Genomic DNA, 143,507 nt, shown 5'->3' on the forward strand with positions numbered 1-143,507 from the left:
TGCAGCTGAAGTTTAAGCTTGTCAAGATTCATGAACCTGCTGATTTCTCACTCAGCCTTTCTAAAGGATCATTTCACACGTGTGCCCAGAGACCTGCTGCATGGGTGTTCATGTAAAATGCAAGTTCTTCCATCCAGAGCAAAGGATAAGGCAAGACCTTTGTGCTCTTCATGGCTTGAGTCAGGAGGTTCGACCTCACCTCCCCCACAAGCCTGGCAGATTTGCTCTAACTATCAGGACACAGGTTCACTGATTTGAAGGACAAGGTGGGGAAAATGACGTAGGTGTCACGACAGAGCAATGCAGGACTACAGCCAAATGTTTGGGAATCTTTGGGAATGGGCATGCAGGCTCCTAACCCTACCTGTGCAATTTTGATAACTGAGTCTCTAATTTTCAGTTGATTTTCCTAACCTTTAGTTTTAGTTTCTCTCACAAGTCTTGCTTGGCTTACAAAACCAGTTTTTCTCCTGAAAAACAGACTACTATGTGTCTAGAACACCTTCTGGAGACATGTGAAGTTAAGCATTATCAGGCAAAAGTGAGAGTAGGAGCTGTCTCTTCTTATCTGAGTAGTAGCCAATTGGCATTGAGAGGGGGGGCATTCTGGTCCCAGGAGCTATGTAGGAGGCACAGAAAAGACTTATGGCACAGTGTGGTGGTGAAGGCTTAATGAGGACAAGGTTTTGAGAGGTGTTCTTTTTGCACTGGTATCACCTTTTCAGGCTGTTATCAGCAACTCCCTTCTCTTCACTCTGTTATGGTTTCTAGTTCAAAGGCATTAACTCCCACGGGCATTTGTTTGGGAACTGAATGGGGACCTGAGGAGGCAGTTCTCTACAGAGGTGATGTGTGAGATTGAGTGGCTGACTCATATTACAGATCTGATCTTAAATTTCTTGTTTAGAATACAACCCAAGGGTTTGATTCTGGAAAAGCTAAAAAAAACCCAGAGGCTTATTCCTTTAAGACTCCCTTTCTGGTGGAGACTGATTCCCTCTGTTTGGGTGGCAGAAGCCTCCTCCATCCCCTAGCTGATGGCACAGGACATTTCTTGAGGGGATTTCAGCAGTGTGGACCCTTCAACATGCAATTCAGGAACCGAATCAATTCGTGGTTATTTTAAATATGAAATATATACACCCGGATCTTAGCAGGAGAAGGATGTTGATCCTCTGAGTCTTTTTCCTGAGAGGTAAAGGCTTGAGCAAAAGGCTTGAGAATAGCACCATCTCCTGGAAACACCTCTTATGGCTTGTCTTTTCTAAGTTTGAATGCACTTTTTTCATGAACCTACTATAATTTAACTGGTACTGTGATTAAAGTATTCTCTACTGCTACCGAATTGTTGCTTCAGCAATAACTGAATAGCACCCATGCGTGTTTTTTCATGTATCTCATGTTAGCTGTGAGACAAATATGATACAAGCATGGGGACTTTTTGTCAGCGTAGAAGTTGTGGGTACACCATGTTCACCACAGGGACATGTTAGGATCCCTCTGAAGGCCAACTGAAAACCCTTGGGGTAATAATCTGCAGCCCAAGCTACACTAATTTCACATTTTCTCTGAAGCCTTCATCTGAGACCTGTTTTTTCTTAGAGGTAACAAAGAAAAAAAAATCAAAGTATATTTTCTTTACAAAGCAAGACTTTATAGCAGGAGGCTGTGAAGGTGACTTACGTGAGATGCTGCCAGAAGCTTCCCCTGTGTCTGACAGAGACAGTTCCAGACAGCTCTAAGGTGAATCTGCCACTGTCCTAGGTCAAGCCCATCAGCAATGGTGGTAGGATCTCTGGTATTTGTGTTGGGGAAAAACATTACTGGACAACAGCAGCTGCAGCCAAAGAGAGGAGTGAGAATATGCTCCATGAACACACCCACCCTGTATCACAGTAGGTTTTTTCTTAAGAACAGCAGTGTTACCTCACTTGAACACATGCAAGTAGATAGCAACTGGATAGTTACATACAAGATTTAGATTAAGCCTTTGATAAAATTTGCCACACCAATGAGTTATCACATATAAATTATCAGTTAAACACATACAAACCACCTGAAAATTAGCTGACAACCAGTTAATTATTCAACATGAAGGGATAATTTGAATAACAAAATTAGAACAAAATAACAAAATTTGGCATTATATGAAATTTTAATATTGAAATTTGGATTTGCCTATATTGTTCTTGTCAAGCGTTGAATTTTGCCTTCTGTATTTATACCACATTAATTGAGGGCTAGCTAAATGCACATTTTCCTCACTCTAGAGTGATTTTATTAGTAGTAAAATTATTTACTATGGCCTTTTATTTTGTAGTTACATCAATTTTTTAATTTAACATTTTTTCCCATGCTCTGATTTGAAGACCACTCCTTATACTAACCACTAGATTTTTTAATGCTTGAGACATGACTAAATTTTTTTCTCTCCAGATGAAACCTAGCCTGAAGATGAAGCAGCTGACTGCAATGATAGGACAAGACGCTCAGGTTTCTTAGCTTTAACTCATCAACCAAGCTGTGTTTCAAGAATGTAGTCCCACAGATCTCCATGTGGGCTTTGCTGTGCCTTAAAATAGCACCTTGAAAAAAACAGCTAATCCTTCTGTATATTAAGGTTTATCACTAAATACTCTCAACTCTTTACTTCTTTTACAAGCGAGAGGAGATTGTGTAATTTCCAATGTAACTCCTTTCCCTCATAAGTCATTATGGGAAACCATGGTTTTTGTAAATGGATGTCAACTCATTTGGAATCTCAGTTGATATTCATACCTAGCTTTCAAGTCTGTTCTTTGATACTGCATCTTCCTGTTTTTCTTCTGAGTCTGTGACTCTCAGCCTGACCTTTCACAGAAGACTTTTATGTGCATTCCATTCCCTTGCATCTCTTCCAAAAAATGTTACATTACTGAAGACAAACAAGGGACATGCAACAAAACTTGCTTTTGTTTCCATTCAGGGATAGGAGAAGCAGTTTGGTTCAACACTCCAATCAATGTCACCCCTTTTTTTCTTCCCCATTTCCAGTCTAAACTATCTGTCTTTGTTAAATCTGGTTAAAACTCAACCCAGGGTCAATCTGATTTCAACTAATGCTTTCGCCGCTGTCAGTCTTTTGTTTTATGCTTGCTTCAGCTAATAAACCATGGCTTACAGAATTAAGAATGGACTGCCTAAAAAAGCAACACCCTTCATGTTCCACTGGTGATGGAATATAATCTTATACTTCATGATATACAAATACATAGTGGATTGAACATGGTCTTCAGACAGAATGAGAGAATGGAGCTTAGTTTTGCTGCAGGTGAAGCAAAAACCTTTCAAAGGAAACACATCTAATTGCTATACCCAACCTGTGTGAGTTCTGCCCTGCACCCAGATGACAAAATGGTCCCTCTAACAGCGTCAGTTCTGCATGTCTTCCTGGGATGCATTTGTCATTCTCCTGCTCAAGCGTCCTCATGGCAGTGTGTCCATGTCAGGCTTAGAGAAACCTGAAATGGGGGCACTAATCCCATCAATATACATCAAGGTATTCAGGGAGATAACAAGCACTATAATGTGTTGCCTTTTATTGGTAACTTTTCCCATTATTTTCCATTAGCAAACACTCAGGCTGTCTCTTTTCAGTTAGGAGTCTTTCAGTTTGCATGATGGTACATGGAGTACGGTGCAGTACAGTAGAAATTCCTAGAAGACTAGCAAGCAGAAGAGTGTGATTAGCAATTCTGTTAAGGTTTCTGGCTTCGGTTACCAGGTATATGTGACTGGCTTGCTCTGGAATAGGAGAAGCTGTAAGAAAAGCAGAATGAAGGTTGCAGCTACTTCCTTCTTGCATGCATTTAGCAAGTTTAAGGGAACAGAGCAAGACATAGATAAGACCTCTCCCTGAGCTCCCTCTGACTTGAGACAACGGAGTAAGGCGGAAGGTGATTGCTTTCCAGACCAGTGCAAAAAATGATCCCCTTGCTGCCAAATGGCAAACAGCCCAGTTGGTATCTTGGGTAGTGAAAGGCAGTCCCAGAAGAAAGTACTATGAAACACATATCCAGGTACAGCAGTGGAGCTGGTGGTGTACATGGGGAACAGCGCTTTCTGTGTGGCAGCTGATCTGCAGACTCCGAAGCCTTGAGGCTGACAGGTGAGAAACATGAGTTGAACAGACCTGTAACCAGAGCTCTGCTGCTTAGGAAGGAGCAATGGGCAGAACGAATGCGGAAAAATAATTTCCTCCTTTCTGTGTCACTTTTAATTTCTCTCCCCCTCCCTACATGATTCCCTATATACAGTGTAAAGTGACTTATACAAAGCTGGAGGGCTTTCACAATTCATTGTGGTTTTATTTCAGTTTTGGTGCGGATGACCATAATGGATTGCTGTTGCCTTTTCAAGACACTAACAATTTCAGCTGTCAAACTGGTTGGATTTATATTTCATGCTCCTTCCCCTCTGCCAACCAAACTGCTTTAGGTCATTGCAGGAGTCAGCTGGGAGATGCAGAACTCAGTCTCTGGGCAGTGGGTGCACTGTGAGCTCCAGCATAAAGGTGATCAAACTTGGATAGGTTTGCTCTTGTTAAGAAGAGAGGGACCAGTGAGCTGTGCCTCAAGAATTTCCCCTGCTTTCACACTACAGGCATTACTGTATCCTGGAACTGGGAATTTCTTGGGAGCACAGTTGAGGAGATGGAATGATCAGCAAAATACAGAAATCAACAAAATCTGTATGAAGGTATTATGTCAGATTTATTCATATGTATTTGAAAGCCTAGGTTTAGACCTCAATTTGTAGTGTTGAAAACACAGTACAGTAATTTCACAATTATAAGCTGCACTGAGTATAAGCCACACTTCTGTGTGTTGGCAACTTTTCATTCTTTGTCCATACATAAGCTGCACCTGATTATAAGCTGCACTTTGGGTTCAGACCAAAATTTTAGTCAAAATGGTGCGGCTTATAATCGTGAAATTACTGTACATTCAATCATAAATATGAATCATAAATGAAGTGTCAATACACATGATATGGATCTACCTAAAAAGATCATATTTGGTCATGGAGTTAAGCAAGGGCAGTATTTTGTATTAATATCCTTTCCTTTTTGAATTTGACAATTACTTTTGGTCTACATTGAACTTTCCAAGTTAAATGTAAGCTTATCACATAGTTTATCACTTATCAGGTTTGTAGAGATCTGATTTGTAATATACTTTAATTATGAAAAATTTTTATTATTTTCATTAACTACTGTGTTTTGTGCTTGCTTGAATTCGTTGTAAATTCTGTGCAGTATCTCAGAAAACTAAAATGGCCTCAGAAAAATCTAAAAGTGTACAAGCAGAAGTAAAGTTCAACTTTTTTTTGACAGCCTTTAAAACAGCTTCTTAGATGTCTCTTATCCTCCCTGCGAAGAAAGAAAAAAAAAAAAAAAAGAAAAAATAAACAACAAAAAAAGCCTAAAGGAAAACCAGCCAAACATCAACAACAAAAAAACTCAGGCTGGGATCTTTTTGTTCTAGACCACTCTAATATCAGTGTGGATGGCTGACTTTGCCTATTTAAATTCTGGCCCACAATTTCAGCAGGAAAGGACAGGAGATACTTCTTGTCCTAAACTGCTGTTTGTGTTCTCGGTGGCTTCATCTTCCAACTCCAGCAGCACCAGGAGGATATTGGGCGTCCCACTGTGTATCAGTCCCATTAAGCAGGAATACAGTACCAGAGCAGTCTGCTCCTCCTTTATTATAGTACACAAGCAGTGTTGTAAGAGAAGATATTTTCACTGGGACTAATGAGCAGAGTTTTAATTGCAGTGGAACTAGGACAACAACTTTTCAATTGCAGCATAACTGATTGAGGTAAAATGAGGGTATTCTCCTCAGGTCATCTTGGTCCTTTTGAAATTATTGTCTGAGTAGATACCAGTACTTGGTGCCATGGAATTGCTTGCTCAGTTCAATTTGTGGCAATTCTTTCTTTACTTCAAATACAGCCTAACAAGTAATTCTAATGCAAAATTTCTAATGTTTTGTTTACCCTTTCTGGAATTGCCAGAGACTCTCAGAAATGTGATATGGAATTATTTTAAATTAAATATTTTGTATTGGGGGTCCTTGTTCTTTTAATTTGGAACAAGAAGCCAAAATATCTCTCTCCAATTTGAGCCTATGGTGAGATTTTATTATTATAAACAAAATAAAAACTCTTTTCAATGTGATTGCATTCATATGACATCAGAACATTGCTAATAGAGAGGGCATGTCAGGTAGTCCCACAGAGGGAGAGCCATTGCAGCTCCACTCTGCCAGGCCCATGTTATACACTCAGATACTCATATACAATACACACATCTATATATACACAGGCACATGGCTGGCCACATTGATGGAGTCAGACAGAAAAATGCACCACTCACACAAGCTGCACTAGTAGCCTTGTAGACTTTCCTTGCCTTCTCTGGCTCATCAGGATGAAGGTTAATTGGTGAGAAACATACCTATACGTTTAAACAAAATATGGATTGCTCCAATAACTGAAACCCTCCCTAAATGGTTCTGGATCCTTGGTTTACGTGGTTACTGGCACCTCTGCTCCCAGTGCCTGCAGCTTTACTCATGGACATAGGCACACTATGGCTCCCCAAGTGTCACCTGGATCCTGTTGTCTCCAGCATCTCAGAGACACACACACACACACACACACACACCCACACACACACACACACACACACACACACACACACACACACACATACAGATAGAAACACGTCTTTCAGTTGACTCCAAACCCTACTTTCTAGCCTGTATTCCCAGTGCCTCCAGTAACCAGCTTGCACACTGGCACCCATGCCAGTTCCTGGTACCGTGGATGGATGGACTCCCGGGACACATGGTCCCTGCTCCATCCTGATGAACCAAAGAAGGGAACAGCGCGATGCCATAGGTGCAACTGGCACTCAGACACTCATGCCCACGTGTGCATGCAGAATTGACAGTCCTTCCCCCGGGAAATTGCTCAGGAATGGATTTTAGTGGGGAGACAACACCACGTGAGTGGGGTGCCCAGGCGCATGGCATGACCAGAGAAGCAAGCAGAGCAGCAAAGAACATGTTTAAATGTCACTATCGCTTTTAATCTCTTATCCTTCTATTTCCCATACTTGTTCCTCCCCTAAACATCTTGACCTCTTGCTTTCTCCCCTAACCAACCCTAATTAAGGATTATTTAAGACTTAATGCTTAATGCTCTTCTCAGTATCTCTATCATGGTTTATGGTTTATCTACAGCAGGCAGATGAGCCTGACACAGCCACTCACTCACATGCCACCCACCTCCTCCACTCCTTCTGATGCAGGAGAATCAGGAGGGTGCAAGTGAGAAATCTTACAGATGTAAGTAAAGACAATTTAGTGTGCAAAGCAAGAGCTGTATGAATGAAAAAAGCAAAGCAATAAATCAGGACTTTTCTACCTGGATAACGTAGCTGTCATTCTGTCATTTATATAAAAAGTATAACATCAAAAATGATAACAAATATAGCTCCTGGTCCTGCAGCAACATACACAAGTACTCAATTTCTTAACATCATTCACTCTGAACAAGTAGAATGCTAAACATGGGTGGGAAATCTATACTTGTTTCTAGTAATCAAGAAAGAAGGTGGGTTTTTTTATTTTTTGTTTTGTTTTGGGTTTGGTGTTTTGTTTTGTTTTGTTTTGTTTTGATGAAGGTTGACTGCAGAACAGGTATCACTAAACATTGTCTGTTTTTTAAGGAAAAAAATCTTTAATTCCTTTGCCTTAGACAAATTGAGGTTAAGGCTCCTGATCACAATTGCTTCAAAGAAGAACAGTTCATGAAGATTGCTCCTCTCGGAAACGTGAAATGTTTTCTTTGGCAGGTGTTGAGATCTGCCTTTTCCCAGGTGAGGAGGTTCTATTCAAACTTTCTTAAGTGTTTATCCTTCAAAAATGAAGACCTGAATTAAGGTTACAGGCATTGTAGCATTTTAAAGTAAGACATGATCACACTTAGCCAACAGTTTCATTTTATTCTACATTTACATTTGCTCAACCTCTTGATTTTGCAGGATGAAAATCTCAGACTTGTATTTGGAAATGTTGAAGGACATGCTTAAATTGAAGAGAATGGAACATGAAAGTACATTTGTGACTGGAGTTCAAGTGTCATCTTCAAGACTAGATCACTGAGCCCATAGCTCCTACCTGTCTGTGAAGACTGCTTCTCAGGAAAGTCCACAGGACACCTGAGGCTGAAGTATCCCTCTTGCTCACATAGAATTCTAGTTGATAGTGACTGATACAACTAAGACTTGAAATTTGTATTCATTCACTTCAGAAACACACAGCAGAAGCTGTGTATTCTGACATGGATGTTTTCCCTCTGGAGTGAGAGAGTGTAGGCGCAGCCACACAGCAGTGAGAGCCATGTCACCATTGTCCTGTGCATGAAGATGAGCAGACACACCCTCTGCAGCAACGGGGCAATCAATGTATAGAAACCTTGTACACAGGGAGAGATGTGTGCAAATTTTAAAAGCAATTTTTGATGTGAATTTTGGGAGTAAAATACTAGAATTTGTTTCCTGGCAAAGTAGGTAAGGTCACTGAAGTGCTAAGAAGTAAGCAAATTTATGTTTTGTAGTAACAAATATACCTAGATAACCTGAGGGTGAAACAAAGAGTTTGCTGTTTTCCAGCTCTTCGATATTAAAAGTACGCTCACTTAGAGCAATAGTTCTCATTTTTTCCCACATTGCAGACTTCTACATTGCAATGCCTAGTTCTGTATGATAAAATTAAGTATAACGACAGCAACTTGCCTTTTATTTAGTTATTCTTCAATATTCTTTTAAAACTTTCCACAAACCCACACACAATCTTATCCATATTAAAAATCACCATATTAGATAAGTGAAAAGATGAGGTAGTGAGACATTTTTGTCTTCAAAAACACAATGTAAGCCACATTCTTGTTATATGCAGAACAACCTACAGTTCTTCTGGTTCTATTGAAGCTATGGGATAAATCCTAGCTTCAGGGTTACCATTTGTATGTGGTAATCTGTATGTGGCATTTTGGGGCAAAGGCCATAATAATTTATCTTTCTTCCCTACCATAAAATGTTAATCCTGTCATAAGTGAATCTTACCTGTGACCAGAAGAAAAGATAATTATTTTGTTTAATGATAGGGAAATAAATATGGGGGTTTATGGGCTGACAGAAGAAGCATGCGGCAACAGGGACACAACAGTGACCAGTCTGACAAGGAGTGGCCAAGCCTATGAGTTTCTGTCTCTACCATCTTCTACCAGGTGTTTGCAGCTACCACAAACAAAAGATGCATTAAAAAAGGATTTCGAGGGAGCCATGGAGAACTGTCTTGGTATTTATGAAAAAATCATTTAAGTGCAAGGAAAGTGTGTATTTCTGACAGAAGTTAGGGTAACAGCACAGTAGTTTGGTTTACTTTTTTTAACGAAAAGGGAAACCCCCTTACAGTCACCATATTCAAACGCGGGTAAAGATATTTTCATAGGTAGTTACTATAGATTATTTAAACTCACATGAAGAATTGTTTCAGACCAACTTGCTCCTGTCACAGTGTCACAGAATATTATGAGCTGCAAGGTGCTCACAAGCATCACTGAGTCAAGGTTTTAAATGAATGGCCCATACAGGGATTGAACCATGGTGTTATTAACAGCTTACTCTAACCCTCTGAGCTCATCTGTATTTGTCACCACATATTGAGATAGGTGGACCTTGCTTACCTTAATGCTTTCTGCTCTTCACCATTTTGGAAAATGTACAGTATTTTCACAATTATAAGCTGCACCATTTTGACTAAAATTTTGGTCCATATCCGGAAGTGAGGCTTGTATTCCAGAGCGGCTAATATGTGAAAAAAAATCTGAAATTTGCCAACTGGAAATACGAGCATGCAGCAGCCCCCAGCCGAGCTGAGCCTGTGCGGCCCCAAGCAGGGCCAGAACCGCTCCTGGTGGCTGCGGGGAAGTGGGGCTGGGGCCAGTGGGGGAGGGGGAGCCGAGCCGGGCCCGGGTAGCTCCATGGCGGCAGCAGGGGGGCCATGCCAGGCCGGGACAGCTCCGCGGCGGCAGGGGGGCTGAGCCAAGCCTGCACAGCCCCAAGCCAGTAAGCCCTGTGTTCCTGCGATTCTGTTACTAATTGGCAACTTTGTGAAAGTTGCACGCGGATCCTCGCTGCTAACGAAAGTGCGGCTTACAATCTGGTGTGGCTTGCATATGGAGGAAAAACGAAACGTTGCCAGCACCCCAGAAGTGCGGCTTATAATCGGTGTGGCTTGTAATCATGAAATTACTGTGTTGCAAATTAGATCCAAGTTTTTCATCCTATTTTAACTACAATTTTTTCATTTTGCGTCTTTTCCCTCATATTGACCATGTGTGCCCTGCTGAGGGCCTCTCTAACTCCCAAAGACTCTGACTACTGAATGACTTGTTGATTCCCTCCTGCACAGAGCAGATGGGGCTGCTGCTGTATTTAATTTCACACTAGGAAAGCTGTGAGAGGCCGTAAGTCTTGCAGCCAGAAAGAGCAGTAAGTCATGGGGCCAGACAGAGGGCAGGGGCCACAAGGCTAAGTTTCAAATTAGGTGCATAATAAGACCTTTGTACTGGAAGAGTGGGGGAGTAGGGCATATACATCCTGCAGAGGCCAGGCTGCTGATTGCAGGCAGTCCTAATTGGAATATGTGGAGAGTGAAGAAAAAGTAATGAATCTACATGTTTGAGTAAAAAAATATTCACTGGTCTTAGAATGGTAAAGGTCTTTTAAAGGCTTTGTGAAGCATCTTCTCTTGGATTTCTCTATGATGGGGCTCCCCTGGACAACTTTCTACACCAACAATTCCCTGTGGCATCTTTCAAAACAGTCACAGGTCTTTGCATTATTAATGCCCTCTTGCTATGAATAAAAGAGCAGACCTGGTTAGAGGCCTGCACACTGCATGCACATTGATATGTTTGCCAGTGTGTCAGCCACTGCATCACATCTGACTGCACCATCAACATGGTGCAAGAGGGAGTTTCTGTTGGTGATTTACAATGCAGTTCCACTTGTGTGAGGTCAGAAGACCTCCATAGGTATGAAGTGACTCCTCAACACAAGGAAGGGAAGAGCTGTCCAGATTTTATTCTCACCTTCACAGGTTTTTTTACAAGAGAAAACTTTCTATTTGGCTCATTTAGAGAACTTTTGCTTTACCTATAAATGCCCATTCTGTACTTGTACAAGACGCTTTTGTCAAGAAATGGAAGACGCAGACAAAAGTTTATGAAATAATTCAAAAATGCACAAAAATTTCACCTCCTGGTACAACTTGTGATAATCAACTCAAAAATGTTCTTGTACCAGAAGGCAGAATATAGAGTTTTTGAGAGAATATGAGCTAGGCAAAATTAGGTCAGACTGGGAAAGCAAAACTCTTACAGTACTTGGAGGGAAAATAGAGATTTCAGACTATGAAACTGGGAGTTGAAAAGAAGTGCTAACTGAGGTAATGTTATCTCTATTGTATGCATTGGATAATGCAACTTTCAAAAAGACATAAAAATCCTTTCATGTATGAAATAAGCTGACCAGAAAGGGAGATGTTTCTAGTCTTACTACAGGAATGTAAGAGATAGATAAACTTTGTGATGTGATAGTGATTGTATTGGGTTTGTGTGGCAAGGATTTGGTAGCAGGAGGTTGCATCTTTGAGAAGCTAGCAAAAGCTTCCCTCATGTCCAGCTGAGGTAGTCCTAGTTGGCTCCAAGATGCCCCCACCAATGGCCAAAGCTGAGCTAAACATCACTGGTGTTTAGCTGTTATCACAGTGCTTCCGTGATAATGTATTTAAGAAAGCCTAACAGCATCTATGAGAGAGGAGTGAGAAAATGTCAGATGCTCTGCAGACACTGAGGACAGTGAAGAAGCAGGGGGAGGAGAGGCTTCACATGCTGGAGCTGAGATGCCCCTGCAGCCTGTGATGAAGACAATGGTGAGGTAGGCTGCCCATGGAGGTCCCAGGTAGAGCACATATAGACTAGCAGCCTCTGGAGAACCCTAGAATAGAACATGCTGAAGCAGTTCATGAAGAACTGTGGCTCATTGGAAGGATTGACAGTGAAGAAATTTGCGGAGGACTGTCCTCCCAAGTGTGGGACTGCATGTTGGAGCAGAAGAAGAGTGGGAGGAGGAAGGAGCAGCAGAGACAATGCCGACTTCAACTCCCATTCCATGTTCCCCTTTGAGACTCTTGGAGAGAGGCTAGAGAAATTTGGAGTGAAGTCGAGCTTCAGAAGAAGCAGGGGGAAGGGGAAAGGTGTTTTTAGGATTTGTTCTTATTTCTCATTATTCAACTCTGATTTGCATGGCAATAAACTAAATTAAATAACTTGAGTTGAGCCTGTTTGTCCTTTGACAGCGATCGGCGAGTGATCCCTCCCGTCCTTATCTCAATCTATGAGTCTTTCATAATATTCTCTTTTCCCTGTACAGATGAGGACTGGTAGAGTGGCTTGTTGAAAATGTCAGAGCAGCCAAGATCAAGCCACCATAGTAGAACATACAGACTTTTGCTAATAAATCACATGGATGGAACTATATCACCAATAAAGATGAGAAGGTAACATTACTCCTTCTGGAATCAACATGTCTGTGCAAAGGATGCCAAGGCTGCATTTGTTCTTGCTGTGGAGGGTAGTGGGTAAGATTAAAGAAGAGAAGGGGGGGTAGTTGCACCTGACATAACTGCTTGAAGTGCTTTCAAAGAACTTGTCAGTAAAAGGAAGTTCCAAATGCATGTTTTTTTTCTTTAAACCTCTCTTGCTTTACACAACATTTAATAATATCCCTAAGATTGCCATTTTCTGAGGATGAAAGGAAAGAAATACAGCGAAGTGGTCAGTAGCTGTGATTTTGCATACTTTGCTTGTTTTGTTATGCATTGGTCTGTTACACAAATCTTGCCAAGAGGAGTGTTGTCCCTTTTTCTACATGGGTTAAGCGTGGGTCATTAGCAATAAAGAACTAAGTCCTTGGCTGCTAAATCCTGCTAGCCCTATCTGTGTCCTTCAGCAGGAGTATAAACATCAGAGCCACTCAGCAATATCTGCCAACCACTCTTGCCTGACGCAGTATTTTGCATGTTAAATTCTTTATTTTCTCTACTAAGAAGTCTCATGATCATTAGCTGTAATAGCTATTACAGTAGTTTCACGAATACAAGCCACACGAAGTATAAGCCGCACTTCCAGTGCGTCGACAATGTTGCTGTCTTTGTCAAAAAATAAGCCGCACCCCGAATATTAGCCGCACTTTCGTTCGTAGCGAGAATCCGTGCGCAGCTTTCACAAATTGGCCAATTAGTAACAGGATCGCGGCATAGTGGGGTTTACTGGCTCAGGGTAGGGCCAGGCAGGCTCGGCCTGCTCATGGTTTCCGACAGGGCCGGGTGGCCCAGCTCAGCGCCACGGCTCGGCGGGGCTGGCCGGGTGGTGCTGCCGCCACCGCCGGCCTCGCTGTCCCCCCTCTCCCGTCAGCACAGCCCCGCTGCCACGTTTGCTCGCCCTGCTGGCGGGGTTGCCACCGCCGCCGCTGCCAGGCACGCCGGTCGCCCCGCGCTGCGTTTGCTCGCCCGGCTGGCAGGGCTGCCGCCGCCGCCAGGCTCACCGGCCGCCCCGCGCCGCGTTTGCTCACCCGGCTGGCAGGGCTGCTGCCGCCGCTGGGCTCGCTGGCCCCCCTCTCCTGTCAGCACCGCCCCGCTGCCGCGTTTGCTGGCCCTGCCAGCGGGGCAGCTGCCGCCGCCGCTGCCAGGCACGCCGGCCGCCCCGCACCGCGTTTGCTCGCCCTGCCAGTGGGGCGGCTGCCGCCAGGCTCGCCGGCTGCCCCCTCCTGTCTGCACCGCCGCCACGTTTGCTTGCCCTGGCCGGCACTGCAGGCCCCCGCACCGCCGGGCTCCCCCACGCTGCTGGCCCCGATTCTGCTGGGCTTCCCCCGCTGCCAGGCAGCCCCACCCGCCAGGCTTCCTGCTTCTGCCATGCTCCCCTGCACTACTAGCCCCAGTTCTCCCGGGCTCCCCCGCCATGCTGGCCTGGGCTCTGCCGCCCCCACTGCCCCGCCCTGCTGGCCCAGGCTCTGCCGCCCGCCCCCACACTGCTGGCCCCGCCTCTGCCAGGCTTTCCCACCTCTGCCGGGGCCGGCCGGGCTCCAGTTTGGCTTGGGGCTGCCGCGGGCTTTCACTTCCGTGTTGGCAGCTTTTAGAATATTGTTCATATATTAGCCGCCCCCGAATATTGGCCTCACTTCCGGGTTTCCACCAAAATTTTGGTCAAATTGGTGCGGCTTGTATTCATGAAATTACTGTAATTGTTTTGGGATTTTTTTTTGTTTTTTTGGTTTTTTTAATGAGGTGTTGTGGGTTGGTGAGGTTTAGAAATTTTTCCCATTATTATGTTAAGCTAGCCGGGATGGCTCTCCGATTAGCCGTTAAGAGCTGAAGACAAAGGAATAGCTGAAGCAACCTGATGGCTCCATTAGGGAAAGGTGGAGTCCTGCTTTTGTTTTCGGCAAGTAGGAGGACACTCGGGGTAGGAGAACTCTTACAGCTCGCCGGCCGAACTCGAGGAGAGAGGTTCCTTTTCTCCGCGGTTGGGATCAGGCTTCTTGGATTTGGACTGCTAAAGCTTCCTGCTTCCTCTGAACAACTGGGAACTGGGACACCTATGGTGAGCAGAGTTCCTTCCTCACCCTTTCTTCCACCTGGGGCAGAGAGGCCACCTCGCCCCCCTGCTCCTGCAGCAGCCGCGACTGAGAGGCCGCCTGCCCTGCTCCATCGGAGAGCCATCGGTGACTGAAAAAAAGGGACTGGGACTGAATTCCGTTCTGTTCTGTCACTTTTTTTTCTTTCATATAGCTGATGCTGTTTTTGTTTGTCTTATAAATATATCAGTAAAGAACTGTTATTCCCAACCTATACCTTTTTTGCCTGAGAGTTCCTGAATTTCCTTTTCCTGGTAATACTGTCCCTTTAAACCGGGACAGATCTTGGCGCCCGGAACGTGTGGCACGAGGTTAAGGAATAACAGTTCTTCAGTTGCCTGAGATTGTCTTTTTTGTGTGCTAGCAACATGTGGTCCACTTTAATCTGGTTTGGGCTGCACGTGTTCATACATGTATATCTCCCATTTGCAAACCCTTACATAAGCATGGGCCCTGTAACTAAGGCTACTGTGACTGTTATCGAACTTGCTTTATGGATTGATAAGGTGAGGAATTCATGGATTTTTAACTTCCTTTAGAAGGTGGGTACATGGATTCAGGGATACCACACACTAAATGCATGTTTTTGGGATTACTTTAATAATGGCACCTACTGTGAGGGAATAACACCAGGGGAAATTTTCTCCCAACCCCTCACCCAAATTTTTGGGTCTACCCCACCAGTTTTTGAAGGGTTCAGATTTCCTCTGAATGCTAATGATATCGTACAGTGGCTGGTGTTACTGATAGGCTTGTCCTATTTAACATTAAGAGATAACGGGGGATTGAGCTGGATAACAACTCTGATACCCACTCCAGGAAATAGGGGTGCTGCCACAGAGCCTGACCCTGCCCCAGAGAGTAGGGATGCTACCCCAGAGCCTGACCCTGCCCCAGAGACTAGGGATGCTGCCACAGAGGCTGACCCTGCCCCAGAGACTAGGGATGCGGCCACAGAGGCTGACCCTGCCCCAGAGACTAGGGATGCGGCCACAGAGACTGACCCTGCCCCAGAGACTAGGGATGCTGCCCCAGAGCCTGACCCTGCCTCACAGCCCACCTCAGAAAGAAACTACCCGGAGTGGGTGGGGCTTCTAGTGAAGGAGATACATGAGATGGGCCAGATGATGAAGGAGTACCTCTCCCCAGCTGGTGAGAAGCCCTGCCATAAAGGGGGAGAATCCAGTGATGCTGTAGTGGAACCCATAGGTGTTACATCTGCCCAGGGTCCAGCTGAATTGCAAGGGCACTCACAGCCAGCAGCAGTCGCCCCTGTAGAAACTAGGAAGTCTAAAATGAAAACAAGGCACCTAGACAAAGAGGACCAGAGAGGAGGGCCCTCACAACCCGCAGGGGAGCCAGAGGTTGAAATCATCACTGAGTCCCTGTCTTATGAAAATCTCCGCAATCTGCGGAAAGATATTGCACGACAGGGCCGGGAGGCTTTGACAACTTGGTTACTTCGGGTCTGGGACCTTATGGGTACAGGTGTGCACTTGGATGGTACAGAGGCAAGGAATTTGGGATCCTTGTCCCAGGACTCAGGTGTGGACCAAATATTCGTAAGGGAGCCAGGCCCACTTCCCCTCTGGGAGTGGCTTTTAATGAGTGTAAGAGAGAGGTTTGTCAACAGAGAAAGAATGCAGGAGTACCATAATAGAATGCATTGGAAAACCGTTGAGGAAGGGATTCAACAGCTGAGAGAGGTGGCGGTACTGGAGGTACTCTTTGGGAGGGATGGACAGCATGACAATGACCCTGACAAGGTCAGGTGCACAGGTCACATGCCGTGGAACCTGGCAAACCGAGGGCCATCTCAATACACCACCTTCATTGCAATGATTAATGCTGATGAGCACCGAGAAACAGTGAGCTCTGTTGCTAAAAGCTTAGGGATTTTCACAGTATGATGAATGGCGTAGTGCAGGCCCAGGTTTCTTCCGTGGTCCAGGAGGTGAGGGGGATGAGGGAGGAGATGAAGGAGGTGAGGGGGATGAGAGGTGACATAAGTGAGATGAGGGAGGAGATCAGGAAGATCAAGGCAGCACCAGTGCGAGCCTCATACCCCAAGGTTACAGCCCCACACCCCTCAGCTAGTGGAAGAGGGTACACCCCACAAGCTGACCTATGGTTTTTCCTGCGTGACCATGGGGAAGACATGGGAAAATGGGATGGGAAACCCACTTCTGTCTTGGCAACACGGGTGCGTCAACTCAGGGAGGGAAATGCTAACCGAGGGAGCTACACTAAAGTGAAGGTAGCCTCAACCTCCCATGACCAAGGTGTTGGGCATTACAGAAGGGAGGATGATCTGTCAGACCCACTTGAAGGAACCTCCACTATGTATGTTCAGGAAAGGAATAATAGCCAGGGCTAGAGGGGCCCTGCCTCTAGCCAGGGAGAGGCACGGGATAACAGAGTCTATTGGATGGTGTGGGTCCGATGGCCTGGCACATCAGAATCACAAGAATACAGGGTATTAGTTGATACTGGTTCACAATGCACTCTAATACCATCAGAACATGTGGGGGAAGAGCGTGTTTCCATTGTTGGGGTGACGGGGGGATCACAGGAATTGTCTTTGCTGGAAGCTGAGGTGAGCCTGACAGGAGAGGGGTGGTAGAAACATCCGATTGTAACTGGCCCAGAGGCACCGCCCATTCTAGGCATAGATTTTCTCAGGGGTGGCTACTACAAAGACCCAAAGGGATACAGATGGGCTTTTGGAATAGCTGCTGTAGTGGCAGAGGGCATTAAGCAGTTGAACACCTTGCCTGGACTGTCAGAAAACCCATCTGCAGTGGGACTCCTGAAGGTGGAAGAGCAACAAGTGCCAATTGCCACCTCAACAGTGCACCGCCGGCAGTACCGGACGAATCGAGATGCCGTGATCCCCATCCACAAGATGATCCGTGAGCTGGAGAGCCAAGGGGTGGTCAGCAAAACCCACTCACCCTTCAACAGCCCCACCTGGCCCGTGCGCAAGTCTGATGGAGAATGGAGATTGACTGTGGACTATCGTGCGTTGAATGAAGTGACTCCACCGCTGAGCGCTGCCGTGCCGGACATGCTGGAGCTCCAGTACGAGCTGGAGTCCAAGGCAGCAAGGTGGTATGCCACCACTGACATTGCCAACGCATTTTTCTCCATTCCCCTGGCAGCAGAGTGCAGGCCTCAGTTTGCCTTTACATGGAGGGGCGTGCAGTACACATGGAATCGTCTGCCCCAGGGGTGGAAACACAGCCCCACCATCTGTCATGGATTGATCCAGGCTGCACTGGAAAAGGGTGAGGCTCCAGAACACCTGCAATACATAGATGACATCATTGTGTGGGGGAACACAGCAGAGGAGGTATTTGAGAAAGGAGAAAAGATCATACAGATTCTGCTGAGAGCTGGCTTTGCCATTAAAAAGAGCAAAGTCAAAGGACCTGCCCGAGAGATCCAGTTCCTGGGAGTAAAGTGGCAAGATGGACGGCGCCAGATCCCCACTGAGGTCATCAATAAGATCACCGCAATGTCTCCACCAACCAGCAAGAAGGAAACACAAGCTTTCCCTAGGTGCCATAGGCTTTTGGAGAATGCACATTCCTGAGTACAGCCAGATTGTGAGCCCTCTCTACCTGGTCCCCGTAAGAAGAACGATTTCCACTGGGGTGCTGAGTAGCAGCAAGCCTTTGCCCAGATCAAGCAGGAGATCGCTCATGCAGTGGCCCTTGGCCCAGTCAGGACGGGACCAGAGGTAAAGAATGTGCTTTATTCTGCAGCCGGGAACCATGGCTTGTCCTGGAGCCTTTGGCAGAAGGTGCCTGGGGAGACTCGAGGCCGACCTCTGGGATTCTGGAGCTGGAGCTACAGAGGGTCTGAAGCCAACTACACTCCCACAGAGAAGGAGATCTTGGCTGCCTATGAAGGAGTCCAAGCTGCCTCAGAGGTGATTGGGACGGAAGCACAACTCCTCCTGGCACCCCGACTACCAGTGCTGGGGTGGATGTTCAAAGGAAAGGTTCCCTCTACCCACCACGCTACCGACGCCACATGGAGCAAGTGGATTGCCCTCATCACGCAACGCGCCCGCATCGGAAACCCAAATCGCCCTGGGATTTTGGAGATAATTACGAACTGGCCAGAAGCTGAAAATTTTGGTCTCGCCGATGACGAGGAGCAAGAACAATTGAGCCGCGCTGAGGAAGCCCCACCGTATAACCAACTGCCAGCAGATGAAACATGCTACGCTCTTTTCACCGACGGCTCCTGCCGTGGGGATGAACCGGAAGTGGAAAGCAGCCGTATGGAGCCCCACTCGACAGGTTGCACAAGCTACCGAAGGAGAAGGTGGATCAAGTCAATTTGCTGAACTCAAAGCTGTTCAGCTGGCCCTGGACATTGCTGAAAGAGAGAAGTGGCCAAAGCCCTACCTTTACACTGACTCGTGGATGGTAGCCAATGCTCTGTGGGGTTGGCTGGAAAGGTGGAAAAAGGCAAACTGGCAACGTAGGGGAAAACCAATCTGGGCTGCCGACGAGTGGAAAGACATTGCCACCCGGGTAGAGAAGCTACCTGTGAAAGTTCGTCACGTGGATGCCCATGTCCCCAAGAGTTGGGCTAATGAGGAACACCAACACAACGAGCAGGTTGATCAGGCCTCAAAGATAGAGGTGTCACAAATAGACCTGGATTGGCAACACAAGGGAGAATTGTTCCTGGCTCGATGGGCCCATGACGCCTCAGGTCATCAGGGCAGAGATGCCACGTATAAGTGGGCACGAGACCGAGGGGTGGATCTAACCATGGACAGTATCTCTCAAGTCATCCATGACTGTGAGACGTGCGCTGCCATCAAACAGGCCAAGCGAGTGAAGCCCCTCTGGTATGGTGGGCGTTGGTCCAAATATAAGTACGGGGAGGCCTGGCAGATTGACTACATCACACTGCCTCAGACCCACCAAGGCAAGCGCTACGTGCTGACCATGGTGGAAGCCACCACTGGATGGTTGGAGACCTACCCTGTGCCTCACGCCACTGCTCGGAACACCATCCTGGGCCCTGAGAAACAGGTCCTTTGGAGGCATGGTACCCCTGAGAGAATTGAGTCAGACAACGGGACTCATTTCAAGAACAGCCTCATAAACAGCTGTGCTAGGGAACACGGCATTGAGTGGGTGTACCACATTCCCTACCATGCACCAGTGACTGGGAAGGTTGAACGGTGCAATGGCCTGCTTAAAACCACATTGAAGGCACTTGGTGGGGGAACTTTCAAGAACTGGGAAAGTAATCTACCAAAGGCCACATGGTTAGTGAATACCCGAGGTTCCACTAACTGAGCAGGTCCTGCCCAATCTGAGCTTTTGGGAACACCAGATGGGGATAAGGTTCCAGTGGTACGCATGAGAGGTATGCTAGGGAAAACTGTTTGGGTGAACTCTGTCTCCAGCAAAGACAATCCTGTCCGTGGGGTGGTTTTTGCTCAAGGACCAGGTTGTACTTGGTGGGTGATGCAAAAGGATGGAGAAACCCGATGCATACCCCAAGGAGACCTTGTTCTAGGGTGAACTACCTATGATACTGTGTCTGTAACTGCATATATGTATGTAATTTAAAGGTTCTAATTTAATGTAGTATGTTAGTATGGAAAAAATTTGGGGTGGATAATGTTGTGGGTTGGTGAGGTTTAGAAATTTTTCCCATTATTATGTTAAGCTAGCCGGGATGGCTCTCCGATTAGCTGTTAAGAGCTGAAGACAAAGGAACAGCTGAAGCAACCTGATGGCTCCATTAGGGAAAGGTGAAGTCCTGCTTTTGTTTTCGGCAAGTAAGAGGACACTCGGGGTAGGAGAACTCTTATAGCTCACCGGCCGAACTCGAGGAGAGAGGTTCCTTTTCTCTGTGGTTGGGGTCAGGCTTCTTGGCTTTGGACTGCTAAAGCTTCCTGCTTCCTCTGAACAACTGGGAACTGGGACACCCACGGTGAGCAGAGTTCCTTCCTCACCCTTTCTTCCACCTGGGGTGGTGGGGCCACCTAGCCCCCCTGCTCCTGCAGCAGCCGCGACTGAGAGGCCGCCTGCCCTGCTCCATCGGAGAGCCATCGGTGACTGAGGAAAGGGACTGGGACTGAATTCTGTTCTGTTCTGTCACTTTTTTTTCTTTCATATAGCTGATGCTGTTTTTGTTTGTCTTATAAATATATCAGTAAAGAACTGTTATTCCCAACCTATACCTTTTTTGCCTGAGAGTTCCTGAATTTCCTTTTCCTGGTAATACTGTCCCTTTAAACCGGGACATGAGGGTAGTGAGACACTGGACCAGGTTGCCCAGGGAAGTTAGGGAGTTATGGATGCCCCATCTTCATAATGCTCAAGATTGAGGTAGACAAAGCTCTGGTCAATCTGGTCTAGTGGAAGATGCCTCAAAGCAGAGGCAGTTGAACTAGCTTATCTTTAAAGCTCCTTTCCAACCCAAACAATTCTATGATTCTGTGTTTCCAAGCACCCTTCACTTGAATGAAAGTCACAGGAATTATACTGAATACATGTTCAGATGCCTGTAATGCAAATCTACTTTGTTATGCTTGTATTGAGCATGCTACACAGTGCGCTTGCCATTTAGCATGTGCTATTCATGACTATGGCACAATTAGAACTTGCTACCTTTCCTTTCACTTGCTTTTACTGGAAAAACTTTAAACCTGGATGTCTCCCTAGGCAAGCTACATGCATCTTCCTCAGTAGAGATTTAGGAAAAATCAGCCTAGAAAAACATCTGACAGTGAGATGTGCCAGATAATTTACTGAATTTTCTTCCAGTCTGACATTTCTTGGAAAGTATCAATTGTGCTAAGATACCAGAGATAGAAGATGTGAAAATACAGGATAAGATATCAGACCTTCCACATGTACATTCTCTCCTTAATGCAAAGGTTTGACAAAAGTATTTAGTTGTGGGAGCATCACCTTCTTCTATATACTATCACAAATATCGTGGTGTATTGTCTTTCAGATAAAAATTACCATGGCAATCCAAAATGTTGAAAGAGATCTAAAATTTCCTTGTGGTAGATGGGAACATGTGTTTGTGTGTGATCTATTGCACATACATTTAGAGGGTCATCCTAGCACTATGTACTGTAATCTATAAGGTCTCCCTTAACGTTATTGGTATGTAGTAAAGTTGAACATACTTCTAAAAATTTGTAACATTAGTATGATAAAGAAGAGAAGAAGTGGATACACCAACTCACAGTGAGATTAATATGATTACCAGTAAAAGCACTAGTCTTAACTATGAATCTTTTGTCAAGATTTCTGTAACCCTCACAACAGTAGAAAATATATATTTATTTGTCGGGTTTGCATGGAGATTCTTCCAGCTATAAGAGGTGACATGAAAAAAATAGCAACAGATTAAAAACAATTTTTTAATGCAAATCTGTTTCTAAGCAATGTTGGAATGTGAACTGCAAAGGCAATAATTTATTGGAAGACTTCTGCATGAATTTATTTTTCTGCCTTTTATTTCCTCTCCTAAAAGATTTTGTGAGAGGATTTTAATAGCATATCCCTATCCCAAACAAGTGAGAAGGTGAATACTTTCATTAAATTACGTTGTGCATGTCCAAGTCTCCTTATCTCCTTTAAAATGTCTAGTAATTAACCACAGTCAAAAAAGGCCAAAGTTTCTTACTTGTTCCACGAAACTGTTAGCAACAATGCAGGTAGAAAACTACCACCAATTTCTAGGTTCTTTCCTTTATTTGCTATGAAAGCAGAAAACATAGGAAGCAAAGGTACTTATTTTAGGAATTTCCTGCCAGGTTTAGTTTGTAATCTTACTCCTTAAGATATCATTTTTTGCATACTATATATTGCTGAACAATTTTCACTACATAACATCCTTTGAAATGAAAGTGTACAATATAATCAGTATTACTCTAATTAGGAGAAAGAATTAGGAGAGCATAAAAATTGACCCTTTTTCTCTAGCCAAGAGAACTTTGTCCAGACTTGTAATAAACGGAGTTTTAAATTACCTGTCATTCAAAAAAATTTCCATCAATGCTTCCTCCCAGCCCCCAACTTGTAATCTGTTTCAGCAAAGTTACATTATTTTAGTATTTTGGGTTGACTATGCCTGGATGCTAGGTGGCCACCAAAGCTGCTCTGCCTCTCCCCTTCTCAGCTGGACAAGTGATAAAAAGTACAAACAAAAGGCTTCTGAGTTGACATAAGGGCAGGGAGAGATCACTCACCTATTACTGCTATGGGCAAAACAGATTCAAATTGGGGGAAATTAATTTAATTTCTTACCAATCCAGTCAGAGTAAGATAATGAGAAATAACCCCAAATTTTAGAAGCACTTTGGCCACAACCCATTCCTTCTTCCCAGGCTCAACTTCAGTCCTGATTTTCCTACCTCCTCCACCCAAGCAGCACAGGGTGACAGGGAATGGGGGTTGTGGTCAATTCATCATATGCTGTCTCTACTGCTGTGTCCTCAAGGGAAGGACTCCCCACAATTTTCTCCTGCTCCAACATGGAAAGGAAAACACACCTCCCTGTTCTCCAATATAAGCCCTTCCCATGGGTTGTCGTCTTTCACAAACTGCTGCAGTGGGGATTCCTCCCACGCAGCACAGTCCTTCAGGAGAAGATTGCCCCAGGTTGAGTTGTCCCCAGGATGACAAGTCCTGGCAGAAAATTTGCTCCAGCATGGGTTAGTCTCTCCACAAGTTCACAGATCTTGACAGAAGTCCAAAAGATTGTGACAGAAGCTCCAACATGAATTTCCCATGGGGTCACGGGCCTCCTTTGGGCATCCTCTTGCTCCAATGTGAGTGAGATCCACCACAAACTTCAAGTGGATCTTGTATTCCACCATCGGCTGCAGGGGCAGAGCCCCTGTAGGTCTTTGCCCCAGGTGGCAGGGGAACATCTGCTCCAGTGCCTGCAGCACTTCCTCCACCTCCTTCTTCACTGTCCTCAGTGTCTGCAGAGCTGTTTCTCACAGAATCACAGAATATGCTGTGTTGGAAGGGGCCCACAAGGACTATTGGGTCCAACTCTAGGCTCTGCACAGCACCATGCCCAAGAATCACACCATGTGCCTGAGAGCAATGTTCAAAAACTTTTTGAACTCTGTCAGTTTTGTGCTATGCCCTGGACAGCCTCTGCCAGTGCCCAGCATGGGTGAAGAACCTGCTTCTAATATCCAACCTAAACCTCCCCTGACTCAACTCCAGGCCATTCCCTCAGCTCCTGCCACTCTTCACCACAGAGAAGAGATCAGTGCCTGCCCCTCCTCTTCCCCTCATGAGGAAGCTGTAACTGCAATGACATCTCCTCTCAGTCTCCTCTTTACCAGGCTGAACAGACCATGTTCAGACATCAGGTGCTTCTCATAAGGCTTCCCCTAAAGGCCCTTCATTGGTTGTCCTCCTTGGGATGCTAATAGCTTCATGTCTTCTCTCGCATGTTTTCACTCCTCTCTTGGGCTGGAGGTGTGCAGGTTGTTTTCTTCCTTCTCAAATATATGACCCCAGAGGTGCTACTGTAATCACTGATGGGCTCAGTGTTGGCAAGGGGCGGGTCCATCCTGGAGTCATCTGTCATGGGCTCTGTCAGACATAGGGGAAGTTCCTGGCAGCTTCTCAGAGAACTCACTGTTGTAGCATCCCCATGACCAAAACTTTGCCACACAAACTCAATACATTTGGACATGCATATAATCATTATAAACAAACTGAATACCTGCTCCTCTGGTCCCTGGAGTGGCAGAGCTATCTTTGGCAAATAACACTGAGAAGCCCTTGAAACTACTGCTGTCCCTCATATTGGGCTGTGACTACCAGCCTCCTTTGTCCCACGGATGTTATCACAGATGTGCACCTACTGTTTCCCCTTCTCAGAACAAAGCATCATAGCTATAAAACAACGGTATATTTTACAGCCAAAGCCAAGGGCAAGTGCTGTCCTCTCATAAACATTTTCATTTGATTTTGGTGCTCTTCAGCTTCCTGGAATACAGGTCTACTTGGAGGGGGATACTCAGGTTGTGCGGCAAGTGGTGGGGTACCAAGATTAATGTTTCTGTTTGGAAAACAGGCTTCTGCCAGTAACTGAGTTCAAACAGCACCCCAATAAGGTAACAGAACAGTGGCGAGGCCTTGGGCCGGTCCATGGTGACAGCTGTTGGAAATGGGGAAGCAATCCTTACTGCCCATGTCTGCGGGGCCACCTTTCTTGCAAAGGGATATTTTACCCCTAACTTTGTGGTGAGCTACCCGGCACTAGGAGATTATGCATGGCCTTGCTTCTTCCTCCTTGCAAGTACCACAGACCTCTGAGGCAGCTCCCTCTCTATGCCAGGGCCACAGGATAGGTGCCACCAGCCAGCGGTGGCGAGTGATGGCGGGGGTATCACGCCTGCCCACGAGGCTGACCACGGTACAGGTAGCAGGGTTGCTGCTGCGGTGATGGGTGGCACAGCCCCGCGGCGATGGTGCCGCGGCCCCGCTGCGGGTACCACACCCCGGCGCCGGGGTGGGGGGGCGATGCGGGGTCCCCGCACCGTCATGGCGGGCAGCGCGGGGCGAGCGGCGGCGGCGGCGCCCGGCGTATCAGCGGGAGTGCGTCAGCAGCGAGGGGCGGGGAGGCCGCCGGGGGAGATGATATCAGGCGCGCCGGGCAGCAGGACCGGGAGAAGCCGGAGGTGAGCGGAGGTGTGCTGTGAGTGCTGTCAGGGAGCCAGGCCGCCTCCGCCTCCTTCTCCATTTATCTCTGCTCCGCTGCGGCAGGCTGAGGTGAGGCGCGCTGGGGTGTCGCGGGTAACCTGCCGAGGCGTCCTGCACCTTCGCAGCCTAGCCGGGCCCGGCCGGGCAGGACGCGGGGAGCGCTCGGCGGGAGGAGCGAGGGAGAGCGGGCTGGGCTGGCCGCTGCCCCCGGCCCCTCGCCCGCCGCGGCAGGCAGGTGTCCGCCCGCATCCCCGCCCGGGGCAGTGCCCAGGCCCGCCGCTGCCATGGCGATGCGCAGGGCCGGCCGGCTGGCGGGCGGTGGGCGATAGGCGGCGGCTCGGTGGGGCGGTGGGACCGGCTAGGCTCCCCCGGGCCCGGCCCAGCCCGGCCCCCCGCGCTTCCCCCGCCCTTCGCGGAGCTTGCGGCACGCCGAGTTCGGTGCGAGTTCTGGCCCAGGCCACCCCGTGTTGGCCAGGACCACCCGTCTTTTGTGGGGTCTTCTGTTGTAGCGTTGAAATTTACGTGTTATAGCCACACACAAGTGTGAGAACCATTACACATCCATACACCTCTATATATGTATGGGAACAGTAATTGCAATGCTACAGCTGCTGTCTCCCACAAAGATGGCTCTGTGTGTACGTGTGCAAATCCATGTGGGCACACGCAGTTGCACACACTACTCTTCTGTTTTCCTACGTGTGATGTGCAAGTCTTTTGGAATTTTATTTTGAGGTGGGGTTGAATCATTCCTCTTAAAATACAGGGAAGCATCTTGCCCAAGATATCCATTGACGTAGCACTGCTATCCTGATTATGAGTGTTAAATGTAGCCTGAGAAAGTGGATTGTGCTGAGAGCTAGAGCAAAAGGCTTTACTACCATTAATGGAAAACAAAATATATTGACTCACCAATTTAATACATGTATTAATGCTCTATTTACAGGAACTTGTTAAAGAATTATCTTTAAACTCTCCTAAGCTGTGGAGTTTTCAGTTGCTAATAATCAGAAATTTAGAAAACTAGCCTTTGGTGTGCAGACGCCGTACAGTTTTTTTTGTGTACATGCATGCAGGAGAAGGGAACTGTACTGTTGTTCTGCATAACTGCACTTACTCATGTTATGCGTTGGGCTGCACCATTGGTCACAGGCTAGTATAGAAGCCACCTTTTTGCATGGGGAATAAGTATTGTATGGGAGTGATCATTGTAATAAAATCAGTGCTGCCTCACTGGAGAACCTGTAAAAGATTGCTGCAGACTAAACTGATCATCATCTTCCTTCTCCATCAAACTCTATAGGAACTGAGTGCATCTTCTCTCTGTTTCCTCAGCCGTACTGGTACCTTTCTTGTTTGATTAACCTCTGCTTGATTTAGGTACCAAAGAGCTTCTTGCTTTGTCTTAATGGTGGCTGCTGAAAAAAACCCAAAACCAACATTTTATCACTTTTTCATGATGCAGAGAGTGGTTTATGCAATTAATGTTCAAATTAATGTCAGCGAGCATCTCAATTTCACCACTGTTTTTTTTAGCTGCTGATATAGGCAGGTTTTAAAGTCCTTTCCTTGTTTCTCTTTCTCCACTCTGATTTTCTTTGTACGGAATCAAATGTTTTACAGTGTCTTTCCTGTTGTGCAAGATGATCTACTGTACTTTTACAATATCTGTCTAGCAATGCATGATCCAGAGCTCTTTTTGGAGTGTTACATAAGTAGACACTTTACAAAGAGTCATTACTCTGCAAAATGAATTGGAAAATACTCTTTAATTTCTTCAGTATGCACATCAAGGTAGATAATACTTAATTTTGATTTAATAATCAAAAGGGTGGAGGTTATTCAGGTGGGTGTTTTTTTTTTAATGCCAGTTAGTATTGTAAAGATAATACCGCTCAAAATTATCTTAAAGCTCTTCTTATCACACATTGTATAAACACAGTTTGTTTTGAATACTTTTCTTATCCATGCATTGTATAAACACAATTTGTTTTGAATAGTTGTACTTGCATATCTAGTTCAGTGCAGGGGAAGTTCACTGCTGTATTAAGGCTGACACTTACTAATACCTTTTTTTTTCCTTTTCGTGTTTGATACAAAAATCACTAAAAAAAACCATGGGATTTGATAGTGCTGGAGAAATTAATCAGAGGAGCCCATCAATTGCTCTGTGTTCTTGGGTATGATAAGACTTAGTATCAATCTCTATTTTCTACCAGCAATGAATATCAAGTAGTAGTGATCATTTAAAGGTGTTGACAATTATGTTTCTAAACTGCAATTACAAATATAGCATTAGAGTTTAAGTCATGTTTACTTAGGCTTTTTTTCACATTGGCATTCCTTAAATGTTTTCCCGTTAAAGATGGTAGCTTCTTGTTTCCTCACAGATACTTTACTTCTGACTCTCAAGGTTGTAACTTACTCACTACATTGTACCATCTGTACACTCCTGAAAGTTGCAGTCATCCTTTTATTTGTGAGTGTTTTGGGCAGCAGTGGTAGAGGTGTGCACTTCCTTTTGGAACTACTTTGTCAATGAATGTCTCGTAGGCAATCAATTTGTACCCTGTTGAAAAACAAAAAAAACATTCTTACAATAGAAATGGATTTTTAAAAATAAATAATTTAATCAGAATTCAACCCTCCTCTCAAACTTACCCTTTCAGGTGTTGCAGTATGGATTAAACAAGTCTGAGTGGAAAAGCCTGCTTTAATGTGTTTCTTCTACTGCATTGTTTTAAACATAACCAGAATGGCATATGCTATATCTTTGTAGCTATTCTCTCATACTCTTCCAGTTTTGTCTGCTATTGCTGAATTTTTTTTTCTGAACAATGGGATGTGACAGCATGTATTTATTCAATCATGGTAAATTTAGTTTATGTTCTCCTGTGAGTATGAGATTTCAGAAAGGCTTTTAAATATCTTGCTAAAATAGGAAAATAATTGCACCCCAAAAGAGTTGTGATGAGCTTTTGAATCTTTCCTAAAATCCCAATAAAATGAGTGAGAATTGTCAGGACTAACATATCTGTTTCTTTGCTTTCAAAGTGAACTGGAAAACCTACTGCTGATTTATATTATAAACTTATAACTTCTAAATTATTCCTTGAATTGAAAAATGTGGGAAAATCCATTTCTCTGAATTGTGTACTGAGCTGTGTTGTGCAGCTATTCAAAGTAATAGTTTTGATTTTTGATCTGTTTTCAAATCTCAGTTGTCTCTCTGTTTGTCTTGTACTTTGTTTTGTGTATATTAACGTTTTATGTCAGAATACTGTAGGAGAGGGGACCTCCATATTCACAGGGCTAGTATCTCTCGTTGCTGCTTATGATTAGAAATTGTTTATGGGCAAGATGAATTGAATTCACTGTTCTCCTTTCTCCTAGATTTCATCAAAACGTGTAAAATAAAGGGTTTTCAATAAGTTTATTTAATTCTGTGGATTACTGAAGAGAAAGAATAATCAGTAAAGGTGTGGTCTCTGTCAGATAGTAGCCCCTGAGGCAGTGCTAGAATACACCCAATTCAGAAGTTCTGGTGTGGCAGTGGCAGTGAACCAGCATCTTCAAACGGTATGAAATGCTGTCTTCACCCTAACTGGCTTCATGCTTCTAAAACACCAAGTGTAAAAATGCGAAGTGTACTTAAGTTAGCAAGTATGCTGCTGGAAGACCAGTCTTTCATCTAGTTCTTTTGCAGGCAGCAAATTCTGCAAATAGAAATGTTTTCCATGTTGAATAATCCTTGTCACAGCTGTTGTAGAGTTACCTAGCAATAACCATAACTGGGGAATTTGAATAATTTTGAGTTGATGATGATAAAATAGCAGGAGTTTTTAAGAATAGCAATGTAAATTGCTACAGTGCAGCACAGACAACTTCATAGGATTTTAAAATGTTGGAATAATTAATTTTTTTGATATCTCAACACTGGGAGTTATGTTGTCAACATTTAGTCTGAAGCTGAAGAAAGGAGTTTTTTGAAAGAGCAGGAGGTAATAAGCTGATTCCTGGCAACTCAGTCTTAAGCTGAGCATTAATATTAGTGTAATGAGTCAGCAGTGCTGGTACTTTGTTCTACTAATACTAGTTCTTTTTGTAGTTGGGGATTTGTTGTTTGTTGGTTTGGGGTGTTTGTTTGTTTGTGTGCTTCTTTAACAGAGTACAGTAAGGTGGTATGTTCAGCAATATGAGTAGCTTGCTTGCCTTGCCCAAATCCACCATTAACAATCAAGCAATGTTTGCATTTCCAGACAAGACAAGTTATTGAAGCTTTGTTTGTTTGTTTGTTTGTTTGTTTTTTCAAAAATTCAAGTACACCTTTAACAGAATAGCCTAGGTACTATAAGATATAGCTAAAAAGTTTGAATCTTACAAACATGAATTACAGTGAGAAGCAGGGGAAATGCAGTATGCTGACAGAAGCTTGTGAGTTCTTGGAGTGTCAGGAAGATTGCTGATGGGGATGAGGACAGAACCCCAGGGAGGAGGCTGTGTTTGAATTCCTTTCTGCTATTAGAGACATTCTTGCTAACATTTGCAGACATAGATCTTGAGTCCTGTAGTAACATGTTATTGTTGCCTTGTGGATGCACATTAATGGATAGGTTTTTATAATGTGGCTTTCATGGATTGAACAAAACCAGCAGTGGCTATACCCAGTCAATTGTGGGAAACAAAAATTAACCATCCACAGGTAGACTGTGGCAGTTAGGAGACTACTGAAGTAAAAAGAAAATACAGAGCTGCTCAGGAATCAGTCTGCTAAGGATTTTGTTAAATACTGGTTTGGATGACAAGGAAGTATGAACACTGAGGAGAAGAGATTCATTTTGGAGAAGAGAGACATAAGTCTGTTGATTCTATCAGTCTGAACAGATTCTTGATTCTGATTCTGGGCAATGAAATATTCTTTTTGATGTTTTATTCTTCCTTTGTTGTGGGAACAGGATTTCTATGCAAATGAATACCAAACTTTCCTGGCTTTTATTTTTCCTACTAGCTGGAACAGTTTACAAGATACCTGACTCTTTCCTAGCTTTATTGTATTAATACTAGGTTTGCGTATTGTTTTGTTACTTGCTTATTTTTTGGACGATAGTGTTTACTTCTAATTTTCTATCTTTAGTCTTTTTGTGCCCTTTTTCCGTACTTCTGAAGATGGGAGGAGAAAGGTAAGCATAGTCCCTGCTGACTACAGCTGTGAGCTAGACAGAGGTAGTCAGTTTTTGTGGCCTTTGTAAAGCTGAGGCAGTAATGGTGCTCTTTTGCATGGACATATGGAGCTGCTTACAGCTGTTACTGTATTTGTGAGAATGGTCTCTGTCACATGGGTCTTGTAGTCTCTCTTCATAATATGACTGGTCTCAGACTGGGACTCACAAATGACTCCTTTTCCCGTCTGTGGCCCAAGCATGTTTTCTAAAAGCCTTTGAACAATGTTTTTGATGTGTTTGTTACTCTTGAGATATCACTTTCACTTTTCCCTTGGGAACGCAAGGTAAAATTCTTTCTAATTATCTGTGTCCCTAGTTCTTTTAGAGTGATCCCACACAGTTTTGGGAAGTTCACAAACTGCTCTGTGAATATGCCTGTGAAGTTCATCATCTTGTTGTAGTTCATCATTTCTTGTGCAAAGCAGCTGAAAGAACTTGCTACAGTTGGACACTGAAAACAAACAGCAAGTAAAATTCAGATTTTGCTCATATTAAACACTATTTTTAGCCACCTGTTGTCTTCTGAAGATAATTGTAGTATCTTTGAGGTGCTAGAGTTGGATCGAGAATTTGGAGATAGCCACCCATTCTCTTTTCTCTCAGAAATAGAAGTTTTTGATCTGCAGTGTGGTTTAAATTCTCACTGCTCCAGATGTGTTATATTTACTGTCTTACTGCTTTTAGAATTCTGATCCTCAGGCTGTTATAAATGGACCACAGGGCCATACAGTGACAGTCTGAAACATCTAAGTTCTTGTGTGCTTGTTGGTTTGCAAGGAAGGTTTGGCTGGCTGTCAGGGATCTCTTGTTGCACCCTGGTTTATCTGCAATCTTGTGTCCAGGAACATCTCATGTTAATTCCTATTCCCCTTTCTACATTTCCGTTTGAATCACACATAAAACCAAGGCAGTTGTTACTTTCTTATTTATATTCTGTTTTCCTAGTTGAAGCTTTCCTGCTGCAAGTGACATTAAAAAGCAGGCAAAACCAGCAAAACCACCTACAGAAAATTTAAACAAGAAAAAGAGAGATTGCATACTGCTTAACTGTTGAATTTTCCTACAGTTCGTCTGCTGAAAGCCAGACTTCATGTGGCATTGCTGTAATTCAGACAACTGTTTTAGTAACTCTTTGGGTTTGGAGACTGTGATTGCAAAGATTAATCTCCTGCTCCTCATTGTTAGTAGTCATAGACACCATCATTTGAATTTCCATGTGGAATATTCTCAAAGCAGCCATAGAGAGAGTTGCTGTTCTTTGGCTGATAAGTAACTCATTAAGCTGTGCTAACACGTCTATGATTGGCTAATTTAATCTGTGCAGCTTTGACATCCACCCCAGTTGTGCATATTAGTTTCCAAAACTCCCTACTGAAGGAAGTGCTCTTCAAAAAACCAGACAATAATCTCATTAAAAGTGTGACTGTAGAAAAATGTAAATGGCGGGTTAGTTGTTTGTATAGCTAAGAACTTAGTTGTTGGTTAAATAACCTATCTAGTATCTAATTTAAATCACTTGAGTGAAATGCCAGTGAGGTTACACAGGTGGCTAATTGGGCATATGAGTAAGAATCTTACCTACCTAAGGTGGGTTTGAGAGAGAAGTTGCATGTCTTCTCCTAATACTACCCTGTCACCTTTAATTAAAGAAATCAGATGCAAGTCTTTTTTTATTTAATGTGGGGGACTATTCCTCTTTCTGTCCTTGTTAGTTTTTCATTTGATAAGAAAGTGCTCAAACCCAGCATTTAGAACTTCTGACCATAATTCTTGCTAGAGAATAGAATTCTCTATGTAGATTTCATAATTCTGTACTATACATGTAAGGTACATAGTGTGGCTAATTGATGAATGGAAAGTATTTGTTGTTTTTGTTTGTTTATTTGCATTCAAATCAACAGCTTTGATTTGTGTGCCTGATAGAAAACCAGAGTTGCATAAGCTGCTTCAAGCAGATTACCGGTAATGTGGCTGGCATATTAATCCAGAGATCTTAGTTGTTGACAGCATTTTCTAGACACTGCTGTGTGTTTCCTTAACTTTCAGTTTGTGATTTTGCAGGGTATGAATATGTGTTGTTTGGGGTTTCTGTTACTTTAAACAAAAAAACCCCAAACAACAAACCTTATTTTTCCTTTTAAGAAAAAAAAAAAACAACAGAGCAATTCTATCTGAACTGTCAAGATATTGTATTTATTAACCTACATTCTCAAAAAAGTGTGAACAAAAGATATACTGCAGGGAGGTATGCCTTAGTGCTAATGTGTGGATCATGGTTTGAAGACCGGTTGTTCAATCCCCAAATTTTTTACTTAAGCCCCAAGAAAACTTACCTCTAAATAAGTAGTTGCTTGAGTGAGGACTTGAGTTGTCTATTCAATGTGGCAGGTCAGTTTATCAGTGTTACTGTATCGAGTTGGTACAGTTTTCAAGATATTCTAATAAACCCTCTATTGTTTAAAATTTTAACACCTCTTTTGTAAAATGTCTTCCTCTTCCTACAGTACATATATATACATATATAATGTACATAATATTACAGATTAAAATCAATAGAGTTTTAAGAGATAGAGATGTTTATAGAACTCAAAGGCTTTGTTACAAAAGTGATCTAAATAGGTAATTGTGGGACAGGTTTTCTCTAGGAATTTCAATTATGTTGACTCGTGATAAACCAAGCTCTTTAACATATTTAAATGTCTAATTATCTTAGCATAGGTTTAAAATTCACTTGTTTTTATAATAGAAAATTATGCACTTTTTATCTTAAGTATTTCAGACTCTATGGAAATAACAAAAAACACTTTAGAAACAACTACTTGCAGTTTAAAGTATTTGATGATGAATAAAGAATAAACAAAATGGAAATGCTGTGTCTATGTAACAGCTGGTATTAAAAACAAATAAACTTTTATGAAATTTGTCTGTTAATAGAATAAATGGTAAGACAGCTTAACAGTTCTAGAAGTAGCAGATGTGATAATTTTGTTTTGTGGTGGAAGCCAGAAGACTACTTTCAAAAAATTTTAAATTTTCTTGCAAATTTTATGTAGTTTCACAGCTTTCATCAGACCAGCAACTGGATGCTGTAAGGTGGGAAACAAACACAGCAAAATGATACTCCTGCTGTTCCCTGCAAGGTCGTTGCTGCTTTGATGCATCATCAGTTTGGGCCTGGAGCATTGCCTGGGACTGCTGCAGTCCTGGCTTGACTTTCACTGGAGCTGGTGTATGTGTGGACATATATGTTTAGTTTGTTATTTATGTCTCATTATATGAGCCTAGGTGTAGCTCACAGCTAGTCTGGGAGATCATGATAGGATCATGGATTGTATTTTTAAAACAGAACTTGTTTAAGGTGTATGATGATTTGTAGGAAACACATATCAGTCCTTGAGGGGTTTGGTTATCCAATACTGCACTTATTGAAATAGATCAAAGCTTGGGTCAGACCTTACTGTAGTTTACTTTTTCACAGGTCTGAGTAGGCCTGTGCTTCATCACAGGACTGGATTTGTATTTGTATCCTGCAGGTTGGGTCTAAGTTGGTTTTCCTGGTTTAGCAGGGAAGTTTTGCAGGTGATGGCTTGAGCACCCTGGCACCTGTTCCCTAAACTGCAAATCACAATTAAGAAAAACCCAACCAAACAACTAATTAAATTATAATTATTTATTATCTAAAAAAAATAAGAAGATATTTTCACCTGCATGATTATTTGTTCCAGTTACTATCTTATGTTGAAAAGGCCTTGTATGATTTTTTTGTGATTTTTTTCTTTGTGCTATTTTATTATTTTAAGGAAAATGAGCTGTTGTACTGTGTAAGTAACTGTATATTTCCAGTGGTTGTCAGGTTTTGATACAGTGTTTGATCAAGTATCTCATTATCTCGGTGAAGTATTTCTCACACTGATCCCTCTGAGGTAATGATTATTTGTATTTTGTAGAGGAGTTCAGGCAGACAAAGTAACATGTCTGTGTTCACATGGAGTCTGTGCTACAGCTGGAAATTCCTCTAAATCCTTGTCTGTCAGCCTAACCAGTTAGACTTCCCTGCCCCTGAGATAAAGGCACCCAAAGCCAGTTTTAAGCTGTATTTAAGTCCTCTGACATACTGTAAGAAATAACATCGCTTTTGGGTTATTATCTTCCTGCAATTGTGTCATTCATTATTGAGGAGCTGCAAGGGGATGAACAGATCTCTTGATTCCTGCTCAAATCCACATGTGAGCTGAAAGCTGTGCATCTCTTTCATACACTCTGAGATAAAATAGGAGTTGCAGATATAATTCATAACTAAACCAATTTCCAATGTTGCTCACTTATTCCATGATTTTTCTTAACCTTAATGCTAATAGTAATAAAGATTTTGTGAATAAAGAAGTGCCTATGTTGCACAGGAATGTGTTCACTCATCCTGTAAAATGTGGTTTTTGTTGGCATTCCATGAATTGATCTGTTACCCTCTGGTGCTGCAGCTGTTCCTAAAAAGGGATGTGCCATTTCTCGTATAATAGCTTGCATAATGCTGACAAGGGAGAAAGTCATACGATTCCACATTAAAGCAAATATTGTTCATGTGATTTTATTACACAAAACCAGGAATATTATTTTGTGAAATTATATGTTTTTTAATAGTGTAAGATCTATTTTCTTTCACTTGAGAAATGAAATGCTTAAGTTGTGTCATTTGAAAAATAAAAGTAATTTTCTTTCCTCCCCTCCAAACACTATCTTCTAATATGCTTTTATATACAAAGGGTCGCGATGAGTTTGGCTTAGAGCTACATTGCATGTGCTCAGTCAGCCTGACTCTGTGCTAAGCAATTGGAATGGTTACCCATGAGCAGAGCATGGCTGTGCAATGTGTGACAAAGATTTGACCTGACAGTTTTACAGTTGTGCAGTGCATGGAGGTTTAGAGCAGAAAAAAGGGGCATGAGGAACTGCATGGCAGCGACCTGTGCTGTTCCTACTGCCTCTGCAGCAAAATTGTTTTAATGTCAAGAAAAGCTGTTTCCTCCAGCCCTTTTTTCTCTCTCCTGTCTTACTTGAGACTGGCTAGATGTGGAACCATCTGTATTTTTACTTTGTTTAAAATACTGTCAAAACAACTGTGTTTTAGTGAGGGACATATATTAATTCATTACTGTTGGAAGTCATTTCATGTGTCTTTGGTTGCTTGTTTTGCATTTCAAATTTGAGATTCTTGCATTTTGTATTGTGAACTACTTCATTATGCTCTGCTGTAGATTGGCATGGAATGGTCTTCTTTCATCACTTGTTTAATGCTTTTATTATAAATTGATAATTTATAATTATCAATTTATAATAAAACAGTGAACAGTTACTGGTTTTTTCAGGGATGTAGTGAACTTAAATGTGAACTATTTCTGACCTCTTCAGCACAGAGACAAAATATATCACACACATTTATGAGAACTTGTAACTTTACATGTCTAATCTGCTACATGGTAAAAAAGAAAAAAGGTTATTTAGAAGGGGTGCTAAGTAGCTCTTCCTTGGTTTTGTCTTGAAAATTTCTCTGTAAGGTTTTCTTTTGCATAGCATGTTCTCTTTCTGTAAAAGAAAAAGTCAAAAGTGACTACTGGGGGTTAAGAACAAATAAAATCAAAGTGTGCCAGAAGAAATTAGGTACCCCAAATAGCAGACAGAAAAGCGGTCTGAGTGATTTTGAGGGTAATTTAATGAATGCATTAATTAGCCCTTTTTGCTTTTTAAGCAAAGATATAGTTGTTGCTTTTATTTTCATAGTGGTGTAGTGGTTGGAACTCAAATAATCTGCTGGATTTCTTATTGCATGTTTTCTGCTTTGGTCCTTCATTATTTTATTCCAAAAATGTCAGGAATTATTACCTAGAGGCTTAAAGTTATAGCTTATGGCTTGTTTGTCTGTTTGTCATATAATAATGAAATATCAGCTCAATTTCTTTGTTAATAGCAAAGTTATCTAAGCACTTAGGTATTTTTGTAATAATAGAGCATGTTTACCCTTTCTGCCAGCATACAGAAAATTAAATTTTTTTGGTTTTCACATACATTTCCTTTTAAATTCCTTTACAGCAGAATTTACTTTGCCTATTGCATTTAACCAGGTGGCAAAAAAGCCTCATCCTCTTGTAGTGTCATATGATCTTATACTTCTTGTTTAGTCTTCCAGTATGCTTATATCAGCATAGTTTGTGCAGTATTACTGGTGTGTTTGAGAACTGTAGTATGTGCAGGCAAGCCGTATCTGCTAGAGGTAAGGAGGCTGGTGGATGAATTTCACCCCTGACAGCAGCTCCTCTGTCTGCTGTGTGTTGCTGCCACATTCAAAAGCACACACACCTCACCTTTGGCTCTGGAAATCACTTTGACTGCAAACAGGAGGAGCCAAAGGAGTTGATGTTAGTAAGGGCAAAGGGCAGCCCTGAAAGGTTGGAGGAAACAGGTGGAGAATTAAGAGATGCTGCTAAGTATCTGGTAGGGTCAGTGAGCAATAGTAGGAGGAATGTGGGAGACTGGAGGGGGAGGGCAGGAGAAAATGCAAATAACAGCTGAGGGGTAGGAATTACCTGAATCTGAAAGGAAATGGCTCTGAGGAAGGCATGTGTATATCTGAACACTAACATTCATGGAAAACATTAGGATTTTCATCAGCAGTAATGTTAAAGGCAGCAGTTTTAGATGCCAGTGAAGTCATGTCCAAGTTCAATTTTAACTAGGAAAAAATCTCTTCTGTAGAAGGAGCAATCTCTTCTCTCCAATCCACTTAGTAGTAGCATATTATTGCGGTTTAAAAGCTTTCAAAATACAGACTTTAGTTTCTACTGATTGAGGCAGAATAAGATTTACTTAAACTTACCTGCCTCAGTAGAATACTGAATGGTGGATTAAATAGAGGGGACTGAAGATAAAGAGAGATGAAAAAAAAAATCATTGCACTATAAGATTTAAAATAAAATTGAAAAATAAAACTCCATGATGAAAACCAGGAATCATAAAACTACTATGAAAAGTTTTGTGTTCAGAAACTTGTGTGATGGATTCATGGGAACTGAGCAAGACAGAGTAAGATCCCTGTGCTCCTTCAGAGCACCAGAGTAGGTTCTCATGAACTTGAGGGGAGTTTGAGTTATAGCTTGAAAGCAGCTGAGGGATCTATTTCCATGTATAGTTTTATAGAGCTGGAAGAGCCTTACTTGAAGACCACACAATGGATTCCAGGAGCTCTTGCTCATTTTGATTTGACACTACTTTGACAAGGAAAATTTGAATCTAAGAGCTTTTAAGGAGTTATTGCCTCTATGGTTTGGCTTCAGTGTTCTAGTCTGGTCTCATCACTTCCTCAGAGTCTCTCTTTTATCGGTTGTGGGCTCTTGTTTTTAATGAACATGTGTCAGTTTTTGTTCACAGTTGAAATGCTTTTGGAAACAGCCATTTGTTAAGCACTAACCAGCCAGTTGTTGAGAAAAATCCTGACCAATGTTTTGGTTTCTTCAGAGATGGATTTAAATGCAAAGTCTCAGTTTAACTCCATCTTGTTATCATCTGGGTGGATTACTTTTTGTTTATCACCCAGTTATAGCTTGACTTGTGACATAAAAAACACCATCTCAGAGGGAGATAGAACTAAGTCTGCCACCTCAAAGTAGCATGTACCTGTGCAGTATGGGGCTTGTATACTGGAAATCTGCCACAGCCAGGTCCAGGGCGATCTATAGGCTAATCTCATTCTTTTCTGCTTATGAGCACAGATTTGATTCTTTTACAGACTGGGTGTTATTGGTCACTATCCTAATTAATCCTTGATGCTGGAGCATTTCTCTTTTCTGGCATAGATATCCTGTGACTGTAGTGAACAGCAGAATGTGGGTGTTCAGTACTCTTATTTGTCTGTGCCTTATATGTCTCAAACTACCTACATTAATAATGTTGCTTTATTTCTCAAGAGCATGTCATTCCCTGTGGATATATTGAACAGTTACAGTCATGAGGAATTGGAGAACTCAGCAGAGATCTGCCTCTTTCAGCTTCGGTGGGGGGATCCATACTGTCCTGAGTTCTTTTCTCTGCCAGACCATCGCAAGGTAAAAAACAGCAAATACAGTAATATTGGTGTTCTTAATGTCCGTGTAGATCTAAGATTAAAGATATCCAGTCCTATTGAATTTCAGGATTATTTTATCAAAGCTTTTATATTTTCCAAATTCAGAATTTGTGTGTTAAATTCTGCTTGTTTCACTCTGTAACTGGGTTTCAATCTGGGTTTCAGTTACTGTGTGCTACTTTGTCGCAATGGATCTGTATATATTGAGCAAAATTTAAAAACACCAGAAAGCCCAATCTGACCATAACCTTATGTTTTCAACTGACGAATCAAATCTCATGCATTCTCAGAAACCTATCATCACTAAGGGGTTCATGATTTACTTAAGCTAACTGGCTCTTTTTGTACCTTAGTCCTTCAGTGTTCTTCATGTTTTAGTTCAAGTTTTGATTAATAAGCTTCACTAATTTCAAAAGTGGCTCTTTTTTCTTTATCTGAAATAGTCTGTGCTGTTATTAATGAGCTCTGTTAGAGAATAGCTGTGACATTTATGTTTTGAACACTTATCCCTTATGTGATGAGTTGGTCCCCAGATGAATGTTTGTGTTACAACTAATACTAGTAAAACCAGCAGTTTATAGCTTTAATGAAAAGTAAGTGAGCTGAGAGGATTTTTTGTGGGATCTAAAGGTCAGTGCCATGGATTCTTTGGCAGAAGCAATCTTGACTACTTTCCTGCATTTATGCAAGTACTGTATGCCTAAATGTTTGCTTGTATTAACATCCTCATCTGTGGCAATAGCATCTTAAATTTGTTAAGCAAGTCTGTCTACCACACCATTCATGTCTGTCAAGTTTTTTATACGTTAATTTAATAATGGAAGCATGTGAATTTAGATATCAAAATGCATTTCCACAAAGGTACTTGATTTCTTAGAAGATTATTTAACCCGTTTCATGTTTTTTCTGAGGAGGAAAATCAAGTAGACAATGTCAGAATTTCTAACGTGTGCAACTTCAGGGAACAAAGCCCTTTTGAATTTGCCTTCCCACTGTAGCACATTAGAACTTGTTAATGAACACAGGTTTGTTTCAGTGCTTGACTGACTGCCTCATTCTTCTGTTGGCTTTGACAGTTTGCACTGTTGAGACTGTTGAAGTGAACGTAGTGCTGGCTCCTTGCACACCTTACTTCACTTGCGCACACAAACATGAGCTGTTGGCAGAAGAGAGATGTACAAATTAGCGTAGCTAAATCTGTCAGAGCATAAGAACCTGAGCTCTTTAGATGTAGTTTGTCTCTAGGAAGATGTGTCTAAAGAAAGGACTGAGGTCTGATGCTTGTCTTTTACAGTTAGCTGTTCAGGACTTGATTTTTCAATATTCTTCTTGGTTACCTTGATAAACACTCCTTGTGTATTTTACTGCTGTTGTTTTAGCAAGAGTCTACTGAATTATTGCACATTCTTGTTTCAGGTTCCTATTAGCTTGTCATCTGTGGGCTTAGTTCCTCTTTATGGTGAAGAGCAGACACACAAAGTTCTTGCGCTGTTTGCACCATGGGACTCGCTCACAGGTTTAACTTTGTTTTTTATCTCTGTGTTGCTTTTTTTTCTGTTTGGTGAAAAATGCATGTAACCAGGCCCTTGCTCATTTTGTGCTACTGTAACCTACAATTTTTCCATTGTGCATTTGTTGGTTTTTTTGTTCACATACTATTATTTTTTGTTGTGGATTTATATACACAAGTGCTAGAACTTTGCACACTAATCAGATCACAACTGGACCCATTGAATTCAAAAGAAATATAGCAAAATAATGTGGTGCTCATCTAGACCATAGTACATGTATCTCTCGATCTCTTTATGCATGCTTCACCTCTCCAACAGGTATTTGTTGAAACTTCTTAGAATTCATTAATGTGCACATGAATTTAAATGCTCTTTATTAACAGTGATTGATCAGTGTCATGTGTAAATTTTTCTTTAAACTTGAAGTCCTAGCATGGCTCTGGGTGAGATGACTGTTTTTTGTGGGTTTTCTCTTCCCTTCCTTCCTTCTTCCTCCCCTTCCAGTTCTCCACATTTCCTTCTTCCATTTAATGCCATGTGAATGATTGCCAAGTAAGCCACAAATGCCTATAGATCACACTCTTCCTAGCTGCTGCTCACATGGCTACTAACCTTTTTACATTCATCTAATTCCATAAAACTTGCACAGTTTCAATATCAATATCCATTATCCACCCAATAGTAAAATAGATGTATGAGTGAGTCTTGTCTTGACAGGCAGTTTTTAGTGGAAGGAGATGTTAGAACAATCTAACACAGATGTTAGAAAGATAGTACATATGTCTGAAAAATAGTTCCTGTATACCATACCACAAGAAACCTAAACCCAAACAAATAAACAAAAACCTCCTAGTGTTTATTGGTCTCAGTTATTGAAAAAGATTTTAAACTAGGGAGCATTTCAAATGGGTGGGGTGTACAGTGTACATCTAGAAGATTTCTAATGTGATAACTACATTGTTATTCTTGAGTATTTAGCAACTTGAATGAATATGTTTCTTTTGGACTGGTAAGAATCACTAACTTTTTATTTCCCTTGTTTCTTTCAAGCTGTAGCCCTGTATCTTGCTGACCAGTGGTGGTCAATTGATGACATTGTGAGAACATCTGTCCCTGCTAGACAGGGGCTTCATCAGGTAAAGCGCTCTGATATTCAACTAGCAATTAATTCTATATTTCAAGATAATGGCAAATAGTGTGCAAAACATTACATGTTTTAATTTTATTTAGAAATGAGAGGACTGCTGCAAGGGAATAGAGAAATAGATACAAGGGGAAAGGAGCCTCAGCGTGAAGATAGTGTCTAGAGCAAGAGTGACCTTTGTACAGCAGCTTAATATGTAGGCAACTTAGATGTTAGCCAGGTTATCATTTTTTTCTTTACTCTTTAGAATATTGTGATCTGGTTTTGTTGAAACATCTGGTAGAATAGTGCATTGTACCATAGCAGTACCTATTGATCTTATCAGGAGACCGGTAAACCAAAAATACTGTCAGGAAAGTGTTTGACAGGAGTAAGTTGGAGCTGGTGGCTTGCAGTGGCAATACATGAGGTTTGGAAAAGTAAGTTGCCTGGTATCTGCTTTATTGCTCATTGTTGACCTTTGTTACCATTCTTTAACCCTGTATAGCAATGAATTTTCCAAAACTGGAAATCAGTGTTTTTCCAGGGGTGTAATTTATATCTGTTCGTGGAATCTGTTTGTTTTTGATTTCTGCAATTTTTAACATTGTCTGTAGAGAGTTTGGCATGTAGCCTGGCTTTCCACATACTTCTTAATGGTAGGAAAATCAGGAAGGCTAATTCTTGTACAAGGAAGGTAGCTGAGACTAAGCATTGGAAGAGATCATGGCTCCTCCTTCCTTCACAATAAGTAGAATAGTAGTGAACTCAAATCTCAGGTCTAGAAGGATCCCTGTAGGACAGAGAAAAGGATACTGAATTCCTTATTTCATGCCACAGAAACTGTTGTAACAAGTTTTTTCACTGCATCGTGTCCTGTTGCTGCCACTCTATCAGAAGTGATTGAGTGTGCCAAGTCCTGCCACGCTGAGGCTCATCACTTCTCCTTTGTAAGACTCCAGTTACCTGCTAGTCTGGGAATTCTGAGGCTGATATACTCTGTTGTGTTTGGTGAATGTTTAAGTACAAAAATAATTTTGAGTTAGATCATAACATCGTCACTCCACTGCCCTTCTCCCGGATTTTACACATTGGCTTGGGGGATGACACTGAAGACATGGAATATCCTCTATGGTTGTGATTTGTACTTAACCTATTGTAATGGCTTCTGAGCACCTTCTTGCCTTAACAAACCTCAGACAGTCACCCTGATTTAGCACTTACAGCCTTCCCTTGAAATCTGTCTGCAACTGTGTTAAACAAGGTATAGGTATTAACTAATCTGACCAATCTTCTGGTATGTTTTTCCTATGTTCCCTCAGGTGAATTCTGTTGGAGAGAGAATTGTTCTCTATGTTCTGAATAGAATTATCTATCGAACGCAAGAAATGGAAAGAAATGAGATCCCATTTCTCTGCCATGGTAGCAACCACTATGCTAAAATCATGTGGAAAAAAGGAGAGGCTATTGGGTTCTATTCCGTTAAACCTACAGGTAGAACATTTGAGGATTGTGGGATTTGGACGGTAAAGGAGAGGAGGTTGCTTATTTGAAGAGTATTGTATCAGGCTTTATTGTATAGGCTTTATAAGTCTTGCAGACCTAATTGAGTTGGTGTTTTCTTACAGTCATAAGCCATCAGGTGGCTTTTAAAATCTCTAGCTGAAATATTTACATGCTTTAGCAATGTAAGTTCTTAGATTTCTTCACATTTACAAAATGTATTTAAAATTGTGAGAAATTTTATACACCCTACAGCTATTTTGTTTTTCTTCTCTAGAACAATTGTTTACAGTTGGGTTGGACTGTGTTTGTCTTCAGTTAGCAAAAACCAAAGGTTTTCTTTCAAAACATTTTCAAAATTTCCTCCATGTTTGAGTGTTATGTTCTACTCTCCAAATGAGTAGCCTCTGTGGAAAAGACTACTCTGTAAACAGATGTTTTGAAGAGTGGTGGAACTCTTCAAACATCCCAAAATGTACCTAAGTAATGTAACCTCTCTGCTCGAGTTTCCCTTGCTTGAAAAATGAAAATATTATTTTAATGGGAATGGACCATTAAAGACCATCTAGTTGCAACCCTCTGCCATGGGCAAGGACACCTTCCTCTAGGCCAGGACCCCATCCAGCCTGGCATGAATATGGGATGGGGCATTCACAGCTTCACAGTTTGAACATTCAGGGATGGGACATTCATACCTTCTTTAAGCCACCAGTCACCACCCTCACAGTAAAGAATTTCTTTATAATATCCAATCTAAATCTACTCTCCTGTGGCTTACGGCCACTGCCCCTTATCCTGTCACTACATGGCCTTGTAAAAAGTCCTTCTCCAGCTCTCTTCTAGACTTCTTTCAGGTGCTGAAAGGCCACGATTAGGTCACCCCAAAGCCTGGTCTTTTCCCGGCAGAACAATCCCAGCTTTCTTCACCTTTCCTCAGGTGAGGGGTGCTTCAGCCATCTGTTTGTTTTTGAGGCCCTAAAATACAGTAATTTCATGACTATAAGGCACACCCTTTTGACTGAAATTTTGGTCCAAACCTGGAAGTGCAGCTTATAGTCCGGATGCACCTTATGTATGGACAAAGTTCAGAAGTTTGCCAACCTGGAAGTGTGAGCTGCGAGCTGAGCTGGGACCTGTGGGATCTGCGGCCGCGTGGGGGAGCCGGGGACCATGGGACCTGCGGCCGCCAGGCAGGGGAAGCCAGGACCTGGCACGGCCGCCAGCCAGGGGGATGCCGGGACCTGCCACAGCCACCAGGCAGGGGGACGTGGTGTGGCCACCAGCTGGGGGGACAAGGGGAGAAGCGGCACGGCCGCCGGCCGGGGGGAAGCCAGGACGTGGCGCAGCTGCCGGGTGGGGGGATGCCGGGACACAGTGCGACCACATGGTGGGAGCCGTGAGCCGTGCCAGCCAGCGCTGGGGGCAGGTGGGAGTGCCAGGGCCTGCAGCACGGGGAGGGCGCCTGGGGTTGCGTTTAAAGGCTACACCAATCTGTCAAAAATGTTTACAAATTGAGCACCTGCCAGTAATTTGTTACTTTGTTGCGTGCGACGCAGCTCCTTGCTGCAAAAAACAAGTGCGCCTTATAGTCCGGTGCGCCTTATGTACAAAGTTGCAGAATTTGCCGACTCTCGGAGGTGTGCCGTATAATCCGGTGCGCCTTATGGTCGTGAAATTACCGTTAGTGTGTTCATGGGTCCTAAAAAATACAAGGTTGCAAAGACTAACTAGGTTGTATAGCCCAGCTTTGTGTCACTTTGGCCTTATTAGAGAAGAGGCAACTCTTTGGTACAGTTCACAGATTCACTGAAGGGCATGAAAATTAATTGGTAATTAATGGACTGTCTAAATGCCATTATATGCCATCCCTTTCCCACTGGTGAGTTCATAGCTACCCTTGTATAATCCTCTGATACTGAAGTACCTATGTGTTGTGACCATCTGTTCCATGCTTGTTTAATTTTGGATAAGTTGTTTATGGGAAAATTTAAGTGTAATATACCCTAGCATTTTTTTGGTTTAAAACATGGGAGGCATTGTTTCCATCTTTAAGCTAGAACTGAATTAATCTTCATATTTGTCCTGAGAAGTCATGTAATCAGCATAAAAGAGTACAGTAATTTCACGACTATAAGGCGCACTGGATTATAAGGCGCACCTCCAGGAGTTGGCAAATTTCGCAACTTTGTACATTCTGTGAGGCGCACCGGACTATATGGCGTGCTTTTTTTTTTTTTTTTTTTTAGCGAGGATCCGTGCCGCGTGCAACAAAGTAATGAATTAGTAACAGAATCCCACAATCGTGGAGTTTACTGGCAGGTGCTCAATTTGCAAACATTTTTCACAGAATGGTGTAGCCTTTAAACGCAGCCCCAAGCGCCCTCCCCGTGCGTGGACCCGGCACTCCTGCCTGCCCCCGGCTGGCGAGGTGGGGCTTGGGGCAGCTGCAGCTCACACCTCGGAGTTGCTGCGGTTCAGGGCAGCTCAGGGCCGCCATGGCTCAGGGCGGCGCGGGGCTGCCCGCGGCTTGAGGTGGCACGGCATGCCCACTCCCTCCCTCCCCACACGGCTCCTGCCAGCCACAGCCACCCGCTCTCGCCCCCGCCCCGATGGCTTGGCTCATGGCTCGCACTTCTGGGTTGGCAAATTTCACAACTTTGTCCATATATAAGGCACAATGGACTATACGGCGCACTTCTGCGTTTGGACCCAAATTTTAGTCAAAAGGGTGTGCCTTATAGTTGTGAAATTACTGTAATTAAATAATTTTGCTTTCTCCTATTCCATCCTCTATCTTTTAGGTTCTTTTTTACTGTAGTTTTCATATGGAACTGTATAGTGAGATTTCAAAGGGAACCTTTCCTCTTTGTCCTGTCTATTCTTTTCTGGTACTACAGACTTTTCCTGTTACATTATTCTATTGATGTATCTTGGCAACCTTATGAAGCTTGCTCAAAAAAGTTAATAAATGACTAATAGAAATGATTTATTTTTCATAAAGTTATAAATTATTTTTATAACTTTAACTTACTATTATGTAGTTTGGAATTTTTATAGTTTAAGATATCTATCTTTAAATATGCTGAAATCCATGCTGCAGCACATCAGTTATATCATCCATACTGATTGGTATTTTTTCCCTCTGATTATTTCAGGAAGTTTTTCTAGCTCTCTTCTTAATCAGAAGTATAAGTTGCCAGTGCTAGACACAATATTTGTTAGAAAGAAGCATCGTGGGAAAGACTTTGGTCTAATCATGTTGGAAGACTTTGTGAATTCCTTTACTGAGGAGTCTCTTGGCCTACGATATCCACTGTCGTCCTTCCTGTACACAGGCAAGCTCTCTAATTTTTTCTTCTGATCTTCTTTGTGGTTTCTTTACATGTCCAAATGAGTATTGTCAAGCTCCATGTTTGTGGCCTCATCCTCAGGTTCTACATTAAATTTTTTGCGCTTTCGTGAAGGCTAAAAAATCCTGATTTAAGATGAAGTAGTTCCTGGTTCAACTTTTAATGCTCTATGTAAAACTAGATCTTTTGAACTCTGTTGGCTTTCTGCTGCTGTCAAGTTTACCACTGTCCCATTTCCCCCACCCAGCCTGTAGAATAGGCTGAGTGTTTCTGTGTGGGATTTAATGTATATCTGCCTTGTAGCACCTTTTTCTTGCTCACACCTAAACCTCACGAAGTCGTTTAATTCATGCTTTCTCTGAACTTCTGGTGAACAGAATATACTAGGCTCTGCTGCAACTTGCATATCAGAAGGCACAACACAAGGAAAACACATATGGTTCTTCCATTAGGATACTGAGAGGGCTATATTATGTAGGAAATTACATGAATTCTGGAAACTATGTTCTTGGGACTGTGTTCAGACAAGAAGGACATTTTTTTTGCCCTGTTCCTTCTTAGGCCATTTGCCAGGGTTGCTTCTATGAACATTTTTAGCTGACCTCCTTAACTAGTAGAAATTTTCTGCTTTTCCGAGCACCACAGTCAGTCACTGGGTGTGATAAAACCTGATTTGTTAAGCTTCAACCAGGAAAATTACTTGAGCAGAATTTAATGACTAATTCATTTCTTTAGTGAAGATATGACACAGTGGGGATCTTGTGCTCTGAAACTGTGCATCAGTAGTGAAAGAGGTGAAAAATGGTAGTTTTTCTAGCAATTACCAAAGAATGATGCCAAAGCATGCTTGTCTCTTCACCTGTATGTTTGAGACAGGTATAGAGAGAAAATAGGCAGAAGAAGAGCATCACAGAAAATATTCTAGAAGTGAACAGGGATTAACCATTCAATGGTATCATGATAACACACCCAGAGAGTGCTTGTCACAGGTGCCTACTACAACCGTGTGAGATGACAAAAAGCACTTGACTACATCCTCTGCATAGGCACCCTTCTGTTCTGGGTTGGATCATGAAGTTGACAGGAACAGGGACTAGTGAAATCGCAAAAATCTCAAGTGGGTACCAGGTAAAGAAGACAATCCCATTCATCTTTGTTCATAGTTTAAGATAATAATGGAAAATGTTTAAACCTATATTAAGAAAGGATTACAGTAATTTCACGATTATAAGCCGCAATGATTATAAGCCGCATCTCCGGATGTCGGCAGCATTTCGTTCTTTGTCCATACAGAAGCTGCACCTGATTATAAGCCGCTCTGTTGTTCGCGGAGAGGACCCACATGCAACAAAGTTGCCAAATAGTAACAGAATCACGGGGTTTACTGGCTCGGCTCAGGCTGTGCGGGCTTGGCCTGCTCGGCGCTGCCAGTGGGGCCAGGTGGCCCAACTCGGTGCTGCCGCTCAGCGGGGCAGCTAGGGGCCGGCCGCCGCTGCCACCGGGCTCGCTCGCCCCGGCCCAGTGCTGCCCCACGGCAGCAGGCGGGGACGGAGCCCCCTGCCTTCTCCCACGGTGCTGGAGGCCCCAGGCACGGAGTCCCTGGCTCCCGCAGCACTGGTGGGAGGCGGGCACAGAGTCCCCCACTCCCGCGACGCCGATGGGAGTGGGCACGCAGCCCCCCTGCCTCCTGCAGGGCCGGCAGGAGGGAGCCCCCCGCCTTCCCCCCGAGCCACGGGGATGGCAGCACGGGGCCCCCGCCTCTCTCCCGGGCCGCGCTGCCTGAAGGAGGGAGCCCCTGCCTCCCGCCCTGCGCTGCGGGCATAGAGCCCGCCTCCACCCGCTGCGCAACAGAGTAACCAATTTGTAACAATTGCGCAATCCCGGGTTTTAACTGGCAGGTGCTCAGCTTGGCACCTCGGCTGCACTTCCAGGGTTGGAAATTTCAGAAATTTTTTCACATATTAGCTGCTCCTGAGTGTAAACCGCATTTCCAGGATGGGATCAAAATTTTAGTCAAAATGGTGCGGCTTATAATCGTGAAATTACTGTAATTAAGAAGGATATGTTGGGTGAAGCAATATTGTTTATTTCAGTTGTTTCAGTTTATTCCAAAACTGTTTATTTTTTTTTAGACAGTTTTTTCTGTTGTTGTTTGTGTATGATGGTAGATTGCAATTTTATTTCACATAAACTTTAAAAATAATATAGTGTTTTTTCTTGTATTTGCTCAGCATGTAAGCAGTACCTTGAGAAGTACCCTGGGAATAAAAACCTTTTGTGGCAAGTGGAGGGAGGAGGAGATTGGTTCCAGAGAAAGTCTATTATGTCTATAGTGCAAAAGGAAAATCTCATCATTTCAGGTATGGATGCTTTTTGTTGTTTTCTGACACTTTGTAACAAAGTTGAACAAATACTCTAGAAGAGTGACTTCTGGAAACAGTGTAGAAGCTAGCAGAAAAATTTCTATTTGTCCTGAGACTTGTGAGATCATATTTGGAGAGGTGTCATGTTTTAACCCCAGCTGGCAGCTAAGTACCATGAAACTGCTTTTTCACCCTCTCCTCCCCTAGTGGCATGGGGAGTCTGAAAAAAACAGTAAGACCTGTTGAGATAAGAACAGCTTAATAATTAAAATAAGATAAAATATAATAAATATAATGAAAAGGGAGACAAAACGAGAGAAATAAAACCCAAGAGAGAGAAGTGGTGCACAGTACAGTTGCTCACTGAGCCAGTCCCCAAGCAATCCACTGATGCTGAGCCAATCCCCAAGCAGCCCCTTCTAGCCAACTGTCCCCAGCTTATATACTAAACATGATGTTCTGTAGTGTGGAAGTTGGATTGTTACATGCTGGAGCCAGTTCTGCTTCTGTCATCACTGCACTTGTTTGGCTCCACAAAGTTAATTCTTCTTTGATCTGGGTGATTTTTACTGTAATACCTTCAATATGGTAATTGGGTTCAGATCCCCAAATTAAGAAGGGTGAAAACAGGTGCTGTGAGGTACCCAGTTCAGTGATGGGCATATAACCATCAGAGAGACAGTATGAAGTTTTATACAACAATTAGCATCATGCCATTTAATTTGTCTACTCTCACTCAAAATCATATCCCATAAGGAATGCAATGGGCTTCCCCATCATTCTGCATTTCTTGATAGGTGGACCCAGGTACCTGAGCAAATTCAGTTCCACAAATTATTTTGCCGTTTTCTGAAGCAGGAATAACCCAGACTGTTTCCCCCTGTATATTTATGTACACTACAGGAAGTTTATCCCTTTCTGCCACATGTATAAGTTTGGACTGTGACATGTCAGACTGTCATATTCCCTAGTGTTTACTTAAGTGGTGACTTCTGCTAAATGTGTGTGTCAATGTTTGAAGGTCCAGCCACCCACTGCTCCAGGATAAATGGGTAACAGTCTGTTATTTAGTTTTTCTGAAGGTTGGGTGCATGACAGAGTGTGATATTCCCACTCAGTGCCATGGTCTTTGGCCCAGTTGTCTATGATGTTTAGGAAATTAATCCCACTATCTCATTGTGGAATTTCTGGGACACTCTGTCATCTTCTTAAAGTTTCCTCCTTTCCTTCTTTCTTGCAGTGGGCCCTTCACTGTTCCTGGTGGTAGCATGGGGTTTACGCTATGTTGTCCCCTCTCTAATGGTTGCTTCCACCTTTATGAGCCCATGACATTTTCCGTGAAGTTTTGGGGAATGTGATATAGTCTATCTGCCCAGTCTCCCCATATTTCTATTTCAGTTGTCATTCTTAATACTAGAGAAGTTTTATCCACTTGGCCTGTTTATTGCAGTGCATGTTTCACATTCATGGTTAATCTCTGCAATTGTGTCCATGGTCGAGTCTACCCTTGGATCATGTGTCCCCCTATAATTTGCATCTCATCCTTGATTATCTGATGTGTCATGGGTACACCAAGCTAGAAATAATTTTCCTTCATATTGATCCACCTGAGTCACTTCAATCTTAGCAGCCTGATACACTTTCTGGTTGTTCTGATGTTCCTCTGTGGCCCGTTTCTTGGGTGCATCAGTCTCCATGTAAGGTACTTTCACAGCCAGGTTCTCCACCTAGATAGCAGTATCTTGTCACAATATGGTGGCTCAGATGGCCTTACCTTTTTGCTGCCAGTTGCTCTTCTTCCATCACTGCAACCATCCCACAGGGCATTTGGCACTACACGAGTCAGTATAGAACTAAATTATCAGCCATTTTTCTCATTCAGCAATGTCTAAAGCCAGCTGGACAGCTTTCACCTCTGCAAACTCACTTGATTCACCTTCTCCTGCAGCAGCTTATTGTAGGAGACTTGATCTCTGATCCTTTCCTACAACGTGGCAGAACAATCAGTAAATAAGGCATACTTCTTCTCACATTCTGGTAGTTTATTACACAGCAAATCCTCTTCAGAAAGGGTCACCTTCTCCTCTAGTGATATTCCAGGCTAGTCCTTGATCACTTTCAAGATTCCTGGACAATCTAGTTAGTGCAGTTTTTCTGCTGGTGCACCATTGTGGTAGTGACTGGCACTATCTGTCACTTCAACAGCCCCATGACAGAAGGGTCCTCAGAGAGAAAATGCCAGGCAGACAGATGCCTCATTTCCCCTGTCTCCAAGGCGGTTGCAGTGAAAACACAATGATACTCTTTTGGGTCCTTGAAATACCCTCTTCTGAAATAGTCTGTGCCAAAGATGCACATAGTCTCTGAGCCAGTCACAGTGGCATGCTTTTGCCACTCATTCTCGGTCAAGCTGGTCTCAGTCTCCAATATAATCAGCTGTTGGGATCACCCTGTCACCCAGAACAACAAATGGGTACTTCCCCTCTATAGCATGATGGTGTTATGGCACACTGTGGATACTGATGACTATTAGAGTCTTACACTCTTGTGGGTTTGACAGTCTAGGCCACTAGATCCTCACATTCCAGTGAACTTTACTGATCCTCTTCTCCCATTGATGGGAGGCAGGGCCCTCTAGTACTGGATATAAAATTCTCCCCACTCTTCTTGTGAAAAAGGATTAGAATTCCTTACCGTAGAATCAGGAGCAAGATTAGCCATTCCACTGTGTCTGGGAAATTGCCTACTGGAGACTGGAGCAGCAATTTTCCAAGAATCCACATCTGGGATTGTTTTGCTTGCAGTTCACATGTCCATGCCTCTAGGGTGGAGGTGGATTTTTAAATCCTTTCTGTGGTCCCACAGGATTTTAAAAACCATGGTGTGTAGTCTCTATCCTCTTTCTTGAGGAAAAGAATGCTCTCTTAATAGCTGAGATACTTGTCTGTACAGGTGGGGGGTAGAACCTGTCTTTTTTCTGTTGCTGGAACTCCTGGAGCTGTTTTTCCTACTTTTTGAACAGATGTTTTCACAACTGAGAGGCAAGTCAGGTAGGAAGAGAGATTTTCTTTGTATTCCCAGAGTTAGCAAACCACTTCATCCACCGTGGGTACTTCATTTCTCCAGGTCGTTAATGCCAATGATGGTGGTGTGCTATATATACAAATACCTATCATGTGGTTATGTGCATTGAACTTTGTCTAGATCTGTATGTGATTGCACATTCTTTGGGTCATAACAAATCATCTCTAGTACAGGTAGCTCCCTCAGACACCTTTGCCTCCATGGTGGTCCACTTGTCTGGGTGACATGGAATGTCTTTCTTGAAGACCCTTCCTTCACACTTGACAAGTGCCACATATCTGCTTGTTCTCCCCTTAGTGGGGTGGGGAGGAGAGTCTGAAAAAATGTAAAACCTCTGGATTGAGACAGGAATAGTTTAATAATTGAACTCAAGTTAAACAGAAGCATAGCATAACTATAATCATAATGAGAAGAGAGGCAACAAAACCAGAAAAACAAAACCCAAGAGAGAGAACTGATATACAATGCAAGTTGCAGTGATTAGCCCCTTCCAGTTTATATACAGGGCTTAACAACTTGGTATGGAATATTCCTTTGGTCAGTTGTCCTAGCTTTATGTCCTCCCCAACTTCTTGTGCACCTGCTCACTCAGCATAAGAAAGTGAAAAGTCCTTGAATTAGGGTGTCCCCTATTTAGCACAACTAAAACATCAATGTGTTATCTCACACTGAATTCAAGATACAGCACTGTATGAGCTACTAGAAAGAAAAGTAGCTCTATTCCAACTGAAAGCAGGGCAAACGGTTGTTATATAAAGGTACTATATTTTTTTCTGTTGCTCTTTTAAATCTTCACAGCAGAGACCTCAAAGAAGGAAAATAAGAATTTGCAAGCAGAAGATAATTTTCATCAGTCTGCAGTATCTGAAGAAAGTGGACCAAGGACTGAGGTAGAAACACAACTAAGTGTAGGTGCACAGTCTGTTACCTCTTCTGTTGATTGTGTTGTTACTGAAAAAACAGTTATGAGAATTTTTTTTTTACCCATATCATTACAACTGAATTTGTCGTAATGTATATGAAAGATACGTGGTTCTGTTACTTTCTGTGTGGATGTAATGCTTCTCAGTGATGTAATGCTAATGACTAAGATGGAGTGGTTGTTTTATGTTTTGGTTTTGTTTGGTTCTGGTTTGCTTTTTGATTATGGCTTTTTTGTTGTTGTTTGGTTTTTTTTGTGGGCGGGTGGGGTTTCCCCATGCATGTAGAGAGTCTGTGCTGGAACTGTCAGGGTCTGCAATTTGACCCATTTACTAGCAGATTACAGTAGTTTCACGAATACAAGCCGCACGGATTATAAGCCGCACCCCCGGTGCCTCGACAATGTTGCTGTCTTTGTCAATAGATAAGCCGCACCCCGAATATTAGCCGTACTTTTGTTCGTCGCGAGAATCCGTGCGCAGCTTTCACAAATTGGCCAATTAGTAACAGGATCGCGGCATAGCGGGCTTTACTGGCTCGGGGCGGGGCCAGGCAGGCTCGGCCCGCTCATGGTTGCCGACGGGGCCGGGTGGCCCAGCTCAGCGCCACGGCTCGGCGGGGCTGGCCGGGTGGTACTGCCGCCGCCGCCGGGCTCGCTGGCCCCCCTCTCCCGTCAGCACCGCCCCGCTGCTGCGTTCCCTAGCCCCGCCGGCGGGCTCGCCGGCCGCGGCGCGCCGCGTTCCCTAGCCCCGCCGGCGGGCTCGCCGGCCGCGGCGCGTTCCCTAGCCCCGCCGCCGGGCTCGCCGGCCGCGGCGCGTTCCCTAGCCCCGCCGCCGGGCTCGCCGGCCGCCCCCTCCCGTCTGCACCACCGCCGCGTTTCCTCGCCCTGGCCGGCACTGCAGGCCCCCGCACCGCCAGGCTCCCCCACGCTGCTGGCCCCGATTCTGCTGGGCTTCCCCCGCTGCCAGGCAGCCCCACCCGCCGGCCTTCCTGCTTCTGCCATGCTCCTCTGCACTGCTAGCCCCAGTTCTCCCGGGCTCCCCCGCCCTGCTGGCTCAGGCTCTGCCGCCCTCCCTGCCCCGCCCTGCTGGCTCAGGCTCAGCCGCCCGCCCCCCACACTGCTGGCCCCGCCTCTGCCAGGCTTTCCCACCTCTGCCGGGGCTGGCCGGGCTCCAGCTTGGCTTGGGGCTGCCGCAGGCTCTCACTTCCGTGTTGGCAGCTTTTAGAATTTTGTTAATAGATTAGCCGCCCCGGAATATTAGCCGCACTTCCTGGTTTCCACCAAAATTTTGGTCAAATTGGTGCGGCTTGTATTCGTGAAATTACTGTACATAAAGGAGAGTATTTCAACTGTCTCTGAGATTAAACTCTTTAGAGTGGCTGTTTTTAGAGGTACATATCCATGTCATAATTCAATACTCTCAGATACTAATATTTAAACTTTAGATTTGGAATTTAAGTCACGCTTTCCCAATTGAGAAAATCGGTATTTCCCAAAGCAAAACTGACAGAAAAGTAGTGATGTTTTTAATCTCTCAATGACCAGAAGCAATAACTCTTAGTTGTCTTTCATTTGTAACATTGTAATTAATCTCTGAGTTTTAGATTCCAGTAATGATCATATCAGAAAAATGATCTAAAATCTTACTCATTTTGGTTATAGAGCTGTATGGATACACATGGAGAAAATAGCAGAGTGATAGTAGTTCTTTTGATTTTTGTTGCTATGAGTTAAGAAGTCAGGTCCTGCTTCTTGCCTTTTTCCAGAGGAAAAGACACTAGGTACCAAAGTGCTCCAACACCTCATAGCTTGGTAAAACTGCTGGCAGCTCTAAAATTGGCATCTACAATATCTATAAGCAGTTCTGCAGTGGTTTGAAAGTTGTTGGACCATCTAAAAATGTAATACCTTGTCCTCCCCCAAACCATGAAAAAATATTTCTCAACTTTAATTTTCACTTTTCACTTATTTTGCTCCCTATTTTGTGCCTTTTGCTTCTAGAATAATTTGTTATTACTTTACAAATTATCATGTATTCTTATGTACTTAATACTCACATGAAACTACTTCAAATAAAAGAATATAGACATGGCCACTTTTTGCCAGCCTTCTTCCACAGTATTGGAAGTGAGACTGGAAAAGTGGACCAGGATGTTGATAATTGCTGTTCCAGATTATTACTAGTAACTAAGAAAAAACAATATATATAATTTTATTTTAATGTGTACAGCTTATACTCACTTTACTGTATCAAGTGCTGAATCCTCAGTTAACTTGCAGAAAAAAATCAAGGTATTGGGATGGTGTGGAGAAACAGGAAACAAAAAAGCTCCAGGGAGAGGGACCTAAGTAGACTCTTGCGCTGACTGTGCATGTAAGCTGTATTACTGATGAATCACCGAGTTCTGTTTTTTCTTATTTTTTACATGGGTTGTCATATTCTGCTGGATGTTATGATAAAAATAAAACTATAGAATAGGATATAAGTATAAAAAAAGACTTTGCAATTAAATTTTGCCAACCACTGCAGTATAGTCCTTGGAGTTTATGCAGAAAGGGGAAACAAACAGAAAGAGGCTCCTGTAATTGAATTATGTGGACACTTGTTATAAACAGAAGTGTTAGGAAAAAATCTTGGTAGTATTATTTATAGTGACAGGTTACTTTCAATTCTAATCCTCTACATTGAGGCCAGAAGTAAAACAGAGAAAAACTAGTCATCCATGACAAAAAGATAACATTTTAAATATATTAAGTCTGTTGAGACAGAAGACTTAGATATAAATTAATAATTATTGTAGCTGGTTTTTTATAGGATCATTACTATGAAATAGTACTTTAGAAAGATGCAACCATGGGTAGGATTATGAAGGTATTTTAGTCAATTTAGAAAAATTTAGAATAACATTAGCTTTGCTTTTGCTCCACAGGTTGACTCTCAAAAAGGTAAAGAATCAACAGATGTCCGTGCAAGCACATCTGAAGGTAAAAATAACATTGATTATCAGTATTGCAATTACTCTAGATCAGCAGTTTTGCAGGCTATTTTACAACTTTCCATTTTACTTCCTTCATCTGTAAAAATGAATATAAAAACATGCTGTCCTCTAAGGTACTGAGACTCAACTCACACACCTTTTAGAGGAATTCACATAAAATTGAATCTTGGTAAAGATACTATTCAGAAAAAAAAAGTAACATGATGAAATGTTATTCTAGTGGCACTCAATTTCTTTCATTAACTTTTTTGGATGGGGAGGTTATATATATATATAGACTGAATTTATTCACTTGAATGGTTTTGTTTTGTTTTGTTATTCTCCTAAAGACCCTAATGTAACTCCTGTTTCCATCCTGACACGAAGCAGTCATTTAAAACGTCAGAGGCTAAATAAAAATAGACAGGCACCTGGAATTGAAACTTCTCAACGAGAGGAGGAAAATGCTCAAGGGTCCAAAAGCAGGTACCAGGAGCCCATTTTTACCAATTTCTTATTTTGTTGCTTGGGTAGTCACAAACAACATCAATGTCTCAGAGTGTGCAGCTGGTATTTCTTCTTCTTTCTTCCCGCTTTACTTGCTTTATTTTAAAATTACTAAAAGTAAAGTCCAATGCAAGAATGAAAGCCGTTTGAAGAGTGATTACACCAAAATGTATTACCTATGAAAGGTCAGCAGATACTAGAAATAATAGAAAAAGAAGGAAGGCTGAGATTGTCTTGTTCTTGTAACTGAATCTGTATAATGGTAAAAATTCACAACATAGTTCCTTGAGATAATATATCTGGACTTGTATCTATAATACTCTGTGTGGTCTTTGGGAAGGTATCCTTTCGTGACTTCTTATGGTTGATACATTGCAGTAAAATACTGTCTGGCTGTCCAGCTGGAGAGCTGGTTACTGCTTGTCAGCTAGCACCAAGTGTTATATGCAACCATGCCTTCAAAGGAAAACCCTTTGCTCAGACAGTATTTTAAACCATCATATCTGATCTGACATCCTGAAAAGAACTCAAAACCATTTGCAGTTTAAATGATGTTAATCATCGTCATGTGTGGATGTGAAGAGTAGTATGACTTGTGTGCCATAACGGTTCTTACAGGACAGGGCTTGGAGTAGTAATTTGCTCTGGGTTTCCATCTAGAATATCTATTTTAAGTAAATAAATAGCCCTTTCCTCCCTCATAGACACACTGTGCCCACCCCACTCCAGGTGTGTGTCTCCCTGTCATTTTCTTCCACAGAAACCCACTTCAACCCCCAAAACCTCTTTTGACAAAATGAAGATAACTTGATTATTTTTGAGGAAATCACTCAAGCTTTTTCCATGAGGTTTCTTCAAACAGTATTAGTTGTGGGGGTTGTCTTTGTGCAGTTGAGGTCTTCAACTAGGTACTGCTTTTTTTTGTGTTTGAATTGTTCTGTGGAATTACAGATATTGTGTTGCTATGCTGCACTGCCAGTGTACCGCCCTAAGCTGGTTCAAACAGCTTAGATGGCACAGTTCGATGCTGTCACAGCTTAAGAAACACTGTAACTTCCAACAGCAGTTAGTATAGCTAGTTTGTATGTAAGAGGATAACCTGTTATTCAATGTCTGTTTACCGAATGTCAAAAATACTGAATTTCTTTAAGCAAAGCTAAGCGGAATGCTAGCTGAAGGTAACAGAACAGGATGTCAGCTTGGTACTCTCCTTCCATGCACACCAACAAATGAAATAGGGTCTTCTGTTGTGCACTTTCCTATGGAGCGTCATCATCTCAAGACTAACATGTAGGATAAAACCCTCCAGTACTGCCTTTACTATGAGATCACAAAGTAGACTCCTCTAAATCTATTGCATGCACTTTTTTCTTTGCTTGTATGTAATAGTTTCAGTTCATCTAAATTTTATCATCTCAAAAATGAGAACTGAATATTTGAGTAACTGTTGCCACCCTGCAGTAGTGGGGCAGTGCATCAACACTTCATCTTAGCTATTTCCTAATGTAATCTCTAGCTGAGGGCAACTTCTTCACCCATTATGTGTTATTGCCTTGAATAATTATCCTGGTCTTTGTAATATCTGTATTTTCAATGATTATACAAATATAGTTGCTTTCATAATTCCATAATTTGAAACTGTTTTTACAGTGGGGATGGGAGGGAAAAGAAGTTACTGCTTTTCTTAATCCTTTGTAGCTTTCAAATATGTAATGCATTATTGCTTCCTAAATTTAAAGTAACAAACTTAGAGAAATTTCAGATTTCTTTCCCATAAAATGGAAGTGCAACAGATACCATTTTATAATTGCTGAAGCAATTTTCCTAGTTGATTTTCTTTTCCTAATGAGGAGTTATCCATTTTTAGATGCATTTTGTTTTCTTAATTCATATTTCCTATGGCAAGCATGCTCTGCATAATTGCTCATGAAAGAATTTCCCTGCTGAAATCACTGAAATTATGTATTAATCTAAAAGATGTATCTTAATACCTGTTACAGGCCGGAACTTCTTGCCCACACATCTGAAAGCTCTGAAGACTTAGCAGAAGTGCCTAAGGTGGATACTGTTGAGAAGGATGAGGAAATAATTGTTGAAAATGAGGGGCAGCCTGTACTAGAATCTGAAACGCATGTATCACCTTCTGAGAAACAAAGTGAGATGGAGGTGAGCTGGATGGGCAATAGCAGATAAGTTCAGAATACAGATACAGTTTCTGTTAAATATGGTCCTTACTACCTTGCTCCATGTGTCTCTCAGCTCTTTGAATTTTTTGCACCAGTGCTTCATTAAGAAGTGTATCTGAGAAGTTAAGGCTGGTATAGAATTAGTATTAGGAAATGTTTCAGTATATGTATTTTCAACAATAGCGCTTATAGAATCTTCAGTAAGGTGAATTTCTAGCTTGTCTACCATCCTGATTTTCTTCATTGATTTCTCCTAAAAAGAATTTTTTCAGAGAACTGGGATAAAGTCAAGATCTGACCCAGTATTGCTAATTAAAAAAAAAAAAATTAATAAATTGTTGGTATGCTTCAGTGACTTATTCGCTCTTTCACTTAAGTCTTGCCTGTTGGATTTAAACATCAGCTTTAAATCCAGCTTTAATCTTCACCTTGTTAACAACTTGAATTTAAATTTCTGAATACTCTTTGTGCTTAGCGATGCCCTTAGAGTTTCATGTTCATACTGGTGGATGAAACAGTGGACCTTAAACATATTTAGTTCAAGGAATGACTGCAGCAGGCATGAGAGATGCATTAAAACCTTCTTCTATTGGCTCCTAACTGTAAGCTATGGTCATGTATTTAGTGCAGGTGACAACCACAGATTAATAAACAAATTAATACTCTAGCAAATGTGCATTAAGTTCTGCCTTCTTAGTACACAATTCTAGATATCTGAGCTTTCTGCTTCTCACATCAAGCTGCAATTTTTGATCACATATATACCCATTAGTGCTGGGGAACAACCACTAGACATAATCTTGACTTAAAAATTATGTGATTTATTTTTTTAGGATATGCCATCAGAACCTCTTAATGGTGAGGTAGCAGAAGAAACTGGTAACACCTCACTCACGGCTGAAGGGGAAACAGTAAATGAAGTTCCAAGTGGTGAATCAAAATTGCAGTCTGAGAATCAAGGGAAAGAATCCTTAACGCTTTTTGTTCCATTAACCCTTGATGCTCCAGCAAAACCTCCAGAAGACACTCAATCAGAAAAGGTGAGAGAACTGAAACAAAATGTAAAGTCATTTTTACTTCGAAGTGTATGTATCTTGCAAGGACTTTTTTCTTTTGTTAAGTAACAGAAAGTAGCTCCTAACATTGCATGAAATTGTTGGGAGAAGGCCAGTTGATGTAAATCTATAAGGAGAATACTCTAGCATTTCTGTTTCAATGTGCAGAAGTAGGACGTATGTGCGTGTGATACCCAAAAGAAAGATGTGTTTGCAGCAGTTTGTCTTGACAGTCATGAAACTGCTGTTTCTCACCAAAATACTGGTTGGTAAAAGTGAAAAGCCACATTCTTATTTTGCCTAGCAATTCTTGCCTGATAAGGTATATAAATAATTAAGTACTACTAAAATTACTTTGCTTTCAGAACACAGGTTTTACTGTTGTTTTGTTTATAGTGCAAAAGCAAATTATTATATGCTAGCAAAGCAGTACAGTAATTTCACGAATACAAGCCGTACGGAGTATAAGCCACACTTCCGGTGTGTCGACAACGTTGATGTCTTTGTCAATAGATAAGCCGCACCCGAATATTAGCCGTGCTTTCGTTCGTAGCGAGAATCCGTGTGCAACTTTCACAAATTTGCCAATTAGTAACAGGATCGCGGCATAGCAGGGTTTACTGGCTCAGAGCGGGGCCAGGCAGGCTCGGCCCGCTCATGGTTGCCGACGGGGCCGGGTGGCCCAGCTCGGCGCTACGGCTCAGCGGGGCTGACTAGGGGATGCTGCCGCTGCCGCCGCCAGGCTCGCTCACCCCCCACTCCCGTCTGCACCGCCGCCGCCGCGTTTGCTCGCCCTGGCCGGCACTGCAGGCCCCCACGCCGCCGGGCTCCCCCATGCTGCTGGCCCCGGTTCTACTGGGCTCCCCTGTGCTGCTGGCCCTGGTTCTGCTGGGCTCCCCTGCACTGCTGGCCCCGGTTCTGCCAGGCTCCCCTGCACTGCTGGCCCGGGCTCTGCCGCCCCCCCTGCCCCGCCCTGCTGGCTCAGGCTCTGCTGCTCGCCCCCCGCACTGCTGGCCCTGCCTCTGCCAGGCTTTCCCACCTCTGCTGGGGCTGGCTGGGCTCCAGCTTGGCTTGGGGCTGCCGTGGGCTCTCACTTCCGTGTTGGCAGCTTTTAGAATATTGTTCATATATTAGCCACCTCGGAGTACTAGCCGCACTTCCGGGTTTCCACCAAAATTTTGGTGAAAATGGTGCGGCTTGCATTCGTGAAATTACTGTAATTATATTTGTCTACAATATTTTTTTCCCTTGGAATTAATATCACAGTACTTTTTCTGTACCCCAAATTATTCAGCTCTTTTGAACAATTTGAAAAACAGAGAGCAACTCTGAATATGAAGTACAGGTCACAAAATAGTTTTGTGCAAAAAGGAGGACTGTTTTGTCAGGTTATGTGCATAGAATTAAAACCCTGCTGAATGCTGAACTATCCTCTGAGGTTGCTAGCTAGGGGCAGTCGTTGTTCAGTGTCTTTTACCTTTAACTAATTGTCCTTTTGATTTGGCACCTCCACCCATAGGTTTTAAATGAAAATGATTCAGAAATGCTGACTGAGGAAATTACATCTGTAGAGAAGGAAGGCCCTGAAGAACAGCAAGAATCTGAAAAGGCCAGCACTGAAACCACAACTGCTTCAGCATCAAAGGAAGAGCCTTCTGACAATGGCCTGCCCAACTCTGTGGTAACTGAAGCAACAGAAGAATCTGTTTCTGAAATTTTACCTTCCTCATTAGAAGATCAAAATGAGGAGGCAGGGCACAACTCACAGGAGGCTCCTGCTGCCTTGAGTCAGAGCTCTTTGGTAGCAGCTGAACTTGAGGGTGTTCCTTTTCAGCAGCCTTCTGGACAGGAAGCACAGAAGAACCAGTTGGAAGAGCCCTCAGAAGAGTCTGCAGAGCAGACAGATCACTACATGCAGACAGTGGCAGAGCGGGCTGCTGACAGCAGCTCTGAGGAAGCAGAAATTGAGGTACCCATTGTAGATCGGAGAAACTTGCGAAGAAAGGCTAAAGGCTACAAAGGTCCACCCAAGAAAAAAGGAAAGCCTGCTTAAAAATCAAGTAGTGATAAATGATCTATTTATAACAAGGCTATTTTGTGTAAAACATTTGGATTTAACTGCACTGTATCTGGCACAGGACACACCTGTTTAAAATTCTGGGTTGTATTTCCTCTTGGGTTCATCACCTTTCCTTAAGTTTTGGTTTGTTTGCTTGTTAAATTTAACCACTAGAAATTTAACTTCTTCATAGAAAGTAAATAGTCAGTCTCCTCCCTTCATAAAGGATACATGTTGAATAAATATAGTTGTGCTATCAAAGAGAATGGTTTGTATATTTGAGATTGGTGGTCATGGAAGAAAAATGCAGTGTGAAATGCTGGCTCTGTCAAGGTCCCTCAAATTGCTATAGACTTCCATGTCACTGGACATCCCTTGAGATATTTTTTTTTTTAATAACTTTGTGTTCTCTACTGTGGAGAAAAGCAGAACAAGAAAAATCTCTCATTGTTTCATGTTCCTTTCCCACAGGCTTAAGAGATTAAAAGAATGTAAGATTCTTCATTCTAGGTCTGAAAATGTACTAGAAGGTGTAGCTCAGTAGCTCAATGCAATGTGAGCAGCACTTCTTTCATGAGAATCACTTGAAACAGCTGAGTCAGTAGAATGCCATGCAGTGTCTGCTACAGCACTTCCAGGTATTGGATTTCTTGAGCAAAGATTAAGAGATGCCTACTCAGTAAACTATTTGTAGCTTCCAAATCAGGCATTTTGGTAAGCCCAAGTTTTTCCAGAGTGTGTGGAATGAAGCCTCTGTATGGAATCATTTAAACTGCCTTCCTAACTACTTGCATGTGTTGAGTGGATAGCTTATTACTTGTTGCATTACAGGAAAAGGATATGACTACTTTTGATCTTGTTTTGGTCTGAATGAAAGTGGTTCTTTGTTCTTTGACTGGTGCTGTGGGTAACTATTAAAAGGTTGTGTCTTCCAGGTGTGACTCCTGTGAGCACTGACATTTCAGGTGGTTGTGATATTCATTAGTGTGAGTATTAGTGGGTACTTCAGCAAATGCTTGTTTGCCAAACTACTATGCCTTTAGGAGTCAGTGGGTCACACCTTGCAAAGAGTACTGATTCCTACTTTTGTTTTCTAACTTGAGTGTAATTCCTGGGTTGGTATCTTCCCTGTTGATGACTTTTCTTAAAAGCAGCAACCAAACTTTGCTGTATGCAGACAGGAATAATAAACCCAGACTTTTCATGCTTGTTTCCCTTCTGAGGTTCTCTTGGTAACCCATATATTTCACTTGTCACACATACTGAAATTAGCCTTAGTTTACTATGTGCTTCTTTCCAATAAAAGCAGCTCTTTTTGTAATGGGCTACAAACTCAGAAATAAAAGAGCAATGATGCTGAGGACAGGAATTTGCACCAGTTTTTGTCCTGCATATGCTTTTCCCAAGATGTGTGAACTAGTCCTTCATAGTGTCTCAAAAACAGAGGTACAAGGTTCACTTGAGTAGCTGCAATGCTGTCTTAACTTTTATCCCTCTGTGGAAATAATGTAAGAATCTGGGTTTTGGATTTTTATGCTTATACAATCTAACTCTATTTATAAGATATTTTAACTATGTAAGATACATTCATACTATTTTTTTCAGGTGATGAAGTACCATGCTTCTTTTTTATCTGTTATGCAGAACTTACAGAAAAAAAAAAGGCAGTTTAAAAAAAAATGTATGTTACCTGAACTTCAGATTCAGGGGGTATGAGATTACTGAGTCAAATCTGGGTTTCTTGAACTATTGCATGTAGCTATAGTACCTTATCAGTGTACATACAGATACTCATGAACCCCATGACTGACAAATATTCAAGATCTTTCCTGATTGTGTGTAAACATATTCAAGTGAATTTTAAGCATTTTTAAAACTCAAAAAGCTTTTTATATAAAGCCTACAAGACAAACCTTTTGTTGTTTTGTGTATGGCTTCTCTTTTACTGCTGAGATTAATTGTTTTTTTAAAAAAAGAAGTGGCTAGAAAACACATTGATTGCTTTGCTAAGAACTGGGGATTTTTGAGGACATGTGGCGTGAAATGGAGTAGTTGTATACAGCATACTGCAACTCATCTTCCATTTTTAGGACAAGCTTTACTGACAATTAATCTTCTGAGACCCTCAACTGATACAAATGTATCAATTTTGAAGACGTTAAGGATTCTTTCACTTATGAGCCCAGTAATTTCAATTACTTCTAGGTGGATTTTTGATAGGTATGTTTGTCACTCATATTCCTAGTGAGGTTGGAAAACTGTTCATGAGAAGATAGTTTCACTCACCTGGCTTTTACTTTTCATGGCTAAGTTGGAATAATTTCAATTACTATTTTTCTTTTGGGACATTTGCAGAGTAAATACATAAATATTATGAGATTATGATATTAGGACAGTTTTGGTTTCTACTGAGAACAGTAAAATTTCTGATCTCATTTCAGTGAGTAAGTTTTAAATACTGAACATAAATTCACATGTTAAAAGTATACCCTCTATAAATCTGGGGTACCTGAGATAATAGCTGTTGAACAGACTTTCGCAAACAGAATGTGAGCAGTTGTGGTGCAATTAGCAATTCCAATAACCAGTGCAGTCTTAAAAAATGGACACTGTCCTAACAGTGATCAGCAGTACTTTGAACCAAAGGACACATTTTATTTCTACAACTTCTTTGGCATCAGTCTTTCTCCAGTAAATGCAAGGTAGCAAAATCAAAATACTGACTTTAAGTAATAGGTTTTATTGCTGTACTGATTGTCCCACAGGAGCAGTAGTTCAATACCTTACTAGTTCTGACATTTATGTAAGGGAACATGTTTGACAACTATTTTGACTGGAATGTTTTACCTTGGGGACTATCAACTGTCTTATTAACATCAAACTCTTAAACAATTTTAAAGATCCTATTGCACCAGCAACAAATGATTAAAACATCAACTTTATACAAATTTGTACCAAATGTTATTACAACATGCTGTGGAACTATGTGTGTGCAGTGAAAGCAGGCAGTATTATTTTTGAGCTTTATTTAGTCTAGGAATAGAGTTTAAAAAACATTAATTTGTGACTTCAGCCTTGCACTTAAATGGTAAATGGTTCTGTACTTGAATCTAGTATTTGTTCAAATGTCTGTCTTGTACTGCTTCTCCCATATTCTCTCTTGGTCAATTTTAATTTAATGCAGAATTCTTGTTTGCTGTTCTTCTGTTTCATAGTCCTTCGCATGAAAATGTATACATCTTATTTCAAAATCACTTTAACTTATTTCAGATTATGTTGGACCTTGCTGCTTTTTTGTACCATTTCATTTGTAAATGTCGGGAATCAAATTGATCATTTACAATGTCATTGACGCTATTTGCAACAAATTGGCCTAAGTGTCAGTTTCCTTATTCTAAGTGACTGTTCTAAAATATTACTATGGGGATACACTTTAAATTTATTTCCACAAATGTGTTAGATGTTTTCTAAATAGTGATACCTGTTTATAAATCTTATGAAAAATGTATTGCTATTGCATAGTATTGTACCTTAGTCTTGTTACTGTGTTAATTTTTCCTTTTTTTTCAGTACTGTCTTGGCTGCTTTTGAAATGTTTTGAAGTAGTAATAAACGTTTATTTTGTAATTGTGTTTAATATTTGAGTCCTTTCTGCTATATAGGAAGCACATTTTAAAGTAGTTCAATTCACTGGAACTATCATTTTACAGCCTTTCTATTACAAGGGTGTTTTTAAAAAATAAAATATTATTAAATTACAAATCTTGTACCAATTAAAATAATTTTCTTTAGCTTATTAATCAGATTTTATTTTTAAAAAGCAGCAGAATAGGCTCTTCTTAATGTTATGGCATGCATTCTGCTGTTTATATCAGTTCTGCAAGATGAAGGAGTTATGAATGTAGTCTGCTATAGGCAAGCCAACTAGAAATGCTGTAACACACTCCCCTACAGTGTGGTATATTCAAATGTCTAAAGTGCAATTGTATTATTCAGCCAACAAATTATATATTTCTAGCACTAAATGTAGTAAAGATTTTCAAGACAGCTGTAGGAAATGAAACTATTCTCTTCATACTGTTGATGTCCATCAAAGACTAAAGCAACAAGAACTTTGCTTTATAAGAATAAATGGAGGTTTATCTATTCTGACAAAAAGCCCTCTCTCCTAGCAAATAACTTAACAGTTCGTGACCCTCTCTTACTTTCAAATGACGTGACATTAACACTAACTAAAACTTGTAAGTTACTAAGTCTAGACTAGGGCAATGTGTTAAACTAATGAAATAGTTGTAACAGGTTATGGTTACAGTTACTGTCTCTGTACTATGGTATAAAAGAAGTTAAAAAGATTGTACAAAAGCAGCTCACTCGACTTCCTGCCGAGTTCCAGATCTGAAACATGACTGGAGAAGCATCTGTGAATAGAAGGGCTGGAGCTGCACTTGTTCTTCCTGGAGAAAGGAAAGCTCAGGAGGGTCTTAACCTTGTGTACACGTGTTTGGTAGAAGGGGAGTGTATGTCACAAGTGGTTTAGGTTGCTTAATGAATCACTCTAAAAGGTATTAGCAAAATCAGGTTTAATATAAATTCACAAAAACATGACAAGCAGGCACAGGAATGGGATTGAAGTATCCCTATGACTCCATGAAGGTCAGGTACATGTGTGCCCCAGGACCTGGACACCCCATCTGCTGGATCAACTTTTCCTTTTCCCGTCCCTCATCTCTCTTCCTTTTCACCCTACCCTTCATCCAAACTCCACTGTCTAGGAGATCTGGTATGGTAGTTCCTATTTCCATACTAAGTATGGAATTTTGAAGAACTGACTTCTGTCGTTCTGTTCGAACACAACACTAATAAATCTTGGATGCTTCCTTCTCCCTACTGATAGAGCATGACTGAGTCCAGTCTTAGTTCTGGATTTCATCAGTTTATTTGTAAACCAATCATTGGCAGCACTCAAGCATTGACTAGTTTAACATCTATGAAGAGATTCAATAGGATTTACTCAACAATAATTATAGATTTGCTACGATTTAAATCAATTCACAGATATTCACTTGAGTTCAGTGAAATACTCATAGTGAATGCCTTTGCATTTCTGAAGGAGTGAGGTTTGAACTTTAAGTAGTGGGGGGGGGTCTATGAGCCCAGGACTATTATCAGCTTTTGGTGCTGATCCTTTGCGTATCACAATCTCTCAAGTTGGTGAGCTGTGGGAAGTGTTCCACTCAGAAAAGCCCACTGTGGGCTTTACGCCCAGGAGGGTTAAAGGGGCTTCACTTAGGATTTTACGCCCAGGAGGGTTAAAGGGGCTTCACTTAGGATCATTGTTTTTAGGATTGCAAGTTGATAGACTTTAGACATCAGTTAATCTTCATCCTGGCTTTAACTAATTACCAGAATTCTTCAGAAGTCTAGTAATAATGATACTGTTCCACTGGGTACAGTTCGGGGAAGTAATGTTTGAAGACTGTTGCGCATGGCTGATTATCTCTTGTGCCCCTCCTTAGTTAGGCATCAGAAGTTCCTTTTTATGGAGTGTTTCTGGTAAGCTCAAGGGGAGTTTAACTGTGTAGGAATCATTAATCAGGGCGAGTACCTAATGAGATCATAGAGCAGCCTGTGGAGGAGGCAGAAGCCATGTATCACTGCAGGATATAAAGATGGATTAAGACTCAGTGATGCCCAGTTGGGGAAAACCTGGAATATAGGAAATTCTATTTAAACAAAAACCAGTTTAAACTAGAAGTGGTCAAATGCTGGATCAGGTTGCTCAGAGAAGTGGTGGGATCACCACACATAGATATACTCATATCTGCTGTAGGTTACTGCTGTCTGCATAAACTGGAGGAAATTTATTAGGGCCTGTCTTGTAATTTATACTAAAAGCTCCTTGGCTGTGAGTGAAGTACTACTTAAGAGTAAGAATATAAAATGGTAAGTGTGGTTATTTATAGTGATAAAATACTTCTGTTTACTGTTAAATCTATGACTGGAAGGTTACCAATTCAGTTATATACAGCAATCCTGAAAGCTTCCAGTTTAAAAGTAGCATTTGATTATTTTATTTCAAGAATACAAACTAAATATACATTGATCAGCTGAAGCTTGTGACTTTAGTTTGTCTTCAGTATTTCTTAAAGCCACCAAAATAGCTACAAATACCTGTAGCATCAAGCCTGTCAAAATTTTCATCTTTAAGCTCTTTTAAATTAATGCATTTAAACTTCTGAAACTGTTCTCTGCTTGAAACTACACTCTTCTACATACATTAATCCATTCATACATTCATTCCAATAATGCAGTTGTGAAAAAAAAGGGGAGAAAAGCATGAGGTAAAGGGGCAGGTGGAGAGCAGTTGCCCTTCTCGTTATCTTTCACCCAGCTCTGTGGTGGAGCATCCCCACTCCTTTTCCAGACAGCACTGCGATCTGACAAGTGCTTGTCGAACCTCAGTCGTGCCTGAAGAGCACCGGGGCTCAGCCCCTCTTCAGGCCTCATCAGGAACTGTCCACTCCCAGAAAGAGCTGATTACACCTCCTGTTGGTAATGAACAGCTTTGAAAACTGTTTCTCTTGCCTGACTGCTGTAAAATCTTTCAAAGAAAGTGCTGACCCAAACTGTGGCCAGTTTGAAACATTGTTGCAACCAAAGCCCACTCTCTAGCGGCCAATAAACACAGGTCAAAAGTCAAGACTTCGGAGCTCTCTTGAGCCGCCCAGGCTGCAATCAGCAACCTCCGACTGGGGCCTCTCAGAGCCGGCTAACTCTTGTTTTCTGTATTGACAGGATTGCTGAAGGAGGATACCCTGCATCCAGAGTGAGCATTTCACGACCTTTGAGGGGAACATTTCACAGGTACCTTACACTGATTCTTTGTCTGTGTGCATGTATGTGCGCATATGCTACAGCAAATCCGGGGGAAATGCTGCTTTCTTAGATGTTTAACTTAAGATGTCTAACTAAATTAGGCATGTCACATAAAGACATAAGCTAAGTTAAGTGTTGTCAAGTGTTTTCTTTTGCTATGTTGTGAAGTAATAAGTTAGGTTAAATCCTGTTAAGTGTTACTCCTCTGCTAAATTGTTTAGGTTAAGTTGTAAGTTAAGCTATGAGTAAAGTTTAAGGTATAAGTTAAGTATGGTTGAGTGCGGTTGGGCTTGTAGGCTGTTTTCCTTTTTATCCTTGCCATAGTTTTGCCACACATATCTAAACACTTCTGTTTTGATTTGCTTGATTTTCTCTCTGTTTGTTGCATTGCTTTTTCCTTAGTGTGCCTTAACTGTCTTATAGAAGTAGAGTGAATCTTACCAATGAATTTTGTTGTGTTGTTGCTTAATATTAAATAATTTTTTTTTCTGGTGCCCTTGCCAGTGATTTCTTAAGCAATTTCAAACACTCATTCATAAAACACATCCCCCTTTGCTGCCCACATGTTCCCAAGCCCATGATTCTGGGAGGGGCAAGTATCAGACTTGGTGCTCAATTTCTAATGTCAGTCTGCAGTAAGATTCCAGCTGCAGCCTCCCAGGTCTTCTGCTTTTCCAGAAGTTGAATACAAATTAGCATGCTCTTCTGTACCTTAGTTATTAAAGCAGGACATTGAGACAGTGGCTGTATTTCCTTATGGGAAATTTCCCCTATGGGAACATGACCTGAATTAGGTACAACATACCTAAGCAAAGAAACTGCTACTGCAAAAACACCAAGAACATACAGATCAAATCCATATCACACGAGCAAAGCATAAAAATTACATCTCTTTATTTGGACAAGGTTCAGCTGAGCAAACATAAATATAAAAATCTAAGCAGTTGTTTCCGGCTGAAGTTCCTCATTGGCTTGTGGGGCCACTGTTGTGGAATGGCTGAAGGTTCCAAAGATTCTGTAAATTTGGGTAAAGTCCACTAATTTTGTAGGTGCCTATATCCAATGTTTGGTATCCAATTTAAACAAGTAGAATTGCATTAATACAGCCATCATTTTCTGGATTGTTAGTTACTTGAGCGTATTTCCCTAGAGAGAAAAGAGAATTACATGTTCACAAAACCTGGAAGTAATTAATATGGATTAGATGTTTCTATGTTTGCAAATTCAATCAACAAGTCTCTGAAGTACAGGAAATCAAATGCATTCTGAAACTTAAATCTACTTTCTACTGAGGTGTAAACTTACATTCTCAAAACATTATATTCAAGTTCTTTTTAATAAAGGATAATTTAGAGTTCTGAGAGGATTAAAAAAAATTCTTAGGTTTTCTACTGTTCAAGAGAACCAATCTGTTAAATGAAGTCAGTCTGATCCTATCAAGATCACAGAATATGCCGAGTTGGAAGGATACATCAGGATCATTGAATCCAGCTCTTGGCCCTGCACAGGACACTCCCAAGAGTCACACCAAGTGCCTGAAAGCATTGCTTAAATGCCTCTTGAACTCTGTCAGGCTGGTGCCATGACCACTTCTCTGGGGAGCCTGTTCCAGTGTCCAGCCACAGCCTAGGTGAAGAACCTTTTCCTGATATCCAGATTAAACCTTCCCTGACCCAGCTTTGTGCTGTTACCTCAAGTCCTGTCACTGGTCATGAGAGTGAAGAGATCAAGACCTGCCCCTCCCCTCTGCTTCCCCTCTGAGGCAGCTGCAGACTGCAATAAGGCCTCCTCTCAGTGTCCTCTGCTCCAGGCTGAACAGACCAAGTGACCTCAGTTCCTCCTCACACAGCTTCCTCTCCATACCCTGCACCATGTTTGTGGCCCTCCTTTGGAGGCTCTCCAATAGTTTTTCTATCTCATACTGTGGCACCCAGAGCTGCCCCCAGCACTCGAGGTAAAGCTGCCGCAGTGCAGAGCAGAGCAGGACAATCCCCTCCCTTGCCCGACTGGTGATGCCTGATGTCCTCCAGGACACAGGAGGCCCTCCTGACTGCCAGGGCACTGCTGACTTGTGTGCAACTTGCCATGAACCAGGGCCCCAATTTCCTTTCCATGGCACTGCTTTCCAGCCTATTTCCACCCCACCCAGTCCATACACACAACCTTGGCTGCCCCACCCCAGGCACAGAATCCGTTGATGAGACTCCTCCATAGAACTTCCACTGCAAATGTAATTCAATTGTTTGTGAGTCACATGGTTACAGATTTGTGGCATTGCTCAGTATGATACACAGGCAAGCATTGAGTCCTCATTCTGAACTTCATCTAATTTGATATTGGAAGTGTGAATGGAAAGCCTAACACTTAAAGCTTAAATACTTAAATACTTTAAAGTAAGAAAATACTTAAAGTATTTTCAGAATTGCTATTAGTTGCTTCTGCTATAGCCCAAACCTTACTTTAACAATGGATCAATTATGACTAGAGACGAGGTCTTAACAATACATCATGCAATGAAGACAAAAAGCTTTAAAATGTACTTCTGCAGTATAACTAGTTAAACTTACTTACCCCAGATAACTTTGCCCCCTTGTGTCACAAGGCCAAGCTCACTCACGTTCACCTCTATGACGGTACCCTTAGTAATTACTCCCAGTTGTGTATACAAAGGAGATGATGGATTCTTTTTCACACCAAGGATAGGTAGGCAAAAAGTAGCTTTAAGTTCAGGGTGTGTCACATGTGCCTTCTTGAAACGTAAGCCCTGTTGCATAAAGTGTTAAAATGAGTTATTATTTGCTTTAAGCTCTCACAACTGACCTAGTTAAACACTTTGATAATTATGTCCACATCTTTATGTTTAGAGACACTGGGAAGAATGAATCAACATCAAATACAGAATGCCATCTGTCTACTGTAGATCGCCAGACTTATTTTAAAACCTGATTAATGACAAGATAAAGCTTTCCATATACGTTTTCAGGATGTCAATTTTTAGTAGTAGCCCAACAATTATACCTCTTCCCTTGGACAATTTCTGTTCTGTGAAGAAAGTATGGCAAAATATGAAATACCCATCTCCTATAGCCCTTTTTATCTAGTGACCTGCACTTCATAGAGAGTACTTTACCATTATGTACCATCAGTCTTTCTGTGTCAAAAATATCTTTCCTCAGCTGCTGTGTAAGACCACCAAACTAGTAGTGAGGCACAATTCAACAGGCAGCCTGCGCAATGATTGTTAATTCCCGTAAGGGAACAGGAATGGGTATTTATATAAAAACAATACTATCTCACTGAATCCAGCTTTTCTGACAGAGCCCAGGCTCTACTCCTGCAGCTGTGTAATTAAAGGTCAGGCTGGAGGCACAGCTTTTCCCTTGGATACAGTCACAACTCTGCTTCAAGCTTACTTAAGGCAAAAGGATGGAACTCTGAAGTCCAGAGTGGGCTTCTGCAGTTCAGAGAATCACAGCATCCTTAAAAGCTATGCAAAGTACCTTTGATAAAGATTTCCCCATGCTAATTTGAGAGCACATAGCTTTTAACTTACTGGTATCATCTGAGTTACAGGAGTAAAAGCAGGTATTTCACATAGACTGGGACTGCAGAGGCATCTCCCCCACCACTCCCTGCTATTAGAGGTTTATATTTTTGGAAGGAAACTAACAAAAATGTTCGACATGAGTAATGATCAAGTGCATTATCATACAATAAATCTTCTACCACAGAAAATCAAAGCAGTAAATCAAAATAATTTTTACTTAAATGTTCTTTAAGGCTCTTAAACTTTACCATTGGTCGAATGAATCGCTCGTACTTAGGAGGCTTCCTAGTAAAGCCATCTCCAACAAAACAAACTTTAGTGACCATCCTCTTCCATGCCTTCTTCTTTCTCTTTCCTGTACGAATCACCTTTAAAACTTCTGTTTCTCCTTGTGCACGAACCTTTGGCACAGGAACCTCCCACTTCCCCTGAAGGAGGGTAAAACAAAAAAGGTCATTTTTCATACAGGTCACATAGTTAAATGAAAGGAGGAAAACCAAAGCATAAAATCAAATTTCTGTAAAGCACAGGGGTAGACCATAGTTGTTAGGCAACTCATAGCCTACTTGTTTTAATTAGCATTTAAAAGTTCCAAAAATCAGGATACTAAATATGTTCACATTGTTTTAAACTGTTCAGTTACTCAAGGTTTCATGTTTTAATCAGACTTTACTTGAAGGCTGTTAAGGAACCTGAGCATCAGCAATACAAAGTGGTCGTTGTAACATGTAATTTTAGGTATCTGATACATTTACTTGCACTTGTACATTTGATACATTTACTTACAGCTTTTTCTTTTCTTTTTTGTTTGATCATGTTAGAGAGGACCTTGGCCCGGGACTGGCCCTCTCTGTCCAGCAGGTATGCTGGTACAGCTCCTTTGGGTGTTTTTTCATCATTCTTCTGCTTTGTATTTCTCTTCTCATGCATTTTAATGCTGCAATAAAAGAAAACCAATATTAACAGCACAAGAAAAAAGACTTATTTTTAGATGCACCACTTCAACTTAGCCTATGCCTGCTCAAATTTTTCTTTAAGAGATAGTTGTGAAGTATTATTTATTTATATTTAAGGAACAATACAAAGTCATTTTCGAGTTAGTAAACTACTAACTTCACTTAATCTTGTCACTTCCTAGCAGGACCAGAACACAAGAAAGACATGCACCTCTTTAAGGAATTTCTGAGTGACCTAAAGCAAACAGTCAAGCACTTTGACAGATAGCAGCCTTCCTCTCTGCTGACAAAAAAACCCCCATTCTACTTCTCTTCTAAGATTTGATGGCAATGCTTATGTATGTGAGGAATGTGTGTTTGTAAAAGGAGCCAAGTTTTGTTAATTTGGAGGTCATTTACTGGAGGGAAGAAAAGACCCACAAACTAATAATGGGTTAATAAACCCATTATCTTTAAAAGTAGCAGAGGAAAACAGCTATTTGCACTTTGAAACCAGCAAAAACAACAGGGGACAGGTATGAAGTGCATTACAGTTAATGAGACTGTTAATGATGCCCGGGCAAAACATGCTTGAGCTATGCAAAAAGCTGGAGCTATACAGAAAGGAGTAGTTACTTTGTAACAGGGTATGTGAATGAAGGACATTTTAGAAATCCACAAATTCAGCAGAACAGGCTAACTGCAAAAAGGTAACCACTGGCTATTTGAGCAGACAATCTTACAAAGCTTGTGCAGGAAGCAGGGATGCAAAGTTCAAGCCTGAGGAAGACTTATGAGCCTTCATTAAAAACAACCACCAGGAAGCTGATGACCACCTGGTGCAGAACCCAAGCATGTGCTAAAAGGGCTTACATAATAATGTACAGTAAATTCACGAATACAAGCCGCACTGAGTATAAGCCGCATCTCTGGGTGTTGGCAAGTATTTCGTTTTTTGTCCATAAATAAGCCGCACCCGAGTATAAGCCGCTCTGTCGTTCGCAGCAAGGACCCACGTGCAACAAAGTTGCCAAATAATAACAGAACGGCGGCAGAGCGGGGTTTGCTGGCTCGGCTCGGGCTGTGCAGGCTCGGCCCGCTAGGGGCTGCTGACGGGGCCAGGTAGCCCAGCCCGGCGCTGCCGCTTGGCGGGGCCACCGGGGGCCAGCTACCGCTGCCACTGGGCTTGGTCACCACGGCCCGCCGCTGCCCTGTGGTGGCAGGCAGGAACGGAGCCCCTCCCCGCTCCCACGGCGGTGGGCGGGGATGGAGCCCCCCGCCGCCTCCCCGAGCTGCCTGCAGGCAGCCAGGCTCCACCCGCGGTGCAACAGAGTAGCGATTTGTAACAATCGCAAAATGCCGACTTCGCAGCTGCTCGGGTCGGCACTCTGGCTGGCACTTCTGAGGTTGTAAATGTCAGAAAATTATTCACATATTAGCCGCATTTCCGGTTTAGGAGCAAAATCTTAGTCAAATTGGTGCGGCTTGTATTAGTGAAATTACTGTAATTAGAAAAGATGTTAGGTTTGAAGGTTAGGAAAGTATAACGTACACATTAAGTACGAAAAGTATAAAAGTTAGTACTGTGCAAAGAATGGACAAGTGAGTTTGTGGTGGAGCTAGCCCCCTCACTACCAGCATTGAATAAACAACTATCTGCTCTACAGGCCTTATACAATGGAGTACTGTTTTCTTGTCTAGTTTTCAGGCATCATTGATTTCAAGTTCTGGATAACAGACAAAATTTACAGAAAAATACTTTTATTTGTCTATGATTGACCCTGTTGTTTATCCTTGAAGACAGGGCTTCTGCTTAAATACTGCGTATGCTACCGTATTTTTTCTATAAACCATTAAAAAATGTGTGCTGCTTCTTGCTACACTAACACAGTAGCTGCTATAAAAACTCCAAGGAAGCTTGATGATTACATGATTACACTAGTCACACACAGCTCATCAACACTTCTCTCAAGAAGTCCTTCTAGAAGCGGAATTGTTAACATTCATTTAAAAGAGAGGGACTCTGAAATGTGTTTGCTGCGGCAAAGCCCCCTTTTCCTTCTGCAGCCTGATCGCTATTTAAGACTGTAACATGTGACCCAAGCAATCGTGAGCTCTTTGTAATAATATCAACGTCTCGTCTCATCCTTCAAGAGTCAGGATGACGGGACGGTATCAGAGAGGAGGGGGACACTCACGTCTTTTTCATCTGTATCTTCTCGGCATGCCGCTGTTTATGGTACAGCTTCGCCTTCAGCCCGATCATCTTCTTGGCCTTGCGGGACCGCTCGTGCGCCTCTCGGCCCTCCTTCTTCCTCCGCTTCTCGTGGTAGTCCAGCCGGTAGCCATAGCGTTTGCGGTGGAGCTCGATGTGCTCGTTCTGCGGCTGTGGGCACAAAGGCAGCACGGTCAGCAGGCCCGGGCGCCCGCGGGGAGCGGACACGCGGGGAGGCGGCGGCCCGACGGCGGTATCCTCACTGCGGGGCCCACCCGGCCTCCCGCAGCCTCTCCGTCCCTCCCTTGCATAGCCGTTTGCATGCCGCCGCCCCGGCCCCGCGTCCCGTGTCCCTGGCTCCCGTATCCCGCAGCCCCGGCTCCCACCATGTCGGCAGTCCCGCGGCCTCCTCCGCGGCGGAAAGGGCGGGCCTCCTCCGAAGCGGCTCCGGCTGGAAACTCTCCCCCCGTGCCGCTTTGGTTCCTGCCGGCCGAGAGGCTGTAGTCCACATCCCCCGAGGGCTTTGCGCCGGGCTTGACGAGGCCAGAAAGAGGGGGACAAATGGAACGAGAGATGTCGAAGAGGCGCTTTTCGCTCTCTGGTCTGTGAGGTTGTGGCAGGAGAGCGGAACGCGGGAGGGAGGTGAGGTAGCGGGGGAAGGGAAAAGCAGGTTGTCTTCCGGTGGCTGTCCTGACTGGGGCAGGGCCCGCGCGGGCCCGGGCTAGGCCGTGTGGAAGGTCTGGGGGCCAGAAGCAGACGCGGAGCCGGCGTCGAAACGCTCTAGAGGTTCGTAACGCGGCGAAGAAGGTGGTGTCGCTTTGCAGAGGGCCACCGGGGATCGGTCCTTGGCGGGACTCGTCGCGGACAGCGTGAAGGCACCGCGCCCGTCCTGCTGCCCCGGTCAGCGAAGTGCCCCGGCGCCGTCAGGAGACGTGTGGCTCGCAAAATGAGGGAGTGGAGGTGAGCGTGTGCGCTGAGCTGCTTACTCTTCACTGTGAAACTACTACGAAGCATAAAGTCATGGCAGCTGGACAGTGATGTTTCCTCAAATAACCAGCACTCATCTAGGAATGCTTTTGACGCTGCTGCACTTGGGGTTTTTGTTGCAGTGGGTTTTGGCTACACTTAAAAGGACATAGCACTTAATATTTTCTATTGTTTCTGACCTAAATAGGTACTTCACCCTGCTATCCTTTCTTCTTCAAGACTAGAACAGCTATTTGCACTTTGCTCACCAGTAATCGATGCTCTGGAGCTTATCTGAAAGTGAGTGTAAACTCTGATTTTCATTATTCTGCTTTAATGTTTCCCTGAGAAATATATTATTTTCATAAGAAATATATTTAGTGTTTGTGGGCATGCATTTATGCCGTATTGTTAAGGCTAAATAACATTACTTTTACAGATTTGACACTGATTTAACTTGAAGAGCAGTAGCCTGAAAAATATTAACCTGATTTCCCATCAAAAAGAATGAAGTTTTGTGATTAAATTATGTCAAAGGCACATAGTTAGACTGTTTCCTGTCATAAATATTTTGTAAAACATTTGTTTACCTTGCCAGGGAACAGCTTTAGAGACGGGAGCCAGAATGTTGAGAATTATGGGGAAATTTTTAGTGAATGTGTTGAAGTCATCAAGTTTATGCAATAAGGTAAGCCTTCCCCAGTTTTGATACTTCCTCTGTGACCAAGGGAAACAACTGGATTATTCTGAGTAAACTTTTTTAATTGGGGTGTTGTTTTTTGTTTGGATTTTTTTGTCTTTAACAGTTAGCCTCTGGACAATGCATACTTTCATGTTCAAATGGGACTTAAGCATTGGAATTGAATTTGTAAATGTTTTGACTGCTTAACTCTTGTCATTGTAAAATTACTTATACAAATAATGAGATATATTTAAAAGCTTATGCTATTGAAAAATATTTTGATGCTGCCACAAATTTTTACAGAATGTCTCAAATATTATTGGGATAAAACCTCAGTGTGGGCATCAACTTCAAGCATCTGCTTTTAAATAGGTAGTGTTTTGACCTTATATAAATACCAGACAACCTGGCAACAATATCAGTTCCTGTAGATTTTTTTTGTTTGTTTTTCTACAGTGCCAAAAATGTAGCTACAAAGCAGCTAATTGTAACAATAAACATTCTATATTATTCTTTTTTCTTTCAAGTACGTGTGTTTCAGAAATACAAAAATGAGAGTCATGACTGTGCCACAGCAAAACTGCAGTCTGAGAAACTACAGTTCTCCACCAGGTATAAGTTTAGGTTGTTTTCTTTATACTAAGGATTAAAATAAAATTGAGTAAGAATAAAAAATACTTTATATTTCTGTATAGTTTGTATTTTATTGTATTCTTTTGGTCATTCTTTATAGAATTTAGTGCATGAAGCATAAATAGTACGTAAATGACTTAAGGACTGAAGAGTTTTGTGTTGCTGCTCTTTCCTCAATTCACAGTATAAAGCCTTTAGAAAACAGTAATAAGCCAAGGTACATTTTATGAAAAGTCAGGTCAATTGTGAAGTGCTGGAACCCCTTGTTAAGGGTCTGTAAGATGCTGCTTTAGTGTGTCTCTGATCAGACAGATGATCTGTAGGTGATGAAGGAATGTTAGCTTAAATACTGCTGAATTCTGTATGGCCTATCAAAGATGAACTAAAGTACTGTGAATGTTCCTGAAACAAAACTTCAAAAGCTTGAATGACTATATTTGAGTTAGTTTCATTTTAAAATTACCTTGACCCCTTGTTTTCCAGCTGAACTGTGTAAGAAAGAATATATCCTGCAATAAAGTAATATTTAAGATTTCCCAGTCCTATATTTTCTCAACACAGGTCAGCTTGCCTTTTATCCCTGAGAATTATGCTGTATAGCTTTAAGGCTTAAAGGAGAAATACCTTTTGAAATTTATTATCTAATCACCAGTTCAGATGAATGTCAGCATTACAGTTGACTTGAACTGAGGTATGCTTCTGCAGAATAAGATGGTGCTTTCGTGTGCTGGCTTTTTCCTGTTGTTTCCAAATTACAACTGTTTTTTCAAGTGTTTCTCTTTTTTTTGAAGTGGGGAGAGGTTTGTTTAAAATTAAGTACATGTCTAAAAATTTAAGGTTGTAGAGATTACGGATTGTCATGAATTGTGGCTCTGAATCTTTTTTATTAAATAAGGTTTTTAGAAGTTTTCTTAAATATATTTCTACATTGGGTTCTGTCTGAAAAGTTGTTTCATTTTGTTTGTTTCCAGGAGATGTTAAGTCTCTGCATTCTGTCATTAATCCTCATATATCCAGGTACATTAAGCTAGTTTATTGTTGAGATGTAACTTCAGTCAGAGCAGTTGATGTGATACGCAGGTTGTTGCCATGCCTGTCTAATGTGCACGTTGAACATAAAGTTAGTACTTGCTTATCTTTATCCTTTCAATATAGAGTGCTTGCTGGTGGCACAGTGGTCCTGTGTTGTCTCTTGCTTGCACCATCATAACCAAAAGCACCCTGTTAGGGAAGCTCCAAATCCATGGTGTTGCTGGGAGAAGGGGGAAGGATGTCTTGGCAACTAGACGGTTGCAGTGGGCAGGGCTGTACCATTTTAGATGAGGTCAAGGCGGTTAGGTGCCAAGCTGCCAAAGAAGTACCTTAGGGCTGAGGTTCCCTTGGAAGGCTGCTGAGGGTAGGGTGTCCTGTAGGGTGAGGTCAAGCCAACATTGCTGGTGAACATGGGGGCTGATCACAAACCTGCGCTGCACAGAGCAAGCAAAGCAGTTCTGGAAGCTACTGGTGAGGCACTTCAGGAAAGAACAGTAGACTGAACCAGATCAAGGTCAGCTTCATGGGTGTTCTATATTTGGGACATAAAGGGTATATATGCAGTAGGTTGTTTAGGGCAGCAGGTGTCAGGGATTGGGATGGTCAAGAGAGGGGAGGGGCTGCTTCTGTTTGTTGGGAGGGCAGATGGCTCCCATCGTGACCCCAAAAAGAAGCTTGGAAACCTGCTGCAACGCTGTTCAGTACTACTGCTTGAAAGAAAATCCATCATATCAATACTGACATTCTTCAGTGCTAGAATGTACACCATATCAGATATGCAGCAGAGGAGCTATGCTATTAATCTGCTGTGCTATTCTCAGGGAATATTAACTATTTATACAAATAAGAATTATCACAGGATTAAAAAATTACTGCTCTAACCACAATGTTTTCACTTCATGCAGAATCCGTAACATTGGCATTATGGCCCACATTGATGCAGGCAAAACTACAACAACAGAGAGAATGCTGTATTATTCTGGATATATAAGAACGCTTGGAGGTTAGAAATACTTTTTGTATTTCAGTAGGTTTAAGAAATTTAATAGAGTACAATTACATGCAGTACAGTTGCTGGTAGAATACCTCAGATAGGAGGCAGTTGTTCCAAAGTTGTGCTGCAGTTTAATTGAATTTTAATGCAGGTTCCTTTGTATACTAAGGCAGTTTTGCTTTCAGATATCATAGGCTGATATTTTTCTTTTACTTTCAGCATGCTATGTTTTGTTTAACATTTAATAAGAGAATCTCCATATTTGCTGGTTGTTCATTGGGCATTCTGGTAGAACAGTTTTTTGAGTTCTCTTTTGACCTGTGAAGAAACCAGAGGAACAAAAAGTATCCATTTCTTTTGAAAGCAGTGGCACAGGAAGAATTCCTCACTACACCAAGTTTAATAGAATTCTTCAAGATTGAAATGGTTGCAGCAGCCTCTGTTTGTCTTTCTTTATGACCTTTTAAATTTTATGCCCTGTTCTCTACTTGTATATAACTGGTAGAAGATGTTAGGCTTGTGCAGCAGTTTGACTTGGGTTCCTGCTAATTTAGAAATGTGAACTACTTCTCCTGTTACTAAAAAGTAAGCAAAACTCAACCTCTTACTTGTTGGTTTGTTTGCTTGTACTTTACTTTTGATTTAATTACCTTTTGATTATCTAATTCCAAAATGTCAGTCATATTCCACAGAGTGAGTGGAGCCAGGTTTTTTAAAGCTGTAGTTTGTTCATCATTCTGGACTTTGTTTAGTTTTTAAGATGCTTCTGGTGTTGCTATGATTAAGAACCCAAAAAGGTTGTTGAAATTGCTTGTCTTTGACTTGCAGGGCATTTATTCCTAGGAAAAGGAGCCTGGATAAATTACTGGCATTATAATATTTTTAAAATTGCTAATTTTCATAGCTTATGCATATATATATATGTAAAAGGGACTATTTCCAACTTTCTCTTCACATCTGTATTCAAAGACAATGTCAGATTTTGAATTGATTACCTACCCAATCTTATCTCCTGTTTGCAGATGTTGATGATGGAGACACAGTTACAGATTTTATGGCACAAGAGCGGGAACGTGGTATTACCATTCAGTCTGCTGCTGTTACATTTGACTGGAAGGACTACAGAATCAATCTGATTGACACCCCAGGTACTGCTCTATAGTTGTACTCAGAGTAGTAAGGGAGAGAGGGTGTGGTGGATTGTCACAGAGTGTCTTTGTCTTCAATATGGTGCAAAATTTAATTGGTTTAATTGCATCAATAAAAATGCCTGTACTAAGCTCTGTTCAATTATTGTTAGCTGATTCCAAATCTAGCTTATATAGAATGATTTCAGGTGTTTCCACATTAAATTGTTCTCAGTTCTAGGATTGCATTATAATAATCTTGTTTATTTCATGGGTGTATTTCCCTGCAAGTAAAGAAAAAAGTTGTTTTGGTGTTACTTGAAAGAAAAAAAATTGTTTAAATGTGTAATGACCTGTTGATGTTGCCTGTTTGAATTATGATGGTATAAAAGGAAGATTGTCTTTTAGGCCATGTGGACTTCACAGTGGAAGTTGAGCGTTGTTTGAGAGTTCTGGATGGAGCAGTAGCAGTATTTGATGCTTCAGCTGGTGTTGAGGTAAAATAAAATGTTATGTATTTTTTTGGGTCTGTGCGCACTCTTGTCATGGGAAAGGGGAGATTTTCTCCAACTGTTTGTGTTTGATTAATCTGTCAGTTCCCCAGGAAAGATGAGACCCTTGTGCCCAGTTTAGTCTCTCTGTGTCCCGTTATGGGGACCCAGGGACCCTTTACTGAGCAGTCCACTGGATCAGTGTGGTTCAACTGCCTTGTGCAGGGTCATAAGCAAACAGAAACACACCCTTCTGAGGGGTCCTTAACTGGTCTGTTGGTGCCTCAGGAAAGATTCAGGGACACATGCCAACAGCATAAGAGAGACCCTGTGCCTCCACAGCACAGTGTGTTACCTGCTGCCAGCAGCTGTTAGCACCCTTACAGGACTCATACTTAACAGTTTATGGAATAGTACTCCTCATTAATGTAATTGAAAACTGTGACAGTAAAGGTTTGAAGACTTCTAGTGATAGGATCTGGCTGCAGAAATGTTTTCAAAGCAATATGCTAACCAGCTCCAATCCTTAACCAAAGCTAGCTTGATATAGTCATTCAGCATGGATAGAGTACAGTTCTTACCCAATAGATGTCGCTGTGGGAATGAAAAACAAGTTCAGCCTGTTGACTGATACCAGAAGTTCCCAGAAGTCTCTAACTTCTCCCCATTTTAAATTTACTTTTATACTATTTTTGTATTTAGGTGGAGCTTGAGTGACTGTTGTCATGCATCATGTTCAGTGGGGGGTGGTGGACAGGTGTCTGCTGAGAAAGGCAGGAGCCTCTCTTTGAAAATGGAGAATGTAAATCCCCTCCCTCCAAATTATTATAATTTTGAAATCAAATGGCTCTCAGGCAAAGATGTGAGAATTAGGAGTAACAGTTCTTTACTAGGGAAATTAAAATAGAAATACAATACTACAAAGAAACAAACTCCAAACCCTGACAAAGTCAGAGCACAACCTGACACCCCATCAGGCAGGGTGTTGGTAGCAGTCACATTAAATGGTGGCTGTAGTCCTTTTGTAGTGACAGATGTGATTCAGTTGAAGCAGTGCTCGTGTAGAAGGTGCAGTTTCCCTCTGGAGGTCCAGTGGTGATGTGGAGAAATCCAGTTTTCCTCTGGAGTCCAGTGGAGAAAGGGACTCCCTTAGGGTCCCAAAACCTCTGTAGTTATCTTGGTAAGAAATGTTGGGCTCTTCCCCCTGGCTGGTGCAACTTCCAATGGGATGCAGTAATTTTATCAGTCACACAGTGGAACTCAATGGGCCATTAGCAGAAGATGCCTCCCTGGAGGAAGGATGGGTTGTGAAAAGATAAAGAACAATGCCCCGCCTGGTTTCAATGGATGGCCCATTAACAGAACATCTCCCATGGCAATAAGCATCACTGCCCCCCCTCAACAGATGGTGACAGAATAGACCTTTTATCACACCCTGTATAATAACCCAAGACATATAGGTGGGTAATATCAGTGTTACATCTGAAGGCACCTTCAAGGTAGAGGTATATGTCTGTGATCTTGCCATGGTTCCTGGTTCAACAGCAAGAAATCTTATTTCAACAGAGCCTGGACATGGTGTCTCCGCTCTGCTCCAGCCTCCATTTAGTCCCCTCAGCATGTATTGTGTGTGGGAAATCAGGCTTACTGACATCTTATTTGGGGAGTAGCAACTGCTTTTCACCCTGTACTTTCCACATTTACAAATTCTGTTAGGGGGTTGAATGTATCTTCCCGGTTTTCTCTGATTTTACCTCCAGTCACTCTCAGTTATTTTCCCACAGCATTTAATGACTTAATAAATCAGGCTCAAATAATGTACAGAGATTTTTCTCTGTGTTATCTCTCTCAATGCTTTTATCAAAATTCAGCTTCAGGAAGCTGAGCGTTTTATTTTAAATCCTGTAGTGCACAGGAATTTTCATGGTAATAAGCAGCAAATAAGTGTGATTACCATTATAAATTTGGGATGTTTTTGTAGTTTTGTTGCTGTCTTTTACAAATGTTGATTGAAGTGAATGCTTCTGACTAGCTCCACAAATGGTATGAAATAAATATCCGTCAATTTCTTATTTTCAGGTTTCGTGGAGAAAATAGGTAATTTTCAGGCAGGTTTTTTCCCTACCCAGTGGCCTTTTTAACAAAGTGCAAAAAAGGTGGAGGCAAGCTAGAACTGGACTTTTTATAGCATGTAATGTTTCAGTAGTTCAATTCTATAGAAAAGTTACATGTGGAATTCCTCTTGCAAGGGATATACCTTTTTCCTGGATGAGGGATGAGAGAACTCTTAATTGCTGTAAGTCACATTATTTGACTTACTACTGGAAAACGTTTAGGTGCCATTAAATATGAACCTGAACTGAGTAATAACCTCCACTCTCAACAACAAAACAATTAGATCTGCTTGTTTTTTTCTGAAATTCTGTGGCAAATTCTTGCATTATTCCATGTAGTGGTAGGAGGCTATTACTGAATCTGAACTGATTTTTCTATATACCTGCTTTAATTTTCAAATAAAAATACATATGATAAATGACTCAGCAGTACACAAATTACTATTAAAATGACAGTTGTTTTTAGTGTTGTATGTGTAGCCACAGAAATGCTTGCCTATGTGTACCTAAGTACAGTGATTTCGTGATTATAAGCCGCACTTTTGTTCGCAGCAAGCTTTTACAAAGTTGCCAATTAGTAACAGAATCAGGGGATGGCAGGGTTTTACTGGGCAGGTGCTGACCTTGGAAACATTATTTCCAAGCGAAAAAAGGTACAGACAATAGCTGCGGCAGTGTACCCTGCAAGTTTTATTTACAAGTGGAAAAAAGATATGAACAATAGTGTGGTCATTTTACAAGCATTTCCCACGAATCCTCATTACCTTTAAACAGCCACTCAGCTGAGCAACCACACAGGTGGGCGGGGAGCCGGGCAGCCGCGTGGGCGGACGGGGGAGCCGGGCAGGCGGGTGGGCAAGGAGCTGTGTGGGGAGCCGGGCAACCGCGCAGCCGCACAAGACTGAAAACACCGAAAAAATACAGAGAAATATCATGGGCTCGGATCGGCGGTGCCGTCCTGCCACCGGGGCTGTGCGGGCTCCAGCTCAGCTCGGGGGTGCTGCTGGCTCTCCCTTCCGGGTTGGAAAATTTCTGAACATCATTCAAATATGAGCTGCTCTGGAGTACAAGCCGCACTTCTGGGTACGGACCAGAACTTTAGTCAAAATGGTGTGGCTTATAATCGTGAATTTACTGTAATTTGGCAATAAAGCATAAAGTCACTGCATTACAGAGTTTCCCCCACATATGCCCCCCATAATGCTTAGTTTCTCTTCACATTCCCTTGCCACTATACCTGCATGCCTTTAGTGGAGGAAAGGGAATGACAACAGCTGAGAGACAAGATAAGACAAAGCTGCTTGTGTATGGGCGCTAGATGCTAGATAGAGTATTTTCACAATACACAGAAGAGTTCCCTTCTCTACTTGGAACTCAGACCTTCAGTGACCTTCAGCTGGGGAGCATATAGTTCAGCTGTTGACACTAATGTTTCCATTTCGTCTTTTGCTTTAGGCACAGACTCTGACAGTCTGGAGACAAGCAGACAAGCACCAGATACCACGAATTTGCTTTTTAAACAAGATGGACAAAAACAGGGCAAGGTACTTAGGCAGTTATTTTAATAATTGCTGAAAAGCTTCTTAGAGAATGTCTAGCATTTTCCTGTTAAGCATAGAGCAACCAATTATGTTAATACTATATACTTCTTTGCTTATGCAAATGCACATTTCCTTGTAATTCCAGGAGTAATTTTTGCAGTAAATAGCAAATGGTGAGCCTATGTTACTAATATATGTAATACCAAGTTTTGTTTAATTTAGTATTTGTTCTTTTTCTGCAGTTTTACATATGCTGTTGAAAGCATCAAACAAAAGTTGAAGACAAAACCTTTACTATTACAGGTAAGCTTAGAAATTAAATGCTTGTTTCCTTTCTTTTGAATGGACCTCCTTTCTTAATTTTTTGCAGCTGTCTGAAATCTCTGTTCTATTTGCAGTTGCCCATTGGGGAAGCCAAGACTTTCAGAGGACTGGTTGATGTTGTGACTAAGGAGCAAATAATTTGGAAACCTACTTCTGATTTGGATGATGGCAAAAATTTTGAGCGAAAGCTGCTGCTGGAGGCTGATGATCCAAACCTATTCCAAGAAGTCCAGGATGCAAGAAATACCTTAATAGAACAAGTAAAGTTCTAAAGTAAATACATAATATATTTAAAACCATTACTTAGAGCAGTAGGAAAAACAGGCTGAAAGGGACTTCTGGAAGTATTTGCTTAAGTGACCTGCCTAAAGCAGGGCTGACTTGAGCATTAGGTCTACTTGTTCAGGCTTGTTGAGTTTTCAAGTCAAAGGATGATGGTTCTCCGTAAGCAGCCTGTCCCAGTGCTTGATCATAATTTCTTTATGTCCAGTGGGAATTTACCGTGTTGCAAGCTGAAACAACCATGCTGGTGCTTTCCTTGTGTACCTCTGAGGAGAATCTAATTCTGTTTTCCCCAAAGCAGGCCCACTACCACTATTTCAAATATTTGCATCAGTATTTGCATCCTGATTTAGCCTCTCCAAACTAGAAAAACCCATCTCTCTGGACTTCCAGCTGCTTTCCAGCCCCATTTAGTGGTTTTCCAATGGAGACAAAAATGCCACAATTTTTCAGTCCCTTTGGTGCTGGGGAAGCTAAAAGTGGATAGTGTCTACTGTCTTAGATGCCAAAATAGATTTGGTACATTAACACAAAACCTGACAAATGTGACTTGAACCCTGCAGGGTATCCATGCTCTTTTGAAGTGACAGCTGGAAGCTGAATCAGATGTTGCAGCCTGGTCAAAGTGGCACTAAAAAGTGTGTTGGAAGCAGCTCAATCCAATCATAAATCGCTCCTCTTTGTTGGAAGGGCTGCCTTCCACACAAGTTTGAATAACGTGCAAGTTCATAAACAGATGATGCTAGTTTTCCATTTCCTTTGAAATTTGAGAAATCTGTTTTATATTGCTCTGAGTTCAGTAGAGCATATACACAATCTGGTTTTCAAACATAGTAGGTTTTAAATGGCAGTGTTAATATGCAGCCTTTTATCTCAAGAAGTATATTGTCAGATATAAAGGTTTGTAAGAACAGTGTTGGTTTTTTTCCCCTTTGTTTTCTGGCCCTTCCTGAAAGAGGAAGGGGTGGACCAGTAGTGTGATAATTGAGATAACCTTGTTTCTGTAAAATATTTTTTAAAATGCTTTCTATGTTGCTAATATTCCTTATCAGAAACCCTGTAAAATGTAGCATTTTGAATGCTGGCCCTTTTTCACGCTTTACTTTCACTTAATTAAATGAGCTATTTCCTTTATCTCTCATGTTTGAACTATTAACTTGATAAGATTGCTAATTGCTTATCAGGGGTTTATTTCAGAATTTGGCCAATTGGTAATGTAGCCAGTAGGAGGGGGCAAAGTGCTTTCCTGTGCTTGGGTGTCCTGAGTCTGTGGCAGTGCAGGGATGTAGGCAAGATGTTTCAGGAGTTAAGTTGCACGTCAAGTTAACCGGTACAATTTGAAAACAGAGATATGCTTTTGGACCTACAAACCCATGACATGAAGGCCAAAATGCCCTGATGCTTGTCTGGTTTTTCCAGCTCAGTATCTGTTAGCTTGCGCATGCTGCTTACTTCAGACTTCGCCGTGTTTGCAGGGTTGAAGTACATGAGTTAACTGTTAATGGCTGTCGCTGTACAGCTGGAGGTTTTTTTCCATTTCAGGGAGAATTACAAGCATTCTGTCTCCCACTGATGTTTTACTTGACAGCAGCCTTTCAAGTGTTTATTTTTTTCCCTATCCTTTCTTGAAGCCCTCATTTCCATCATTTTATATTATTTCAATATATAATCGCTGATGTCTTTAAAAGCTTTGTTCCTGCTCTGTGAAGTTTTATATCCTAAGTAAGTAAGAGATGTAACTTTTCTGTGAAACTGCTGTACACCAAATAATAAAGAACTGTTCTGTTGAAGGTTGCAGATCTGGATGATGAATTTGCTGAACTGGTTCTAGGAGAAAATAGTGAAAATTTTGACTTAATACCAGCTGACAAGGTATTTTTTACATTTACAAGTGTTTACTAGCTCTTATTGCAAAGGTTTGGGTTATTCTTCCTTTGATACATGCCAATTATGATTTTGCATACAGTAAATTCACGAATACAAGCCGCACTGAGTATAAGCCGCATGGCCAGGTGTTGGCAAACATTTTGTTTTTTGTCCATAAATAAGCCGCACCCGAGTATAAGCTGCTCTGTGTTCGCAGCGAGGACCCGTGTGCAACAAAGTTGCCAATTAGTAACAGAACCATGGCAGGGCGGGCTTTACTGGCTGGGCTTGGGCTGTGAGGACTCGGGGCTGCCGACAGGGCTGGGTGGCCCAGCTCGGCGCTGCCGCACGGTGGCAGGAGGGGCACAGAGCCCGCCAGCACCTGCGGCAGCGATGGGAGCCGGGGATGTAGCCTGCCTGCTCCTGCGGCGGCGGCACGCGGGGACGGGAGCACCCCGAGCTGCGGGGCCAAGCAGGAGAGAGCCCCTGCTTCCCCCGATCTGCAGGGCTAAGCAGGAGAGAGCTGCCCCGCCTTTCCCCCGAGCTGCAGGGCTAAGCAGGAGAGAGCCCCTGCTTTCCCCGAGCCACAGGGCCAAGCAGGAGAGAGCCCTTGCTTCCCCCGAGCTGCAGGGCTAAGCAGGAGGGAGCTGCCCCACCTTCCCCACCCCCTGTGCTGACTGCACAGAGCAGCTCCACCCGCCACGCAACAAAGTAACCAGTTTGTAACAACCGCATAAATGCCTGGTTTTACTGGCAGGAGCTCGACTTTGCAGTTCGCACTGACTTGGTTTGCACTCCCAGGGTTGAAAATGTCGGAAAATTATTCACATATTGGCCGCACCTGAATATTAGCCGCATTCCCGGTATGGGAGCAAAATTTTCACGGCTTGTATTCGTGAAATTACTGTATTTTTCAATTAAAAGAAATCACACCATCTTATTGTAATAGTTTGACTTTAGAACAGAATGCATTCAGACTTAGTAGGAATTTTATAAAGACACACTATGATTCTTAGGAATGCCATGCATAATTTTAAAAGTTGGGTACATTTATTCAGGAAGACAGAGTTAGACTGCTACAAAAGAGTTTAAGGAAAGGTCAGTGGAACTTTCAGGTAGATCCAGTGCAGTTTGTGACAAAAGTAGCATCTCAGCTATTTTTAAATGGTTGGATCTTTAGACACTGCATGTTGAAAGCAGTGAGTTACAACATACTGAATTAAAAGGACTGTTGTAACAAGGCAGCAGATCTGTATGAAATGTTTAGAAATCTTGAAACCAGTGTCTTCTGTTTTAGCAGCTAAATGTTTGAGTTTATGGTTTGGAGCTTGTTAAAAGCAGTGAAAGGAGTTTGGATGAGTGATGTATTTACAAATATACTTTTTAGCTTTTTGGGGATTGGTTAGCAGTATCTGATAGTTGGAGTGCAACTTAAGGTAAATTGTACATCATGCATTAACAGAAAATAATTCCTTTTTTGCAGTTGCAGTGTGCTATCCGCAGAATCACACTAGCTCAGAAGGCTGTCCCTGTCCTTTGTGGCAGTGCACTGAAGAACAAAGGGGTGCAGCCATTACTGGATGCTATTACTCTGTACTTGCCTGCACCTAATGAGCGTTCATATGAATTTCTGTAAGTACAGGTAAAAAAGGAGATTCAGGAAAAATCAGTAGGAAAACACAAAAGGAGAAAGTGAAATATATTAACAAAACATTAGTACCTGAACCTGCTTTGATCTGTTCTATTGGAATTGACTAAATTTATCTCCAATTGACAAATTTGTACTTTGAAGTTCTTAAGTCTTTTTTTAATCTGAGGATGTTCTCACTGATTTAAGAATCCTGTTTAGTATTGTCTGAATCACATCTTGCATGTCCTATTGGAGCTGGAACTGTTTAGATTGTTATTTTTTGGTACACACTGAAAATCTGCCTCCATTACCATTGCAACAAGAAACATACCACCTCTTAAATGAATGAAAATTTAGGTAAATGTCAGTATGAGTAGATTAATCCCAGAAGTATGTTTTTTGTTGTGCTTTTTATTTGCAGACAGTGGTACAAGGATGACCTGTGTGCCCTGGCATTCAAAGTTCTTCATGATAAATGTCGTGGACCACTAGTTTTTGTTCGTGTTTACTCAGGTTCATTGAAACCTCAGTCGGCTGTATATAATATTAACAAAAGTTGCACGTGAGTAAGATAGAGGTGTGGTTCAATGTAGCATTGGAATGCCTGTTAAAGTCCTGAGTAACAGAGAATTTAATTTTCAGAGAGAGAATGAGCCGGCTGCTCCTGCCTTTTGCTGATCACCAAATTGAAATACCATCACTAATGCCTGGCAACATTGCCCTGACTGTTGGGTTAAAACAGGTAATGAAAAGTACTGATACTGTAAAGGAGCTTGTTGCACTATTGTGCTTTCTACTTCTGGGATACTCTATCTCAGATGTGTTCTTGATTATGGTGACGTATGTAAACTTGCTTTATTTGAAGTACGTTTAGATGTACTTCCTCCTAAAATTAAATACCACAGTGTACAAATATCAGTAATTGACCTGGAAGCTGCAGTGCTGATTGGAAAGGACTGAAAGCTGAAGGTGTATTTTGTTAGGGTTTGAGCTTTTATTAGTACTGTAACTCTAAAAATACAGTGTAATGTCACAGAGACCTCCTGTGGGGAAGGGGAATGAGAATGATGTTCCAAATCAGTTACCCAAAAGCAACAGTTTCAAGTTTAAATAAATGTGTTTTATGCTTGCTTCTATTAGTTTAATAATTTCTTACTGCCTGCATGACTCTCATTTGCACAGAGTTTCTAAAATGTAACCAGTTTTGGCATACATTTTGAGTTTGGGGGTTTGGGGTTTTGTTTTGTTTTACATCACTTCGGTGTTGATCTGTAGAGTGCCACTGGAGATACCATAGTGTCATCCAAGGCTTCAGCCATCGCTGCAGCACGCCGAGCTGGAAGGGATGCTGGGGAAAAGAAGAGGTCTATGAGTGGCGTAGACAGTCTTCTGCTGGCTGGTGTTGAGATCCCTGAACCTGTCTTCTTCTGCACCATTGAACCACCTTCAGTGGCCAGACAACAAGGTACAATGCAGTCACCTAGTTGGATGAGTGAGTTGCACAAACTTAATGGTCAGTGATCTACCATGATGCTTTCTGGTGTTTTTTATACTGATGATATACTTCAGATCATGACTGCCCATCTCCTTTGCTATTACTGGGTCAAGCAGTAGTGGTTTTTGTGTCTAGAAAAGTAGTAGTTCTTCATTTAGAAATAGAGGGATGGAGGTACTCATTCTGAGTTTTGCTGCTGTTACTGTGGTGGGCTGTACATAGTGTCCCAAGTACAAATAACCTTGAAATGTTTGGGGTTTTTTTCAGCTGGCACTTGCAGTTTATAATATACCAGGAGTTTCGTGTCTAGTTGGGGTACATCCTTGCATCCTTACAATCCTGTAATCTTACTGTCTTTCCCAACAATACCTGTATCAGACAGCTTGGTAATTCTGGAAATTAAATTTGGAAATTTTTTTGGAAATGCCCTTTAAATTCTGTGTCTTTGTTCTAACAAAGCTTTGCTTGTTTGGGGGTGAAGAGGAGGGATAAGTACCAGTGTACTGTGACAGAATGGAGTAAGGTAGAAAACAGACTTGGAGCAATATATCTGCAGGCTGAGCCATGGGGTTATAAGGTGTTACTGATTTTGCGGTGTCTGGATGTTTTAGTTTGCTTTTGTTTACTTTTGTTGGTTTTTACCCCCAAAGACTGTGAGATATGATGAATGCAGTTTCAACTCTTGGTTCATCATTCTGCTCCTTTTCTCAGCAGTTAAGATAATGAGGAAATCAGAAAAAAACCCAAAACCCTGTAAAAAACGTAAATACAGTAATTTCATAATTATAAGCCGCACCATTTTGACTAAAATTTTGCTCCCAACCCGGAAATACAGCTTACACTCAGGAGTGGCTAATATATGAAAAAAGTTCTGAAATTTCCCTACCCGGAAGTGCAAGCCAGGGTGCTGAGCTGAGCACCTGCCGGTAAAACCCGGGATTGTGCGATTGTTACAAATTGGTTACTCTGTTGCACAGCAGGTGGAGGCGGTCTCTGTGCTGGCAGCGAGGGGTGGGGAGGCAGGGACTCCCTCCTGCTGGCCCTGTGGCCTGGGGGAGAGGCGGGGAAGGCTCTGTGCCCGCCTCCCACCGGCAGCGTGGGAGCAGGAGCGGGCAGGGGGACTCTGTGCCTGCCTCCCACCACGCCGCGGGAGTGGACGGGGTCTGTCTCTGCCTGCCACCATTGCCTCAGGAGCAGGTGGGCTCTGTCCCCACCTGCCGCCACGGGGCAGCACTGGGCCAGGGCGAGTGAGCCCAGCGGCAGAGGCGGCTGGCCCCGAGCGGCAGGTGGGGACATGGCCACATGGCCCCATCGGCAGCCCCAAGCAGGCCGAGCCCGCCCAGCCCGAGCCGAGCCAGTAAACCCCAAGATCCCGCGATTCTGTTATTAATTAGCAACTTTGTTGCACGCGGGTCCTTGCTATGAACAACAGTGCGGCTTACAATCCCGTGTGGTTTATATATGGACAAAGACTTAAAGGTTGCCGACACCCGGAGCTGCGGCTTATAAGCAGATGCTGCTTGTAATCGTGAAATTACTGTACATTTTCATTTGGACCATTTCATGTCAAACTCATCTTGAAATACATAAGTAAATCATGTAACTGTTGGTATTTTTCTTATCAGTTATTTACTGACTTCATGAATAATTTGCAGGTTCCAGTCTGTACTCAGAGAAGCCCGAAGTATCACTCTGATAATAGTACAGTAATATCACGACCATAAGGCGCACCGGACTATAAGGTGCACCTCCGGGAGTCGGCAAATTTTGCAACTTTGTACATTATATAAGGCACACTGGACTATAAGGCGCACTTTCTTTTGCAGTGAGGATCCACCTCTGGCACCCCCCGCGCGGTTGCTGGCTGAGGCCCCGCCTCCACCCCGTTGCCGCGGCCCCGCAGGTACCTGGGCTCACCTGCACCTGCCAGCCACAGCGCCGCGGGGCCACTCCCCCCTCACAACCTGGCACAGCCCTGCTGCCGCTCCCCCCATCACAGCCTGGTGCTGCTGCGGGGCCACTCCCCTCTCACAGCCTGGCACAGTCCCTCTGCTGATCCCCCCTCACAGCCCGGTGCAGCCAAGGGGCCACTTTCCCCTCACAGCCCAGCGCAGCTGTGGGACCGCTCCCCCTCGTGGCTTGCACTTCCGGGTTGGCAAATTTCCGAACTTTGTCCTTATATAAAGCGCACCGAACTATAACGCACACTTCTGGATTCGGGCCAAAATTTTAGTCAAAAGGGTGCACCTTATAGTCGTGAAATTACTGTACATATAATAATTAAATTCAAGCACTCTGTAGCACAGTTAATTTGCAGGATAAAATCTAAGTTGCTGGTTACTTTTAATTTGACCTGGCTTTGCCAAAATCTATGCTCCTCTAGGACCCTTTTGATTGATTTGAGGAAAGTGCTACTTCGGCACTTACTCTGATGTTCAAATTATTGCTTCACTTCAGATACAATATTTGATATTTCTATACAGACTTAGATTATGCATTGAGCTGCCTTCAGCGTGAAGATCCAAGTTTAAAAGTGAAACCAGATCCTGACACAGGACAAGTAAGACAAATTGCTCACCTTACAGCATTATTTTAGAACATCAAGACCACACTTTAGTTAGTTCATTTGCACATTGAGATTTTCTTTAATGAAAAGGACTATCTGAATGTTCCTATGATACATATACAAGGTTCCTTGGGCACTTGTGCTTTACAGAGCAGAGGAAGTCAACTCATGCTCTGCATGTTTTTGACAATTCGGCATTTAAAAGAATTTGAATTACATAGTCTTTGAGATTAGGTAAGATTATCTTTTATGGCAAGCACAGTACTGGTAACAACTCTCTCACTTAAATGATGTTTATGTCAGATGACTTAAAGCCATATGTTTCTCTAGGGTCCTTAGAATTGGAAGTATTGTGACTGTTAGAAGCATTTGTAAGAGACAATTTGAAGCATACAAGTTTTTGCTTAAAGAATTTGTATTAAAACCTGAGTTTTGTATGTTTTTCCACTTCTCTCTTAATTATCTTCTCACCAGACTATCCTCTGTGGCATGGGAGAACTACACATAGAAATCATTCATGACCGAATCAAACGTGAATATGGAATTGAGACTTATTTGGGACCTCTTCAAATAGCATACCGAGAAACCATCCTAAATGCTGCCCAAGCTAAAGGTAAAATGAGTGAATGGAAGGAACATCTTGTTTCTGGTTTTGTAGCTTGTTTTACTTTGAACAATATATAAGTAATTTTCAGATGAATTTTATGTATTATTTTTTTCCTCCCCCTGCAGATATATTGGACAAAACAGTAGGTGATAAACGACACTGTGTAACTGCAGAGGTAGAGGTGAAGCCCAGGTCAGGAGAAGGAGCAACAACAAAACCCATCATCAGCTATGCTGAGAATGTCAGTGAAGCACTGCCCAAAGAACTCCAAGGAGCTATAGAAAACGGAATCACAAATTCATGTATTCAAGGTAAAGGAAATGCCATGTTAACTATACTGGTCTAATGTTTTTGTAAGAAGCAATTTTCTAGAAGGAAAAACTGCTTGGTCGCTGGAAAACTAAAAGATAGTACATATACATATGACTAAGATATATGTAAGGTAAAAAGGAAAATTACAAAATGTCTTCAACTACAAAAATTGCCAAACACCTTTTTCTGTATGGCAGGAATGGAAGTCAGCATCCCTTTGGTTTGCTTTTAAGGATGATGTCTTCTCAGTCACTCAGCAGTGAGCTTGGAATTATTTTGGTTTATTTTTTATATATATATATCTTATATATATATATACGTATTTTTTTATATCTCTGATATAAGAGATAAGACATTTACTTGATGACATCATGTAAAGCATAACAATATAACAGAAGAGGTTTCCATAGGCCAGCATGTATTACACTCTATTACTGTTACTAAGGCATTTTTTTGATTTTCAAGTATGCTAAATCCATGAGTTTTCAGTAAAAAGCTTTACCTAATTTCAAAGCTTGTGTTTTCTAAAGGACTAAAAGTGTCCTTGACTTTTGATTAAAAATAGGAAGTAACTTGTGGGCAAAAACCTGCCTTACAGTAAAATCAATAGGTAGTGGATTAACAAAGGAGAATTTATCTTTAAGAACCAGCATGAAGTGATTTTTCAGGGTTGTTTTGTGGAATTCAAAAACATCTCCCATCTTTGGCTGTGGACTCTCTTAACCATGCGCTTTCTTTATGTTTCTTGAAGAAACTTCAGAATTGTGCTGTCTCCAGCCTAAAATTGATGCCATTAAGTACTTAAAAAAATAAAAGTACCTGGCCATGTTCTCTGTTAAAAAGAAGTGCGTTTTTTTTCTCAGATCGTTTAGGCCTCACATCTAGTCTAATAGAGTTTGGTCTGGTTGAGAGTCCTGGCTTGGAGGGAGGTAATCTGCCTAGGACGCTAGTTTATCCTTTATGGAATTGAGTTACCCCTAGAGTCTTGGTTATGTGTTAGTATCAGGCATTGCTGTGATTATATTGTGTTCAGAAGGAAAACACAGAGAATATTCTGGCTTCTGGTTAAAAATAAAAGTTTTTCCTGTTTTTTCAATGATGTTCAAGAGACAATAGGCTTAGATAATATAATGTATTTAAACATAACTTTTTGGTAGTAGTTGTCTGGATGAGTATATTCTCGAGCTTCCTGTTCTGAAAATTATCTGTTTTTGATAAAGGGAGTAAGAAAGTATGAATCTGCATTCCTTTTGTCCTTCCTCTGTCTCTTTTGGCAAAGTAAGGTAATGACAAAACCTCAAAATGGGGAACATGACCAGTAGCCACACCCCTGGGGGGAGGACAGGGAAGGAAAGAGCAAAGTGAGAAACTTCAAGTTAATTCTGAAAAGTTTTTGCCTGTGTCTTAATAATTTTCTGAAAAACAAGTAAGATTTTTTTTTCCTTTTATCTCTTCTTCATGGCCCTGCCCAGGACCTCTGCTTGGTTTCCCAGTTCAAGATATAGATGTGACAGTGCAATCGCTGACAGTGCACCCAGACACCTCACACACAATGGTATCAGCCTGTGTCTCCCGTTGCATGCAAAAGGTACAGTGAAACTCTAAGCTGCTGTGAACACAGTAGCATGATCTACTGCTGGGAAAATAAATGTGTATCAATATGTGGGCATTGTTCCTCTTTGCATGTCCTTTTAATGCCCTTGCTGGAGAATGTAAAAATTTTGCAAGTTAAGAGTTCAAGTCAGCTTCAGTGATGTAAGTACTTATGTAAGTTTTATTTGAAAAAGCCCGTAAGAGTATATCAGTGTAGCTTCCTTTCCATGTAGGCTTTGAAAAAAGCTGGTATACAAATACTGGAGCCCCTGATGAACCTAGAAATCACAGTAAGTGAAGATCATCTCAGTGCAGCACTTGCTGATCTTGCACAGCGGAGAGGTAATATTCAGGAAATCCAGTCTCGTCAAGACAACAGAGTTGTGGTCGCTACTGTTCCACTAGCAGAAATGATGGTATGTGATTACCCTACCAATGGCAAAACTGATCTTTTTTACAAACTTTAAAATATTTGGCTTCAGTTTACTTTTCCTTTGTTCGGGATAAGTAAATTTAGAATGGATTTTTAAAACTGTATTTTAATTATTGAAGATCGGAAGGAAGTGCCCACAAATTGAGTAGCTTTTTTACACCCAATTCAGATTGCTAAACCAGCATGTATTCAGCTGTAAGTTAGAGAAGTAGTAAATACTACTAAAATAGGTTTTATGGAGAGCAGTTTTTAAAAAATATTATTATTGTCTCATGCATGTATTGCAATTCTAATACAGTTATATTGGAAAGTTAACTTGCTAGTACACTGCAGTATACTTCTGACTCACTCTCTGTGGTCTAAGCAGCTTTCTATGCTAACTTATCTTCCCCTTATTCTAACTTGAGTGATGTGTGTTCTTCATTTTGTCCAGGGCTACTCAACAGTTTTGCGTTCTCTAACATCGGGCTCAGCAACCTTCACATTGGAGCTTGCCAGTTATCAAGCCCTGAGCAGTCAAGAGCAAAGTGCACTTCTTCAGAGGAGGATGGGACTGGTGTGATCTTTACTCTCTAGGAACAGTATTTTCCTATCATCCTGTTAAATATTTTGGTATGTATGCCCGTGTGTTTGTCTGGGACTACCTGGTGATGGCAAATAATGAGTTAGCAGCTGTATGAACAGACACTGCTTGTCCATGGAAGAAGGTTCAAGAGACTGCTCTGCCAGCATAACCTGGTGATTGCAGAGCAGGGATACAACCACAGGTTGTTGCTTTGCAGATTCTTATCTTGTGGCCATATGCAATGAGAAGTCATGCAAATCATCTTCATAGAAATGAGCACTAAGTCCACCTTAATGTGCCACTGGGACTGTTTTTGTAATCTAGTAAATAAAGTTTGTGAAACTTTTGTCTGTCACTGAAATAACTTTACAGTTTTGGCACTTTGTATCTTGTTTTCAGCTGTATGAAAGGACATGATTAGTAAGCACTTTACACTGTACAGGTATTACTTTTACTGGTAGGAACCAGTTATGAACCAGAGTTTAGCAAGTAAGTGAAATGGATACTTCTGCAAATCAAGTAAGATCTGTGCAAAAAAAATACAAGAAAGGCAGTTTTTCCAGGACAGTAATTCCTACCTACCACCCTGCAGTATGTTGAGCAATGATTTGTTTGTTTGTTTACCTTTAGAAACTAATGAATTAAGCTGTAATGGCTGTGATTTACTATGGGTTGCAATTACCTGGTTACCTGGAAAAGTGGCAAGTGATACTTTGAAATAAAAAAGGGAGTTTGCTCCTAATTTAAATAGCATCTTAGCTTTATTTTTCTTCAAACTTAGAGTGTAAGGAAACTGGAATGAATAACTCTATGGGATCAAGTTTCATGATTTCACAGTGAAGAATCCCCGTTTTTGAAAGGTTAAAACCAATCATTTTTACTCCAACACGGCTATAAAATAATTTTATTTTAAAAGTGTAAATTTTAGGTCTTGATTCAAATATGAAACCACATGTGCATATTCATACCCCAGAGGCACTTCAGGCTGTTGACAAGAAATCTTTGCAGCACTTAGGGCCCTCTTGCTTCATGGGCGCAGTATCCAACAAACACTGGTTCTGCTGCTATGCCACGGCTGTTAAAATAAAGCAGAATGGTTATGACTGTAATCAAACAACTGGCTGCTTGTAAAGGCAGGAAGAGAGATACTGGAAATCTATTTTAATAACTATATAAACAAAACTATTCCCAAGAAACAACAGATGGCCTATATAGGGAGTGAAAAAGGGTCCTATTCTGCTTTTGATTTTACTTTTGATTGAACTTCTGTTTCAATCAGAGGCACCAAGCTATTAGCAGACATGTTGAAATGCTTAAATTCAGGGGCTACTTCTTTTGATGTTCCAGAAAATCTACTGCTTTGAATGAGAAGAAGTCATAAGAAAGGCAAATATGAATCAACTGACATTTACACATTCTCCCCTCTCCCAACCTCAATGTTTCCTTCAAATGCAGCTCTAATTCCATAATTTTCATTATTCTGGGGGTAGTATTCAGGGTTTCTTTCAGCCTACACTATCATAAATTATTCTGTTCTCATCTGGCATTAAAAAAACCCCAATCCCTGTGGCTTACTGTGCTGCAATAAGGTAGTATAAAAAACATGTTTCAGAATTAAAGTAGTTGTAAACAACATCCTATTAGACAAATGTTTAAGATATAGATACTATGCTGCTAATGTTTAAAAGTGGAGCAGTGGAAGAAACTGAATAATATATCAGCTGAATGATTGCTGCCCCTAAGCAAGACATACTCTTAGTAAAGACAAGGCTTAGTGTCTAGGTCTTTGGAATATATGTCCATCTTGTTTCCTTCCTCCCATCACCATTCCTCTGCAATCTGGGCTGCTGCACCCTAGAAGAAGCTGAGTTTAGATCTGAATAGTACCTACTGCATTCACGGTACTATTTCAGGAGCAGTGGCCTTGATGTTCAATAGGCAGAGTTACTGTTCTTCCAGTGACCAGGATCTAGCTATTACAATGTGCTACCTACCCATTCCCCTTGCTCCCTGTAACCAGCTGCAGAGCAAGCCAGAGCTCTTTGTTCTCTTGGAAAAGGCCCTTGTACAACTACCACAGTCTGTGCATACGCAATGAAAAAAACATTAGTAGGAACACAGTCCTTGCATACATGCTAAGACTACAGCAGCATGAATAGTAAGTCAGGTCTTTGAGGAAGCCCCATATACATGAAACGCAACAACTGCAGCTCCATGGAACTTTCATTTCATCAATGGAAAGGGAATGGTTTCTCTAGTGTTTTTCAGGTTCAAAGCCTGTATAAAAAGAACCATTTCAGGAGAATGTATTTTTTTATTAAGGTAGTTACTTTCTAAGGGGAATTGTTCATCCTAAGCCAGCCAAACAGTTTTTTCTTAGACTACTTTCTATTGCTAAATATGTGTAAGAAGTACAGGGAGTAGTTCTTAGTCTGCCCCTGCATCTCTCATGCCAGCACTACCAGAGCAGCTGCTGTCATCTGGACCAGCTCCCTGTGTAGCAATACAAGTACCAGAGTTAAGGAAGAAGATGCAGATGCAGCAGCAGAGTCAACCAGGTCGAGGAACAGCACAGTTCACTGTAAAACTCTAATCCTAGTGGTACAGCCACTGTACACTTAACTGTTCAGTTGTAGCAGTGTTTTCCTGAGCCCCACCAAGAGATGCACCATGCTGCTGAGTACAGTAAATTCACGAATACAAGCCGCACTGAGTATAAGCTGCATCTCTGGGTGTTGGCAAACATTTCGGTTTTTGTCCATAAATAAGCCGCACCCAAATAAAAGCCGCTCTGTCGTTTGCAGCGAGGACCCGCGTGCAACAAAGTTGCCAATTAGTAACAGAACGGCGGGAGGGCGGGGTTTACTGGCTGAGCTAAGGCTGTGCAGGCTCGGCCTGCTAGGGGCTGCTGACGGGGCCAGGTGGCCCAGCCCGGCGCTGCCGCTCGGGGCTGACTGCCGCTGCCACTGGGCTCAGGGCCGGCCGCCGCTCGGGGCTGGCCGCCGCTGCCACTGGGCTCGGGGCCAGCTGCCGCTGCCACTGGGCTCGGGGCCGGCCGCTGCTCAGCGCCACCTGCCACTGCCACTGGGCTTGGGGCCGGCCGCCGCTGCCACTGGGCTCGGTCACCCCGGGTCGGCGCTGCCCCGCGGTGGCAGGCAGGGACGGAGCTTCCCCTGCTCCTACGGCAGCGGCGGTGGGTGGGGATGGAGCTTTCCCGCGCCCATGGCGCCGGCGGCGGGCAGGGACGGAGCTTTCCCACGCCCGTGGCGCCGGCGGCGGGCGGGGATGGAGTTTCCCTGCTCCTGCTGTGGCGGCGGCGGGCCAGGATGGAGCCTGCCTGCTCCTGCCGTGGCGGGCGGGGACAGAGCACCCCCCCTCCTCCCTGAGCCGCGGCAATGGCTGTGTGGGGCTCCCATCGGTTCCCCGAGTCGCGGCAATAGCGGCGCGGGCTCCCCCCCTCCTCCCCGGGCCGCGGCAGTGGCGGCGCAGGCTTTCCCCCCCCACCCCGGGCCGCGGCAATGGCGGCGCGGGGGCCCCCCTCTCCTCCCCTGGGGTGCGGCAGAGGAGGAAAGAGAGCTCTCCCACCTCTCTCCCCGCCCCCCGTGCTGCCTGCAGGGAGCCAGGGCAACAGAGTAACACTGTAACAATCGCGGAATGCCGGCTTTTACTGGCAGGGGCTTGGCTCAGCGCCCTGGCTGGCACGTCTGGGGTTGTAAATGTCAGAAAATTATTCACATATTAGCCGCTCCCGACTATTAGCCACACTTCCGGGTTTCCACCAAAATTTTTGTCAAATTGCTGTGGCTTGTATTCGTGAAATTACTGTAATAGTACAGAAGTTCTGAAATACCTTTGATCTTGTTTTTAACATCTATTGTCAACTCGCTCTTAATGTATCTATTTTTTTCATGACTGAGGGAGATAGCACAACTTACATATAGTATTTTCCTACATAATTATTTTAAGCCAGCTTGAAATAACCCAACAGAGTCAAAACTTGTAAGTCCTTTAGTTTCTCTTGATTAAAGAGTGACAGTAAGCTAAACATACACTACATACTCTACACTAAAGTGATTCCAACAGATAATCATGCTAAGACATCTTCATGAACACAAGCAGAGACTTTAAGTTTCAAGTGCTATCTAACTGCTGTTGTATCCTGTTCTTTAAAAAATTGATTTGTATCTACCTTGAACTACTACCACACAGAGCTAAGATTTTCAATGAGTTGTCATAAACTTCTGTAGAAAAATAAAATGGTATGTTTCATGCTTGCTGCAGTTCAACTATTCAGCTATCTGACTGAATACTTCAAAAGTGAAGTCAAACTTGGACTTAAAACCTAGAAATCACTCATATCTCCAACGGTGAATGTACAAAAATAACAATAGCAAGAAATAACCAGTAACTTGTCTAGGTACTTTTTAGCAAAAAACTGGGAAAAGAATGTGCTATAACTACTGTAAACAAAGTCAGTTCATAAATGAATGAAAATTGGTCATGGACTGCTTATCCACCCCTTTCAGCCCCTGAAGTAAGGCAATACGTGAAAGAATAGCTTGCCCAAACTCAACTCTCATGTAAAAAAACCCCTCAACTCTCAGAGCTCCAATTGATTACCTGCTGCAGGTCTTTAATTATTATTCATAATAAATAAATAACACCACTTTTTTTTTTTTTTTTAGAAGTCTGCTCTTCCTTCTGTCAGTGTACTCCTCCCACATACCCTTTAATATAATTTTTATCTGAAATAAGTCAATCATGGTGTTAGTTTTTACTTAACAGGAAAGAGAAACACAGATGAATCCTAGTATTTCACTGAAAAAAGTGAGGTCTGAAAATTTTAGTTGCAAAACTGTCCAGACCTACTGTGTTAATGCATCTGTCTTTCTCTTCTGTAGACACAAAACCAAATGGGATTGCATTTACAGTCAGGTTAAATTGCTAGCTCTCTTCCCTTCATCTCCAGACCAGCAATTTATGCCTGTGTCTTTATTCCACTGGTTATAAAACTTGAGAACCAAGATACACTGTAGCTACTAAATCTTACCGGAGCATGCGGCATCGATGATTAGTTAGCCTTTTGTAGGCATCCTGCAAGTTGGTCACATTGCTGCTACTCCAGAGTCTTTCCCCAACAGCACTTGCTCGAGGCCTGTAAAGGTATACTAATTTTCAGAGTAGCTATGGTCTATAACCTAGAATGGATAATTTTTTAAAATACCAGGTCTAATATAATACTTTAATACTCAGAAACATTACAGTAATTTCACGAATACAAGCCGCACGGACATTAAGCCACATCCCTGGGTGTTGGCAAACATTTTGTTCTTTGTCCATAAATAAGCCGCACCTGAGTGTAAGCCGCTCTGTCGTTCGCAGTGAGGACCCGCGTGCAACAAAGTTGCCAAATAGTAACAGAATCACGGCATGGCGGGGGTTACTGGCTGAGCTAAGGCTGTGCAGGCTCGGCCTGCTCGGGGTTGCCGACGAGGCCAGGTGGCCCAGCCCGGCGCTGTTGCTCGGCAGGGCCACTGGGGGCCAGCCGCCGCTGCCACTGGGCTCAGTCACACCAGCCCGGCGCTGCCCTGTGGTGGCAGGCAGGGACGGAGCACCCCTGCTCCCGCGGCGGCGGGCGGGGACGGAGCCTGCCTGCTCCTGCTGAGGCAGGCGGGGACAGGAGCCCCCTGCTTACCCCACGGGAATGGCGGCACGGAGCCCCCGCCTTCCCCCCGGGCCGCGGCGATGGCAGCATGGGGCCCCCCCCGTCTCTCCCCGGGCTGTGGGAGAGGAGGGAAGGAGGGAGCTGCCCCTGTGTTGCCTGCAGGGAGCCAGGCTCCACCCGTGGCGCAACAGAGTAAGAATTTGTAACAATCGCGAAATGCTGGCTTTTACTGGCAGGTTGCTCGACTCAGCACCTCGGTTTCCACTTCTGGGCTTGGAAATGTCAGAAAATTATTCACATATTGGCCGCTCCTGGGTCTTAGCTGCATTTCCGGTGTGGGAGCAAAATTTTAGTCAAAATAGTGCGGCTTGTATTCGTGAAATTACTGTAATTTTCATAGCTGCTTAGGTTCAGTACAGAGCACTGTTACCACTAGCATACAGTCCTGTGGGATTAATTAATGCTTCCTTTAGCTGCCTTTTTAAAATCTAATGCTAAAGCAGTCCATACCATAATCTTGGTGTCAGGTTAGTTGCATCCACAAATTCCCCCCACAGGCAGGCTTCTCCACCTATTAGAAGTTTCTTCTGTTTTTCAGATCCTGAATTCAAAGCAGAAAGTCAGCATTTCTCCCTGTCCAGAAGATGGGCGTGTATCAACAATTAGCTAGGACTGATGCTCTCTTGTTTTCATATAAAATACTTATGCTAAACATTAACTTAGATTTTGGTAGTCTTGTAACTGAATGTGAGAATCACCAAGCCATTTGCCCAGAAAAGCCATTTGTCTGCTCTGTCAGAAAGGATTTTACCTTTTATGCTCTGAAGAGATTTAAATCCTGATGGAAACTGTTAATTCTATCACATGCAGAACATTCCTTGAAAAAAACTACTTAGTCAGGTATTCTCCTTAATGAGCTCTGAGAGCTCAGTTGCACAAAATGAAAGCCCCATGGAAAGCATGTTTGTATCAACTTTAGATACAGGGACAGAACATGTCTTTTTCTAGACTAGTTTAACACTTAAGAAGCCTGGTAATATAAATTCAGCATCTGTCTACCTACAGCCATTTTGCACAGCTCTGTTCCTAAAGCATCCGCCCAACTAGTCCAGCATTCTGTCTTACACTTGAGGAAGGTAAAACCTCTCCCTGTGAGAAATGCAGTTTCTTTTTTTTTTAATTTAAGAGTTTTCTAGAGTTCTAGCTGACCATAATTCCTTTGATGATACTATAATCACAGTGATGGAACGGCCACTCTAAACAGCCCTATTTTTTCCATTTTCACCGTACCATAAACCAAAGAGTTTCATGCACATAAAAAAAAGTAACAAACCAGGGAAGTTAAGCGGTTCAACAGTGTAGTATTTCTTCCAGTCTTGCCCATAACTAATGTAGTCTAAGTACCAGGGTGCTGACAGGACAGCAGTGAGCCCAGCTCCAGTGACTCTGCTCAGTTCATGAGCGTAGTTATTTGCCATCCACACTTGAACTACGGTGTCTGGTTTCAGCTAAAAGAGGAAAAGACAAAATAAATTAATCAACTTAACCCAAAACCATTAATGTAAATCCTAAGAGCTGTTATCAAGGAAAAGGATCATGATTTCAAAACTCCGTTTTGTTTTGAAGAGAACATTTTGGAAACTACCTTTTGTCATCCCTCCCCCGCCAAGTCAAAAGCTGATTAAGTCTTTGCTGGTTTTAAATACTCAACTAGAGTGAAGCCTAGATTACACTATAGACAGTTAATGCTCTAATAGGATTCCTACATGCACCACGTATCTGACCAGATCATAAAAGCTGAGTATTTGGTGTTAGTATACCAGAGACACAGTTACATGACAAAAAAACCCAAAGAAAACTCATAGAAACTCTTCTAGCTTTTTTACTCTGATGTTTTAAAGCGTATTATATTAACTATGTTCACCTTTAAAAAGCACTCCAATGCTGGTGTTCCTGTTTCATCTATTACACGTTCAACAAATGATAATTTCAATGGATTGAAATTACCCATGTATGGAGAAACTTGCTGATGTCAGCAGTCTTGTTTTAACTCTTAAGCGACAATGCCAGATCTATTTAATAGTCTGCTTTGGAAGCCTCACACAATATTGTGCTGTTACGCAAGAGTACCTTACTAATTTTTCCATCTTACCTGTGCTTTGTGATCAAACACTTCTTGCCAGACCATTTGTCCTTTGTTGTAGGAGGAAACAATGTCCAAAATGCTAGAATTTAGAAACAAGATCAGGTTTGTGAACTTCAATGAGCTAAGTACAAGCACTCAAAAGTAGCAACATTTTCTAGCCCAAGGCACATCAGACCTTCCTCACCACTGCATAAGGGACCAAGAAAAAGCAGGTTGTTCTGGTTTTGGCCTTCAGTGCTGTCTTGCAGAGCATGTTCTACCATGTAGAACAATGTGCATGTACATTAACACAAACTGATATTCAGAACTACCAGTAACTCATACAGGGTGACTAAATCCATGTTACTTAAGGAAAGAAATGTCTGCAAAAACTTCCTCCCCACCCTGTGTACTGACACTATTGCAGATACCTAGTTTAAGATACCCAATACGTTCACAGCATGTGTAAAACTAGCTTACATATCTGTGCTGAGCCCCACATTTTAAAGCTATGAACTTCAGACCTAGTATATTAAAATGAAGTGGACAGTCCCAAATATGTGGCAATTTTTCGAAATAATGTAGATAATTAAGTCAGCTTCCATATCTGTGCCTCAACATCACCCTCAAACAATGGCTGTGAAAAAAACTGAGCAAGAATTAAAAAAAACAACATACTTCTGAACATAGTAAGATTCCAGTTTAGCATAGTCAGTGCCGAATCCTTGCTTCTTCATGAACTCTTTCACTTCAGGGTTAGATTTCCTTAAATAATAACAAGAAAACTAGTTTTAAAAAAAGATTATTTTTGTTACATTTTAAACCAGATTTCCCAATCATTTCTACCTATGCACAGCACACTAATTACGCCTTAGGCATGCCACAGCCTGGAATGCACTGCAGAGCAGAAGGTTAACATGACAGATATTTTGAAAGAGTTTCCTCCTGATTTCAAATAGAGGCAATAGACTTAATTCTCTGGTAAATCTGCTGGAGCCACTCTTCTGAAGCACTCTCTAGCAGGCTGCCTCAAACTCTTGAAGAGCATTGGGGTTCCTGGTATGTCAGCCATTTTGTGCCAAGGTTATCAGCAGTCTGAGAACTCAACAATTTCGTGTTTCTACCACAAAAAAACCAAACCAACATTTTTGTTAAAGCATTTCCAAGAGGTTTTACTTCTCTATAAAAATTAAATCATTCTCTGAGTCTTTGGATTTGATCTTTAAAGAGAATGTAGAAATACTAACTAGATCAGTTTGAGTACTCATTGAAATGCTACAAGTTCTTTATTATTACTTAGTCTCTCCAGCAGAGAGACTCCAAAATATTCAACATCCACAACCAAATTAAGAACACAATTAATACATGCTGTACTTCTAATAGAAACACACATTAATCTATTTGGTAATTCTTACAGTTACCAGACTTTCCAGTGGGCAGAACTCAGTGTAAACATCTACTTTAACATAAACAATTTAAATATTAATTTTCTTATCTAGTACTTTGCTAACATACTAGTTCTCTGTCCTGCCAGGGTAATTTTCATAAAGAAATATCTGAATATTTATGAAACTACCAGTCAGAGCAAAATTCTGCACATCAGTTGCTTTTTGAGGATCACAAAATTATCTGCCTGTAAATAGTTACAGAGGTAGGATGGGAGATCTTTAGGTTATGCAGTGAAAACTGTCTTATGCAACTGAGCTCCGTAACTGATGGAGGTGGACAGGTTTAGGAGGTGGTAGATATTTGTTCCTTGAATTGTCGCCATACCAACAAGTGAAGTCCACTTCATCTCCTCCCAAATGAATGAATTCATCTGGAAATACACTGCTGATCTCTTTTAAGAACTTAGCCATGAAGTCATAAGTTGTATTCCAAACAGGATTTATAGGTCCAAAGGACCCAGATGGCTGTCCTCCATTGTAACAAGGAGTGAGAAGATCTTTTTGACCTAATAAAAACAATTAATAGGTGATATTCAGTTTCATGTTGCAATGCTATCTTCGCCAGCAGGAAGAAGCAGTTAGTCATATTATAAAGATAAATATTCATGACCTAAGTGCTCACCTATTTTAAGTATAATCAAATAGAGGCAGGATGAAATAAGACCAATTGTAAAAGGTTGAAGAACCCTCTAACTGACAATCAAGACTCTGACTTTCGGATCTGTGATTTCACACACATTACTATATGTAACATGTCAGAATACCTGGAAAACAGCACTTGGATAACTACCTGAACAAAAAAACCAAAAGCTTTAATGAATATCAGAAGGAAGCCAGTTAAAAGAAAGCCAAACATCATGAGTGTGCTTCAGAGGCTTCTTTTTACTTTTTATTATTCTGCTTTTTTAATGCCCAAGCTGTGTGAGGTACATAGCTCAAGGCAGAATGAAGTCTAAAGCAGAATGTATCTGTACCCTTGTACACACATGAAGCACAGACATGCCAACTCTCTTCATTAATTTTATTTCCTGTAATCTGTAAAGGTCATGACATCACTTAGTGCCTCTTTCTTACCTCTTATCAAGACCCTTCCAAACCACTTTATTGGTTATTTCTTAAAAAATTAATTTTCTTGCTACTACTCACCTCAGTTTCTTAACAATTAATACTTTCTTGGGCATACCTTTTCCCCAAGATTGTGTATGTCCTGGTGTATCAAACTCTGGGATAACTCTGATGCCTCTTAACCGGGCATACTCAATCACCAGACGGACATCAGTAGGAGTATAGATGAGATTAGAGGAGTATGCCCCCTGTAAAATATGCACATTTAGAGACAACACACTATACCAGCAGAACACAAAATTTTGGATGGAAGTATCTTAACTTAGACTGGAGAGCAGTTTTACAAATTGGCTGTGGTTTATCAACTGCTCAGACAGAACTTTTCACTTAACTTGTGGAGAGGAAAAGAAACCACACCAAAACAACAAACTTAACACTGAGACAGATCTTGAGGAGACCTTCCATTCCTCCTTAGCTCACAGTTACTGAAAAGGCAGAAAAGCTAGTTTCTTTTCCTTCAGGATTTTGAAAGACACGGTTTTCCATTCTTCTGTAGAGAGGCAAATTGTTTTTGCCCATCAGCTGTGAAACACAGGGCTCTTGCTATACAACATACAGGAGTAATGGAAAAATTCTGCCAAGTCAGAAAGAAGTTCCAACATCTCTGCTTCTTAGTTTGGATACAGTGACTAATTTAGCACCAGGACATGTTTCTTTTGTGACACTAAATTTGAGTATTATTGCACTCTCACACAGCCAACAAATGTGACAATGACCAAGATTACTTCAGTTTGGTGAAACAGATGCTTGCCAAAGAGTCAAACTACTATTCTTACTATGTAAGAATACATAATGACTCTTCATGATTAATAGCAGCTTAAGCTTCTGTTTATCTGAAAATGGTTTCCACAGCTGAGGTACTCAAAAAAGGAAACAGTAGACAAGAAGCCTTTCAAAGAGAAGCTTGTTGAGACAAAGACCATCTCCCTCTCTCAAAATGGCAATGGGATATATGACAGAACTCTACAGAGTTTGCCTTTACTAGACAATATAATTTGACTGCACAACACAACGTCTACAATTTCTGAATTATAAAATCCTTCATAGCATCTGCTCAAGCACTGCCAACATAAATTTCACGAAGGTCAGATTCTAGCAAGCATTTTAAAACAGAATCACAAATCTTGTACTTAGGCTTAGTCTACTTAACTATTCTTAACTACTTAACTATGTTTGATTTGGCTCCTACTGCACCTGATTGAGCAAGAACCTCATCATGGCTCTCACTAATGGAACAAAGCTTACTATGCATCTAGGAATAAAGAAACACATTCCACTGCATTTTTTTTCAGGAAACAACTTTCCACTTTTGGATCTCTTTTGTAAAGCTAACTAGGTATCAGACAGGGCAAAAGTACTATTACAGTGGTGCCAAGAGCAGGCAGGAAAATCTCTTACATTTGTTTGAGTGGTAGAAGTCAACCAGTTAAAAAAAAACCCATCAACAGAAATCCAAGCAGTGTTCACTACTTATTTGCATACCATTAGTGTCTGAAAGCCTGCAAACACTGAGGATCATTCAGAAAATTTGCACAGGAGCAAAGGTGATCATATACCGTGTATGCAAAAGAAGTCTCAAAAATGGTCCACACAGAAACTCAGGCACCATCCTAAATGTGGACATACTGGTTACTGGTCCCATGGTACTGTTTTACAATCAGCCAAAGCAGATGTTCTCAAGCACTGGTAAGCTTCTCATTTTATTTTCATGAAATATGTGCCAGATTTCTGCCCTTCCACCCTGCTCCAATGATGTTCACTCACCTTATCACTTAATTCAGGGAAATAAATGCTCTGGTAAGGGAAGGACTGATCATCTACTATATGCCAGTGGAGAACATTGAACTTATTAAAAGCCATGGCATCCTGTAACAAATAATGCAATAGAGTCTAGTTAAAACTTCATTCTCACAGAAAATCTATGCAAAAAAGTGGTCTTGTCCCAGTACATCCCGGATGCCTAGAGCAACAACTAAAAAAATAAAAAAACCCTTAACCAAACCACCCAAAAACCCAATAAAAACCCACCAATCCTCCCACCAACAAATAAAAAAAACATTCTATGTTTCACTAAATCCTAGAAGCACATACCTCCACTGCTCCACTTTTCTGCAATCCATTTTTTTCACTCCTCTCAACAACCTCTTGATCTGACCCCCATTGTAATATGAACTGATATGAACACTTCAGAATTTCTTCCACTTCAGAACACATACCCTGAGATTAGCTCAGGTGCTTGCAGCATGGTGCTACTAATACCAAGGTTGCAGGTTTGACTCCCATATGGGCCACTCACTTTAAGAGTTGGACTTGATGATCTTTCTGGGTCCCTTCCAACACAGATGGTTCTGTGAGTAATTCTCTATGCACCATCAGTTATTTCAGCCAATAGAAAAGCTTATGCTTTTATAACTAAATACCTTGGACTCAAAAACAGAACACCATGAGTGTTTCCTACTAGACAATACATCCATTCCTGCTAGTGAGTTCTGCAGAATCCATTTCAAAATGATTCAGAATAACTATGCATTTTCTCTGCAAAAGATAGTGTTTCTTTTATGTTTTCATTCATAGCAGTGTCAGTACTTCCCTTTTTTGATCCTGAAGATAGTCAAGATCAATGTTAACACACTTATTTTATAATTATGACTCCAGTTGGACAGTTGAACATATATCTTAAGTTAGTTATGCTGGTTGCTGGTTTTTTAGTCACTAGAAGGGTGTGCTGTGAGCAGACCAAGCTCATGATTGACTGCAACACAGCTGCTCCTAATCCCTTGCCGCAATACAATTGTTTTCACCACCCATTCCTCCCTGTTTTTTTTCCCCTAGGTGCATTTAAAGAGGTGATAAAATCTCTTCAGGAACTCCCACCAAACAAAAAGGAAGGTTCACATCTTGCCCATTCCCCAAATTTATCTCATCTGTTTCATGACACGCCAGAAGTTTTAACTGCCATGCATTTCTAACAAATACCATCCTTCTACATAGAAAATTACACATCTGGACTTTCATTTCACCTATTCCTTCCTCAAGGACGATGCCCTTCCTGGAAATACAGTGCAGCAGTTGAACACAAAGAAGAAATATACTGTAACTGATGCCCTAAGTATCTAATCACCACACATCAGAGAAGAGATTACTGATGCTTTTTATTAGTCTGGATTCAAACAGGCACAGAGGTGGGAAAAGAGTAATACTTGTTCTCAAACCAGCAAACAGCATGAACTATAGCTCTGATAATGTATTAGAGACAGACACGCAATTTAAGGAAAGAAAGCAGAATAGCAGCAGTTACAGAAAGAGAAAAATGGTTAGAAATGCAAGTCTCTTCGGACATCCCTTTTAGACGAGACAAAAAATATTGACACAGATATTTGAGATTTTGAAGCACCCTCTGTCACAAGTGTAACACTACACAAGCATTACTTGCTGAACATGCACTGACCTTGAATGTGAAAACAAGTGGTAAATACCAAGAGGACAAGTTCTGAGCATAGTTAAGGATGACCTCAGTTAATTTCTGAGACTGTTTTTATGTGCACTCCTTCTGCCTATCTTAAACCTGTTTTTCAAAGTTCTGCAACATGGAGGGGAAACTTCAAATATTATTTCATCTTGGAGAAGCAAGACAGAAACAAGACAGGAAACTACCTGTTCCTCCACTTAAACTAACTAAATAATCCCTCCTACAAGGACTTCATCAAAACAAATGGGGAGTGCAAAACACTAAAAACCCCTGCACTGGCTGCTAAGCTTACAGCACCTTTCCATCAGGGCTGGAGCACATTCATTTTTAATGTGCTTACTTAAGCTTTCTGGAGGAAATTTTGTTTGGTTTTATTGGTTAGTCTGAGCTTATTTTTCAGTAGCTTCCAGTGAACATTTCGAATTTCCTCCCTTGCTCTGTAATACTTAATTACTGGCTTGCACTTAGCAGCTTAAGGAAGGACTACCAAAGCCTGCTGCTGGAATACCAAAGTCTGCTCCAAAAGACTGGAGTCTTCCCGAAATTAGTGGCACTGAAGCTAGAAATTGCAAGGTATCCCTTGTATTGCCTGATGACAGACAGATGTCTCAAAACATGCTTCCAAGAAATAATGCATAAGCTGGTTTAGGCATCAGAAAATAGAGAGAATCTGAAGTACCACAAACACCCTTACAGATTCAATAATCATTGTGTCTGCCCACTCGACTCCTCTCTACATTAATTCCAGCCTATTCCAGACCTTTGCTCAGCAAAGTTCACTCTGTCCTTTTAAAGTCAGAGGATATGGGTTCTTCTTTCATACCAGCTCTAGTTGCTTCCTACTTCAGGGGCCAAAACACAACAGCAAAAAGACTTCATTATTAATGATACAAAACTGCATACTTACCAGGTTTGTAAGAATAGATTTCAATGGTAAATAATGCCTTGAAGTATCTAATAAGACTCCTCTATGAGCAAATCTTGGGAAGTCATTGATTTCAGATTCATTGACAAGAAACTATGAGAACAAAATTTAAAAATTAAAATTTTCATATTCATAATTTCAAACAGGAAATACTTTTTCTTTTTCAGAAAATTATTATTGGAAATATTTAACAAACTGAAATGTTGCTGAACAAAACTAGTAGGTCTGCTCTTTCTAATAAAAGCACCCAGTTACCAGGACAGTGGCTTTAGTTAATAGCCATACTTACACTTCCATAGTCATCTTCATGAACCAACTGGCTGAAGGTTTCCAAACCTGGAAAAATATCCAAGAAAGGCATCTCAATTAAAACCCAGTACTTGCCCTTAAAATTTTAGTTACAAACAACACTGTAACTACTTACAGGCATTCACAAAGCTAGAAAGAATGCTTTGTAGCTGAGTTTCTTTCTCTTTAGCACAGCTCCCTTAATTGCTCAAGCACCACCATTTAAAAACATCTGGAGAGAACCACAGAAATTCTCTATTGTACACAGATACTGAATACTTGTGCTACCACTCAGCTGTAGTAGATTCATCCTCAAACAGTAAGAAAGTTACTGAGAGTAAGGTGGGAATTTCTGGTCTTGTACATCTATTCCTGTAATTTCTAGAACTGGTGAAGTTTCTAACTCAGCATGAAAAATCTGTCCATTTATAGGTAACTAATATATAGACTAAACACTCCAGTAAGAATGGCAGACGGAAATGTCAGGATTATTATTCTTTGTTATGTGTTCAGCATGTCACTTTATAGGTCAGAAAATAATCTGTTCACACTGTAGTTTAAAAAGCTTTTTGCTTGGCCTGGCCTATTTCAGGCACAGCAATAATGTACTCACAGTGTGCCGCTGGATCTGAGATGCTGAGCATCTGGACCAGGCATCTAACTGATACACACCTGAGTATCCTTCTGGCCTGATTAAGCTTACTTCCAACGAAGTACTGAATGAGGACAAGGCTCAGTGGTCAGCTGGTTCTTGCTCTGCCATGAAGTTTTTATATCCCCTGAACAAACAGCTCAATGTGAAAAGCATAATCTTACCTCTTAAAGCACCCCACACCTCAGAAGCTTTCAGTACAGCCACAGGCTCAGTTACAGTTAAATGGTCTAAAGAAAGAAAAAAATGCTTACTAATCAAGAAAGAATGAATTGACAAGTTAATGCCAAAAGGCATTAAAAAGACTCTTCAAGTGCCACATCTCCCTTAATGTATTTAATTCCAACCAATTCTGCTTTTAATGGTGATAGCATGCTATGATTTGTCATTTGTTTTTCTACATAAAGCAAATTACTATTCAGAGAGTCAACAGCTACTCAGAAAGAAGATAAAAGATGTAAGGTGCTTAGTAAGGGCAATGCTAAAATATTGAACACGACCCAAAATTCCAGCAAAGTTTAACCCAATTGACTTAAAATCTAACACACAATGTTTTTGCATTTAAGACATATGTGATAAGGGTGGCTAAACCAAACCTAATCATTAAAAGTTTACTTCTCCTTCTACCTTCCTTTTTATATAGTTTATGGTTACATACTTTTTTTAGAGATATAACTTGTCATATAATATTGTAGGTGGTTATCATTAAGGTCTTATTAACAAAGAAAAAAAAGCTACTATTCAGAATATAGAATCACAGAATATGCTGAGTTGGAAGCTCAGGATTATTGAGTCCAGCTCTTGGCCCTGCACAGGACACAACAGTCACACCAAGTGCCTGAAAGCATTGCTCAAATGCCTCTTGAACTCTGTCAGGCTGGTGCCATGACCACTTCTCTGGGGAGCCTGTTCCAGTGTCCAGCCACAGCCTAGGTGAAGAACCTTTTCCTGATATCCAGATTAAACCTTCCCTGACCCAGCTTTGTGCTGTTACCTCAAGTCCTGTCACTGGTCATGAGAGTGAAGAGATCAAGACCTGCCCCTCCCCTCTGCTTCCCCTCTGAGGCAGCTGCAGACTGCAATAAGGCCTCCTCTCAGTGTCCTCTGCTCCAGGCTGAACAGACCAAGTGACCTCAGCTGCTCCTCACACAGCTTCCTCTCCAGACCCTGCACCATGTTTGTGGGGCCCTCCTTTGGACACTCCCCAGCAGCTTTACATCTCTCACACTGTGGCACCCAGAGCTGTCCCCAGCACTCGAGGCAAGGCTGCCCCAGTGCAGAGTAGAGCAGAGCAGGACAATCCCCCCTCCCTTGCCTGGCTGGTGATGCTGCGCCTAATGCACCAACAGGGTACCAGGTCACCCTCTTGACCAGTATGGGGGCAGTGACATGAAGTATGGTAAGTAAAAGGAAGAATGGTACCCAAAGGAATCCATAACAATCCTGCCTTGAGTACTGAAGTATAGTACAAAGTACCAGTGAAAAAAAAGCTAAAATAATTTTGGTTTTGAATTTAACGTAATTCAGTACATTTTAGAGAAAAAACAAATCTAAGTCTTTTTAAAAACCACATACATATATATGCACAAAAATATACTACATCTATAAATCTATAGATTTATATTATTATTCAAACATCAAAGCAATAATTGCACATCTGAAACAGCAGAGAAAAAAAATCAAAGGGTTCAATTACTGTACAATGACTTATTTTATCTGTGTCAGTATGAAAGAACCGTTGGCTACAATTTACACAATTCAAACATTAATCTAAACTACCAAAGAAAAGCCATTCAGTGACATGAAGAAAGTACCTCAAGCTTCCATGTTAACCTAAGCACTGATTACATATACTGGTGTAAGAATTTAAAAGATTACTGCAATCTCCACAGGTAAGCTGGAGGGAAAATGTAATAAATTGTCAAGGATTTAATTCCAACACAGCAGGGTTTTACTTTTATTCTAAGCAGGTATCATACCTTACATGAACTTGGGAGAATTTTATAACGAGCCATTTGAAACATTTTACACAAACAGGTAAGAACTCAGCAGGCAGGAGGGCAGATAACCTATAGTTGTTATATTCTTGCTACAGGATAGTCACTGACTGGTCCCTATTATCTTTATTAACAAGCCAGACCACCCAAACCAGCAAGTCACCAATAACAGAATTTTTCAGAATCTCTACCCTTAAAAAGATAGATGAAAACAAGAGAATTAAAACTTGTTGGAGTCTAGAAAGCTCAGCTTATTATATGATGAAAACAAGTTATTTGTAAAAGAAAACTTTTTTCTTAAAGCAGAACGAAAAAGCTGCCTGTTCTAAAGAATGCAACCTAAAAAAATCACATGCTCTGACAGACTCCGTGACATAAGACAAGAACCAGCTTTGTCAGCTTTGTTTAAAATCTAAAGTTCCACAAACCAGTTCAAAGTTCAAATAATAATAATAAAGCAGCACAATAACCTGACTGGCATAACAATTTTAAGAGCATTAGCATTTTTGCTGCTAGATTTCATTTGCATTGAAACATATTAAAAACTTGCACATAAAAACGGAACTCTTTGGCTATGTGTCCTAAAAGGACTGAGTAAATTTAATATCAGCACATTCTGTCACAAGTCAGGTGGAATTAATCCTGCTGTAGACGTATGCTTTAAGATTAAAAGGATCTTTTTTTAAAGGATCTGTATCCTGGATACCAAACAACAGATTATCTCAAAACAGGACTTGATTAACTGAATATGTTCATTTTTTTTTGTGTTAGCCTGCCCAGACATAAAGCAGTATTATTGCTCAGCCTCATTTCTGTTAAGGAAATTCTCTGGCGATTAGTACTTTACATAGAGTATTCCTCCACTCTGGACTTCAGTCACAGAACTGAAGAAGCACAGAAAAAGAAATCCAATATAAACACCATATTTTAAAATTTTTTCCTGTATCTACAGATAGAAAGGAAGTAGATTTATAAGAATTCAAGATGAATAACAAGTTCAAAGAGCATTTTCTGGTTTTCCTGGAAAAACAGGAAATACCATGTGCATATCTCGGTGTAAGTAGCTTCAACTCGAATGCAGTCACTTCTTAGGAGACAGGGTAAGCAGTGATAGCCTTCACTCGATAAATACCCTGCCCTGAAAGGGACCATCTTCTGACTGTGCACAGATCCCACCAAAAAGAACTGGCTATTGCACACTATGCTATCTCTGATTCCTAATGCTAGCTGCTAGAGAGGGCAGTAGCAGGTGAGTTGTACGACAGCTGAACTGCAAAAATCATACGCGACACGTGACGAGCTTCATGATTCACTGTGGGCTGAGATTTCCCACGGCAGCAAGAGCAAGAATCATCTTCTGGTCGCCAATGTGGTGAACTGTTTGTAGCGCGCTTCCGAGAGCCCTTGCTTTCAGTTCCTCAAAAGAGCCACCCCAAAACCGGCTGACTTCTACACCGGACACGTGATAGGAAAACAAGCACGTAACGGTGCCGCCTAAGCCGGGAAGGAGGAGGCGGTACTCACAGGCCTCGCTGGAGCTGAGGTGCGGGTGCCCGTCACAGCCAGGGTCCCCCGCCTCGATCACCACCTGCAGCTGGAACAGCTCGGGCTCCCCTCGGGCAGCCAGCGGCCTGCGGCCCCACGTCCGCCGCCGGGAATGCCCGAACATGTACTCGTAGTACCTGCCAGGGAAGCAGAGGCGCCGGCGGGGCCCTGAGGCGGCTGCTCCCATCCCCGGGCCGCCGCTGCAGCACCCCGGCCCCGCCGCCGCTCACCTGCGGAAGGCGTCCTGCAGCAGCCCGCAGCCCGGCCCCGCCGAGGAGCCGGCGCCGTGCACCATCTGGAAGCGGCTGGGCGCTAGCTGCAGCTGGCGAGGGTACGTGCGGACCCACTGCGGCAGCGGCCACAGCGAGTCCTCGGGGACGGGGTCTGCCACCAGCTCCCAGCCGGGCGGCTCTGGCTCGGCCTCGGCCCGCAGGCCGCCGTGGCGGAGGTTGGTGCTCACCAGCACGGCGGGCACCACGACGAGCCCAAGCACCAGCCCAGCTAGCCCCATGGTTCTGCCCATAGTGGGGTAGCTGCCTCAGCCCGCCCGTTCTACCCGCAGGACAGCCCGGCTCCGCCTCCGGCGCCACGGTCAGGGCGGGCTCGGGAGCCTCAGCGCCCGCCCGCGGCACCGCCCGGTCGGCGGTCCTTCGGCGGCAATGCGGCGGGGTGAGGGCCGGAGGGGCGCTTTGCTGGAGCCAGCGGGTCCTTCACGCTGCTCCGAGGGGTTTTGTCACATAAAAAACCATTAACTATTAGTGTCCAAAGGAGAGCCACGAGGACGATGAAGGGCCTTGGGCTGGAAGCCGTGTGAGGAACGGTTGAGGTCGCTTGGTCGGTTCAGCTTGGTGGACGCTGAGGGGAGACCTCACTGTGGTTTTCAACATCCTCGTGAGGGGAAGCGGGAGAGGCAGGTCCTGATCTCTTCATTCGGGTAACTAGAGACAGGACTTGAGGTAACAGTGCCTAGCTGAGTTAGGAGAACTTCATGTTATTATCGGGGAAAGATTATTCACACAGAGGGTGGTTGGGCACTGGAACAACCCGGGGAAGTGGTCACAGCAGCACCAAGCCTAACAGATTTCAAGAGGCATTTGAACAATGCTTTCGGGCACATGGCGTGATTCTTGGGACTATCCTGTTCAGAGCTAGGAGCTGTACTTCATTGATCCTGATGGGTCCCTTCCAGCTCAGCATATTCCATGACTTTTCCATCAGCAGACACCATGAGGTCCTGCACATGGCAACACTCTACAGAATAAGAGAGTGTGGCTGGGCCAGCTTAATTTCTGTATGGAAAGGGTGTGACGCAGGCCACACTTTCATGAAGGAAAGACTCTGCCTCTCTTGTACTGCTACAAAACTATTTCAGTCTTAGCAGAAACTACTTTTTCACAGCCTTTCTACAGAATGTGTTACAAGCTATACTGTGAATAAGCAGGAGTCTGAGTCACAGTGAAGTGTTTTAACTTCTAACAAACAAACCGAGTGTTTTGGCCAATCTCAATACAAGCTTGGGGAAGTTGCTCTGAAGTGTTTGTGAAGAAGGCAAATGAAGCATTTCAAGACTGGGTGTCACAGTGGGGAGGAGTTCAGGCTTCATGCCACTTCTAATTGAATGGTTAATGCAAACACTTAAGTGTCATCGTTGTTGCTTTGGCTGATGCACCAGTTAAACCCACAGCAACGATGGGGGGAGCTATCACCTGCACTCTGCTACTGCAGAGTAATTGAGGAGCTGGTCAGCCATCCTGAATGGGATGGATCATAAAATATCCTAGTTTTGCCATTTACTCTGCCCAACTGTGCAAGTGGAGTGCAAAAGCTTAATAGAAAGTGATGCAGGCTGTCCATAGCAGAATGTTATTTAATCTTGTAATGCCATAAGTAAAAGGAGTTCTTTATTAGGTGATATCAAAGAGGCACAACAGGACATGACATCTCCAAGCCTACCCTCCTGCCCCTGCATGCCAGGACACATATGGAAATGGCAGTGCTGTCTTTTCTGGTGCTCTCTGAGGCAATTGTACCACTGGACTCCTCAAGGTGTGGCAGAAGTTTCCAGATGCTTGTTACATATACCTTATATATCTTTCCTTTGCCTGGTGTGATTGTCTCCTCAGCTGTGTTGATTCAATTGTTCTTCCTGCCTACCTCTGTTCATCTTTTTAGACATACTTAGAAATTATGGGTTATTTCATTGACATATCTGAGAGATCAGTAAGCTTTCAGGGAACGAGAGGGAAAGGGTAAGTAGCTGCAGGTGCAGGGTGGGCTGTAAGATACAAAACTAGATCTTCTGTTTACTGGTAAATGTTAACCAGCCTGGCCACCCCTAAACTAATTCTCAAGACACACTGAGAATTTTTTCTTTCAGTTGTTTTCATTGGCTGTATTTTCTGTAGAGCAAGTCTCTTTTGTGCCAATGAAGTGCTCCTATTCATTAGTCATCTAATAAATATTCATGTAATTATTTATTACTATAACACTTTAAAATACTTATTCTGTGTACAAAATAATAATTAAATTGCTCTTTTGTCTTCTCTGGGTATTTTTCTGCTTATCAATAAAGAGATCAGGTAGTCTTTCCTTGTGTAAGTCCATGAATATAGTTTTTTCTTTTACCCATTGGTATACTGGACAAAACTGTAGAAACTTGGTATCTTTGAGATATTTATGTATCTGCCAGTTTTGCTTCAATTTGGCCTCTGGGATTTAACAGTTATTGGCAGAGTACTCAGACATAAACATGCTATCCTCATTTTCTAAGGAAACCATGCTGTAGTGTCTTTGGTTACCACAATCTAAGTCTGCATCAGCATTTTTAGACACTTAGGTTTGAAGTGTTACAATGCAACCCAGTTTTGTGTTGCATCTTAGGACTGGTTCTAAGCTCACAGTGGAAGATAAGCAGGAGGCTTATACTTGAAGAGTACTGGACTACAGGCTGTAGTTGTTCTGCTCAGGGGCTGGGTGATTTCAGTGGGATTTCCACCGAACACAGCAGAATGATGAAACTGCAGAGCTAGGACTGTAATTGTTTCCAGCATTGTGCGCAATCAAAGAAGACATCAATGTGCTTTATGCACTAAAAAAAAAAAAAAAAACAAACCTCCACTATCAACTCAAAATCTTAAATTAAATCCACCATAATTTATCCTTAGTCTGTTCTGTAAGTTTGGTGTTGTGCTTCTGAGAGGAATGGATTTTGATCTTTCTTTATTGTTGACATTGTTGACTTTTTGCCTAGATTGTAAACTGTTAAAATCTATTTATGCTTGTAAAGACTTAATTGGTTTTATAGGTTATACATACTAATTGAATGAGTACTAAAGTACTACTTCGCATTTTTGTGGAAAAATTGAAAAATGCAATCATGAGTTATTCAGATCAGGAACTTGAATCCCCTGGTTCTACCAGAATGGCTTTTCCATTCTCCAAGGTAGAAGTTATGTGTCATTTAGTTGCAGATTAATCCTTTCTGAAAACGGGAAGAAAATTGCTACGTTAAAAAAACATGGTAAATGCAGCTGAGCTTGACTCCTACAATAGAATTGTACAGATTTTTTCACACACATTCTTGTGTCAAATAGTAATAATAATAATAATAACAACAACAATGACAACAACAATAATAATAATAATAATAATAAGAAGAAGAAGAAGAAGAAGAAGAAGTTTTGGCCAATAGGAATCTCAAAAGTTCACCTTGCTCACCAAAATGGGGGAATTGGGCTGCACACCAGTAACTTTTACAGGAAGAAGGTCTTCCATTTGTGTAGCTCTCAGTTTTTGCATTTGTTCTGTGGCTACAGCAGTCATTTCAAAGTAATAGCAGATCTCTCAGCAGTGTTTCCTGGTGTGCCAAGAAATGTGCCATATAGTCTCTGCTGTTGACTTCTTATTTGAGAAACAACAAATCAGCATAGAGTAAACAGTGACGTACTACCACTGAGTAATATTTTGTGGACACTGTAGTCTGGTCAACATTTGAGAAGGTTACTACCCAGTAGACTAGGGTGTGAATTGAGACCAGACTGGGAATTGCACATCAGTGTCTCACAAATACATTTCTGGAGTATGTTAAAGGTTCTTCCATTATATTTTGAAAGAAATTCCTCACTGTTAGTGAAAAATATGAAAAAGTATTTCCCCATTATTTGGAAACCAGGTGATATTTTATTTGCTGCGTTGCCAAGCTGAGCTAAATTCTTAAGTTACCTGAAACTCACAGTTCACAAGTCAGTGTTTTTAACCATGTTGTAATAAGTTCTGCTGTTCCGCTATCTGAATAGTGGAACATATAGGTAGTACATATCCTTTGCAGATGGGACTGAATCTTTCCATGCAGCTGATTACTTGCTTGGTACATAGCATAGGGTACCTCAGATGAGGGTCTTGCCTACAAGGGGGTGTTGTGAGTGAATAAAGTAGGATGATAATTTCTTACTCCATATAGCTGCTGACAGTAATTTTGTATAGGGAAAGATTGTGAAGATTCTGCTGTTTGGAAATGTAATAAACTTCTACCAGGTAGTCACTTGCTGCACTGTAAGTTCCTAACCTAGCTTGCACACATTCTTCTGTATGGCTATTGTATATCCACATTTTTCCAAATATTTGTTCTTTTTCATCCTGGCCACTTTTAGATATCTTTTTATGGATGTCTTTTATATATCCGGAGCATCCAGGCAGTGATTACGTCTAGAAGGCTGGATACCCTGACAGCCAGAATCCTGTGTGTGACCAATGAGTACTTAAATGATGGGTTTAGAACTGACTTTAAGTATGTTTGTGTAAGTATGAAGAGAATTTCCAAATGGAAGATAATACATGAGCTGTCTGTGAGCTACTCTCTGAGAATGTTGGTATTGATGTTGACATACATAATTAGGGATAATAACTAATGAAAACAGGATGTTTAAATGATGTAACTTCAAGGAAACTCACAGGCTGAAAATGTTTCAAACAATAGCAAAGACAGTTTGTGAATGGATGCACATGCCAGATGCATGATTAGTGTAAGTAGGTGAACCAGCAAGAAAGCAAACTGTGGACACAGCATATATAATACACACACATTCTTTTATAAAGGGAATTGTGGTTTAGGCTGCCAGCCTCATTGTGTGCTGCTGTCTGACTACTTTTAGTATTTGTTATGTTGTTTGGATACAAAGAAATGTGAATTATTCTAGTATTGGGTTAGGTCTGTGGCTTCAGTGCCTAAACCCCTAGAAGGTGTGAAACACATGTTGAGAGAGAGTGCTAACATATGCCAGATGTAGAAAGGTTCGAGGCTACTGGGTGGCTATAAAACTCCTCATGGTCTTTTGCTGATCTGTCTTTTTTGTTTTGCAGCTGTCTGGGAATTCTATGAAAGTGAGTCTTGGAGCAGTGCTGCCTCTGCCTCTGGGCTTGGGGACTTCAGACTTGTGGAGCCTGCTATTCTGATAGAGATATGCTGCTCATGAATAGATTTCTCTGGATTTTCATCAGCACTGATTCTTAGGTCTGCAGCAATTGCAAGGAGATATCACAGGGAGAAAAAGGCTAAGTAAAGTCTTTTCTACAGTCATACAGTTTTTTGAGTAATGATTTGTGCCTGTTCGTTAACTGCTGATTTCTCAGAGTGCTTAGGTCATCACTGCAAACACAGTTTGTCAATAGGACATAGTAGAGCTGGCCTGGATTAGAAGTATGTGGAAAAATTCACAACACCTGATGTTTATGTCTAGAAAGGAAACAGACTAGTCCAGTAACTTCATTCACTTTATATCATTTTCTATAAAGGGAGAGGCCATGGGGCATTCTCCTGGGGTCTCTCAAATTATTGGGGGACACAGCCCCCTTTTTATTCTGAGTTCCTGGCCACATCATTCTCTTCCTTTCCCCATTGGCTTCCAAGGTACCTGAATCACCTACTTTATACCCCCCTCTAATATACACTCCCTTTTTGGTTTTTTTCTTTTATAACAAAATATTAGGAGTGTCCACACAATGTCTGAGGTGCAGAGCCCTTGCAAGTTTTATATGTTGGAAATTTCTTTAATAATCAATGAGGAAAAAGTCTATACAGAGAGGTTTTATTATGGGGAAAGAGGACAAAATAATTTCCTACTTTCTCAAACCACTTCTTCACCAGCAGATGGTGCTATGCTCTCACTGCATCAATGTCTCATTCCTGAGGACTTCACCCTGAAAGTGTAACTACAGGAGTGACGGCAACAATAATTAGTCTCGTCTGAACGTCTTAGCTGATTACAAACCATCGCAGGATTCCATGCGCATAGGTTTTGGCCGAGTTTCTCCATGCTGTGCTTATTCAGCAAAATAAACATTACTGCAGTTTGTCACTGAGAAAATCCATGCAAATCAGATGCCTACTTAATGACTATTTTTATTCTGTGCAGTTAACATTCAAATTTCAATTTTTTCATTCAAGAGAACTCCAGTGTACAGGGGTAAGCCTGTGTACTCTTTAGGGACACTAGAAGAACTTTCCAGAGGCAAAGAAAAAGCTAAATCAGCTATGTTTAGAGAGGCAAAAAAATGAAATTATTATTTCTCGGGACCGGAGCAGATCTTGTTTTGTTTCTGCCTCCTTCCTTGCTGTCACTGAAAACGTTAAACTTAGGATGAATTACATTGTTGTGGCCTTGGAAAAGTTTTCATCTCTTTCTCCTAATTTTACTCTGAAAACTAAGTCCCCACTAAACAAACACACACAGTGTTTTCAAGTGGAGACCCATTGGTCTGTTGTGATGAAATATCCAATTTATGGACAGCACAATTTAGTCAGAGAGAATGACATGCCCTCATGACTTCAGAGAGACTTTGAGAAACTTAAGGATTGGACTAAAGAAAGCTCACTAACTTCAGTGCCCTGCACTTCAGAACGTGCTGGTTGGTAACTTCAGTGCAGTATGTGGTGTTTCATCTATATGACATTTGAGCCTAGCCAGGTAAGGCTGAAGCTGACCTCATCTGATGTTGCTTTTAATCCCTTTTGTGCAGAAGTCCTTTCCTGCTAGTATTCCTTCAGTCACGTTGCTTTGGCTTAGTGAGAACTGCAGTAGATCTATATAACACACTATACTTAAATTAAAAATATACACTGTTTAATGTGGGAAATTTGTATGACATAAAAGTTTCTAGGAACAGTAACCTAATGATATTGTCTTCTTTTCACCTTGGATACGCTAAGCCAGGTTCATCTGCTCTATGTCACTTGGCTATGCTGTGCCTCTTTCGGCTGCAGCTGAACAGAGGGACCCTACAGCTTCACTGTTGTGTGCTGGGGTAGGAAGGGTTTACTAAAGCTGATCTGGACATGGAACAAAGCTATGATTTCAGTTATGTTGTCCTGGAAGAGAGGTAAGTTTTGTAGGAGAGCAAAAGAGAAGAACAAAAACGAGTGCATGTTTCACTCAGTGCTCAGTTTCTCTGTAAAGTTGCATACATAAAGTTCTGGCTCAAGGCCATAAGACCTAGCAAGAGAAGGCTTAGTAAAAGGCAAGAGGTGCTCCAGAAATTCAGTGCTTGTGTTGCTCTGTCCTGCATGACGTCTTTGTCTCTAAACTGGGGAGACATGGATTCAGTGGGTGGATCACTTGGTGGATAAAGAATTGGCTGGATGGTCACACCTAAGGGTTGCAGCCAATGGTTCAATGTCCAAGTGGAGACCCAGTGATGTGTGGAATTAGTGTTAGGGGTTAGTATTGTAACTGTCCATGTTTGAAGTATTTGTTGGTGACACAAACAGTGGGATTTAGCGCAATCTCAGCAAAGCTGCCAACAACACCAAGCTGTGTGGTGCAGTTGATGTATTGCAGGGCAGGGATGCCATCTAGAGGGACCTTGTTAGTCTTGAGAGCTGGGTGCACGTAAATCTCATGAAGTTCAACAATGCAGGATCCTACATCTCGTAATCCCAAGCACAAGTCTGGGGGGGAGGAAGTGAGGTGGTTAGAGAATGGTTGATAGATAAGAGATTTGAGTCAAAACACTTGGGGGTGTTGGTGAATGCTGCTAAGATGACACAGGCTAGGTTTAGATTAGACATTAGAAATAAATCCTTCACTATAAAGATGCTGAGACACTAGGACAGATTGTCTGGACAAGCTGTTGATGCCTCATCCCTGGAAGTGTTCAAGGCCAGGTTGGATGGAACTCTGGGCAACCCGGTTTAGTGGTAGGTGTCCCTGCTGGTTGCAGAGGGGGTGGAACTAGATGATCTTTGAGGTCCCTTCCAGCCCAAACCATTCTATGATTCTGTCATTTGGGATCTTTAGGTCCAAAAGGTCAGATACAGTTGCTGACCAGTAATGTGTTCTAGTATATTGCCAGACTAGATCTGGTGCATTGTTCAGAGCTGGCAACTTGTTATTTATTTTTTTATTATTTTCATACAGCATTATGATCCCCAAAAGCAGCAAGCTGTGTGCAGTCTGTTAAGAAGAAAATAATCCAACCCTTTTTTTTTTTTTTTTGCAGTATCAAGTACAGTCTTCTTGATGCAGGATGGCATGGACAAGGGAATATGGAGGAAGGAGATATAAAGTATCCTCCTTAGGTTAATTTAATTTTTAACATGAACTTTGGTTACAGAAGAGTCATGCTTTATGGAGCAGTAAAGAAGCCAGTGCATACAAACTCTTCCACTGGTCCTTATAAAATGAAACAAGAACATGTGTTAGGATTACAACGTGTATGCAAACAGGACCCAGAGTACATACAAGGTAGATGCATTTTCTAAACTAGAAAATCAAAGATAAATATTTTCTTTTTTTTTTTTTTTCCTTGGACTTCATGAGAACTGTGAAAGGAATACCCTATGTTTTAGACAATAATATACAGTAACAGTATATTAAAAAATCTCCAGAGAGGAAAACTTTGAGGATACTGCTTTGTTTTTAATAATACTTGTCTTTCTCCTGGGCAATAGGGTGTTGCAGTGAGAGCCTGCAGATTCTTTCAATAAAAACTGATAGTAGAACACAGGTGAATGCATTACCCTAAAGGGTGAGGATGAGGCCAGTTCTACCTGCCGTATAATTTGCATCTGTTCTGATTTAGCTTGTGATTGTTCTGTCTCTGACTTGGTTAGCATGGTTTTGGCTGGCATGTTTGGCTATATTTAGAGAGCAGTGTCTCCTTTGTAAAGAGTTTTGAGACCTCCTAACATAAACCCTTCTAATAGTATTTATTATCTTTGTGTTCGTAGCTTTGGAGAAAACAATAATTTCAACACAAATGTGTAAATCTTGTGATGTGTGTAACAAGCTGCTTGTTTTGAATTTTATTTGTTGTGTGTTTATACTACTGTAATCAGTCAATTTTAATTTCATTCTGTTGGATACATTGTAGACATATTCTAAGTGACAGATTTGATCCCTAATGTGTCAGGATATTTAGCAGTGCAGATAGTCTGAGTAGTTTTTATTTTCAATAGCAGGAGTCATGCAGACTCTCAAGATTGATCTAAACAGGCTTTCTTTGTGGGATCCACAGAGGAATAATTAACTTATGTTTCCAACTCAGAAACATTGCAGGGAATGTAGAGGTTATTCTCCTTCCAGCATTGCACAAATGCATTGTTTCTCTCTTCTTGCTGGTGTTTGTGCACAGAATATTTCTGTGTATTCTGTCCTCCCTGAGCAATCCATTGTATAAGCAGAATCAAGTATGCTCCTGGTCCAGATTGCTTCTGTTTACAATAAAAGAAAAAAGAGTTTCTAAGAGGAATGCAATGGCAATTACGCTAATACATACAGTGAGAAATATTAATTACCTCCTTAGTCTCGTCACAGCTATCTCAATCATTATACAGAAACCTTTAGACATGGGATGTAAGAAGTCTTCTGGCTTTGGTCTGAAAAGCCATTCAGCTGGCTATTCACAGCAAGGCAAGTGAATAACCAGCTTTGTGTTTACCAAGGATAATCTGCTGTGCTGTGCTACTCAATCTGTAGCGCTAAATGTCCTTGTCTTGTAGTTGACAGTACACTAAGCCTCAAGTTTTCTGACTGGTTTAGGGGGCTTGCTTAAATGCTAACCAATCAGTCATTGGAGCTTTCTTTAGGGAAGAGACATGATGGCTGCAGCAGGACAGGTCTTACCTTGAGAGGTAGGGTAAATTATTGATCATCATCTTAGCTCAACTTCTGAGGAATTATCAGATATTTTTCATGGACAGAATGATGAATGTTTTCCTATCATTTAAGTCCTATCTAAAACCTTGGGACATTTTTTTAGTCTTTGTTGGGTTTCAGATAGATGCAAGTTACAGGGTCAGGGTATTCATAGGACTGAAATAAATTATACCCTCCCAATCATTACGTACTTGCAAAAACTTGTTTCTTTAATGTTTTCAGTGGGTATAGTGTAACCCTGTTTTAAATATTTGTGTTTAGTAAATTTGAAGAGAGGTAAACAAATTAACCATTAACTATGAAATCGATTCTAGACTGTAGCCACCAGGTTACTCTGAGACCCTATTAGGTCTGTCTCCCTTCACCTGAAATGTCTGGTTTTTTTTTTAAATGGCTGTCTCCTGCTTGGGACTTACTAAAAAAAAAAACATGGTGTGAGAAGTAGCATGTAGTTTGAAACAGGACTCACAATGAATTGAGCAGAGGAACTTCTACGTTTGCAGTGCCAGTAGAGAAAATACTACAGGACAGAAAAGACCCTGGAGTTAATGCTACTTTTTAGAAACAGAAGTTATGAGATCGTGTTATGGTACCATTTTGAATAAGATTGTGAAGTATATTTGCTATAGTCATTCTAAGATTGTTGCTCTTTTGTTTGTTTATTTATTTTCAAGTATAAAATCAGAAGTGTTACACAGATACATCAATTATTCTAAAAATGCATTTTCACTTGGCAACCTCCACATCTCTGTATATCTTGTATTTTATTAAACCAAACACTATGTTTAACAAAACGTACTTTAATTACAAGGAAAACTAGTGATTACTGCCCAATCCCTATGTAAGGACCTCTTTTTAGTGGCATTCTTACAATTCTTCATTTCTACTTTGCTGTGCTTAAAGTCTTCTGTGTCTTGTCTCTTTGGACATCTTGGTGAAACACCATTTTTATGACATAGTGTCTGCTGCTTTACCTTTCTTTTATGTGCTCACTTACATGCCTTGTCATCTCCTCCTCTACCTCATACTTTTACTATTGCACTAGAAACCTGGCTTTTGGGAGGGACCCAAACAAGCTTTTCAGATGCCATATGGTTTTTTGAGAACTGTCACCCTAATTTCAAATATATTTGAAAATATATTTCTGTTCCTTAGAAATTAAAAAAGACCCAACAAACAAACAAAAACCCCTCAAACCCCAAGAAGAGTCCCACAGCCCAATTCCAAATTGGAGGAATTAAAGGATATTAGTTTTCAGTGTCTTCAAAAATTTTTAGCTAAGTGTTTGGTATGTTTTTGGGTATGGTTACAGTTACCAGCAATTTTTGTACTAATGGTTTCCATTTAATTTTCATTAGTTGCTTGCTCTGTTTTTTGTAAATATTACCTACAATTATGTGCCATTTACTGCTGGAAGAATAAGTGCATATTTAAAATGTAGGCAAGTGAAATCTTAGTCTGAAATTGAATTTTTAAGTGCATCTCTTTAAACATGATAGCACTGATGATTCAGTCACATGATTTGCCATTAACTGTATCACAAACATTTCCTGTAGCTTAACTTGCTATTCCTGTCCCTTGCCCTCTTGAAATAAATGGACTTCCAGCAACAGTTTTGACAATACTCTTGTCTACAAGTAATAAAACATTGGAAATTAGGCTAGATGGATAAAACAGTTCCATGCAATAATATGTATCTGGCATTCATACAGCCTTTGTATAATGCATGTTTTTTTTATGGGCCAGATGTGATATTTATGTGTTATGAGGAACAGAGGCATGTTCAGTCATGCTTTTGATTGCATTTAAATGCAAGGTATATTTTAATAACTCTCAAAGGGAATTGTCTCCTATTGATTAGAAACTGTCAGTGTGTTAGACATAAACCTCAAAAAGCAAATGAATCTGTCAGAAAACTGTAGATGTAATTTAAGTTGACATTAAACTGTATACTTATTGTGAGCTGGCTTAAAAAAAAAAAGAAAGAAAAAAGGGAAAAAAAAGCAACTAATAAATTTCTACTTATTCCTCCAGTGAAGGTGATCTATGAAGCCTTTGATCTGAGTTGTTTATTTCTTCTCTAGGACTGTGTTCTGTTAGATTTACAGGTCTATGAAATTATTGTTTTTCAGCCTTTCACATTTTCTCATTAGGACAACAGCTTTGCATAAAAGCCAGCTGCAAAGTCTCCATTTTTACAGTCTTGCATGACATTTTCAAGTAAGGTGAACTGAACTTCTATCGAGTGGAAAAGGGATTCCACTGAATCATGCCCACCTTGCTTTTGCCATTGGTAATTTTCAAAGAACTCTGAAAAGCAGGTAACTGAGCTGATCTCTCCTTTGCATCTTTTCTTTGTCTAAGGTTTTTACTGTTTTCATTCTGAAACATCACTGGTTTTTCAAAAACGGTACTTGGAACTTTCTTTTTTTTACCCTTGCCATTTCTGTTGAGCACATTGAGCTTTGTTTACATGGCATTCTGCTTTTGCTGTAATCCTTTGTTCCATGTCTTTTTTAATTTTAGGCTTCAGGAGACGCAGAATTCTGTGCTTAGATTACTTTTTCATGTATATTCTCCATCTATCCCTCCAGTCAGGCATCTTTGAATCCAGGTTCAACATTAAGTTCCCGCTTTTTAGAATTCTCACTGGATTTGTATATCATTTTCCACTTTTGAGTCTGTGATGAACAGAGTGGGTATATGTGCTTCATTCAATAACAAGATTGATGAAGGCAAAAGAAAACCATGGTGCAGAGAAAAAGGCCTTACATTCTAGTTCAAGATCCAGTGTTTCTATCAACCTTTCATTACAATAACAAATAAACTGTCACATATGCATTTATTCATAGTCTATAGCCCTGATAAAGAGTGATAGCATGTCTCAGTCTTAATGTATAATTCATATATGAGGGACATGAAGAGGTTTCATCATGAAAAATGTATTCTAAACCAAATATTAGAAAGCTCCTGAAGTCCAAATATGAACTTTTTTTTTTTTAATGTTTCCATCCCTGTAGACACAATGTGCTTTGACTCAGTCTTTACTGGCCGCTGGTATCACCTCAACATTCAATACATACAGCAGGCACCACAGGAAACAGGGTGGTCAAACAGAGACCATCTCACTGAGCTCAAGCACAAGAAAGGAGTCTATGAAAAGCAGAAGATAGGATACAATACCAAGAACAGAAACACCATGTGGGGATGTGTGTGTAGTGGGCCATTCTGGAACAGGTTGTGCACCAGCCACACAGCAGATCCATAATGTTGGACCCTGGACACTGAGAAGCCAAGACAGATAACATCCAGCCAAGCTATGGTGACAAGTAAAGGAGAAGAAAAGGATTATGGGAATGACTGGAAGTGACCATGCAAATAGAGACTACCCAACAGTCTGTGAATGGCTGGAAGCTTTCTAGACCATTCCATCATAGTCTATATAATGTGTGATCAACCCCATTTCAGGGGAGCTAAAGGAGCTACATAACCTGCAAACATCAGACTTCTAGGAGCAAGGAATTTATTTCTCAGAGGTAGCTGTGAGCAGGCATATTCAGTTTATATTTTATGTTGTGCCCTTGTACCCCCTTTTTATTTCTCCTTATGTTAAAGCTTTCAGTTTCTAGCCCTTTAGTTGTTCCTGTCCCTTTATTACTTACTTAGCCACTTCATCAACACCATCCGAGGGTTGGGCAGGCTGAGCCCCAATAGGGATACAAGGATGAAATTAGCAACACCAAAGTTTGGTTTGCATTGAAACATACAAAGCATGTGAAGTGCAACAAGAAGATTGCACTGCAGGTATATTGCCAGCAAAAAGAAGACCAGGGAAATCAGAGACCTGGTGGTGAATCAAGTCCGTGATCTACTAATGAAGGACATGAAAGACGCCGATGTACCTAATGCTTTACTTATTTCAGTCTTTACTAGCAGAATCTCTTGCTAAGCTTTCCAGGTTCTGCCAGTTCTGTTTGATCTTCCTATCAGTGATCTGAATGCAAGAGATGAATGCACCATTATTATGTTGATGGTACTGAACTAGGAGGTACTTTTGACTCTTAAGTGATGAGAGGCCGTGCAGAGGGATTTAAATAGAGCATTAGGCAAAAATCGAGGGTATGAAATTCAGGAACAAATGCTGGGTTCTGTACCTGGGACAGGATAAGGACTGAACACAAGTACAAATTGGAAGAGAAGTAGTGGGAGAGCAGCCCTGCAGAGAGGGATGTGGGGTGCAAGCAGCTCAGTGTGAGTCAGCAGTGAGCTCTGGCAGCCTGGCAGGCAAACAGCATCCCACGATGCATCAAACACAGCACTGCCAGTGCAAGAGAGGTGGTTACTGCTGTTTTCAACATTGGTACAGCCTCTTCTGGAGTGTTGAGTGCACTTCTGGGCCCTGTGATTTAAAAATCGTAGAATCAGGGAAGAAGGATGTGACTGTTCTTGAATGTGCCTGGAGGAGGGCAACAAAGCTGCCGAGAGTTCTGGGAGATGTGATCTGGGAGAAGTCACTAAGGACTGTGGGCTTCTCTAGTTTGGAGAAAGGGAGGCTGAGAGGTGACCTCTTTGCTCTATACAGCTTCCTGAGCACGGGGAAGAGGGGAGATGTCCATCTCTTCTCCCTTCTCCCAGTGATGGAATGGATGAGAATAGTACAAAGCTGTGCCAGGAGAGAATCAAACTGGACATTAGGAAGCATTTCTTTACTGAGAGGACAAACAAACACTGGAACGGGCTTCCTGGAGAGGTGGTCAATGCCCTGAGCCTGTCACAGCGTTTAAGATGCATCTGAACCCTACCCTTAAGGACATGCTTTCACTCCTGGTTGGCCTCAGGCAGTTGGACTGGATTATCATTGTAGGTCCCTTTCAACAGAACTCGGCTTTTCTATTGTGTTCTATTGTATAGAACTGTAATAGCTCAGAGGAGGGTCAAGTTAGAATGTACTTAAATGAGCTGGACATACACAAACTCATGGAATCTTGCAACCATGGAACAAGCAGAAACAAGTTCAACAAGTGTAAAGGCCTGCACTTGAGGCAGAAAACCCTCATGCACTGGTACAAGCTGAGCTGTCAGAAGATCAGCTTTGTAGAAAAGGACTGTGCCTTTTTGTGAACAACAGGTTGTACCTGATCACCTCACAGCAATGATGGTGAAAGGCATCCTGGGTGGTATAAGCAGCACCACCACCGGGTGAAGGGAAGTTAATATGCTCCATTCCTGAAGATTTTTCAGAATTTGTCTGGAGGTTTTCATAAGGTCTGTAGGCAACCTGATTTAACTGCAAAAATAACTCTCCTTTGAGCAAGAGGTTAGACTAGAGGCCTGGAAGACCCTTTCCAGCCAACAGTTTATGATTTTGCCATAATAGAGAAAATAATCAGATATACTTTAGTCATTGTAGGAATCTTAGCTCTCGAGATAAATTTCATTAGCTCTTAGTGGGTAAGTGCAAAGTAAATTTGATGGAATGTATGGAGTTTATATTTAAAGTGCTTTGCCTACAAGAAAGACTTTTAATTTGAAATATTTTAAACTTTCTGTGTATTCAGAAAATGAATAATTGATCCTTTAATATAAAATCAATATAATTATTGATATCCACACCTCCACAAGTCCCTTATCTTTACTGTGAATATTTAATTTATTATGATAACATTTTAAAAATGCAGTGTAGAGCCTGAAAGTCTCAAAGAAAATATATCAAAAACTTATTCACAATCCAAAGAGCTACCACAGTATAACTAAAAGGCTTTTGTAAGCAGTATTGCTCAGTATACTTAGACCTGTTGAAAAGAATTTAAAGATTTATTGGGAAATATTTTGGAGAAAAGCAATTTTTTTGAGCGATGAAGAAAACCTTACAAAATATTGAATTTCAAAAAAGACCCAAACAATACATTCAAATTGAACTGTGGATTTTAAGAGCTGCAGAATGGTTTTGATTGCAGTTAAACAGTAATATTTTCTTTGTATAGACCCCAGTAACAGATGTTGCTGTTTTTTCGCGATCTGCAAGTAATCTCTATTGTTCAATGAGCTCTAAGGCGTGTGTATTGTGTTTGCAGTTTAATTTGTTAGAAGTGGTCAGATCATGTTATTTATCTCCTGCTTCTTTTGGTCTTTAGTATTTGTATGACCTGGATGCTTTGTGTAAATGTTCCTAATAGGACTGCTATGAATAAGTAGCATAAAAACTAGACTGTACTAACCTAAAATGTCTTTTATTATTAATTTCAGCACTTTGTTTGGTCAGCTGAAGAGTGCTTAGAAAGCCAGCTTTGTTCAAGTCAACAGTGTAAATAGGGGGAGTGTGCAGTCAAATGGCATGTGCTGCTTAGAGCTGCCACAACTGATGCTGACAGTGCAAAATGGCTTTAAAGCAACCCCTTGGGTGGAGGAGTCTTGTGTTACTCCCATTTTGTGTTCCTTAAGTAGTGCATGTGTACTGCCGTATTTCTGCTTGCCCTCCTCAAGGGCTATGGAATGTTCAAAAAAGCTTGGAGGTGGCTTTTTGTATTGGCTATAGCTGGAACGGGAGAAAAGGAAACAAAGAGAGGAAGACAGTTTAAGACATATCTGTCTGCTGCTTTTAGTTCTGCCAAGAGTTGCTATGTTAATATTGGCTATGCTACCAATATTTTAAGAAGATTGCCTAATATTATTAGGCATATAATATTTTGCTTTATTTATGTAGACTTACTGTTTTAAAGAATAATCACACAAAAAGTTGCTTCAGTCAAAAATAAACACCTCTAGACAAAGAATCTGAAGCCTGAATTACATATTTTTATAAAGCTCAAGTTAGTTTTCTGATGAAAAATGAGATTTAGATCCATGTATTATCTTTTCTTGACTCTTTGTTCTTTCTAGTTCTGCAAAACTATATAACTTCGAATCTTCCAATGTCTGTTTTACAAATAGACTTTGCTATTCAGAAATAGGAAAACACTTAGGTCCTGAAAAAGGGGGAAAATGCCAGGAATTAGGCCTGCAGATAGTAGTTTGATACTATATATACATGACAGTATAATGTTTTAGGATTTTTTTCCTATCATAAGGAAGAATGGTTTGAAGTTTAGAATTGTGTCTTCCAAGAAAATAAACACATAGACAATGTGGTGGCTTGCTGAAGGTGCCCAATTGTTTAGCCAGCAAAGGCAAAGACGAATGGTAACTTGTCTCTACTTCATAAAAGCATGATTGGGTGCCTAGTAAAATAACTGTGTAATATGGTATGATTGGCAGATCCTGCTTAGGAAGCCAAAGAATAAAATAGAGGCGTTGACATTCACTGGCAAATTCTCTCTGACTTCACAGGAGCTGGGTTTTAGTCTTAAATAAATGATGTTGAAAAAGTGTGCTTCAGAAACTTTGGGTTAATCTGTTGGTTCAAGGTAGAGTGGATAACTATGCCTGCAGGCATTAACAGGTCAGACTTATCTTTTCATGGTTGCGAGATGTACTGAAATAAATGGATCAGATAGGGCGTGTGGTACCAAAACCAATTAGGGTGGAATCTGTGCAATCCTTCCAGAATCTGTGCATTTCCAGGGTGTGACTGAGTATAATTTTGGCTGTGCAATTGGCAGGCTTCGCTCTCTGCAGCTCCTTTTACTTTTATGGACAAATACTGCTAAGCTAGGAGGGCAGCTAAGAGAAATGTAAGTTTTTAACAGTTAAGACATGATTACACTGTGCAAAGATGGAGCAAAACAGGAATTGTGCAACAAGGAATATATGCAGGAAGGGAAAATGCCACTATAATGAGTTCCCTAGGAATGTGTTTGTCTATAAAGAATAAGTAATTGTACCATAAGTAATAAAGGAAGGGGAAAGGAATGTATTTAAAGAGGGAAGGGTGGAGATTGTTTTATATTTGTGAGACTAGGTGATATAAATGCATGTCTGTTTCACTAAGCATTATTGCCTAACTCTGCAATTAGGGAGACATAACCACATCACCGTCCATCTACTATCTTCAACAAAGATAATGGATTGACTAAACAGTGAATTTAGCATTCTTTCTCACGAGCTTTGGGCAGTCTCTTGCTTTGCCTGGTGCCTTATGGTTGTCTCCTAGTCAGGCAAGGAGGATGTTCATGTCTTGCCCTGGCTGCAGAGGTGCTGCCACCTCAGGTGGGCAGGCCACCTCACCAGGTGGAGAGTGGGGAGGGATGGCTGCTGAACTCAGCCCAGATTTTGCAACTATCACAGTTTAGAAAATGGGGTCTAAATGATTATACCTAACAAGCACACAGTTGAAGATGATGTTAATTCCTCAGTAGTAGGTGCTGTAACTAGCAGTGGAAGAAGAATGAAGGTTTAAAAAGATTTCCTCTTCTTGTAAGCCTTGCTGAAGTCATAAATTATTAAACATCTTATTCTTTTGGCTCCTTAAACAATGGACTGGACTATTTTTTGTTGTTTTCTTTTTTGAGCTAATTCCTCAGCTAGGAATATATTGAGATAAGTTGAAATATAAAAAGGATTAGACTATAGTAAAAGGAAAAATTTTACTAGATGTATAAAGATTGCTCCTTGTTTAAATGTATTCTAAAGATCATGGACAAACTTCTATGCTTTGTATGTGGATGGGCTGGAAGTCCTGTGTTTTAAATGCATTTTCATTTCTACAGTCTATTTATTGAGGTGCATTAGCATGAAAAAGCTAAACCATATCACATTACTTACTTAATGTTCTAGAAGTTCACAAATTAATATTGTTTGGTGGGAAATGACATGAAGGAAGTTTAGAAAATTTAAAACTATTTTGCTCTCAGGCAACACAACTCTTTTGCAGAAACACATCTTCACTACACTGCTCAGAGAAGCAACATAAAATAATTCTATTTATTAATTTTATAGAAACTAAAGGAAATCTGTGTCAATCATAAAGGAAAATTCTAAATTGTTGGAGGTTTTTTTGATTTTTTTTAAATCTATTTTTTTATTTTGATCTGCCTATGATGTGGGGTGATCAATGCCATTTGCTGAAACCATTTTAGATTTTTGTCAGACATTTTATACCTCTAAGATATTTCCCCATTTAACAGAATGGAATCCGAAAGACCCACAGCAAATAGAAAACTTCTTTGAAAGTAATTAAGCAGAAGAGAAATAGAGGGTTTTTTTGAACTACCTTAGTCATAGGAGCTCGGATGATAATCTAGCTAAGACTTAGGATTCTGTTTTCCTTCCTTCCTTCCTTCCTTCCTTCCTTCCTTCCTTCCTTCCTTCCTTCCTTCCTTCCTTCCTTCCTTCCTTCCTTCCTTCCTTCCTTCCTTCCTTCCTTCCTTCCTTCCTTCCTTCCTTCCTTCCTTCCTTCCTTCCTTCCTTCCTTCCTTCCTTCCTTCCTTCCTTCCTTCCTTCCTTCCTTCCTTCCTTCCTTCCTTCCTTCCTTCCTTCCTTCCTTCCTTCCTTCCTTCCTTCCTTCCTTCCTTCCTTCCTTCCTTCCTTCCTTCCTTCCTTCCTTCCTTCCCTCCTTCCTTCCTTCCCTCCTTCCTTCCTTCCCTCCTTCCTTCCTTCCTTCCTTCCTTCCTTCCTTCCTTCCTTCCTTCCCTCCTTCCTTCCTTCCCTCCTTCCTTCCTTCCCTCCTTCCTTCCTTCCCTCCTTCCTTCCTTCCTTCCTTCCTTCCTTCCTTCCTTCCCTCCTTCCTTCCCTCCTTCCTTCCCTCCTTCCCTTCTTTCTTTGTTTTCCTTTTTAATTTTTTTTGTTTGTTTGTTTCTAAATAAGAAAACTACACATGTACAAACATAAGTTCTGGCTGGCCTTGTGCATACAAGAGGCCCTATGTGTGTGTGCACATGTACCATAAATGTACTGGCATGTGACACAAGCTACTGAGCACTACAGATATCTGCCTAGATATTTCGGTTAATTTTGAAATTACTTTTGGACTACTAAATCCATTTACATGTGTTTGACCACTGCAGTGTGTGTACCACTGTTTCAAGGCTGTCAGCCTCTAATCCCATCTGTTTATTGTGATATGACAAAGCTTCCACATACTTTTCTATCCAGAATGTGCAGTTTATCCCAATAAGCAATGAATTTCAGAGATGTCTAGAGAATATATGAGTGGAAATCTTCTGTTCTTTTACCCAGGATAAGATTGCTTCTGCAGCTCATTCTTTGTTAGGCCTTTGAGAAAAATCTGAGATTCTTCCAATCAATTATTTGGATGTGGTGAATCACTAGGCTTTGTTATTCTATTTGAAAATTCTAAGTTCACATATAGATGAAAGCAGATTCGAAAAAGGAAATTGCTTGTTAACTGAAACCTTAAATAGTTTTCTTTAAGAAAGCACAAGTGATCAGTCTGCTTTCATCTAACTATGCACTTCAAGTTCTTTCTAATTTAATGCATTACCTCTTTTACATCTTAACCCACAAGACTTGTTGCAGAAGACAGAAGCTGTCTTTTGTATTTCCAAACTACTGTCTTTTCTTTAAGCCAAAATATACATACATTGATGTGCCAAGTAGTTCTTCAGGTAGGAAAGTAAAAACATGTTCAGACATGTCCTGGAGACTGGGAAAAAGCCAGAAAATTTTAGCTCAAATAAAGCATCAACAACTTCCTTTTTACTACTTTCAGCAGCAATCAGATGTCTAATTAAATTCCATTAGCCTAAAATAAGGCAGAGCTTTGAAGACACAAATCAATAACTAGAGAAATTGCCCCACTGACTGTGTTAAGAGACTTTTGAAGCTTTCCCCACCCTATACATTATTCCAAGTTTAAGCCCTCTGACTTAACTTGGCCATAACTAAATAATCCAAATTAACATTTGGAGGAGTAATAGGCCTTTTTGGAATACAGTTCACCTAAGAAATCTGGTTTCCTCATCCCATCGAACGTGTAACTTGCAAGGCTTTGCCTGTTATAATGTGACATTTCTTCACTCAAAAGCTCACTTTTATTTTCAGGAAAAAGATTTTGCTGCAGACCTAAATTCATCACACTGCATCTTCTACAAAGGCTTGGTGATTAAAAAGGTAAAATAATTCAAACCACCACCATGAAGGATTTTAACCTTTGTATAATACATGGGCTCTGTGGAAAATCAAATTAACTGGTTTCCTTTGTACACAAGAACAATAAAATGTCAAAGTACATAAACAAGTCTTTTAAAACAAGCAAGTGTGTCCTTTTAAGTCCTTCTCATTAAACAGACATGGCCTGATGAAGGTACTGAGGCTACTTGTGCATTTAATGCCTGAGAAACAACCCCTGCTGTAGGCAACATGTTCAAAAGTTTGATCTAAACCACAGAAATACCAACTCCATAGGACACATTTCATTTTGTTAAAAAGTTTGGAATCAGATTACTTAGTCCTCACAATCATCAAACTTCACAGGTTAAAACCAGGTGAGGGAGTCTGTTTTAACCTTCTCATGTTCTGCCAAGAGCCTTCTAAAATGTTCCTTTCTTAAGTGTTCTGAAGTATCGGTAAAAATGCTATTTAAGAACATCCAGAATTAATGTGGCCTCAAAACTACAATAATGCTGTTCCAGATGTTTGTGGTGAATTGCCGAGCAGAAGAATTAATAAAGTCATACTTACACAAACAAACTTTCTTTAAAATACTTGTCCAGATCTGTCCTAAACCCATTAAAATTAGAGAATTCTGTATTCTCCTTCTCCCTAAAGCAGTGGTCTCCAACAAATCATTGTAAGCTTCCTAATTTCTTATGTATTCCTATCACCAAACTTTTTTAATTGGAAACAATACACTTTACAGATTTTGTTGGTTCTGTGGACCACTTCCCATAATCTCATGGACTGAGAACTTAGATCTAGGTACATGATAATGGAAAGCATGACTACAGGAGCTTTGTTTGCTCTCATTTTAGTTTGGTACAGTGGATGGTAATAGGATTGAGGCATAGACTATTGACAGGTGAGACTTATACCTAAGATCCTGATCTACCTATACATATATCCATAGGGACAAATTAACCCAAAGTCTTCTGGGTACTGAAAAACAGAAGGGGCACAGAAAAAAACAGGAGAGAAAAAGTTTCTCTCACATGTTTACTCTTAATCACCTGAATAAAATAAGCCCTCTCAGCTAAGTATGAGTGAGGGCATTTCAGCCCCTATGCATTGCCTTCTTTTTCTCTGGAATCTGTGTATGGCTTGTCTTCTTCAGCAGGCCTGAAGAAGTGAAAAGCTTGTTCCATTCTGACTTGAGGCAAAAATATAATCTAATGAGTGGAACAGTGAAACAAATCCCCAAGATAAAATGTTTTGGGTTTTTTTTTGTATTTTGTGACATACGAGTTGCACCTCCAAAAGTGTATATGTATTTAATCTAAAATTCTTGTCTGAAGTCCTTGTCCTTAAAAATATTCAATGAAGTCCTTAAATATCTTGCATTTCAATGTGTAATGCTTGTAATGCTAATCAGCAATGTAAAAATAGCTGTTTAGAGGTGCATTACTGTCCTTAAAATGCCAAAGCAATTGTTTGAATGAACACATTTTTGTCTTCCTGTTTTTAAGAGTAACATAAAAGATGCAGACAAGAAAAATGTCTCCATCATTTATGGGTCTCTCTAGATGGCGAGCTTTACCATTTAAGTTATATAGCTCCTTCTTAAAGACTAAACATCTTAGAGAATAACGCAATACAGACCCCTATTCTCAAAGCTTCATCAGTGTTGGCCATTTCGGAGTGGGGGGAAAGGATTGGCCAGGAGAAACTGGCCCGTGGTTCCTGCAGAAGTGAAAGATGTGGGAAACTCCTAAATTCTTATGCCAAGGTTGTTACAGCATGGAGTCTTTTCAGTGCGGCACAGTAAAACCTGAAATAAGAAGCCAGCTTAACTGTCACCACTGGGGGCCACTGCTACTTAGCAAGAGAGAAGGAAAAGGAAGCTGCTGCATGGCCTGGAGTCTCTAGCACTGGAGATAGCTCCTTTAGAGAGGCAAGAAAATGACCCAGTATGGAGTTGCTTAAGAGATGGGAATAGCCAGCAAAGACATGTACAGGGAACTGAAACCCCCTGACAGTGAACATACAGCTTTTGCCAATGTCATCATGAGTGATAGCAGAAGTGGCAGCAACACTCACCCTTTGCAGTGGTATTCCCAGACCTGCACTGATCCACATAGCTTTGGGAAGGGCTTGCATATCAGTAATAATTGCGACCCCTTACTAATCAAACCTGTTCAAAAATGGGCCATCATCACCATTGCCTTCTATTAACAGAAATCACTTTTGTTGTTAAGGAGCACAGACAATATGGAATAGGTAAAAATGTTTTTATGGCAGAGACTGAGGAATAATTAGAGAGCAAGACAGAATGGAAAAGGATAAGATGGGCAGAGGAATTACATACAAAAGAGAAGTGAGTGGCTTCTCCTTAGAGTCTTGAAACTTTTTTTTTTCTCCACACTACTTATCTCCATACTTCTTATCTACCTGCTGGAAGCATGGATTCTGGACTAGATGTAATAGTCATACTTTACAAGGGTTTCTCCTAAGAATCAAGAAATTTCAAAAGGAAATCTTTCTCCCTCCAGACATTATTAATATTTATTACATTATTCATGCCCAAATTGATCCTTCTGAAAATCTTTCATATAAAATATATTCATGGAATGGAAACCAAGGCCCAGCTTTTCCTGTCTCTTTCCTACAATATGATGGCATAAGTCATTGACTTCAAATGGGCTAGTGTTAAAAGTGACAAGAGACTCACACCTCACAGCAATTTATCACACTGATATTTTTGAAGAGGAGCAGTTCTGTGTCACATACAACAATATTTGCCTCTTCATGCTGCTGGTTCAGACAGCAGCAGGTATTTTCTCTTATTTTTGGTCTGAACTGTCATGACATGAAGGAATGACATCTAAGGGCCAGCCTGATTGAATGTAATCCTTCTGAAAACAAACACACACAAAGATGAGAAAGGCAGAACTGGGCAAAGAGGGATTTCTCACCCCCGGAACTGGTGGACAAACTGGTGTAATTGCTGCTACGAAGTACTGAATGTTGACCTCCCCAAACACTTTTTGCATGTCTCTGTGACCAAACAAGCCCTATAATGCATTGTGCTGTGTCCACACAAATCTCTGTTTGCAGGCCAGGCTGGAGAAGCACATCAAACGCAAATGATAAGAAAAGCAGGTGTGGATCACTGAGGGGTGTTCCAGGCTTCATCCTCATGGGAGAGCTCTGGCATTGGTACTGCTATTGTACATTGTTAATTAAATCATTCTAATTAATTCATTCGAAGAGTAAATTAGAAAGGAAAGAAGATAAATTACTCTAATACATTTAACCCCATGCTGTTTATTTAGCAGTTGAACAAAATAATGTGGTTAAAAAGAGTCTAACAAGGCAAAAGCCCAAGACACAGCTGTTTAATAGCATTAAAAATGAGATCTCAGACTGTGCTGTAGGCACATACTGCCTGTTTGCATTTAAAAGGCTTGCCAAGATAGCTGTATTGGCAAACCCTGCTAGTTTAGATGCAGCTGATACTAACAAAATAAATCAAAATATGTATTTCCATCTCCTGAGTGAAATAATCTGTTCTGCTAAATGGATTATTTTACTAGTACAGCTCTGCCAGTGTTAGAACTCTTGCTGGTGCTACTAGGGTAATCTGGGAGATGTTCTAGCTACATAGTTATGCCTGCAAAACATGTAAGTGTCAATATACTGATATGATAAAGCTTGCTACACATTCAAGGTTCCAAGAACTTGTCTCAACACAGAAGCCAAACCAATTTAAATAAAGAGCAAGTTGAAATAATTTAGTTAAAACAGCAGCATTCTCTGCATAGCAGACAAGCTGGATTTGAGTTGAATGAAGATTTTCCTACCCCAATATTTTCAGAGTCAAATGTGGCACTTACTTCTAGAGATTAAAATGAAAATATTTAGGGGTTTATACTGACATACTCATTTTTTCAAACTTCTTATTACAAACAAACAAACAAACAACAAAACCAACCCTAAGAGATTATAAATTTCACATGACTCTAGAAGCTGAGGCTTTGAGAAAAGGGCCAATTATCTTGTGATTTGAGATAAAATCATGATATTTAGCAACACTGCAAAGATCCTATCTATCCTGCCATACTAATACTAGGAGAAACATGTCTCAACTAGTTCAACGGGCATGTTAAACTATGTCCTGGAATAGGCTAGGCCAGCTTTGTTTTCAGCAATGTCAAAATACAGATTGGCCCATCTACAAAACTGGCTTAACCAGAATAATGCTTTACTGTGATCTGACTTAGTTCTCAGACCAACACAAACCAGACCAAAGATTTGCTTGGACCAAGTTAATTTCTTGAGTTTTTTCCATGCCAGAAAGCAAGCATTCTTATTCTAAATGTGCTGTAAGCTGTATTCAGACAACCCTATCTACTTCTAACTCCTGTGCAGAAAGAAGAAGAAACACTTTGGTTATTTTGTCACTTAAGCATAAATAAGAGCTCATTTGACCACATCCAAAAGAACAGCTGCTGTGGTTTGTAAACATGGACTATGGAGTTACTTTTTCTCCTTTCTCTCTGTTCTCACCAGTTACAACTGCTTTACACACACAGAAGGATCTGTCTGGCTGTGTACTTTTTTCCCCAACAGATGACTTAAAGCTTCATCCAATCATTCTGCCCTGATTAACTTAACGGGTTCCTCATTTCATGGAAAAAAAAAGGAAGATCAGTACTTCATCTGGTCATTTGTTTACAGGATTATTGCCCCACTTCTTTTCATGCAGGGTACTGCCCAAATCTGCAAACTGTGGGCATCTATGTAAATCCTGTATGTTGTCCTCTCTATGGATCTCATTTTTCACTGACCATTCTTACAGCTATGATTCAGATGTTACTAAGCAATAGATAAGGGAAAATTATTCTATCATTTTGGTTTATAACCCACAGTGATAACTATATGGCTGTTCAAAGTCCTAACACTGTATGAAGTAATGCACCCCTGTGTTTTTAGTTGCATAGAATGAGATAATCTGACTTTGACACCAGATTGTGGAAGATTCACCATAACGGACAGGATGTGGGTGGAATCTCTGCAGGTTTAGTTGGAGAAAAATGTGGAAAATAGGCTCAAGGTATTTTATGGTTATGTTACAATGAAAGGAAAAACCTGGACTCCTAACATGGACAATACGTATGTAACAAAGTTGAACATTCACAGTCTAATCCAAAATCCTCAACAGGTACATGACTCAAGTGAACATTGGTGCCTGCGAATACCCCCTGTGGAAGGTTGTTTACAATTTACAACAGCTTCTCACACCTAAACAACTTTGAAACATTCTTTATTACATACAGATGTGCAACATTTTTAGAACAATACAATGCACAATACTTCACGTTGTAATAAAACAATATTGTAAAAAGAAATAATCTATGAAACAAATTACTCTTTAATCTGCTCCCCGTTCAGCTATGCTCTCCAGGCTTACATATGCCCACAGGCTGTCTAGAATTACAGATGTGTCCTGCTGTACACTAAGCCTGTGCTAATCTGCAGACTGTGGAGTCCAGCAACACAAATATAAATAACCATCTGCATATTAGCAAATTGCTTACAGCGCATTCGTTTTTTTCAAAGGAGAAGTTTGGGTGTTTTTTCATTATGAAGAATGAGCAAATTCTCCTAACTATTACATTTATAAAGAAGCTTCCTGCTAGTGTGAGTAATTGTTCTTATCTTCCTTAAAGCCTCCTTAGACTAATATCATTGCTCTAAGTGATATTAGCAAATAGTCAGCTAGCAATCTGTGTAATGTTTAGTATGGTATCTTATGTTTTTCTTGTACAGAGCCACACAATACCATTATGTAAACACCGTTGTTATGTCTAGAAGAGGTTTATTGTTGAAATCGGCCTTTTGCACGTATTTTGCAAAAGGCGTTTTTCACATACTTTGTTAATTGGGAAGTAATTAAAGCCAGGCTTCCCTTTGTGCTGCGGGAGGGCAGCAGTGAAACGGCAGCTCCGCGAAGGCCTCCCGAGAGCGCAGCCCGGCGCCGGGAGGAGCAGCCGGGCTCACATCCCGCGGTGCCCAGGCTTCCTCCGCGCCCTCCCGGCCGCTCCCAGGAGGACTTTCCCACCGTCTGCCTTGCTCGGTCTTCGCCTCCCAACGGGACACGCCACGAGGAGCGGGACCGTCCGTTCTCTCGGCTCTGCCCATCCCGCGCAGCTGTTGCGGTGTCTGCGCAGCGAGGCGCGCCCCTTGTTCCCCCGGAGCGCGGTGTAGGAGCTCGGACAGCCAGAGGCTGCTCCGCCCGGCCCCACGCCTCCCCGGCCGGGTGCGGGGCAGGAAGGAGAGGCCACTGTGCACCCCGGTCCGGGGCGACACCAGCTCCCCAGCGTACCTTCCCCGCCGCCGGCCGGGACAGCAACTGCGAGCGCGCTGCCCTCGCCCTGCCGTCCCTCCCCCGCCTGTCACTCACAGGCTTCGCATAAAGCCTCCCCCCGCCCCCCCAACCCATATACCGCTTCTCCGCTCCGCCGCCGGGGCAGAGCCGCGACCGGCGTGCCAGCAGTAGCAGCAGCTATTCTACCCTTCTTCCTTCCCTCTTCCCCACCTCCCGCCTCCTTCCGCGGCCCGCCTCCCGCCAGCGGCACCGGCTCCGCCCGGCGCTGCTGCTCGCCCGGCGCTGCTGCTCGCTCGCCGCGGCACCGCCGACCCGCAGAACCCGGCTCGTCTCCCATGCGCGGCGCTGCATCGCCCAGGGACCTCCGCGCTCGCCCGGGAGCTGCTGCTG

The 143,507-nt window shown here is 41.6% G+C and overlaps 5 protein-coding genes across 10 annotated transcripts in view; 3 read left to right on the forward strand and 2 right to left on the reverse strand.

Moving 5' to 3' along the window:
* The first annotated feature begins 25,430 nt into the window (after positions 1-25,430).
* FAM169A (family with sequence similarity 169 member A) lies at positions 25,431-65,148 on the forward strand. Of its 4 annotated transcripts, none has more exons than XM_033085768.1 (13): positions 25,431-25,523; positions 38,723-38,860; positions 40,297-40,396; positions 41,442-41,527; positions 42,837-43,008; positions 46,173-46,352; positions 48,599-48,727; positions 52,613-52,722; positions 55,667-55,721; positions 56,065-56,200; positions 58,222-58,387; positions 59,241-59,447; positions 60,982-65,148. In XM_033085768.1, exons 2-13 carry the CDS (start codon positions 38,726-38,728, stop codon positions 61,513-61,515), a joined length of 2,010 nt encoding a protein of 669 aa, XP_032941659.1. In that variant the 5' UTR covers positions 25,431-25,523; positions 38,723-38,725; the 3' UTR covers positions 61,516-65,148. The 4 variants fall into 4 exon arrangements, with proteins under 4 accessions (XP_032941659.1, XP_032941662.1, XP_032941660.1 ...); XM_033085771.1 differs by having other exon boundaries at positions 52,613-52,704; XM_033085769.1 differs by having other exon boundaries at positions 52,616-52,722.
* Positions 65,149-69,274: 4,126 nt separating this feature from the next.
* On the reverse strand, positions 69,275-75,573 carry NSA2 (NSA2 ribosome biogenesis factor). The gene is made up of 6 exons (XM_033086229.2): positions 75,481-75,573; positions 75,078-75,265; positions 72,731-72,881; positions 72,193-72,372; positions 70,969-71,161; positions 69,275-69,543 (listed from the first exon to the last, which is right to left on the reverse strand). The coding sequence occupies exons 1-6, from the start codon at positions 75,481-75,483 to the stop codon at positions 69,476-69,478; spliced, it is 783 nt and encodes a 260-aa protein (XP_032942120.1). The 5' UTR covers positions 75,484-75,573; the 3' UTR covers positions 69,275-69,475.
* A 113-nt stretch (positions 75,574-75,686) lies between these two features.
* Positions 75,687-97,100, forward strand: GFM2 (GTP dependent ribosome recycling factor mitochondrial 2). Of its 2 annotated transcripts, XM_033086224.2 has the most exons (22): positions 75,687-76,054; positions 76,269-76,360; positions 76,659-76,748; positions 77,270-77,354; positions 78,347-78,392; positions 79,313-79,410; positions 80,424-80,549; positions 80,937-81,025; positions 84,589-84,677; positions 84,917-84,977; positions 85,073-85,258; positions 87,072-87,152; positions 88,630-88,778; positions 89,198-89,338; positions 89,419-89,518; positions 90,052-90,241; positions 92,755-92,831; positions 93,312-93,450; positions 93,570-93,755; positions 95,229-95,344; positions 95,583-95,765; positions 96,216-97,100. In XM_033086224.2, exons 3-22 carry the CDS (start codon positions 76,686-76,688, stop codon positions 96,342-96,344), a joined length of 2,334 nt encoding a protein of 777 aa, XP_032942115.1. In that variant the 5' UTR covers positions 75,687-76,054; positions 76,269-76,360; positions 76,659-76,685; the 3' UTR covers positions 96,345-97,100. The 2 variants fall into 2 exon arrangements, with proteins under 2 accessions (XP_032942115.1, XP_032942117.1); XM_033086226.2 differs by lacking the exons at positions 92,755-92,831; positions 93,570-93,755; positions 95,229-95,344; positions 95,583-95,765; positions 96,216-97,100 and having other exon boundaries at positions 93,312-93,444.
* Positions 89,657-116,174, reverse strand: HEXB (hexosaminidase subunit beta). Of its 2 annotated transcripts, XM_033086228.2 has the most exons (15): positions 115,817-116,174; positions 115,566-115,723; positions 112,209-112,274; positions 111,394-111,440; positions 111,087-111,197; positions 108,475-108,576; positions 106,769-106,898; positions 105,911-106,091; positions 104,816-104,902; positions 104,165-104,237; positions 103,346-103,520; positions 102,523-102,613; positions 101,398-101,502; positions 97,316-97,422; positions 89,657-90,124 (listed from the first exon to the last, which is right to left on the reverse strand). In XM_033086228.2, the coding sequence occupies exons 1-14, from the start codon at positions 116,107-116,109 to the stop codon at positions 97,359-97,361; spliced, it is 1,683 nt and encodes a 560-aa protein (XP_032942119.1). In that variant the 5' UTR covers positions 116,110-116,174; the 3' UTR covers positions 89,657-90,124; positions 97,316-97,358. The 2 variants fall into 2 exon arrangements, with proteins under 2 accessions (XP_032942119.1, XP_032942118.1); XM_033086227.2 differs by lacking the exon at positions 89,657-90,124 and having other exon boundaries at positions 97,234-97,422.
* Positions 116,175-143,412: 27,238 nt separating this feature from the next.
* ENC1 (ectodermal-neural cortex 1) overlaps positions 143,413-143,507 on the forward strand; it is a 12,970-nt gene continuing 12,875 nt past the window's right edge. Inside the window, exon 1 of the mRNA XM_033085783.1 lies at positions 143,413-143,506. The gene's annotated coding sequence lies outside the window, so the exon portion shown is untranslated. The remainder of the gene's footprint in view (position 143,507) is intronic.

The sequence above is a fragment of the Catharus ustulatus genome, chromosome Z (assembly GCF_009819885.2).
Source record: "Catharus ustulatus isolate bCatUst1 chromosome Z, bCatUst1.pri.v2, whole genome shotgun sequence".
In the NCBI taxonomy this organism is placed as follows: Eukaryota; Metazoa; Chordata; class Aves; order Passeriformes; family Turdidae; genus Catharus; species Catharus ustulatus.

Excerpts from the sequence above, each read along its gene's own strand:
- FAM169A (XM_033085768.1), top strand. The coding sequence starts at position 38,726 with ATGTCATTCCCTGTGGATATATTGAACAGTTACAGTCATGAGGAATTG. Across the intron at positions 43,009-46,172 it reads CTATTCCGTTAAACCTACAG|GAAGTTTTTCTAGCTCTCTT; the intron begins GTAGAACATTTG and ends TGATTATTTCAG. Across the intron at positions 46,353-48,598 it reads GTCGTCCTTCCTGTACACAG|CATGTAAGCAGTACCTTGAG; the intron begins GCAAGCTCTCTA and ends GTATTTGCTCAG.
- NSA2 (XM_033086229.2), bottom strand. Across the intron at positions 72,882-75,077 it reads AAGATACAGATGAAAAAGAC|CATTAAAATGCATGAGAAGA; the intron begins GTGAGTGTCCCC and ends CTTTTATTGCAG. Across the intron at positions 69,544-70,968 it reads AGGGGGCAAAGTTATCTGGG|GGAAATACGCTCAAGTAACT; the intron begins GTAAGTAAGTTT and ends TTTTCTCTCTAG.
- GFM2 (XM_033086224.2), top strand. The coding sequence starts at position 76,686 with ATGTTGAGAATTATGGGGAAATTTTTAGTGAATGTGTTGAAGTCATCA. Across the intron at positions 76,749-77,269 it reads CATCAAGTTTATGCAATAAG|TACGTGTGTTTCAGAAATAC; the intron begins GTAAGCCTTCCC and ends TTTTCTTTCAAG. Across the intron at positions 89,519-90,051 it reads TGACTGTTGGGTTAAAACAG|AGTGCCACTGGAGATACCAT; the intron begins GTAATGAAAAGT and ends GTTGATCTGTAG.
- HEXB (XM_033086228.2), bottom strand. The coding sequence starts at position 116,109 with ATGGGCAGAACCATGGGGCTAGCTGGGCTGGTGCTTGGGCTCGTCGTG. Across the intron at positions 115,724-115,816 it reads CTGCAGGACGCCTTCCGCAG|GTACTACGAGTACATGTTCG; the intron begins GTGAGCGGCGGC and ends CTTCCCTGGCAG. Across the intron at positions 112,275-115,565 it reads CCTCAGCTCCAGCGAGGCCT|ACCATTTAACTGTAACTGAG; the intron begins GTGAGTACCGCC and ends TTCTTTCTTTAG.